At 43.0% G+C, this 126,000-nt stretch overlaps 2 protein-coding genes and 1 long non-coding RNA gene across 4 annotated transcripts; all 3 read left to right on the forward strand.

The window, feature by feature from the left end:
• Nucleotides 1-15,183: 15,183 nt before the first annotated feature.
• LOC118943928 (protein eyes shut homolog) lies at nt 15,184-43,576 on the forward strand. 2 transcript variants are annotated; one of them, XM_036960955.1, is made up of 5 exons: nt 15,184-15,357; nt 17,760-17,831; nt 27,092-28,088; nt 29,419-29,535; nt 40,999-43,576. In XM_036960955.1, the coding sequence occupies exons 3-5, from the start codon at nt 27,311-27,313 to the stop codon at nt 41,196-41,198; spliced, it is 1,095 nt and encodes a 364-aa protein (XP_036816850.1). In that variant the 5' UTR covers nt 15,184-15,357; nt 17,760-17,831; nt 27,092-27,310; the 3' UTR covers nt 41,199-43,576. The 2 variants fall into 2 exon arrangements, with proteins under 2 accessions (XP_036816850.1, XP_036816851.1); XM_036960956.1 differs by lacking the exon at nt 40,999-43,576 and adding an exon at nt 39,607-39,744.
• Nucleotides 43,577-62,678: 19,102 nt separating this feature from the next.
• Nucleotides 62,679-76,697, forward strand: LOC118943929. Its single transcript, XR_005039279.1, has 3 exons — nt 62,679-62,863; nt 68,215-68,360; nt 76,503-76,697. It is a non-coding gene; the product is annotated as an uncharacterized LOC118943929 (long non-coding RNA).
• Nucleotides 76,698-79,537: 2,840 nt separating this feature from the next.
• Nucleotides 79,538-97,201, forward strand: LOC110532895 (protein eyes shut homolog). The gene is made up of 4 exons (XM_036960957.1): nt 79,538-79,778; nt 93,840-93,944; nt 95,531-95,670; nt 96,237-97,201. Exons 1-4 carry the CDS (start codon nt 79,544-79,546, stop codon nt 96,402-96,404), a joined length of 648 nt encoding a protein of 215 aa, XP_036816852.1. The 5' UTR covers nt 79,538-79,543; the 3' UTR covers nt 96,405-97,201.
• Nucleotides 97,202-126,000: the final 28,799 nt, after the last annotated feature.

Below are 126,000 nucleotides of genomic sequence, written 5' to 3' on the forward strand. Positions count from 1 at the left end.
AGCCATCTGGACCCTGGTCTAAAGTCAGCCCTCTGGACCCTGGTCTAAAGTCAGCCCTCTGGACCCTGGTCTATAGTCAGTCCTCTGCACCCTGGTCTAAAGTCAGCCCTCTGGACCCTGGTCTAAAGTCAGCCCTCTGGACCCTGGTCTATAGTCAGTCCTCTGGACCCTGGTCTAAAGTCAGCCCTATGGACCCTGGTCTAAAGTCAGCCCTCTGGACCCTGGTCTATAGTCAGCCCTCTGGACCCTGGTCTATAGTCAGCCCTCTGGACCCTGGTCTAAAGTCAGCCCTCTGGACCCTGGTCTATAGTCAGCCCCCTGGACCCTGGTCTATAGTCAGCCCTCTGGACCCTGGTCTATAGTCAGCCCTCTGGACCCTGGTCTATAGTCATCCCTCTGGACCCTGGTCTATAGTCAGCCCTCTGGACCCTGGTCTATAGTCATCCCTCTGGACCCTGGTCTATAGTCAGCCCTCTGGACCCTGGTCTATAGTCAGCCCTCTGGACCCTGGTCTATAGCCAGCCCTCTGGACCATGGTCTAAAGTAGTGCACTACATTATGAATGGACCCTGGTCTAAAGTAGTGCACTACATTAGGAATGGACCCTGGTCTAAAGTAGTGCACTACATTAGGAATGGACCCTGGTCTAAAGTAGTGCACTACATTATGAATGGACCCTTGTCTAAAGTAGTGCACTACATTAGGAATGGATCCTAGTCTAAAGTAGTGCACTACATTAGGAATGGACCCTGGTCTAAAGTATTGCACTACATTAGGAATGGAACCTGGTCTAAAGTAGTGCACTACATTAGGAATGGACCCTGGTCTAAAGTAGTGCACTACATTATGAATGGATCCTGGTCTAAAGTAGTGCACTACATTAGGAATGGATCCTGGTCTAAAGTAGTGCACTACATTAGGAATGGACCCTGGTCTAAAGTAGTGCACTGCATTATGAATGGACCCTGGTCTAAAGTAGTGGACTACATTATGAATGGACCCTGGTCTAAAGTAGTGCACTACGTTATGAATGGACCCTGGTCTAAAGTAGTGCACTACATTAGGAATGGACCCTGATCTAAAGTAGTGCACTACATTATGAATGGACCCTGGTCTAAAGTAGTGCACTACATTATGAATGGATCCTGGTCTAAAGTAGTGCACTACATTAGGAATGGACCCTGGTCTAAAGTAGTGCACTACATTATGAATGGATCCTGGTCTAAAGTAGTGCACTACATTAGGAATGGACCCTGGTCTAAAGTAGTGGACTACATTAGGAATGGATCCTGGTCTAAAGTAGTGCACTACATTAGGAATGGACCCTGGTCTAAAGTAGTGCACTACATTAGGAATGGACCCTGGTCTAAAGTAGTGCACTACATTAGGAATGGGGTGCCATTTGCAATGCATCCACAGTGTCACATTTTTACTGTTCCTCACAGGTCATTGTGACCCTCTGGTGACCATTTTTCCTTTTAGTTGCAATGTTGATGGTGTGACATATTGAGTTAGCCAGGGTGCAATATGACTTTACACTTGCCCTTGCTGTAACATTGTGCTGTGCTGTGTACAGTGTGTCCCTCCCATCTCCCTGTTCCAGCAGGCATACAGCTCCCGGGCTACATCCCAAGTGGTACCCTATTCCCTACATAGTGCACTACTTTTGACCAAAACCCTATGGGATAACCTATGGGTCTTGGGCAAAAGTAGTGCACTATATAATAGGTTGCCATTTGGGACATAGCCGTGCTTTCCAATGCTTCCCCCGCCATGCCCGCTAAAATATGTTAATTGAGTTAAGGACTGTGTTTGGAGCACACTAACGCTTCAACATGCTGTCTTGTGCTGTTCGTTAGGATATTAAGACCTCATGTTTTAAAGGACTGTTTGATGAAAGGATGGTCTCCAACCGGCTCAAAGTTCAGAACTAAAAGGGAGACAAAGTGGAGATAAGGAATAACAAAATATATTTATTGTCTGAAGTAAACTAAATACAATTAACAATGGTGTGTGTAGTCAGTAATCAGTAGTGTGAGGGTTTGCGTGCATAAATGTGATAATGAGGGGTGTTGAAAGGTACCAAAGCAAGCAAGCAAGCAAGCAAGCAAACAAACAAACAAACAAACAAACAAACAAACAAACAAACAAACAAACAAACAAACTCTATCAGTGTGTGTCTGCATGGAGAGAATCTCCCCAATGAATGGGGAAGTGGTGTATTTATCCTGGGACACACCCAGGCCCAGGTGTGTCCCATGTCGCTGACGACCCTCCCAGCCCCGCCCACTGACATCCTAATATGGAAAACACAAGCAAAGAGAAAGAATACGGCAGACAGAGTGGGAGGGGCGTCACAGGATGATAACACACCCAGCCCCGCCCACTGACATCCTAATATGGAAAACAAGAGCAAAGAGAAAGAATACGGCAGACAGAGTGGGAGGGTCGTCACAGGATGATAACACACCCAGGCCCGCCCACTGACATCCTAATATGGAAAACAAGAGCAAAGAGAAAGAATACGACAGACAGAGTGGGAGGGGCGTCACAGGATGATAACACACCCAGCCCCGCCCACTGACATCCTAATATGGAAAACAAGAGCAAAGAGAAAGAATACGACAGACAGAGTGGGAGGGTCGTCACAGGATGATAACACACCCAGCCCCACCCACTGACATCCTAATATGGAAAACAAGAGCAAAGAGAAAGAATACGACAGACAGAGTGGGAGGGGCGTCACAGGATGATAACACACCCAGCCCCGCCCACTGACAACCTAATATGGAAAACAAGAGCAAAGAGAAAGAATACGGCAGACAGAGTGGGACGGGCGTCACAGGATGATAACACACACGAAAGAAACATGTCGTAAAGACTCTTTCATTTTTTTTTGCCATTATTGTCTCTAAATGTTGAAAGGTTAATGTTTGAAATCAAAAGCTAAAATTAATTAATAGTTTTTTTCAGGTGACATAATGTACAGAAATCAATGCAGTCAGTGAATCTTTGAGGGGGATGCCATATGGTAATTGCATGAGCCACGACTTAAAAGACTCCAAGCACAGTGATGTCATCATTTAGGTTTTTATTGTGACATCAGGTGTTATAAGTATTGCACTTTACATAATAACTTGTAGTGATGACAATCATCAAACCATAAAGAACTTGACAGAACTTGAGAAATTGAGCTGAGTGTTGTTGTTTAAAAGAAAAACCTTATGAACAAAGTTTTAGTTTTTTAACAAAACAATTTTCCACATGCTCGGGGCATGGTATCCTGATAATAATTATAAAGGAAAGGAGACAGAAAAGGAAACCTTTTGAAGTACGGAAAAGGAACAATATAGAAAAATATTATTTCAATATATTGGTTCACTGGAAGGATATGTGTTATCAGCAAGTCATCTTTGGGAAATATGAACACATTGAAGTTATGAGCCAAAAATACAAAAGACCTACAAACAAAAATCTATCAAAGAGGTGAGATTCATTTCTATATCAGGTGAAAAACAGAGTTTATCTAAAGCACCATGAATATCAATGATATAGGATTGGGGAACATTAAAGACAGTATTAGCTCCTTTAAAGTCAACTGTACTCTTAGGCAGTTAGCTCTTAGCAGCCCCCCCCCCCCCCTCATAAATAAGTAAAAATAACTCACTTGCCTTTCGTGAACTAACACCCGGCACTTGACATTTTTTTCCCCCTACTAGCTCTGACTTTGCTGATAGCTACTTTATTCAGGAAAAATGTACTTTACTATGACTGAGATATGTGGTTGTCTCACCTCGCTATCTTCAGATGGATCCACTAACTGTAAGTCTCTCTGGGTAGTGTCTGGTAAAAGTGTAATGCTTGTCGTCCGGGGAAGGAGAGGAGGACCAAGGTGCAGCGTGGGAAGTGTTCATATTATTTAATAAAATATGCAACACTAGACAAACAAACAGTCCTGAACGGTGAAACAAAAACCACTAAACAGAAAACAACCACCCACAAAACACAATGGAAAACAGGCTACCTAAATATGCTTCTCAATCAGGGACAACGATTGACAGCTGCCTCTGATTGAGAACCATACCAGGCCAAACACAGAAATAGAAAATCATAGACAAACTAACATAGACAACCCACCCAACCCACTCACGCCCTGACCATACTAAAACAAAAGACAAAACAAAGGAACTAAGGTCAGAACGTGACAAAAAGACTAAAATGTAAAGAGTGTTTGAACCGTTCTAGTAGATTTCCACTCTGAACTTCAGAGCTGCTCCATGCTGAGAAGAGAAACACTGTTCTAGACTAGAGAACTTCCCTCCCTGGACCAACTCAAATCTTAGCCCTCTAAAATAATTACTAGACAGCTTAAACCGCTAGAGTTCCTCTCTAGGTTTCTTCCTAGAAAGTCCTTCCTTCTAGGGAGTTCTTCCTGGCCATTGTGCTTCTGCTTTGCTTACTCTTTGGGGTCTAGTCCGGGTAACTGCAAAGCACTTTGCGACAACTGCTGAAATAAAACGTTATGTGATTGATTGAATTTACACTATATCCTTGTATTTCTCCACAGCTTCTTCCTTCGTTGAATACGGCAGGGATTAGGGCAGGGATAAGGGTCGCAATCCCAAATGGCACCCTATTCCCTGTACAGTGCACTACTTAGGGACCTAGTCAAAAGGAGTGCACTATATAGGGATTAGGATGCTCTTTGGGACAATGAAATTATCCCTGCTCCAGACAAGAACCTGAACTCATGCTAATCTCTGACACAGCAGGTTTTTGATGGCTCTGTAAAAACGGAACATCATTGCTTAAGGCAAGGTGACAGCAGGGATAATTATTATCCATAATTCATGTTAAATACCTCAATCCCAGAGGGACAGGGAATGGGGGAGGGGGTGTCCTTGCTTATTTCCAAACCCCCTCTAGTCTAACCTTCTCAGGTCTCAGGTGGTCAAGTGCAGAGAGCAATTGTAATTGATACCGAATGTGATATTTTCCAATGCATCCTCGTAATAAAAGAATAAATGCACAAAGCATCCAGCTGGCTATTTACTGTAGATATACAGAGTAGTAGTAGTAGTAATAGTATAGTAATAGTAATAGTACTGTATGCGTGCAGTCCCAGTTCTGGCTCCGGTAGAATATGCTGCCTGACATGTATTTATTTTGTATAAAAGAATGACGTGGTGTCGTATGACACCGTGGCAGAGGAAAGATGGAGGAGGTTACATCTTTCAATGATTCCAAAAGCATGACGTGTTTGAGCGCGTCTGTCATGGATAAACAATAGAATAGAATTTATACATCCCCTTTCTGTGATGCATATAAACATTTGGAAACGTTCTGTGGACATACAATAGCTAAGCGAATTGCATTTAGGATGTTGCAGTGCAATCAGATACACATTTGCGTGACTGTGACGTGCATAAGACACAGTTTACCCTGCTGCCTGAGGCGCGGTGGTATGCAGATTAAGATAGTTAAAAGGCCACATAACCAGGGGGCAGAATAAGGGCTGGTAAACGTTGATTAAACTGTACAACTCCCACCAAATTTACGAGGACTAATATTTTTACTTTATTACCTTATAGAATTTGTAAAGGCCTTTATCTAGTTACTGGGCCGGTTGTCTTAAGACAGAGTAGAGCACGTAGGCTTGTGAATCAGCCGGTAATTGATGTCTCTTTTTACCTTGACATTTTGGCCACCTCATTTTAACGCTGATTGAAATTACCCCCGTTGTCAGTTTCTCCCTTTTCACTTTGTGTCATTCTGGAACTGTGGGGCCTAATGTAGATCTGGATGGATGAGGAGGAAGTTTTCAACTACTTAGATCTCATGTCTGACATTAGTGAAATGATCGTATTACCGTATTCACTAGATATAAATCTAGACATGTACATTTGAGTTGTTATACATTTAGGTATAACCATAAGTACCACAATCAACTAATTCAAATGTATCAGAAAGACAAATATATATAAATATATATAAATATAGCTCTTAATGTCAAGCTCTATTTCATCATACCTCCACATTAATGTGTATCCACAATATTAACCTTGTATCCATATTAACCTTGTATCCACAATACAACATTAATGTACATGAAGCGTGGAGAATGCAGAATGTCTGTGGTGGAGCATTGTGTGAGCCTGAACTCATAAGTCAGAGAACGAGATTTCATACAACAATCTAATTGTATCAGTATCCAGGAGGGATTAGAGCTTTCCTCCCAGGGCCCCATGCTAGTTGATTGTGTGTGCATAACTAGAGGTTCCATTAGCAAGACGTAGAGTCAGCAAACACTCCTGTCGTCCTCCACAGACTCTCCCATCCAAAACACAGCAGTCACAGTCAGAGAGAGATAAAGAGCATTACAAATGAACTGATCTGATTCTCTAATGCCTACTGTTATTCTGTAAATATGTTTGCCATTGTGAACATAATCTATTATTCACTTATTTGGTCATATGAAAAATAATATATAATTTTTGTTACTTTTTTTCAATGTTTATTTATGAAATCATATCGCCAAGTCCTCTGTTAATGAGATCTGCAAGAATGTAGAAATGTATGTGGGTTTAAACTAACCAGAATGGCAGAAACACACCATATTTATTTTAACAATAGTCTCCTATAACATTATATTTTACATGTCTTTCCTTGAGGAATTCCCTGGGTTCTGTTGTAAGACTCCAAGTCACAGGCATTTCAGAAGGGAGGCAATCCAACGGTCTGAATTCAAATAGAGGAAATTGCAATGAATATCAATCAGACTATGAATAAGTTCACAGTACACCAAGATATTAAGGTTAAAGAACAGGGGGAGAAAAAAAAAAGGTGACGATAATTTGCAAACTGATACATTTTCTGCAGTCTAGATAAACAGGACCAGGAAAGGCCTGTTACAGATTCAATTGAGAAGATGAACATTTCTTCCAGGAGCACCCTTGTCAAATAATCCTGTTTGCCAATACGTGACTGCATTCTAGGAGCATCATTGCAGCAACCATACTCATTCCTAGTTCAGTGGGTTATATTTCTGTCTGAATGGGGCTTCCAGGGACATCCTGGGGCCTAGGATGTACTTTACCCAGGTCTGGGTAATGGTATGTACAACCCTGGCAACAATAACACATAATTAGCAGTTAATATATCTTTAAAATGTGATATGTTGAGGTTCATCAATGTAAGGATAAGCAGCATTTAACTACCATCATGCATATTGCCCATTCACCATTATACTAAACATCTCTACATGGGCAAATCCCAATATGTTGGATGATGAAATTACCTCGTAAAATAATCTTATTAGCAATAATATAATGACTAAAGCTTTTCCCCTGCATGCCATCATGATTATACAGTATTTACCCTCTGGCTAATTGCAAATGAAGTGCTCTGACAACATTACAGTGAACTTTGCATTGTACTCAATGATGACTTACAAATGAAATGGTCGACCTTGTGCTTGGGGAAAACACACGTTTGTAGCCTGGAGAGTAAAACTGAAGGCAAGAGCTTAGTTTATTATTGTTGTGGTACGTTGTCATAAAAGTCTGGGAAAATGGCAGATTTTAGAGTCACTTGACAGATTTAGCTTGCTTTTAAGAGATATTCATATTTTTTTTATTCAGTCACAAGACGGAAGAAATTGTGCAGCAACTGTACATGGGAAGTATTGTATTATCAGTAGTTTCATTTGATTTGACCATTGATAGCGTAGTAATATACTAGTTGGTGTCATATCATGGTGACTTTATACCTCATTCATTCAAGCTCAATGAGTCCATCCTACATCTGTTAAAAGCCAGGACCAAAACCAAGTCCTGCAGATTGAAAATGTCATATTTACTAAATCCCCCAGCATTACTGTCAATCCGGTAATTGATTTGAGATTGGTCTCCATTTTATTTTTTATTGTCCTTGACACTGGGTATATGGTAGTGGGCATTAATTGTGATGCTTACTGGCTCCCAATTCTGTGCATCTGTCTGTTATGATAATATGTCAACACATCTTTCAACTGTTGTTACACATTGAGATTGAAGTGATTCATTATAACATTGTTGCTATTCACTCTGGGCCCTTCGGTGATTCATTATAATATCGTTGCTATTCCTTTCTGGGCCCTTCAGTGATTCATTATAATATTGTTGCTATTCATCTGGGCCCTTCAGTGATTCATTATAATATTGTTGCTATTCACTCTGGGCCCTTCAGTGAGTCATTATAATATTGTTGCTATTCATCTGGGCCCTTCAGTGATTCATTATAATATTGTTGCTATTCACTCTGGGCCCTTCAGTGAGTCATTATAATATTGTTGCTATTCATCTGGGTCCTTCAGTGATTCATTATAATATTGTTGCTATTCATCTGGGCCCTTCAGTGATTCATTATAATATTGTTGCTATTCACTCTGGGCCCTTCAGTGAGTCATTATAATATTGTTGCTATTCACTCTGGGCCCTTCAGTGATTCATTATAATATTGTTGCTATTCACTCTGGGCCCTTCAGTGATTCATTATAATATTGTTGCTATTCACTCTGGGCCCTTCAGTGATTCATTATAATATTGTTGCTATTCCTTTCTGGGCCCTTCAGTGATTCATTATAATATTGTTGCTATTCACTCTGGGCCCTTCAGTGAGTCATTATAATATTGTTGCTATTCATCTGGGCCCTTCAGTGATTCATTATAATATTGTTGCTATTCACTCTGGGCCCTTCAGTGAGTCATTATAATATTGTTGCTATTCATCTGGGCCCTTCAGTGATTCATTATAATATTGTTGCTATTCACTCTGGGCCCTTCAGTGATTCATTATAATATTGTTGCTATTCACTCTGGTCCCTTCAGTGAGTCATTATAATATTGTTGCTATTCATCTGGGCCCTTCAGTGATTCATTATAATATTGTTGCTATTCCTTTCTGGGCCCTTCAGTGATTCATTATAATATTGTTGCTATTCACTCTGGGCCCTTCAGTGATTCATTATAATATTATTGCTATTCACTCTGGTCCCTTCAGTGATTCATTATAATATTGTTGCTATTCATCTGGGCCCTTCAGTGATTCATTATAATATTGTTGCTATTCACTCTGGGCCCTTCAGTGATTCATTATAATATTGTTGCTATTCACTCTGGGCCCTTCAGTGATTCATTATAATATTGTTGCTATTCACTCTGGGCCCTTCAGTGATTCATTATAATATTGTTGCTATTCCTTTCTGGGCCCTTCAGTGATTCATTATAATATTGTTGCTATTCACTCTGGGCCCTTCAGTGATTCATTATAATATCGTTGCTATTCACTCTGGGCCCTTCAGTGATTCATTATAATATTGTTGCTTTTTACTCGGGGCCTTCGTTAACCTGGTAGTTTGTCTGAAATGGCTCCATAATGGCTCCATAATGAAGGGTTACCTAACAAATCCCTTTGCCACGTGTAGAGGACATTTGATCCATCTACTTGTATTACTCTATTGGAAACACATCTAACATTTTGTATGAGCTGCTGGACTGCAACAGAGCTATTGTACAAGGCATACACTATGATGGAACATGTTTTATGATTTGGAAGGATGATGATAGTGGGAGGCATGTGGATAAATGTTTGTTTTACTCTGTTATATATTCTCATGAAGACACATGAAGGTCAATATCTCTCTTTCTAACGAAGATCCCCAATGCTATGAGAATTAGAAAGATGGCCTGTGTTAGAAGCAAAAGGGCAACTCGTTAATCTAGGACCTTACCGGGAGGGAAAACTGTGTTCAAAATGGCACCCTATTCCCTACGTTGTACGAAATGGCACCCTATTCCCCATGGGCCCTGGTCAAAAGTAATGACCTATAGAGGGAATAGGGTGCTATTTGGGATGGAGATAACTATATTGGAAAAATAAAATGTCTTTCACAATGCCTCAAAATAGAATCCTATTTCCTAGCCTCTGGCAGGGCAGGGGAAGGAGGGGCAGGTGTGCTGCATATCATGTTTTTACAGTATTTATAGGTCATTTAAGAGGGAGACTTTTATCTCTTGTAATATTGTAGGGAATACTCTTTTATTGAAACATATGGCATTACTCTTTCTGTGTGGTAGCTCAAGAATATTGTGTTGTGTTCAACTGTTTAGTGTAGCATCCATGGATTCGAACATCGATTGCATTTTCTGTTTAGTTTGCATGTTGTTGTCGGAATTTAGTAGGTGACGAATGGAGGAAGTCTGTCCTGGACGGAACTGGAGGGGGACTGGATGGGGACTGGAGGGGTGGTGGAGGGGGACTGGAGGAGAGGTGGAGGGGGACTGGATGGGGACTGGAGGGGAGGTGGAGGGGGACTGGATGGGGACTGGAGGGGAGGTGGAGGGGAACTGGATGGGGCCTGGAGAGGAGGTGGAGGGGGACTGGATGGGGACTGGAGGGGAGGTGGAGAGGAACTGGATGGGGACTGGAGGGGAGGAGGAGGGAAACTGGATGGGGACTGGAGGGGAGGTGGAGGGGAACTGGATGGGGACTGGAGGGGAGGTGGAGAGGAACTGGATGGGGACTGGAGCGGAGGTGGAGGGGAACTGGATGGGGACTGGAGGGGAGGTGGAGGGGAACTGGATGGGGACTGGAGGGGAGGTGGAGGGGAACTGGATGGGGCCTGGAGAGGAGGTGGAGGGGGACTGGATGGGGACTGGAGGGGAGGTGGAGAGGAACTGGATGGGGACTGGAGGGGAGGAGGAGGGAAACTGGATGGGGACTGGAGGGGAGGTGGAGGGGAACTGGATGGGGACTGGAGGGGAGGTGGAGGGGAACTGAATGGGGACTGGAGGGGGACTGGAGTGGACTGCACAGCACACAAAAAAAGTCACAAATGGCACCCTATTCCCTTATAGGGCCCTACTGCCTATAGGGCTATGGTCAAAAGTAGTGCACTATGTAGGGAATATGGTGCCATTTGGGATGCAGACCCGGAGACTAATAAACATGAACAAGGCCTAACCCGAAACCCCCTTCACGCACTGGCCCATGCCCACTTCTGCTGGACCTGGGGGTCATGGATCAGCCTCCAGCCATCGGACGACCCACAAACAGGATGTCATTACAACCACTTCTGGTTGTCAGCTGGTTGGATTGACTTCATATTAACCAGTTTCGCCAGGTGCTACTAATCATACTTAACCCTTGAGTGAACACGGACGATTCAGTTGATACATTTTCTTGGAACGGGACATTGTTGGATTTCTCATTAAATATGAAAATTATTTAGCTTTGAAGAGACACACATAATGTCATGGCATTTTACTTCCGGAGAACGTTGTAGTACACTATTGTTAATTGCAAACCACAGAAATTGTGAACTTGGTCTTGCCCTTTTATAAGGACACAGACAGACTATTCATTATCTATAATTTTATGATGTAATAATCATCCATTATTTAAAAACCATGAAGGTTAGATTCAAATGTATAATTTTCTTGCCAAAGTGTGAAACCATGACTGTGTCTGAAATTCCCTTTAAAGTGCATTTACCAGAGCCCCATTGTCCCTGGTCAAAACAAGTAAGTGCACTATAGGGAAAGGGGTGTATCAGGGGTGCTTCTATTAAGTGAAACACGGTAATCATGTGATTTGGAGCTGTGAGTTACTGGTACCATTTGAATTAATTGCTTGTGTGCTCCGATAGTTGCAGGTATGACTGGAGAATGCACCTACGCCTGTTTCCTACAAAATGGTGGTGCATCTTCTGTTCTGATGAGAGAATGGAAAGACGGGGAGAATCTCAAATGGTTTTACTCAATGCCTCGTGTCCTCTCATCTCCTCCTTTTGAAAAAGGTCACAGGTAATCAATGATAGGAGTCTAGGAGTGTGCTTGAATGAAATGAGACTTTGCTTCTCAACTAGCTCGTCATCGGTCATATGACATTTACAGAGAAGGAAACCCATAATACATGTGTAAAGTGGTCAGAATAAATGCAGCTAGTTGTGCTAGACATTTCATAGATAAAAGGATAAGTAGTGTATCATTTCTAAATGTGTGCCTGATTTTTTTCCTCTGATTAAACAACAGCTGATTCAAAGGGGGTGTGGCAAATTTCCAAACTCTTCTGTGGAGGATATGAGTACAGTGCACTTCGGTATCCACAGATGGGGGTAATGGAGGACGGGAGCAAACTCCCCTGTTCGCCTACTAACGAATTGACTCTTCTTGACCACTTGGCCACTTATCGGTTTCCAGGTCACGGAGGAGGACAGACTTTTCCCCAATTGAGTATCTACCCTTGATTCCTTGCATCCTCACTCCTTGCCTCCTCCTCAACTCCCATTGGATGAAAAGGTCATGGATCCCTTCCCTATGACCTTCTCATCCAATGGGTTTTGAGAAGGAGGTGAGGAGACAGGAAGTGAATAAACCAAGAATTGAAATCGAGATTCTCCAAGAGACAGATGCTGTTTATTCAAATCAGCTTGTTTGGTGGCTGTGTGGACTAGGAGACGGCTTGTTTGGTGGCTGTGTGGATTAGGAGATGGCTTGTTTGGTGGCTGTGTGGACTAGGAGACAGCTTGTTTGGTGGCTGTGGTGACTAGGAGACAGCTGGTTTGGTGGCTGTGTGGACTAGGAGATGGCTTGTTTGGTGGCTGTGTGTAGTGGACTAGGACACGGCTGGTTTGGTGGCTGTGTGGACTAGGAGACAGCTGGTTTGGTGGCTGTGTGGACTAGGAGACAGCTGGTTTGGTGGCTGTGTGGACTAGGAGACAGCTGGTTTGGTGGCTGTGTGGACTAGGAGACAGCTGGTTTGGTGGCTGTGTGAACTAGGAGACAGCTGGTTTGGTGGCTGTGTGGACTAGGAGACAGCTGGTTTGGTGGCTGTGTGGACTAGGAGACAGCTGGTTTGGTGGCTGTGTGGAGTGGACTAGGAGACGGTTGGTTTGGTGGCTGTGGGGACTAGGAGACAGCTGGTTTGGTGGCTGTGTGGAGTGGACTAGGAGACGGTTGGTTTGGTGGCTGTGGGGACTAGGAGACAGCTGGTTTGGTGGCTGGGTGGACTAGGAGACAGCTGGTTTGGTGGCTGAGTGGACTAGAAGACAGCTGGTTTGGTGGCTGAGTGAACTAGGAGACAGCTGGTTTGGTGGCTGAGTGGACTAGGAGACGGCTGGTTTGGTGGCTGAGTGGACTAGGAGACAGCTGGTTTGGTGGCTGAGTGGACTAGGAGACAGCTGGTTTGGTGGCTTAGTGGACTAGGAGACAGCTGGTTTGGTGGCTGAGTGAACTAGGAGACAGCTGGTTTGGTGGCTGAGTGGACTAGGAGACAGCTGGTTTGGTGGCTTAGTGGACTAGGAGACAGCTGGTTTGGTGGCTGAGTGGACTAGGAGACAGCTGGTTTGGTGGCTTAGTGGACTAGGAGACAGCTGGTTTGGTGGCTGAGTGGACTAGGAAAGGGCTGGTTTGGTGGCTGTGGGGACTAGGAGACAGCTGGTGAGTGGACTAGGAGACAGCTGGTTTGGTGGCTGAGTGGACTAGGAGACAGCCAGTAAACGTGATCCTTGTGTTTTTTTAATTGGGGTTTGATTATTTATTACATTCATACACACTAACTACCTTTTTAGCGTCTATTCATGAAGGTATATTTTGTTAAGAGCCCCGATGCTTGTCCTGAACACCGCTTGCCGAACGGTTTTGGAATCATAAGAAACATATATTTCGTATCAGAGAGAAAAAATCATCATTAAAAAAATGCTGAATTACTGCACATCTTTATAGAGTTAGGGTTAGTGTTCCCACCCGGCCATATCTCCATGTTACAGCACTTGTATACGGGAAGACAAACTGAAGATAGAGGCGACCACCTGTGCTAATTAGCTATCTAGTGTGCGCGAACACCTGTGTGTAAGCGTAACTAGGGAGGAAGTGTAGTTTGTTGGCTGGAGACACAGCCATATGGATCTGTGCAAACCTGCTACAGTAAGTGTACCTTGTTTATTTGAAAGCTCATTTCTCGCTCATATGACATTTAAATTCCATATGTTTCGAAAGCAATGATTTGTTGATGTTTCTCAGTGTTAAAACAGAGTGTTGGGATTGTACTTCACATGGTTCCACCAGTAAATGATGCTTATAGCCCAGAACCCGTGAGATGAGGCAGAATACCTTATTTAATGCTGTGGGTTCTTGAGAGCAAATTTATTACGTGAAGAACCATGCAGAGAATAGTGCCATTTTTTTGGACAAAACACACGTGAGTTTCCATATTTCAGGATTTATTACAGAATAAATATGTATTGATCATAAAGTTTATAGTGTATTTATTTCATACATGATTCTTTATTTAAACCTAGATTAGCTGACATTTCAGCACAGTCCTTCAAGGTTACCATGGCAAAGAAATAGAGTACTCCCCATACTGCACCACAGAACTGTGTGTCACAAATGGCACCATGTTCCCTATGTAGTGCACTACTTTACCATAGTGCATTACTTTCGACCAGAGCCCTGCATGTGTACGACAAGGGTAGGCTACCCTATTCCTGAAGGGCCGCTAGTTGTTCCAACTAGGCACCACCCCTGACCATCTGAGATAATTGATCAGTTCAGTGATAGCCAAAATTCAACACACTTGGTCTTCCGGGTTGGTGTGCAATAACAAAGTTGAAAACTTGTTTCCTTTCACAGATATTACAGTTTTAAAGGTGATCTGGGCCTGGGTTGATCTCAGGCATGACCTTCTCATCCACTGTGTTCAAAGACCACTGGAAGGTAAAAGCATGATTGTTTCTGACAGACCAACCGATCTGACCTTTATAGGTTTTGACCCTGGCTGGATTGGGTTGTGTTGTTTTGTTTGGGCTATGTCTGATCTGATGAATGACAATATTGATAGATTCACTATTCATTTAATTGAATAGATATTGCTACATTACATTTGCCAAAGTTTTGGTCTTATCATAAATGCTTGGACATTTGAGAATTTTTTTGCATGAATCTCCTTGCCGATATTGCTGAAAATATATTATATTGTTTGCAAAACTGTAATGCGCTCAATATCTACTCCTGTGTCTTATTCGAATCAGTATAATTTCCCATAGCCAACTTTGCTTTTAGGCTCTCTCATATCCATGACTGTTATTCCGATATTCTCATCATGGGCTCAGAGAAACACCTGCTGCTCGAGCCCTGATAGCTCTCTAAGCGTCAGGTTTCCGTAGCAACAGGTCCTTCACCGAGGCTTCCGGTGTTGTCTCACATGTCCAAAGAAAACATTGTAGCTATCCTTTTTTAAATTGGAAACATATGACTCCATGTACTTTTGCAACTAACCATCATTCGAAGTGTGCTGCTGCAACATGTTCAACTGAGGGTGAGCATACACGTATGTGATAATTCTGTATTGAACGACGCGCGAAACTAAATTGGTGAGCAGGGAGCTCGAACGTAGAGGCGCCAGCAGCAGATGGCCCTGTGTGTAGTCAGATTATATCCTAGTTAAACCCAGGGCCTTGAGCATTTCTAGAGCGGGGGCAGACGTGGTGGCTGTTGCTGAAATAGTCTACGGTTACTTTGTGTACATTATAATTGCGAATAAATGAATGCATGTAGCCAGGCATTATCATGGCCGTGCCGTAATTGCCTCCACTCGCCATAGGCTATAGTTGGTGATTGGAGAATAGCAATTATGTCCTCCTTGTGCGAACGGAGACGACGTCGTAGTTTAATAAAAATATATTGGCTACCAAATTCATCTTACGAGTGGTAAAATATAATGTGTTATTAACTGTAGAAAACAAACGCATTCTTGACATTGTCTAAGTCTACAGAATGAGAGCGCCTGTGACTCATTATATTCTCCACAGTCTATTCTAGATTCTAGAGACGATGGTACTATACACCGTTGGCACTTGACATTTATCACCAGAGAACACACCAGTATCCACCAATAATTCGATCATCAGACCTATGTATGAACTGTGTGAATGACACATGCCATGGACAAGGTTAGTCTTTGAGTCCTACGTTTTCATAGGGGGATGTCATAAGCAAATCATGTCAAGTAGAGGTACAGGTTCCTGGATGTGGATCTTGCACTTCTTATTAATAGCCTACACACGTAGCATACAGTATGGTCTCATACACTGTAATTAAAGCAGTCAATTAGAGGTATAAACGATAGAATGAAAGCCTGTAATAAGTCAATGCTTTTGGGTGGTTTAAGAAATAATCATCAGGATTTATGGGTGTTCCAGATAATTGGATTGATCCGGGAAATCAATAGTGAAATGATATAAATGCATCCCAAAATCTATCCCCTGTGTAGTGCACCATTAACCAGAGCCCTATGGGATACTCAATGCGTCCTAGTCAAAAGTAGTGCACTATAGAGGGAATAGGTAGCCATTTGGGACAGAAGCTATATGCATGTCTATTTAACAGCTTCTTCATCATCATATTCCTCAGTGCTCTGCATTGACCTGCAACCTTTCTGCTGGAAATGGAGGGAGGAGAGGGAAAGAATGTAATGGAGGGAGGGAGGAGAGGGAAAGAACATGCAGGAGGGAGGAGAGGGAAAGAACGTGCAGGAGGGAGGGAGGAGAGGGAAAGAACATGCAGGAGGGAGGGAGGAGAGGGAAAGAACGTGCAGGAGGGAGGGAGGAGAGGGAAAGAACGTAATGGAGGGAGGGAGGAGAGGGAAAGAATGTAATGGAGGGAGGGAGGAGAGGGAAAGAACGTGAGGGAGGGAGGGAGGAGAGGGAAAGAACGTAATGGAGGGAGGGAGGAGAGAGAAAGGACGTAATGGAGGGAGGGAGGAGAGGGAAAGGACGTAATGGAGGGAGGGAGGAGAGGGAAAGGACGTAATGGAGGGAGGGAGGAGAGGGAAAGGACGTAATGGAGGGAGGGAGGAGAGGGAAAGAACGTGCAGGAGGGAGGGAGGAGAGGGAAAGAACGTGCAAGAGGCCTTTGAGTGTACAGTGTGTGTGCTTGTGTGAATCCATAGGCCTGTAACACACTTGCAAATCATGGTCATTTATTTTGCTGATCCTTAGTGAGACTCTTCCTTGCTTTTCAAACGTGACAAATTCAACTGTCAGCAAACCGACAAGTCAATAAGTGTTTTGATGTCAGTGTTCAGAGAGACAATTCCTCCTCAACAAGTGATTTATGTGATCGGGAGCTTGCCAGTGTGAAATGCAAGATTGTATTACTGTTACTGGCTGACCTTATATAAAACAAAACAGCTGGTTGATTTGTCAGACAGTTATTTGATTTGGCTTCTTTGGCTGGCTGACTGACTGACTGACTGGCTGGCTGACTGGATGGAGTGTGACCTCTGGCTGACTGGATGGAGTGTGACCTCTGACTGACTGGATGGAGTGTGACCTCTGACTGACTGGCTGGCTGACTGGATGGAGTGTGACCTCTGACTGACTATAGTCGGACTAAACCAGGCATCACGTCTCATTCCTGGAAACAGGTTTGTTGGGACTCCTTTGCCCAGAGGGGGCAGCTCATCAGACCTGAGACATCTTGTCCCCAGGGCTGCAGCATTCCTCATCATTTTTTCTAAAATAATTGTAATTGCTTCCTGGCTACACAAATACAGAATGAATGGTGATTGATCTACATTCCATTATTGATAAGCTTCAGGTTTACAACTATCCCTGATTTTCACTGTCCCTACACAGCTCTTGACTACCAATCAGATGTGTGGGATTGTTGGTGATAATTAGTAGGCCTACATTATTTAATTGTTTCATTTTCTCTTAGGCTGGCGTGTGACCTCTATGACTGACTGTAGTCGGACTAAACCAGGCATCACGTCTCATTCCTGGAAAAAAGGTTTGTTGTGACTCCTTTGCCCAGAGGGGGCAGCTCATCAGACCTGAGGGAGATCCTGTCCCCAGGCAAGAAAAAGCTACAAACTTCTTTCTTTCTTTGAATCCAGTTTCTCCTCTATTTCGCATGGGAAACAAAGCATCTTTGGAAAATAATTTCCAGGATGGTAAAACATTTTTAGTGTTAACTTAAATGACTAAAACCAGATGGAGCAATATATTTTTAAAGATAATCTTTGACAACTAATCGAAATAAAAACTAGGCAGGGAGAATCTAAAATTCCAAAAACGGCATGGGGCTCCTATTGATTTGTTATTTTTGAGTCAGTCAGATAGCATAAGAACAAGGCACAAGCCATGACAAAATGTGTAGAATTGCAGGAAATGTTCTTTCAAACTTAAACATGTTCTCTCTGCCTCATGGCAAAATGTGTAGATTTGCAGGAAATTAGCTAACTTTTCCAACGTTGGGGAAACACTGGAATTGCTTATTTTTCCTGAATTTGTTTACCATTGACATGGCCTTTATTCACAATATAGCTTAGCCTGTATTTTGACAACCAATCAAATGTTTGGGATTCATTTTTTGGCCTATTTCATTGGTTTATTTTTTTCTGTGGTACACCAGTGGAGGGATTCCAGGGGGAAAAACAAACAGTCACAATATTGATCTACAGTATTAGCTTGCAACATGTTTTACATTCTCCCCCCATGTTTTAACTAATGTTAAACCTCAATATTTTGTGGTGTACATTTCCTCTCACTTCCATTGGATCACAGCTTCCATCATGTCTCGTCCTCAGCATCTGGAAGATATTCTCATGTCTAAACCCTTTGGAAGAACTAATACAGGCAATTCTATTTCCATGTGATAAATTAGCACAAGCAAGTGTCTCTTGCGAGCGAGGGATGGGGAAAGAGAAATGGAGAGCAAGGAAAGAAAATAAAGAATAGGAGAGAGAGAGATTTACCAATACTGTGTTATTGATCCGTTGGCCTCAGCACATGTGTGATTGTCATCCTATTATCCATGCTGCGCCAAGCTGACACCGAGCACGGCAGGAGTGTCTCTGTGAGACCATTAGATGCCCCTCTTCACCCCCCCCCCTCCCTCCCTCAGCCTCTCCTCATTACTCCTCTCTCCCATGAGTCAGCCAATGTCATCCAGATTAGAGCTGGGTGATATGGACACTAAATACACATCGTGAGAAATGTAACTATTTTGCTGGATAACAATGAATACAACATGAAGGAAAGAAATGTAATGGATAAGTGTAACCACTTGACATTAGTGACGGGGCTCTAGACACATTGTTTTCCAGTGCCAACTAAGACAACTGAGATGGAGATTTAAAAAATGAAGCTAACAAATCCAGGGAATATATGATTGATATGTTGATGCAGAAAATGTAAAAATAGGATCCAGGGGCCTCATGTACACTGCATGAGTATGTGGACAGCTGCTCATCGAACATCTCATTCCAAAATGATGGGCATTAATATGGAGTTGGTCCCCCCTTTGCTGCTATAACAGCCTCCACTCTTCTGGGAAGGCTTTTCACTAGATGTTGGAACATTGCTGCAGGGACTTGCTTCCATTCAGCCACAAGCATTAGTGAGGTTGGGCACTGATGTTGTGCGATTAGGCCTGGCTCACAGTCGGCGTTCCAATTAATCCCAAAGGTGTTTGATGGAGTTGAGGTCAGCCGTGCAGACCAGGCAAGTTCTTACACACTGATCTCGACAAACCATTTCTGTATGGACCTGGCTTTGTGCACGGGGGCGTTGTCATGCTGAAACAGGAAAGAGCCTTCCCCAAACTGTCGCCACAAATTTAGAAGCACAGAATTGTCTAGAATGTCATTGTAGTATGCTGTAGTGTTAAGATTTCCCTTCACAGGAACTCAGAGGCCTAGCCCAAACCATGAAAAACAGCCCAGACCATTTTTCCTCCTCCACCAAACTTTACAGTGACAATATGCATCCGCCAAACCCAGATTCGTCCGTCGGCCTGCCAGATGGTGAAGCGTGGTTCATCACTCCAGATAACAAGTTTCCACTGCACCAGAATCCAATGGCGGCAAGCTTTACACCACTCCAGCCGACACTTGACATTGCGCATGGTGATCTTCGGGTTTTATGCGTCTGCTCAGCCATGTAAACCCATTTCATGAAACTCCCGACGAACAGTTATTGTGCTGACGTTGCTTCCAGAGACAGTTTGGAACTCGGTAGTGAGTGTTGCAACCGAGGACAATGGTTTTTACATGCTACACGCTACAACGGGTTGAGCTCTAGTAGGGCAGAAATTTGATGAACTGACTTGTTTAAAATGTGGCATCCTGTAATGGTGTCACATTGAAAGTCACTGAGCTCTTCAGTAAGGCCGTTCTACTGTCAATGTTTGTCTATGGAGATTGCATGGCGGTGTATTTCTATTGTGAATTCATGCAACATATCTTGACAGGCTATATTTAATTTGACCACATCAGTGCATTTGTTACGATAATAATCCATATAAAGTACGGTCATTTGTTAAGTTAAACGTACGTGTGAAAGTGTAACCATTGTTTCACTGACATAATGGGAAATCGAATGAGATGGCAGATCTTGCTCTGTTGGAAAATTTGGTCAACGCTGCATTTTGCAGAGAGTGCATTTTTAGAGACGGGTGGGACTTTTTTTTTTTGCAGGAGTTACAGATTGGTTCATCAGATATCATTTCCCAAAACCAATCTTAAGAATCTTTGCGAGGATTTAAGACCTCCTTTAGAAAGGCGAACCCATGCCGTTTCGGTGAACATCAAAGTGCTATCCACCCTTTGGTTTTTGGCAACGGGCACTTTTCAGCTGCAGCTTGCTGATCGGCATCTCACATCCCCCGATGTGCCAATGTTTTATGTTCTGGATGCAAAATGAACTGAGAACATTTCCATACACCATCAGGCAAAACCTAGTCAGTTGTATAACTGAATGCATTCAACTGTAATGTGTCTTCCCTCTGCATTTAACCCAACCCCTCTGAATTAGAGAGGTGCGGGAGGGGGGGGGGGGGGGGGGGGCTGGCTGGCTTAATTGACATTCACGGCCGTTTGTGATACAGCCTGGAATTGAACCAGGGTCTGTAGTGACACCTCTAGCACTGAGATGCAATGCCTTTAGACCGCTGTGCTACTCGGGAGCCCTTTACATGTTGCGTTTATATTTTTGCTCTGTATATATTTTCCATTGCTAAGGCAACGTGAATTGTCCTAATGGTCCTCTGTAGCTATGTTTTCATTTTTATTGGTCAAACCACAACTGAGGGAGCACCTATATTTTGGTTGCGCTGTTGTAGGCTATTTCATGGTACGGCGTTGTATATATTCCCCATGGCCTTTTAAAGGGATGATTTTGACCATATATGGTTAATTGGGGGCGTTTCGAAATGCATAGCCAAGGTCACACGCGTGCACTGAGGCTGAGAACAATTGGTATTTATCAACAGTTATCTTTTACCGATGTGCATATGATTGTTTGATAAATAACACTTTTTCTATGTGTACGAACATTCAAAATGATGTTTGTTAGTAGTATTTTAGAATAGTTTCTATGCAATATGAGGCCCCAGAATGATAATTTAAAAAAATTATCTTCAGGGAATTTGCCGACATTCTTGTGCATATTGACCTATAGGCTCTATTATGCACCATTTGAGGAAGTGGGAACATAAATATTATGTTGTTGCTATATATCTATTAGCCATGTAGGCTAATTGATGAATCTGTCAGTAAATGTAGGCTAATTGATGAATCTATCAGTACATGTAGGCTAATTGATGAATCTATCAGTAAATGTAGGCTAATGTTCTAAAAACTGTTCCAGAGCTAGGCCTAGGCTACTTGATGTGCTGCAAATGGTGCTCTCCACTCACCAAAACCATACTACAGCCTACTCCGGTTGTAAAGTGGTGCCATGAACTCTGTTAAGAGGTGAGAAATACATAATATACTCGCAGAAAGCTGTGACTGTCCTCTCTGTAACTAGAATGACAGTAGTTGCTATGAAAACTGTATTTGTTCCCAATAGCATTTTGAGTAATGGTCATATGCTTGTGCTTCTCAGAATGCAGCTCTCCCTCCTCCGTGTCACAGTGGGAAGAGGGGTGAGAGTGGCTCGCCCACACAACAGCCGACAGCCAAACAGGGCCAGGCACACACTTTCATAGCAGGAATCAACATAATGTATAGGCTATTACTGTTGACGAGATAATGGTTCTACAACAAACTACTGGAACGTTGTGTAGCATTGCTTCGGTAAGAGGAAGGCAATGTCGGTCATTTTCGGTTTATCTCCCCCCAAGGTCACTCTTCTACAGACTACCATGCCCTCTTCAATTCATCCCCTTACCCCTCTCGCCTTGTTATTTGGGTTACCTCTTCTCCTCTTCCTCTCCCCATGCATCGCCCAATTTCATCCTTGTGTGTACGGAAGGAGAACTCAAGAGACTACCTCTTCATCTGGGTTCTATCATATCTAGAAAGTATCAGTCTGTATTCTAAATGGCACCCTACAGTATTCCTTACACAGTGCACTACTTTTGACCAGAGCCCTATGGACCCTGGTCAATGGAAGGGCACTATTTAGGAAACAGAGTGCTATTTGGGGTGTAGCCATGGTTCTTTAGACCAGGCCTGTTGCATGAATACGCTCTCTCAGCCCTTTTCATACATCAATATTATGACATGTGCCCCTGTGCTTGAATTTGAATATCAATCATAGAGCACTCTTCAAGCTTGTTGCTCCTTCTCACTGGTATTGTAAAACCTAATTTCACATCTCATAATGGTAAATAAGGACTCGGTGCAAACGCGTTACCTACGCAGGCTGAGACATTAAGCATAGAGTTGTTGTTTAATTCAAATATGCTTATTGGATACAGATTTTACAGCAAAGGTTGGATGATAGAAATGTTTTTTTCTCCTGTATTAGCTTAATTTACCCATGAAATTCATCCATGATGAAAGTGTATTGCCTTGCCTCCTAATTCTGAAACTGATATTCATGGTGGTTTTCATGGTAACGGACCTGTCTCTTGACTAAATGTATCATCTGGTGAGTTTAATGAAAGATGATACCTGTCAGATCTGGGTTCAGATAATATTTGTTTTCTTTCAAATACTTCAGGTGTGCTTCATGGATCTTGCTTGGCACAATGGATTAGTCCCAAAAGCGCACATGCAACCCATTTGGCTCTCCAGACAAGCTTAATCAAACACACAAAATATTTGAAAGGAAAACAAATACTATTTGTACCCAGGTCTGGAATAATACCCAGCATGTATTTGATTATAGTCCTGCGTGTTACTCTGACATTTACTTCAAAGAAAACCTCCCAGGCTGATAATTAGGCTAGGATCTGATACCTCAGTATGTCTGACAGTTCCTGTTGACAACATGGATACTCCCCAAATAGAGCCCCACAGTGGAGGTGTCATAATGCCCATAAAACCTAGTGGTCAAACAAGGAAAGCTTTTCAATAGTTTTTTTTCCATAGGGGAGTTTAGAAACACGTAAAATAATGTCTGTGTTTCGTGTATTCTTACCCTGGTGTGACGTTTTGATAACCTTGTAAATCTCTTTAGGACAAGGTGACTTTTATCAATATAGTCGCCTGTATTTAGTCTCATATTCGAAAATGCTAATTAGCGTCAAAGTAGACATCATGCAAGACTACAAATCCCAGTACAGTGATATCTAACAATACACAACAATACACACAAATCTAAAAAGTTAAATAAGAAATATTAGGATGAGAAATGTCGAAGTCCGGAGTATAAATGTGATGGGATGAATAGACAATATGGACAGTATATGGATAGAATATGTAGTATATTTGAAGAATAGTATATGTACAGCAATAGTTAAGTAGGATCTGCACGTCATCTCTAGCTGAAGCCTTTGCTAAACAGGTATTGTGTCAATGTAAAACTTGCACAAGACAGTTGACAGCATTGTCAAGTTAAAGAAATGTAGCCAATGTATTCATTACTACATTTAGCTAACATTCGATAGTTAATCCAGAGATTCTTACCTTTGCTTCAATTTGGGAGTCTCGTCCAGATCACCATGGTATTTGTAGTTCTTTATGATAGCAGCAAATTAGCATTTAATTTTTTTGTGGATAAATACAGGTGACTATATTGATAAAATTACCTTGTCCTAGAGAGATTTACATTATTATTAAAACGTCACACCAGGGTAAGAATACACGAAACACAGCCCTTATTTTAAGTGTTTCTAAAATCCACTATGGGAAAAATTAGTGGTGGAAAAACGATTGGAACCATTTCCCTGTTTGACGGCTAGGTGTTATGGGTATTATGACTCATACTGTGGTACTCTATGGCACTCTTTTTATTTTTCTGCCATTTGGGAGACAACCTATGTATCCAGTTGTGGTTTCCTTTTTGTTTGTTCAGTAATCATGAGCCTCTGATTACATAGTAATTAACCTCCACACGTATAGAGATTATTCTTCCTACTATAGAAACACAGTAAAACAATTATACTGTCCAGTCTCGTTATTATTGGTCTATTACCCAATATAATAAATATTATTATTTTAATTATAGCAACATAGTTGATTTGTTTATGAATACAAAATAAATGTACAGTATTTATACAATCTTTGCATAGTAAAGGGCAGCTGGATTTGTCTTTATCCACAGTAAAGCTGGGTTATCAGTACAGACTTTCCACGCTCGTTTCTTTACCTCCCTCCCAAACGACTGTACTGTGAGAGAGATGGTGAGCTGAGGAACACAATGGCGTCGTTCCTTCCTGTCTCCGACTGCGTCCCAAACGGTACGGTTTTCGCTCCAAGCCCAGTGGTAATTTATCTAATTCAGTTTATCAACCAATTCATTATTAGAATCAGGTGCACTTTATTAGGGTTGGAGTGAAGCCCTACAGGACAGTAGCTCTACAGGAACAGGGTTGGAGAGCCCCGTTATAAACAATTGCAAATTGTTAATCAAGGAAGGTTGTTGATGGTAATGCCCTGCCCTGCCCTGCCCCAAGCCTGGTTGTTGATGATGGTATTGCCCCAAGCCTGGTTGTTGATGATGGTACTGCTCCAGGCCTGGTTGTTGATGATGGTACTGCTCCAGGCCTGGTTGTTGATGATGATATTGCCCCAAGCCTGGTTGTTGATGATGGTACTGCTCCAGGCCTGGTTGTTGATGATGTTACTGCTCCAGGCCTGGTTGTTGATGATGGTACTGCTCCAGGCCTGGTTGTTGATGATGATACTGCCCCAAGCCTGGTTGTTGATGATGGTACTGCTCCAGGCCTGGTTGATGATGATGATACTGCTCCAGGCCTGGTTGTTGATGATGGTACTGCTCCAGGCCTGGTTGTTGATGATGGTACTGCTCCAGGCCTGGTTGTTGATGATGGTACTGCTCCAGGCCTGGTTGTTGATGATGATACTGCCCCAAGCCTGGTTGTTGATGATGGTACTGCCCTGCTTCAGACCTGGTTGTTGATGATGGTACTGCTCCAGGCCTGGTTGTTGATGATGGTACTGCTCCAGGCCTGGTTGTTGATGATGGTACTGCTCCAGGCCTGGTTGTTGATGATGGTACTGCTCCAGGCCTGGTTGTTGATGATGGTACTGCTCCAGGCCTGGTTGTTGATTATGGTACTGCTCCAGGCCTGGTTGTTGATGATGGTACTGCTCCAGGCCTGGTTGTTGATGATGGTACTGCTACAGGCCTGGTTGTTGATGATGGTACTGCTACAGGGCTGCTGCACTGGAAGGTTCTCTCTTTCTTCTGTCTTCCTTTTTCTTTCACTGTCATTCTCCTTTCTCTAACTGTCTAACTGTCTGTCTGGTCTGGTCAGGAGTGAGTCTGCTATCCATACTACAGTGTAACGTTTCAGAAAGGATAACACTTCAATGGGATGGCTATAGATGGGAAGGGATTGTGATATGGTTTCATATACAAGGACACCATGTTTAAACTGGAAACATGGTTCATTATTGATAGAGATAACTACAGTATGTCCAGCATTGTCACCATGTCATTGCAATTGACTACAGTACGCTCGCATGATTGTTTCTCATTGCTTTACAATCATACAATGTGGATAAAACAACCGTTGATAGAAATACAATGTTTTCAGGTCAAAGGGATCTTTGCCAATGCAAAGCAGGAACAATCCCTTTCCAGACAGCTTGCTCTGTCAAACAGTGTAGGCCGCTACCGAGTTCCCTACAAAGCATTCAGTTACAATACCCTCCCCAATCTCATTGACTTTATCACTCCCCCTTGTATTGATACTACTGCTCTGTGTATTCACACTTCTCTATGTATTACTTTATCACCAGGCAGTTATTCATATCAGTCATTGTGAGTCAGACAGATCTGACAGTGGGAATGTGCAGTTACAGTAACACTGGGGGACGGGTGTCTCAAATGGTACCCTATTCCCTACATAGTGCACTACTTTTGACCAGGGCCCATATGGTGTCATTTGGGACGTAGACAGGGCTTTTTTTTTATCTCTACTCCCTAGTTCTTTTATCTGGAGTACACGGGTTAGAGAAGGTCCTAGGGGAGAGAGACAACTGCTTCTGGTTTAACTCATCTCACATGCTTGACACTGAGGTATCTGTCTGTGTGTGTCTGTGTGTGTGTGTGAGCGAGAGAGGAAATATTTTATCTGACGCTGTCACTGGTTGTATAAACCTCAGGGAAATGAGGCTATGTGACATTCTCGGTGGTCAGCAGCGGTACAACCCATACCTGGGTTAAAATACTATTTGAAATGATTTCAAATACTTTATCTGTGCTTAATTGAGCTCTACTTGCTAATAGAAGAGTCCCAAAAGTGTCAACCCGCCTTTCCCATCTCTCGCTCCAGGCAGACTAGCGCTTATATAATAGTATTTGATCCTAGGTCAGATCAAACAACTGATGGTGAAGTCACTGCAGTGTTAACTATACATGTAGCCTGCAATGTCAGAACTGACTTACTTAAACTTGATTGTATATTTTGAGGATTAGGACTGTCATTCAAAATGTTGTCATGTTGACACAAAATGGTTTAGACTAAAACATAACTAGTTTAGTTGACGTTCACATTGTTGGAAGTCCAGGCAGTATAAACATTTACATTTTTCATCAGCAGCATCATTCAAGGTTGTCATATTGACATAAAATATGATATTTTTGATTGATTTTTGCTAATCAAACTCTTACTTGTTTTGTCTTTAGGTTGGTGTGTTGCCATGACGTTCATCTAGCCTCCTCCATTGGACCTCTGACTTTATCAGACAGGAATTTAATTACATCTCTTTTACCTGAACATTCCTCAAATTAAATGTCTTCAGGAATGCTCTGAAGACCTGTACGAAAGCTCTGAAGACCTGTACGAAAGCTCTGAAGACCTGTACGAAAGCGAATAGGGAAGCACCAAAAGGGAGAAACTTAAAAATGCAGAGGCTTTCATTTCACATCATCGCTGTCATAATAAGCTATTTTCTCAATGGCTGCATAGTTGTTCACAGCCAGACAGTCTGCAACCGACCAGCCAATCTGGAATGGCACCTACAACCACAAACTGCTCAGGTGAAATGGACACTCATGGAAAACATCTGTGATAGTATGGTCCAATGTTGGGGTGATCAAGAAAGGACAGAGACCCAAAAGTCAGATGTTCCGCCAACTTGGAACTTACCTCAGATTTGTCCTCTAGAGGTGCAGTTTGGCGTCAAGCTGTTTGTTTCTATTGATGCCACTCTGGATTTATACGGTATCAGGATCCTCAATGTGTCAAAGGAGGACTTTGAAAGTTGTTCCACTGCACCACAGTCACAAGACCAGTTTCTCTGTTCCGATGACGTTATGAATGCGTCTAGGCAGGTCCAACCTAAGTGGCTTCTCCCGGGCCTTCATTATTTCATAGCTTCGCATGAGGGGAATTCACAGCTCTGCAAGCTGGGTCTTCGTCTCAACGTCTCTGTGAAGGAACAACAGTGTCAAAGCAGCCCACTAGTGCGACTCTGCTCCGGGAACGGTGTTTGTAGGACAAGCTTTTGGGAAGACGGAGCGTACCGCTGTCAGTGCCGCCAGCATTACTCTGGAAAGTTCTGTGAGAAGTTTGATGCGTGTTTGGAAAACCCATGTGAGAACGAAGGAGTCTGTGTAACCAATGGTACGACACATCACATCCACGCAACGTATAAGTGTTTGTGCCCTCCACTTTTTACAGGTGAGGAATACAACTGAGAATTATGACTTTGATGTTACTACTGTTATGTTTTTAAAGGGGCATTCTGCAGTTCAAACAACAACAAAGCCCCCCCCCCCGCCAGAGATACGCTATATATACCGGTAGTCCAAAAATGGATGTTGATCTCTTTTTAAGCTACTTTGTGAAAATGCTAAAGTTGCACACTCCCCTCTCCTTGCAGTGGATTTATTTAACCAATGTTGTGGCCAAATAGCCTTCATCAGGGTTTGATGCTTTACTTTACACCCTGTACTCATCCACCAAATGCTAAACTCAATGGATTGTTGTACCTTCAATTACTATAAATGCTAAAATAAATTGCTCTCGTTAATTAAATCTGCCGTGACAGAATCCACCTACCTACCTGGAGGCTAAGCCTGTGTCCCAAATGGCACCCTATTCCATACGTTGTGGGCTCTGGTAAAAAATAGTGCACTATATCGAGAATAGGGTGCAATTTGGAACATAACCCTAATGTTACAACCCTATTGCTTGGAGATACTTCCATATTATTTATCTATCATAATTACTAGTTCTCATCTAGCTTAATGCATTTATTTCAAGAATATCCAGATTCTGTCCCAAACTGCACCCTTTTCCCTTCATAGTACACATAGGGCTCTGGTCAAAAGTAGTGCACTTCATTGGGAAAAGGGTGCTATTTGGTATGTAGACACAGATACCCTATGGGCTATTTATGTGAACAATATTTTCTTCCAGGACTTTATTTTGCGTTAATCACCATAATTATTTCTGGAATGGGTTTTTGTACCACCTGAATGCATTCTTAATTACTTTACCTCCTCTCTACCATTTTCATTTAGATTTGATTCCTTCTCTCACCATGTCTTTGTCAATAAACGATGGCTCTCAAACGTTGTTTAAACATTGGCTCTGAAGACTTAGGAGCTAACTTGTCATGTTTTTGACATCACAAGTCATCTGAATCATGAAATGAACACGGTTATCATTAGAAATGCATTATGCAGTAACTAACTAACTTTGTGCAATGGGGCCACCGTAAGTGAGAGTTTCGATGTAGACTTTCAAGCTGCAATGATGTCTTTCAGTTTAATTTAATTTCCAGAATCTGCATAGTTAATTACTGTAGGTAATTGTTGACCCTACGTTTCTTCAAATCAAATAAAAAACAATAGATTGAATCTATACGAATAAAATACTACAGATCCAATCTATACGAATAAAATACTATAGATCCAATCTATACGAATGTAGAATCTAGATACTTATCTAAACCATTTTGTTAATTTTAAATTATTCATAATTCATGCTTTATCTTTTCCCTCAGGGGCTAACTGCTCTGATGTGATTGGACGAGAGAACTGCGAAAGATTTTGTCGTAATGGAACGTGTCTCCAAGTTTCACCTTTCTCCTTCAAATGTGTGTGTTACACAGGACACCCAGGTAAGGAACCACAGTATTATTCTGTTCTGCATGGGTTACAATCCCTGCTACAGTGTTGGATTTAGAATCAATCACGAACGTACAGGGGGTAGCCTGCCTTAGGGAAGGGCAACAATGACATGTATTCTTGTTTAGAACAGCCTGCATCTGGTAAGAGCAACAATGACATGTAGTCTTGTTTAAAACAGCCTGCTTCTACATCTGTATTACTTGCTGTTTGGGGTTTTAGGCTGGGTTTCTATATAGCATTTTGTGACATCGGCTGATGTTAAAAGGGCTCTATAAATAAATGTAATTTATTGATCTGGCAAGGTCAACAATGACATGAACTCTTGTTTATGACACACTGATTGCATCTATGGGCCATGGGTCCTGGTGAAAGTAGTGCACTTCATAGGGAATAGGGTGCCATTTGTTCACGACACACGGCTGCTACCTCACCCTTTAGGTAGATCGTGAGCCTCATAATGAGCCTCATTTTCTCCAGTAACAGTACAGTTATGTTAATGGGGGTCTCTCACAAATGGATTACAAAAAGTTGCACCAACCAGTGCTTCCTAGTTCTTGGCCTGGATAATGGTCTCTAGGCATGCGTCCCAAATGGCACCCTATTCCCTTTATAGTGCACTACTTTTGACAAGTGGTTCCCTTGAATAGGGAATAGGGTGCCATTTGTAACGCAACCTAGCTAAAGCAGGGGCCTTATGATGGACTCTCTGCTGAAACAAACTCCAGGTGGCCTTCTAACTTGATTCATTGTTTTTGTTTTCGCGTGCAATTTGTCCAGGCAACACTCGGGAAATCTCATACCTGTATACCTTCCCTCTGAGCTGTGCTGGGCTGCAGTCCTCGCTGCAGAGGCTTTAAGGCTGATTATTTGGGTGCTTGTATTCTCAAGGTTACACTTTCATTATTTATATAGCTATCTCACTAAGCCAGTTATAGAAACATACTGTGGTTTTGATTTGTTGAAATAACAGCTCAGAGAAATACAGTAGTGGATAACTATTCTGAATGTCATAGGGGAGAATGGTGAGGAACAGTACCAGACAGTGAGATGTCTTTCATTTCTGCAGAGTTGTACAATAATTGTGTCCCTGGTTGGAGCATTATGCAGAGATCTACAGTGTTCTAGAAGTCAGTCAAACCTGTAGTTTCAGACTGATCTATGGAAGTAAAACTGATGTTCAGATGCCATGGGATGGGGATGGTCTCGCTCTAATCATGAAGTTAGTCCGCAGTGGGCTCCTCACGGCCAGGTTTAGATTACTACTGGACTCTGGTCTGTAGACCACATAGTACAGGTGTCCTATCTTCATTTGACTGGTCTCACATCAAGAAAATAATCCTGCAGCAACAGAACATTAATTATTATGTGGATTATAATGAATGCACAATTTTGTAGAGGTTGATCCATAGTTCGTTAGGGCAAATCAAGTCTGACCTTTTAAAGTTGAAATTACAAACTTCAGAAGCCTGGAATACACACGTTTGCATTTCCTGCTGGACAGGAACATTATCTGTGACCACAGAGTGATCAAATTAAGATAGCACACCTAAATGAAGCAATGCATTGACACTACTTGGAATGCCCCTTACAGTGCGTAGACTATTAATATGCAAGTACATCCGTTGTCATCACTATTCAATTACATTCAGTGATGTAGTGGAGCGTAAAAAACAGTTTTTAAAGTACAGTACCAGTCAAAGGTTTGGACACACCTACTCATTCCAGGGTTTTTCTTTATTTTTACTATTTTCTACATAGTAGAATAATAGTGAAGACATCAAAACTATGAAGTAACACATATGGAATCATGTAGTAACCCCAAAAAAGTGTTAAACAAATCAAAATACACTACCATTCAAGAGTTTGGGGTCCATTAGAAATGCCCTTGTTTTTGATTTAAAAAAAAAAAATGTTGACCATTTTAAAATAACATAAAATTGATCAGAAATAAAGTGTTGACATTGGTAATGTTGTAAATGACTATTGTAGCTGGAAACTGCTGACTTTTTCATTTAATTTCCCCCCCCAATTTCGTGGTATCCAATTGGTAGTGGTTACAGTCTTGACTCATCGCTGCAACTCCCGTTCGAACTTGTGAGAGGCGAAGGTCGAGAGCCATGCGTCCTCCGAAACACAAGCCAACCAAGCCGCACTGCTTCTTGACACAATGCACATCCAACCCGGAAGCCAGCCGCACCAATGTATCGGAGGAAATACCGTACAACTAGCGACCTGGTCAGCATGCACTGTGCCCAGCCCACCACAGGAGTCGCTAGTGCGCGGCAAGACAAGGATATCCCTGCTGGCCAAGCCCTCCCTATCCCGGATGACGCTGGGCCAATTGTGCGCCGCCCCATGGACCTCCTGGACGCGGCCGGTTGCGACAGAGCCTGGGCTCAAACCCAGAGTCTCTGGTGGCACAGCTAGCACTGCGATGCAGTGCCTTAGACTACTGCGCCACCCGGGAGGCCCGGCTGAATTTTAATGGAATATCTACATAGGCGCACAGAGGCCCATTATCAGCAACCATCACTCCTGTGTTCAATGGTACGTTGTGTTAGCTAATCCAAGTTTATCCTTTTAAAAGGCTAATTGATCATTAGAAAACCCTTTTGCAATTATATTAGCACAGCTGAAAACTGTGTGCTGATTAAATGAGCAATAAAACTGGCCTTTAGACTAGTTCAGTATCTGGAGCTTCAGCATTTGTGGGTTTGATTACAAGCTCAAAATGGCCAGAAACAAATAACTTTCTTCTGAAACTCGTCAGTCTATTCTTGTTCTGATAAATTAAGGCTTTTCCATGTGAGAAATTGCCAAGAAACTGAAGATCTCGTATAACGCTGTGTACTACACTCTTCACAGAACAGCACAAACTGGCTCTAACCAGAATGGGAAGATGAATGAGAGTGCACAACTGAGCAAGAGGACAAGTATGTAGTTTGAGAAACAGGCACCTCACAAGTCCTCAACTGGCAGCTTCATTAAATAGTACCCACAAAACACCAGTCTCAACGTCAACAGTGAAGAGGCGACTCCAGGATGCTGGCCAACTAGGCAAAGTTGCGAAGAAAAAGCCATATCTCAGACTAGCCAATAGAAATAAAATATTAAGATGGAAAAAGAACCAACACGGACACTGGACAGAGGAATATTGGAAAAAAGTGTTATGGATAGACGAATGTAAGTTTGAGATGTTCGGATCACAGAGAAGAACATTCATGAGAATGAAAAAATGTAAATATGTTGGAGGAGTGCTTGACGCCATCTGTCAAGCATGGTGGAGGCAATGTGTTGGTCTGCGGGTGCTTTGGTGGTAAAGTGGGAGATTTGTACAGGGTAAAAGGGATCTTGAAGAAGGAAGGCTATCACTCCATTTTGCAAAGCCATGCCATACCCTGTGGGCAGCGCTTAATTGTAGCCAATTTCCTCCTACAACAGGACAATGACCCAAAGCACAGCTCCAAGCTATGCAATAACTATTTAGGGAAGAGGCAGTCAGCTGGTTTTATGTCTATAATGGAGTGGCCTGCACAGTCACTGAAACTCAACCCTTTTGAGCTGTTGTGGGAACAGCTTGACCGTATGGTACGTAAGAAGTGCCCATCAAGCCAATCCAACTTGTGGGAGGTGCTTCAGGGAGCATGGGGTGAAATCTCTTCAGATTACCTCAACAAATTGACAACTTGAATGCCAAAGGTCTGCAAAACTGTAATTGCTTTAAATGGAAGATTCTTTGACAAAAGCCAAGTTTGAAGGACACAATTATTATTTCAATTAAAAATCATTATTTATAACCTTGTCAACATCTTGACTATATTTCCTATTCATTTTGCAACTCATTTCATGTATGTTTTCATGGAAAACAAGGACATTTCTAAGTGACCCCAAACTTTTGAACGTTAGTGTATATTTTGTATTTGAGATTCTTCAAAGTAGCCACCCTTTGCTTGGTTGGCAGCTTTGAACACTTTTGGTATTCTCTCAACCAGCTTCATGAGGTAGTCACCTGGAATGCATTTCAGTTAACAAGTGTGCCTTGTTAAAAGTTAATTTGTGGATTTTTTTTCCTTATTACGTTTGAGCCAACCAGTTGTATTGTGAGAAGGTAAGGGTGGTATAGAGAAGACAGTCCTATTTGGTAAAAGACCAAGTCCATATTATGGCAAGAACAGCTCAAATAAGCAAAGAGAAACAACAGTCCATCTTTACTTTAAGACATGAAGGTCGGTCAATCTGGAACATTTCAATAACTTTTCAAGTTTCTTTAAGTGCTGTCACAAAAACCAAGAAAACGCTATGATGAAACTGGCTCGCATGAGGACCGCCACAGGAAAGGAAGACCCAGAGTTACCTCTGCTACAGAGGATAAGTTCATTCGAGTTACCAGCCTCAAAAATTGCAGCCCAAATAAATGCTTCACGGAGTTCAAGTAACAGACACATCTCAACATCAACTGTTCAGAGGAGACTGTGTAAATCAGGCCTTCGTGGTCGAATTGCTGCAAAGAAACCACTACTAAAGGACACCAATAAGAAGAAGAGACTTGATTGGGCCAAGAAACATGAGCAAAGGTCTGATGAGTCTAAATTTGAGATTTTTGGTTCCAACCGCTGTATCTTTGTGAGACACTGTCTGTGATTTATTTAGAATTCAAGGCACACTTAACCAGCATGGCTAACACAGCATTCTGCAGCGATACACCATCCCATCTGGTTTGGGCTTAGTGGGAGTATCATATGTTTTTCAACAGGACAATAATTCAACACACCTCCAGGCTGTGTATGCTCTATTTGACCAAGAATGAGAGTTATGGAGTACTGCATCAGATGACCTGGCCTCCACAATCACCTGACCTCAAACCAATTGAGATGGTTTGAGATGAGTTCAACCGCAGAGTGAAGGAAAAGAAGCCAACAAGTGCTCAGCATATGTGGGAACTACTTCAAGACTGTTGGAAAAGCATTCCTCATGAAGTTGGTTGAGAGAATGCCAAGAGTGTGCAAAGATGTCATCAAGGCAAAGGGTGGCTACTTTGAGGAATCTCTAATATAAAATACATTTGTTTAACACTTGTTTTTGGTTACTACATGATTCCATGTGTTATTTCATAGTTTTGATGTCTTCACTATTATTCTAAATGTAGAATATAGTAAAAAATAAAGAAAAACCCTTGAATGAGTAGGTGTGTCAACTTTTGACTTGTACTGTATAGAAAGTGTTACTTTTTCCACAGGGAACGACAATCAGAGTTTACCCACCTATTTTCTTTTACCACTACATCACTGGTTACATTGTAGTGACCGCTTCTAACAGAGCCTCCGAGTCTGGGCTTTAGGAGCCTACTCTCCCCTCAACTAACTGTGGAGATACTGGTTCCTCATTTTTTGATGTGATGGCCTAAATTCTGGTTAAATGTCTTTATTCAACCAGAATGAACACCAACAAGCAGGAAATGGCATGTGGCCTTCAACCAAAGCCAAGAAAAGAGAAGGACTCCCAGGGGCCAACCTCACAGGTGCTAGTAGGGGAGGATGAGGAAGAAGTGGCAGACCTCATCCATAATGAGCAGCCTGGTTCTAGTGGGGCCGGGGTCGATCTAGATCCAGAGGACGACTATCTAGAACCAACAGACCTGTTAGGGTCCCTGACTAATTTCGGGACGGCCCAAAACTAGGATCCAACCCTGCAGCAAGCCAGAGCAGATGTGCAGGTCGTAGATGGTACCCCAATAAATGATGGGACGATGCCTAATAGTTTTCACTTCATCATGAAAAGGATTTGGTGTACAGAGGGGTTGATGTGGTGGAACAGTTGTTGATCCCCACCCGGTACCGGAGGACAGTACTGGACCTAGCTCATGGGCACATTCTGGGTGGACACCTTGGTATCGATAAAACCCGAGACAGGATTGTAAGGAGGTTTTACTGGCCAGGAATTCAGGCTGAAGTGGCTCGGCATTGTGGAGAGTGCCAGTTAACAGCTTCCCGACCAGCTGTTAGAAGCCCGTTCGTGCCACTCCCCATAATCGAAATGCTGTTTGAGAGGATAGATATAGAGGGCCCGCTACCCAAATCCGCCAGAGGGCACCAATACATTCGGGTCATCCGAGATTATGCCACTCACTACCCAGAAGCCATTCCCTTCGGACAATGGCTTCCGAAAATATTGCCTGTTGCCATATCTGATGTTTGCCATTAGAGAGATTCCCCAAGCCTCGCTGGGGTTTTCCCCCTTTGAGCTGGTATATGGGAGGCGCACCCGGGGAATTTTAGACATCGCCTGGGAAACCTGGGAGCATCAATCCACCCCATATACTAGTGTTATAGAACACGTCACGGCAATGCAAGACAGGATAGCCACAGTCATGCCCATCGTCAGAGATCACATGAGGCAAGCACAAGAGCACTAGCGGCACATGTATAACCGGCAGGCTACCCTGAAGGAATATCAACCAGGAGGTAAGATGTTAGTGCTGGGCCCCACTATAAACTACTAGCCATATGGAAAGGACCATATGAAATACGGGAGAGAATAGGAGAAGTTAGATATATATATATATATATATATATATATATATATATATATATATATATATATATATATATATATATATATATATATATATATATATATATATATATATATATAGATAGATAGATAGATAGATAGATAGATAGATAGATAGATAGATAGATAGATAGATAGATAGATAGATAGATAGATAGATAGATAGATAGATAGATAGATAGATAGATAGATAGATAGATATACACACACAGTTGAAGTCGGAAGTTTACATACACTTAGGTTGGAGTCCATTAAAACTAATTTTTCAACCACTCCACAAATTTCTTGTTAACAAACTATAGTTTTGGCACGTCAGCTAGGACATCTACTTTATGCATGACACAAGTAATTTTTCCAACAATTGTTTACAGACAGATTATTTCAGTTATAATTCACTGTATCACAATTCCAGTGGGTCAGAAGTGTACATACACTGAGTTGACTGTGCCTTTAAACTGCTTGGAAAATTCCAGAAAATGATGTCATGGCTTTAGAAGATTCTGATAGGCTAATTGACAATTTGAGACAATTGGAGGTGTACCTGTGGATGTATTTCAAGGCCTACCTTCAAACTCAGTGCCTCTTTGCTTGACATCATGGGAAAATCAAAAGAAATCAGCCAAGACCTCAGAAAAGTGATGGTAGACCTCCACAAGTCTGGTTCATCCTTGGGAGCAATTTCCAAATGCCTGAAGGTACCACGTTCATCTATACAAACAATAGTAAGCAATTATAAACCCCATGGGACCACGTAGCCTTCATACCGCTCAGGAAGGAGATGCTTTCTGTATCCTAGAGATTAACATACTTTGCTGCGAGAAGTGCAAATCAATCCCAGAACAACAGCAAAGGACCTTGAGAAGATGCTGGAGGAAACCGCTACAAAAGTATCTATATCCACAGCAAAACGAGTCCTATGTGGTCATAACCTGAAAGGCCGCTCAACAAGGAAGAAGCCACTGCTCCAAAACCGCCATAAAAAAAGCCAGACTACGGTTTGCAACTGCACATGGGGACAAAGATCGTAGTCTAATGAAACAAAAATAGAACTGTTTGGCCATAATGACCATCATTATGTTTGGAGGCAAAAGTGGGAGGCTTGCAAGCTAAAAACACCATCCCAACCGTGAAGCATGGGGGTGGCAGCATCATGTTGTGGGGTGCTTTTCTGCAGGAGTGACTGGTGCACTTCACAAAATAGATGGCATCATGAGGCAGGAAAATTATGTGGATATAGTGAAGCAACATCTCACGACATCAGTCTGGAAGTTAAAGCTTGGTCACAAATGGGTCTTCCAAATGGACAATGACCCCAAGCATACTTTCAAAGTTGTGGCAAAATGGCTTAAGGACAACAAAGTCAAGGTATTGGAGTGGCCATCACAAAGCCCTGACCTCAATCCCATAGAAGATCTGAAACTGAACTGAAAAGCACGTGGAAAAAGCGTGTGCGAGCATAGAGGCCTACAAACCTTACTCAGTTGCACCAGCTCTGTCAGGGGGAGTAGGCCAAAATTCACCCAACCTATTGTGGGAAGCTTGTGGAAGGCTACCCGAAACGTTTGACCCAAGTTAAATATTTTAAAGGCAACGCTACCAAATACTAATTGAGTGTATGTAAACTTCTGACCCACTGGGAATGTGATGAAAGAAATAAAAGCTGAAATAAATCATTCTCTCTACTATTATCCTGACATTTCACATTCTTAAAATGAAGTGGTGATCCAAACAGACCTTAGACATGGAATTGTTACAAGGATTAAATGTCAGGAATTGTGAAAAACTGAGTTTAAATGTATTTGGCTAAGGTGTATGTAAACTTCTGACTTATTTATATAAATATATATATACAGTGCCTTGCGAAAGTATTCGGCCCCCTTGAACTTTGCGACCTTTTGCCACATTTCAGGCTTCAAACATAAAGATATAAAACTGTATTTTTTTGTGAAGAATCAACAACAAGTGGGACACAATCATGAAGTGGAACGACATTTATTGGATATTTCAAACTTTTTTAACAAATCAAAAACTGAAAAATTGGGCGTGCAAAATTATTCAGCCCCCTGAAGTTAATACTTTGTAGCGCCACCTTTTGCTGCGATTACAGCTGTAAGTCGCTTGGGGTATGTCTCTATCAGTTTTGCACATCGAGAGACTGACATTTTTTCCCATTCCTCCTTGCAAAACAGCTCGAGCTCAGTGAGGTTGGATGGAGAGCATTTGTGAACAGCAGTTTTCAGTTCTTTCCACAGATTCTCGATTGGATTCAGGTCTGGACTTTGAATTGGCCATTCTAACACCTGGATATGTTTATTTTTGAACCATTCCATTGTAGATTTTGCTTTATGTTTTGGATCATTGTCTTGTTGGAAGACAAATCTCCGTCCCAGTCTCAGGTCTTTTGCAGACTCCATCAGGTTTTCTTCCAGAATGGTCCTGTATTTGGCTCCATCCATCTTCCCATCAATTTTAACCATCTTCCCTGTCCCTGCTGAAGAAAAGCAGGCCCAAACCATGATGCTGCCACCACCATGTTTGACAGTGGGTATGGTGTGTTCAGGGTGATGAGCTGTGTTGCTTTTACGCCAAACATAACATTTTGCATTGTTGCCAAAAAGTTCAATTTTGGTTTCATCTGACCAGAGCACCTTCTTCCACATGTTTGGTGTGTCTCCCAGGTGGCTTGTGGCAAACTTTAAACGACACTTTTTAGGGATATCTTTAAGAAATGGCTTTCTTCTTGCCACTCTTCCAAAAAGACCAGATTTGTGCAATAGACGATTGTTGTCCTATGGACAGTCTCCCACCTTAGCTGTAGATCTCTGCAGTTCATCCAGAGTGATCATGGGCCTCTTGGCTGCATCTCTGATCAGTCTTCTCCTTGTATGAGCTGAAAGTTTAGAGGGACGGCCAGGTCTTGGTAGATTTGCAGTGGTCTGATACTCCTTCCATTTCAATATTATCGCTTGCACAGTGCTCCTTGGGATGTTTAAAGCTTGGGAAATCTTTTTGTATCCAAATCCGGCTTTAAACTTCTTCACAACAGTATCTCGGACCTGCCTGGTGTGTTCCTTGTTCTTCATGATGCTCTCTGCGCTTTTAACGGACCTCTGAGACTATCACAGTGCAGGTGCATTTATACGGAGACTTGATTACACACAGGTGGATTGTATTTATCATCATTAGTCATTTAGGTCAACATTGGATCATTCAGAGATCCTCACTGAACTTCTGGAGAGAGTTTGCTGCACTGAAAGTAAAGGGGCTGAATAATTTTGCACGCCCAATTTTTCAGTTTTTGATTTGTTAAAAAAGTTTGAAATATCCAATAAATGTCGTTCCACTTCATGATTGTGTCCCACTTGTTGTTGATTCTTCACAAAAAAATACAGTTTTATATCTTTATGTTTGAAGCCTGAAATGTGGCAAAAGGTCGCAAAGTTCAAGGGGGCCGAATACTTTCGCAAGGCACTGTATATATATTATCTCAGCTGGATTTACCGTGTATAAGCTGGACTGTTTGGACTTACCTGTTGCCGTTTGGACCTGGACCTACCGAAAACCCGATTCGTGTACTGAACCCTGCTATCCTTGACCTCGCCTGCGGTCTGGGAGGACCAGGACAGAGCAACAGACACACAGGTGTTCGAAGGAACTCTCATTCTGGGGTGATTTTGGTGACAGTCTCCTGCTTAATTTGTGACAAACTCTCCTAACCTTGAAGAGGTTTGTCACAGGATGTAGTCCAATGTCTATACTAGCACACAAACTTAAAGGTGTGGATACTGGAACACAGTCCAATACAGTCTCCATCTACCTGGAACATGGTCTAATACTATATCCATCTCATCTGCCTGGAACACGGTCTAATACTGTCTCCATCTACCTGGAACATGGTCTAATGCTATATCCATCTTATCTGCCTGGAACACGGTCTAATACTGTCTCCATCTACCTGGTACACAGTCTAATACTGTCTCCATCTACCTGGAACACAGTCTAATACTGTCTCCATCTACCTGGAACACGGTCTAATACTGTCTCCATCTTATCTGCCTGGAACACGGTCTAATACTATCTCCATCTTATCTGCCTGGAACACAGTCTAATACTGTGCATCTCATCTACCTGGAACACGGTCTAATACTGTCTCCATCTTATCTGCCTGGAACACAGTCTAATACTGTATGTTATCTACCTGGAACACTGTCTAATACTGTCTCATTTACGAAGTAACAAAGTAATCCACTATATAGGGAATGGGGTGCCATTTGGGACGCAACCCATGGCTGTTCCCTCATTAATCACCTGGAATCACCTGTCTCCCCTACTGCAGAACAGAGCCGGTCTGCCCTCGCAGGCCAGAGCCTATACTCACAGAATAATCAGGCCCAAACTCACGGGACGTTTCAAATGAGATTTTTCTTTTGATTCTCCGGCTCTCCTGCAGTGTTCCTCTATGGTATTTATCACCAGGTATTACCGCCTTATAGGGCAACATCCCATCTGGGATCATACAGCTTGTTTTCACAATTCACTTAACCCATTGTTTTAGTGGGTAGATGAATCTATGAGGGAGTGATTTGGTTGGGGACTGCGTTGTTAAGTTGTGGGTGTATCTGAGTCCTGTTAGATACATTTAAGACTGTACTGTATATAGGTTACATTGACAAGAGATTAAGTGAACATTCCTGAGCACATTATTCAATATTCATTATTATCCTCTTACATAACACATCGTCATTTGTTTATTATTATTATTCCTTGACTTAGACTGTCCAGGTGAATCCAGGTGAAAGCTATGATCCCTAATTGATGTCACCTGTTAAATCCACTTCGATCAGTGTAGATGAAAGTTCCCTTTGAACGGGGTATGATTGCAGGTGCCATGCCGGTTTGTGTCAAGAACTGCAATGCTGCTGGGTTTTTCACGATCAAAAGTTTCCTGTGTGTCAAGAATGGTCCACCACCAAAAAGAAACCCAGCCAACGTGACATCATTTGGAAGCATTGGAGTCAACATGGCCCAGCATCCCTGTGGAACGCTTTCGACTCCTTGTAGAGTCCATGGCCCAACGAATTGAGGCCGTTCTGAGGGTAAAGGGGGCAGGGGTACAACTAAATATAATAGGAAACTGTTCTTAATGTTTTATACACTCCGTGTACAACAATGTCTATACTTTTTACATGGTTTGTAAGGTTCACAAGCAATGTTCCCTCTAAGCTGTGCGCTGTAGCCACGAGACTTCCGCTCAGAAGAAATATCAGCCCATGGAGAGAAGCATGAGATTGAACTTCACTCAGCCTTCTAGAGTAGTGGTCACCAGCTGGTCGATCATGATCCACTGGCCAATCTTTCTTTAAATTTTATTTGTCTTTGGCAAAGAGCTGCTGTTTTTATGAGTGAGTTCATGTTTAACTTCTTACTCAGCCCTGTCAACACTTTGTATTCAAGACTTTTATAAGCCATAAAATGTGCATTCTTCTTATTTCCACTCAGCGCTACAACCAGCACTGCAGCAGTAATGAATGAGTAGGAACGTGTATCTATAGGCTTGTGTTGTTATTATAAGCAGCTTGGGTCTTTTTAATATCAAGGAATATTGATATGTTCATAGGAGTAACAACACGAATTTGTGCATGAGGCAGAAATAATGCGGTGCGACTCGAGTTTCACCATCAGCTGGAAACCGTGTCCCTTTTTGGTCAGCGTCCGTGGAGGAAAGGGAGAGCGGAGGGATGTTGAGGCGGACCCTTCGCCTGAGACTGACCATCAGATGAAGGAACCATCAGCCCAATAAAATAAAAGCAATTTTTAAAAACGTATGCTCACTCAAGTAATACAACAACGGATTTATTACTGGTATGATCATGTAACCTACCTCAAATGTTTTAATATAATTTAAAAAGATGGCCTGAACAGCAATGCATTGGCAGGGCAATTCCATCAAAGCCAATATGTCATTATAATGGTTTGGGCCTGTAGCCTACTGCACAAACCTCATTGCTACAGTACTGTTTGTAATTGGTTAATGTTGCAAAGGCGTACGTTTTTTTAAAGCCATTTTAATACAAAACATCTGAGCTGTAGATCTCGGCTTGCATTTTGACTCAGAAAGTGATCTTGACTCAGAAAAGGTTGGTGACTACTGTTCTAGAGTTTTCCCTGTTAACACTATCAACCTTTCCTTTTACTGTGGGAATTGTAATCAAATCAACGCAATATTAGCCACTTTCAATGCAACATACCAAAACAACAAAACTAACTATGCAAGACACTTTCTTGCAGGCAGAACATATCAGAGTAGGATTCTATTGCATTGACATGCAGGACTCAGCCCGTACTCTACACAGACCGGTGCGTTGACATGCAGGACTCAGCCCATACTCTACACAGACCGGCGCGTTGACATGCAGGACTCAGCCCGTACTCTACACAGACCGGTGCGTTGACATGCAGGACTCAGCCTGTTCTCTACACAGACCAGTGCGTTGACATGCAGGACTCAGCCCGTTCTCTACACAGACCGGTGCGTTGACATGCAGGACTCAGACCATACTCTACACAGACCAGTGAGCCATAACAAGTCAGATGTTATGCAGGAGGTCTATATGCAAATAGACCATTGCCATATATGGAACTGGACTGTGTTTACAGCATTAACGATCGTGAGTAGATGTGCTTGTTTTGGGATCAAAGCGAAAGCTGAATTTAGCCACGTGCACATTTTGTTCATATCCTTTGCTAGTTAGTGAGTTATTAGTCCATTTATAGATCATTAGTAGTCAGCAATAGGGGAGTGATTACTAGTTAGTGAGTTATTAGGCCAGTTATAGATAATTAGTAGTCAGCAATAGGGGAGTGATTGCTTCCTACAAGAGCACCTATTGGGATGGGTATAAAACCATTTTTTAAGGGACACATTTAAACAAGTTTAATTGAATACAGGCTTAACTGAATGACAACATGGATTAAATGCAATATATAATTTTATTGAATAGTTTGGGGTAGGCCTCATCTCTGAGGAATGCTCCTCGGAGCCAAATGCTGATTACCGGTTGCTCTATGCTGGACAGCTGGCATCAAAAACCCCAGCTGGGAGAATGGGCTTCCGATGACTGGTGGTGGTGGAAGGTCGTTGGAAGACTGTTGCTGCAAAACAACAAGCAAGACACAAGGGTTGAGTTGACAAACTCTCCTAGATTCATTCCCATTGGTTGGAGGAACGGAAAGTGATTATTGCACGAGTGCGCCCATTCAGCAAGCGTGGTGGAATTTCTCTAGTGTGCCATGCTCATAGGCTGAAGGTAATAGGTGAATGACGTTCCTCACACTTGCTAATAGAAAAGTACCAGCGGAGACGTGATGCTATGTTGATGAGGTAATATTACGATACTACCCTATACTATACCTGCTATGTTGATGAGGTATCATTATAAATACTACCCTATACTATACCTGCTATGTTGATGAGGTATCATTATAAATACTACCCTATACTATACCTGCTATGTTGATGAGGTATCATTATAAATACTACCCTATACTATACCTGCTATGTTGATGAGGTATCATTATAAATACTACCCTATACTATACCTGCTATGTTGATGAGGTATCATTATAAATACTACCCTATACTATACCTGCTATGTTGATGAGGTATCATTATAAATACTACCCTATACTATACCTGCTATGTTGATGAGGTATCATTATAAATACTACCCTATACTATACCTGCTATGTTGATGAGGTATCATTATAAATACTACCCTATACTATACCTGCTATGTTGATGAGGTATCATTATAAATACTACCAAATGAATATCTGCTATGTTGATGAGGTATCATTATAAATACTACCCTATACTATACCTGCTATGTTGATGAGGTATCATTATAAATACTACCCTATACTATACCTGCTATGTTGATGAGGTATCATTATAAATACTACCAAATGAATATCTGCTATGTTGATGAGGTATCATTATAAATACTACCCTATACTATACCTGCTATGTTGATGAGGTATCATTATAAATACTACCCTATACTATACCTGCTATGTTGATGAGGTATCATTATAAATACTACCCTATACTATACCTGCTATGTTGATGAGGTATCATTATAAATACTACCCTATACTATACCTGCTATGTTGATGAGGTATCATTATAAATACTACCCTATACTATACCTGCTATGTTGATGAGGTATCATTATAAATATTACCCTATACTATACCTGCTATGTTGATGAGGTATCATTATAAATACTACCCTATACTATACCTGCTATGTTGATGAGGTATCATTATAAATACTACCCTATACTATACCTGCTATGTTGATGAGGTATCATTATAAATACTACCCTATACTATACCTGCTATGTTGATGAGGTATCATTATAAATACTACCCTATACTATACCTGCTATGTTGATGAGGTATCATTATAAATACTACCCTATACTATACCTGCTATGTTGATGAGGTATCATTATAAATACTACCCTATACTATACCTGCTATGTTGATGAGGTATCATTATAAATACTACCCTATACTATACCTGCTATGTTGATGAGGTATCATTATAAATACTACCCTATACTATACCTGCTATGTTGATGAGGTATCATTATAAATACTACCCTATACTATACCTGCTATGTTGATGAGGTATCATTATAAATACTACCCTATACTATACCTGCTATGTTGATGAGGTATCATTATAAATACTATGCCTGTGAAAGGAAGCGAGGTGAATTATATTGTGCTTACTAGATAAATGTGAAGGTGACCAGCCTTCGTGACGTCGGACTTGCGTAAACTGTATTAATTCCAAAGACTCTTGTTTCAGCCTTGGGAAGGCAACCCGCTATGCAAACTCAATTTCCAATGGCTAGTGTAGCAAGCCTAAACAAGCCCAGAAGCTGTATGTATATACTGTAAGATTGATGTCCACTGATACCTGCACACAGGCTATGGTTAAGTCCCAAATGGCACCCTATTCCCAATGCAGTGCACTACTTTTGACCAGGGCCCATAGGTAGTGCACTATATATTGAATAGGGTGCCATTTGGGATACATCCTATGGGAAGCCTCTGGGAACAAGAGCACTAGAATACGCAGGGGAATTAGCATAGAGGAATATGCTACAAGAAGAATCACAGAGAAAGATAAATGAGTTAGCGCCTACTGAAGAACACAAAAATGAAAAGCCTACGCCAGGGAATAGAATCAAATTGTATTCACCTTGAACCAGCGGTGTGTTCAGTCTAATTTTATCCCACGTGGAGAAGCCAATGTCACCACCGCGGCATTTGACATTAGAGGTGGATTACAGTATGTAATGTATGTGTCTCCAAACCAAGATGCTCTTGTCCAAAACTTCCAGCTCTGATCTGAGCTACTGTTGTCAGCTCCATAAAGTCCATTTATTCCCCTTTATTCAATTAAGTTTGTTGTTTTGCATAATTTAAATATGATTTACAGGGGGGGGGGGGGGGGGGGTAATTCAAAACTAATCATAGGCATTCAATGTAATTCTGATTCTTTAAGGGTTAAATATGGCACGTCATTGTAATTTATCTGATATACAGTAGGTAATGTCACCCCAAGTGACATACAACTACACTGAACAAAAATATAAATGCAACATGTAAAGTGTTGGTCCGAATGTTTCTTGAGCTGAAATAAAAAGTTCCAGAAATGTTCCATCAGCACAAAAAACGTATTTCTCTCAAATGTTGCGCACAAATTTGTTTATATCCCTGTTAGTGACCATTTCTCCTTTGCCACAATAATCCAACTGCCTGAAAGGTATGGCATATCAAGAAGCTAATTAAACAGCATGATCAGTGCACAGGTACACCTTGTGCTGGGGACAATAAAAGGCCACTCTAAAATGTGCAGTTTTGTCACACAGCACAATGCCACAGATGTCTCACGTTTTGAGGGAGTGTGCTATTGGCATGCTGACTGCAGCAATGTCCTCCAGAGCTGTTGCCAGATAATTTAATGTTAATGTCTCTACCATAAGCTCCGTCGTTTTAGAGAATTTGGGAGTACACACAACCGGCCTCACAACTGCAGACCTCGTGTAACCACGCCAGCTCAGGACCTCCACACACGGCTTTTTTATTTGCGGGATCGATCGTCTGAGATCAGGCACTCGGACAGCTGAGGAAACTGTGGGTTTGCACGACCGAATAATTTTTACACAAACTGTCAGAAACCGTCTCAGGGAAGCTCATCTGCGTGCTCGTCGTCCTCACCAGGGTCTTGACCTGACTGCAGTTTGGCATCGTAAACGACTTCAGTGTGCAAATGCTCACCTTCGATGGCCACTGGCATGCTGGAACTGTTTCAACTTTACCGGGCAGATGGCGTTGTGTGGGCGAGCGGTTTGCTGATGTCAACGTTGTCGTGCCATTCATCCTCCGCCACCATTTCATGTTTCAGCATGATAATGCACGACTCCATATTGCAAGGATCTGAAGACCACAACTGGAAGCTGAAAATGTCCCTTCTTCCATGGCCTGCATACTCACCAGACATGCCACACATTGAGCATGTTTGGGATGCTTTGAATTAGCGATGTGACAAATGGACAATTTTGCTTAACGTTTAAACTCACATTTTTTTTAAAGCGGTTTTCCGTGTCAATTTACAGCGCAGAATAATGGTCATATTACGTATGTATGAACCCCAGGGACTTGTAAGGAAGTTACATCTACTGTAACACTTTACAGACATACAACACAGCTACGATAACATGTTGATATCAACAATTAATAACTTTTCAGAAAATTCAAAGAAGTTCCTTTTCAGGTCTTTACAAGTTCGGTATGGTTTCCCTGACTACAGTTAACTGATTGAGCTGCTGTGTTGTTGTTTATGCTGTTTTTATGGTATGGTAACTAGATGTGCTTTCTTTCTACTAAATGTCTTGGTAAGTCACGGTATTTAAAAAGAGAGGAGAGAGTGTTCTGTGTGTAGTTGGCAGGCAAACAGGCTGCGAGCAGCAGCTCGAGATTATTTGATTGACAGTTCTGGTTTCCTAGTGATGGACTTCAGAAGCGGCATTCCTTTACAGACAAGTAAAATGTCTGTTCATATCACCAGTGAAGGTTTTGTCGGCATTTAAAAAAAACATAGTGTAGCCTACCCTAACATACAGAAAAACATGCCGTAGCCTACCCTAACATACAGAATAACATGCCGTAGCCTACCCTAACATACAGAATAACATGCCGTAGCCTACCCTAACATACAGAATAACATGCGTAGCCGAGGCGCTTTCAAGGAGCCATGTTCCATTATGTCTGAAAAGCGTAATCGATACAGGCTACCAGTAGCCTACTGTCATTTCATGAGGCAAAAATGCTTGCAAAACTGTCTCGAAGACATTAGTGCCATGAATAGGCTAGGATATTCTACAGGCAACAGACCGAAGACAGCACACACTGGCATCATTAGGAAGAGATGGAGCAGCCAGGCCAGTGTGAGGGAGAGCGAGGCGGAGCAGCCAGGCCAATGTGAAGGAGGGAGAGGCGGAGCAGCCAGGCCAGCGTGAGGGAGGGAGAGGCGGAGCAGCCAGGCCAGCGTGAGGGAGGGAGAGGCGGAGCAGCCAGGCCAGCGTGAGGGAGGGAGAGGCGGAGCAGCCAGGCCAGCGTGAGGGAGGGAGAGGCGGAGCAGCCAGGCCAGCGTGAGGGAGGGAGAGGCGGAGCAGCCAGGCCATTGTGGGGGAAGGAGAGGCGGAGCAGCCAGGCCAGCGTGGGGGAGGGAGAGGCGGAGCAGCCAGGCCAGCGTGGGGGAGAGAGAGACGGAGCAGTCAGGCCAGCGTGAGGGAGGGAGAGGCGGAGCAGTCAGGCCAGCGTGAGGGAGGGAGAGGCGGAGCAGTCAGGCCAGCGTGAGGGAGGGAGAGGCGGAGCAGCCAGGCCAGCGTGAGGGAGAGAGAGGCGGAGCAGCCAGGCCAGCGTGAGGGAGAGAGAGGCGGAGCAGCCAGGCCAGCGTGAGGGAGAGAGAGGCGGAGCAGCCAGGCCAGCGTGAGGGAGAGAGAGGCGGAGCTTCCAGGCCAGCGTGAGGGAGGGAGAGGCGGAGCAGCCAGGCCAGCGTGAGGGAGGGAGAGGCGGAGCAGCCAGGCCAGCGTGAGGGAGGGAGAGGCGGAGCAGCCAGGCCAGCGTGAGGGAGGGAGAGGCGGAGCAGCCAGGCCAGCGTGAGGGAGGGAGAGGCGGAGCAGCTAGGCCAGCGTGAGGGAGAGAGAGGCGGCGCTTCCAGGCCAGTGTGAGGGAGGGAGAGGCGGAGCAGCCAGTGTGAGGGAGAGAGAGGCGGAGCAGCCAGGCCAGTGTGAGGGAGAGAGAGGCGGAGCTTCCAGGCCAGTGTGAGGGAGGGAGAGGCGGAGCAGCCAGGCCAGTGTGAGGGAGGGAGAGGCGGAGCAGCCAGGCCAGCGTGAGGGAGGGAGAGGCTGAGCAGCCAGGCCAGTGTGAGGGAGGGAGAGGCGGAGCAGCCAGTGTGAGGGAGAGAGAGGCGGAGCAGCCAGGCCAGTGTGAGGGAGAGAGAGGCGGAGCTTCCAGGCCAGTGTGAGGGAGGGAGAGGCGGAGCAGCCAGTGTGAGGGAGAGAGAGGCGGAGCAGCCTGGCCAGTGTGAGGGAGAGAGAGGCGGAGCTTCCAGGCCAGTGTGAGGGAGGGAGAGGCGGAGCAGCCAGGCCAGCGTGAGGGAGGGAGAGGCGGAGCAGCCAGGCCAGCGTGAGGGAGGGAGAGGCTGAGCAGCCAGGCCAGTGTGAGGGAGGGAGAGGCGGAGCAGCCAGGCCAGCGTGAGGGAGAGAGAGGCAGAGCTTCCAGGCCAGTGTGAGGGAGAGAGAGGCAGAGCAGCCAGGCCAGTGTGAGGGAGAGAGATGGAAAAAGCAGAAGCCTGCTCATATGTTTTGGTAATCTGCATCTCACTATGTCATGTCTTGTCTTGCATGCCTTGCAAATTCACCAAGCCTAAAATTTGCCTCATCCTCTCTGGTTTTATTTGAATTACACAACTTCCCCAGGCATTTATAGCCTATCGGCTAGAACACAGAAAATAATGTTTTGTGATCACTGAACTGTGATTTTAATTAATACATTTTTTATTTAACCTTTATTTAACTAGGCAAGTTAATTAAGAACAAATTCTTATAAACACTTGACAGCCTACTTAAGGATCCCAACTTCATTAAAATGTTTAAACGTTCATACCCCTACTCTGGATCGACATGTACAGCAGCGTATTCCAGTTCCCACCAATATCCAGCAACTTCGCACAGCCAGAAGAGGAGTGGGGCACAGCCAGAAGAGGAGTGGGGCACAGCCAGAAGAGGAGTGGGGCACAGCCAGAAGAGGAGTGGGGCACAGCCAGAAGAGGAGTGGGGCACAGCCAGAAGAGGAGTGGGGCAACATTCCACAGGCCACAATCAACAGCCTGATCAACTCTATGTGAAAGAGATGTGTCACGCTGCATGAGGCAAATGGTGGTCACTAGATACTGACTGGTTTTCTGATCCACACCCCTACTTTATCTGTGACCAACAGATGCATATCCGTATTCCCTGTCATGTGAAACCCATAGATTAGGACCTAATGAATTTATTTCAATTGACTGATTTTACTGTAACTCAGTAAAATCTTTTAAATTGTTGCGTGTTGTGTTTTATATTTTGGTTCAGTGTAAAAGGTTAGCTCAGCTGATGTATTTTTTTATTCATAAGGATCCCCATTAGCCGACGCCAATGGCGACAGCTAGTCTTACTTGGGTCCGACATATAACGAAAAATACATTACTGTCACGAGTCCGACCGAGGGTGTTTCCCTTTCCCGGGCAGGTGGCGCTCGGCGGTCGTCGTCACCGGCCTATTAGCTGCCACTGATTGTTTTTCCTTCCCCTCCTTGTATGTTGAGTGGTAGCACCTGTGAATGTGTAATTAGTTTGTCTTTATTAGACAGCCGGCCCGCCTGGTTGTTGTGCGGGATTATTTCATTGTAAACCTTCGGCTCTGTGGTATAGGCACGTTGTGTCCCATTTGTACATTTTGATTCCCTGTGTTTTGGGAACGTAACGTTTTTGTGAGCACCCTGTGGTGCATTGGTGCGATTAAAGGACGCGCAGCATTGAACTCTCTGTCTCCTGCATTTGACTCCACACCCACGACACCCGGAGCATTACAGAATCCCGCACCCATCAAATTGATGGAGTCAGCAGGAGCAGCAGCCAACCCTCTCCCATCGATGGAGGAACGGGTTCTCCACCACACCACCGTCCTTCATCGGATCGGATCCGCGATGGATCAAGTGATGGAGAGAATGGACAGATGGGAGAGGAGTGGGCTCCTCTCTCCACCTTCGGCACCCACGGTTCCGGACTCCCCATCTCCCGACTCCAGCACCCTCCGTCTGACGCTACCGAGGGCTTATGATGGAGCGGCGGCGGGTTGCCAGGGGTTTCTGCTCCAGCTGGAGCTATACCTGGCCACCGTCAGACCCACTCCCTCAGGAGAAGAGAGGGTGAGTGTCCTCATCTCCTGCCTCACGGGTCGTGCCCTGGAATGGGCGAACGCGGTCTGGAATGGTCCAGACTCAGCGCGGGAGCACTACCCAGAGTTTTCCCGTCGCTTCCGCGCCGTGTTTGATCACCCTCTAGACGGCCGAGCGGCGGGAGAACAACTATTTCACCTCAGGCAGGAGAGGAGGAGCGCCCAGGATTACGCGCTGGAGTTCCGGACCTTGGCAGCCGGATCTGGGTGGAACGACAGGGCTCTCATGGACCACTACAGGTGTAGTCTCCGAGAGGATGTCCGCCGGGAGTTAGCGTGTCGGGACACCACTCTGTCACTGGATCAGCTGATTGACATGTCCATTCGACTGGATAATCTGCTGGCTGCCCGCGGGCGTTCAGAGAGGGTCCTGTGCGTTCCACCACCCAGCCCCTCCGCTCCCATTCCGATGGAGTTGGGAGGGGCTGCGCCGAGGGGTACCGGAGGAGGAGGCCTTCCCTGCACCAACTGTGGTCGGAGAGGACACACGTCTGATCGGTGCTGGGGGGGTCCGTCTGGGAGTAGAGATGGCAGGCGGAACGCTTCTCGGTCACCCCAGGTGAGTCAGCATCAAACTCACCCAGAACCCCCTGTTGGCCACATGTTTGTCTTAACTTTTTTCCTTCGCTTTTTTCCCTCTTCCCAGCATAGGGCGCTCGTCGATTCAGGCGCAGCTGGGAACTTTATGGATCGCGGACTCGCCCTTAAGTTAGGGGTTCCGCTGGTGCCGATAGATTCTCCTTTCCCCGTGCACTCCCTAGATAGCCGGCCATTAGGGTCAGGGATGGTCAGGGAGACCACGGTCCCACTGGACATGGTGACGCAGGGGAATCATAGGGAGCGTATCAGTTTCTTTATTATTGACTCGCCTGCGTTTCCAGTGGTGCTGGGGACTCCCTGGCTGGCCCGGCACAATCCTAAAATTTCGTGGAAACAGGGGGTTCTCCAGGGGTGGTCAGAGGAGTGTTCTGGAAGGTGTTTGGGAGTTTCCATCGGTGCCACGTCGGTGGAGAGTCCAGACCAGGGTTCCACGGTGTGCATTCCCCCCGAGTATGCCGATTTGGCAATCGCTTTCAGTAAAGTGAAAACGACTAAATTACCACCTTATCGACCGGGAAGGGATTGTACGATAGATCTCCAGGTAGACGCTGCGCTTCCCAAGAGTCACGTGTACCCGCTGTCCCAGGAGGAGACGTTGGCAATGGAGACATATGTCACAGAGGCGCTGGGACAGGGGTACATTCGGTCCTCCATTTCACCCGTCTCCTCAAGTTTCTTTTTTGTGAGGAAAAAGGAGGGAGGCTTGCGTCCGTGTATCGATTATAGAGGTCTAAACGCCATCACAGTGGGGTATAGTTACCCTCTACCTCTCATCGCTACGGCGGTGGAATCGTTCCACGGAGCGCAGTTCTTCACAAAACTGGATCTCAGGAGCGCGTATAGTTTGGTGCGTATTCGGAAGGGAGACGAGTGGAAAACCGCATTTAGTACTACATCAGGCCACTATGAGTACCTCGTCATGCCGTATGGGTTAAAGAATGCTCCAGCCGTTTTCCAATCCTTTGTAGACGAGATTCTCAGGGACCTGTGCGGGCAGGGAGTGGTGGTTTATATCGATGACATTCTGATCTACTCGGCCACTCACACCGCGCATGTGTCTCTGGTGCGCAAGGTGCTTGGTAGACTGCTGGAGCATGACCTATACGTCAAGGCTGAGAAATGCGTGTTCTCTAAACGAGCCGTCTCTTTTCTGGGATATCGCATTTCCACCTCGGGGGTAGTGATGGAGGGTGACCGCATTAGGGCCGTGCGTAATTGGCCGACTCCGACCACGGTAAAGGAGGTGCAGCGTTTTCTGGGTTTTGCCAACTACTACCGGAGGTTTATCCGGGGTTTTGGCCAGGTAGCGGCTCCCATCACCTCACTGCTGAAGGGGGGCCCGGTGCGTTTGCAGTGGTCAGCAGAGGCGGACGGAGCATTCAACAAGTTGAAGGCGCTGTTTACTGATGCGCCCGTGTTGGCGCATCCGGACCCCTCTCTAGCATTCATAGTGGAGGTGGACGCGTCCGAGGCTGGGGTGGGTGCCGTGCTATCACAGCGCTCGGGTACGCCACCAAAACTCCGACCCTGCGCTTTCTTCTCAAGGAAGCTCAGCCCAGCGGAGCGTAACTATGATGTGGGGGACCGGGAGTTGCTAGCGGTGGTTAGAGCTCTGAAGGTGTGGAGACACTGGCTTGAGGGGGCTAAACACCCCTTTCTCATCTGGACCGACCACCAGAATCTGGAGTATATTCGGGCAGCTAGGAGACTTAACCCACGTCAGGCAAGGTGGGCCATGTTCTTCACCCGGTTCCGATTTACTTTGTCTTATAGACCGGGCTCCCAGAACGTGAAGGCTGACGCACTGTCCCGCCTTTATGACACGGAGGATGGGTCCACCGAACCTACTCCCATCCTTCCCGCATCGAAGCTGGTAGCCCCAGTGGTATGGGAGGTGGACTCGGACATCGAGCGGGCGTTACGGGCTGAACCCGCGCCTTCTCAGTGTCCAGCGGGGCGAAGGTACGTGCCGCTTGGTGTTCGGGACAAACTGATTCGGTGGGCTCACGTTCTACCCTCCTCGGGTCACCCTGGGGTGACGAGGACAGTGGGGAGCCTTCAGGGGAGGTATTGGTGGCCTACGTTGGCTAAGGACGTTAAGGGTTATGTCTCCTCCTGTTCAGTGTGCGCTCAGAGTAAGGCTCCTAGGCACCTTCCTAGAGGGAAGCTACAACCCCTCCCTGTTCCACAGCGGCCATGGTCACATCTGTCCATAGATTTCCTAACCGATCTCCCGCCGTCTCAGGGGAACACCACGGTTCTGGTGATTGTGGATCGGTTCTCTAAGTCCTGCCGTCTCCTCCCGTTGCCCGGTATCCCTACAGCCCTACAGACTGCGGAGGCGTTATTCACCCATGTCTTCCGGCACTACGGGGTGCCGGAGGACATCGTTTCTGATCGGGGCCCCCAATTCACGTCCCGGGTATGGAGAGCGTTCATGGAACGTTTGGGGGTCTCTGTCAGCCTGACCTCCGGTTATCACCCCGAGAGTAATGGGCAGGTGGAGAGAGTGAACCAGGAGGTGGGTAGGTTTCTGCGGTCGTATTGCCAGGATCGGCCAGGGGAGTGGGCACGATACATTCCCTGGGCTGAAATGGCTCAGAACTCACTACGCCACTCCTCTACTAACGTGTCCCCTTTTCAGTGTGTGTTGGGGTACCAGCCGGTCCTGGCACCATGGCATCCGAGCCAGACCGAGGCTCCTGCGGTGGAGGAATGGGTACAGCGCTCCAAGGAGACCTGGAGGGCCGTCCAGGAATCTCTACGACAAGCGAGTGGACGGCAGAAGAGGAGTGCTGACCGCCACCGCAGTGAGGCCCCCGTGTTTGTACCGGGGGACAGGGTCTGGCTCTCGACCCGAAACCTACCTCTCCGCTTGCCCTGCCGGAAGCTGGGTCCGCAGTGTGTAGGGCCCTTTAAAGTCCTGAGGAGGATAAACGAGGTGTGTTATCGATTACAACTCCCTTCCTATTATCGTATTAACCCCTCGTTTCATGTGTCTCTCCTCAGGCCGGTGGTAGCTGGTCCCCTGCAGGACAGTGAGGTACCGGAGGTCCCTCCCCCCCCGCTGGACATCGAGGGGTCCCCGGCGTACACGATCCGGGCCATTCTGGACTCAAGACGCCGGGTGAGGGGCCTGCAGTACCTCGTGGACTGGGAGGGGTACGGTCCGGAGGAGAGGTGCTGGGTACCGGTGGGGGACATCTTGGATCCCTCCATGTTGAGGGATTTCCATCGCCTCCATCCGGATCGCCCTGCGCCTCGTCCTCCGGGGCGACCTCGAGGCCGGTGTCGGCGCGCTGCGGGAGCCACGCGTCAGGGGGGGGGTACTGTCACGAGTCCGACCGAGGGTGTTTCCCTTTCCCGGGCAGGTGGCGCTCGGCGGTCGTCGTCACCGGCCTATTAGCTGCCACTGATTGTTTTTCCTTCCCCTCCTTGTATGTTGAGTGGTAGCACCTGTGAATGTGTAATTAGTTTGTCTTTATTAGACAGCCGGCCCGCCTGGTTGTTGTGCGGGATTATTTCATTGTAAACCTTCGGCTCTGTGGTATAGGCACGTTGTGTCCCATTTGTACATTTTGATTCCCTGTGTTTTGGGAACGTAACGTTTTTGTGAGCACCCTGTGGTGCATTGGTGCGATTAAAGGACGCGCAGCATTGAACTCTCTGTCTCCTGCATTTGACTCCACACCCACGACACCCGGAGCATTACAATTACAGACAACAGACTTTACAATATACATACATTTAAAAATGTGTGTGTGTGTGTGCTCATCTATTAGTTACACATTTCAGTAAATACACACAACAAGTTGGTCACATTTTGGCATATTGAAATGAGACCATGTTGAGAAGACACCACTCGTACTAGGTAGACTGTTGATGTTCCAGTCGATTCTGGAACTTTCTTCTATCTTCCTGTAGACAGTTTGACCAGTCATACTTCATCTTCCTCTCCCGGTTAAAAGTCCATTGTGATATTAAAGATGGTGGTGGCAGTCCGCCAACTGATTTTCTTTTTGTCCACTGTAATAATGCATTGAGCAGCTTGGGGTGTTTGTTCTGCATTCTCCCCTGGTAGAATGGGGATGATGATGATATGTAGACCAAGCAAAAGAACAGAAAAAGCATGATACCTGTTGTGTCTTCAGTCTCAGGACAGGAAACATCAACAGAGATATCAAGAGCTGTACAATGGCCAACAGTGTTTGACAGAATCCTAATGCCAATAAGCAGTTTAATCATTTTATGCCCCGAGGGGATATACCTTTTCATTTCTATGTCTTATTCATGTGGTTATGTCGATCATACAATAGGACATCAATGGTACAGGTACTTGGAGAAGACTGTGATTTACTTTAAAAGGTCTATTTGCTCATTAGAACAGAACACAATAACAAGAAAAGCATTGAAAAGGAGAATACCAACCACACAGTTTGTGTTTCCAGCTCCTCTTTCTCTGACTTTTTGTGCCAGAGAAAGTTGCATCATTAGGAGGGCCAATTTGACACAACGAATATAGCCTAGTTTTCTTATGAGTAAACATAGGAGCTGTTGCGTGAGGTTTAGTGGTTTGGTTGCATGCTTGAAAATTCATTCTCTTTTGTCTTTTATACTGAGATGAAAAGCCAACTTCCTGGTTCTTCTCTTGGGTTGTGGGAATTGGTGTGGAGTTCAGATTCACTTGTGCGTTCCAAAATAGACGGAATAAGCGCATAGGAGAGATGATACAGTATAGGGAGGCTTGCATCCCAAATAGCACCCTATTCCTAATATAGTGTCACATAGGGCCCTGATCAAAAGTAGTGCACTATATAGGGAATAGGGTGCCATTTGGGACGATACCACAGTGTAGTGTAGGGAGACCTTGCTCAAGGAACAAGTGAGTGAGTCCAGGAAAAGCAGTTGATTATTAATTAGAGTCATGGGGAGAGAGAGAGAGAGCCCTGGAGCCTTGAATTCACATGAAGACAAATATATACATGAGATACTTCAGGATTGCTCATGTGTTTGAAAACACCATCATCAAACCCAATAAAACACTGAGTAAAGGAAGGCACTCTTTCTTTAATGAGTGTGTGATTCACATGTAGGACTAGTAAGGGATAATGTTATTAACTTGAACAGAACTCTATGACCAGGTACTGAGGTACTGTTCACATCCCTGACCAGGTACTGTTCACATCCCTGACCAGGTACCGAGGTACTGTTCACATCCCTGACCAGGTACTGAGGTACTGTTCACATCCCTGACCAGGTAGTGAGGTACTGTTCACATCCCTGACCAGGTAGTGAGGTACTGTTCACATCCCTGACCAGGTACTGAGGTACTGTTCACATCCCTGACCAGGTACTGAGGTACTGTTCACATCCCTGACCAGGTACTGAGGTACTGTTCAGTACTGACCAGGTACTGAGGTTTTGTACACATCCCTGACCAGGTACTGAGGTTTTGTTCACATCCCTGACCAGGTACTGAGGTACTGTTCCCATCCCTGACCAGGTACTGTTCACATCTCTGACCCAGTACTGAGGTACAGTTCCCATCCCTTCACATCCCTGACCAGGTCTTGAGGTACTGTTCCCATCCCTGACCAGGTACTGAGGTTTTGTACACATCCCTGACCAGGTACTGAGGTACTGTTCACATCTCTGACCAGGTACTGAGGTACTGTTCCCATCCCTGACCAGGTACTGAGGTACTGTTCAGTACTGACCAGGTACTGAGGTACTGTTCACATCCCTGACCAGGTACTGAGGTTTTGTACACATCCCTGACCAGGTTTTGTTCACATCCCTGACCAGGTACTGAGGTACTGTTCCCATCGCTGACCAGGTACTGTTCACATCTCTGACCCAGTACTGAGGTACAGTTCCCATCCCTTCACATCCCTGACCAGGTCTTGAGGTACTGTTCACATCCCTGACCAGGTACTGAGGTACTGTTCACATCCCTGACCAGGTACTGAGGTACTGTTCACATCCCTGACCAGGTCCTGAGGTACTGTTCCCATCCCTGACCAGGTACTGTTCACATCCCTGACCAGGTACTGAGGTACTGTTCACATCTCTGACCAGGTACTGAGGAACTGTTCACATCCCTGACCAGGTCCTGAGGTACTGTTCACATCCCTTACCAGGTACTGAGGTACTGTTCACATCCCTGACCAGGTACTTAGGTACTGTTCCCATCTCTGACCAGGTACTGAGGTACTGTTCCCATCCCTGACCAGATACTGAGGAACTGTTCACATCCATGACCAGGTACTGAGGTACTGTTCACATCCCTGACCAGGTACTGAGGTACTGTACCCATCCCTGACCAGGTACTGAGGTACTGTACACATCCCTGACCAGGTCCTGAGGTACTGTTCACATCCTTGACCAGGTACTGTTCACATCCCTGACCAGGTACTGTTCACATCCCCAACCAGGTCCTGAGGTACTGTTCCCATCCCTGACCAGGTACTGAGTTACTGTTCCCATCCCTGACCAGGTACTGAGGTACTGTTCCCATCCCTGACCAGGCACTGGGGTACTGTTCACATCCCTGACCAGGTACTGAGGTACTGTTCACATCCCTGACCAGGTACTTAGGTACTGTTCCCATCCCTGACCAGGCACTGGGGTACTGTTCACATCCCTGACCAGGTACTGAGGTACTGTTCCCATCTCTGACCAGGTACTGATGTACTGTTCCCATCCCTGACCAGGTACTGAGGAACTGTTCACATCCATGACCAGGTACTGAGGTACTGTACCCATCCCTGACCAGGTCCTGAGGTACTGTTCACATCCTTGACCAGGTACTGTTCACATCCCTGACCAGGTACTGTTCACATCCCCAACCAGGTCCTGAGGTACTGTTCCCATCCCTGACCAGGTACTGAGTTACTGTTCCCATCCCTGACCAGGTACTGAGGTACTGTTCACATCCCTGACCAGATACTGAGGTACTGTTCACATCCCTGACCAGGTACTGAGGTACTGTTCACATCCCTGACCAGGTACTGAGGTACTGTTCCCATCCCTGACCAGGCACTGGGGTACTGTTCACATCCCTGACCAGGCACTGGGGTACTGTTCACATCCCTGACCAGGTACTGAGGTACTGTTCACATCTCTGACCAGGTATTGAGAGACTGTTCACATCCCTCACCAGGTACCGAGGTACTGTTCCCATCCCTGACCAGGTACTGGCACTTCCGGCGCCGACAGAGATGGCCGCCTCGCTTCGCGTTCCTAGGAAACTATGCAGTTTTTAGTTTTTTTACGTGTTATTTCTTACATTAGTACCCCAGGTCATCTTAGGTTTCATCACATACAGTCGAGAAGAACTACTGAATATAAGATCAGCGTCAACTCACCATCAGTACGACCAAGAATATGTTTTTCGCGACGCGGACCCTGTGTTCTGCCTTACAAACAGGACAACGGAGTGGATCCCATGCAGCGACCGAAAAAAACGACTCCGAAAGAGAGGGAAACGAGGCGGTCTTCTGGTCAGACTCCGGAGACGGGCACAGCGCGCACCACTCCCTAGCATTCTTCTTGCCAATGTCCAGTCTCTTGACAACAAGGTTGATGAAATCCGAGCAAGGGTAGCATTCCAGAGGGACATCAGAGACTGTAACGTCCTTTGCTTCACTGAAACATGGCTCACTGGAGAGACGCTATCCGAAGCGGTGCAGCCAACGGGTTTCTCCACACAGCGCGCTGACAGAAACAAACATCTTTCTGGTAAGAAGAGGGGCGGGGGCGTATGCCTCATGGCCAACGTGACATGGTGTGATGAAAGAAACATACAGGAACTCAAATCCTTCTGTTCACCTGATTTAGAATTCCTCACAATCAAATGTAGACCGCATTATCTACCAAGAGAATTCTCTTCGATTATAATCACAGCCGTATATATTCCCCCCCAAGCAGACACATCGATGGCTCTGAACGAACTTTATTTAACTCTCTGCAAACTGGAAACGATTTATCCGGAGGCTGCAATCATTGTAGCTGGGGATTTTAACAAGGCTAATCTGAAAACAAGACTCCCCAAATTTTATCAGCATATCGATTGCGCAACCAGGGGAGGAAAGACCTTGGATCATTGTTACTCTAACTTCCGCGACGCATATAAGGCCCTGCCCTGCCCCCCTTTCGGAAAAGCTGACCACGACTCCATTTTGTTGATCCCTGCCTACAGACAGAAACTAAAACAAGAGGCTCCCACGCTGAGGTCTGTCCAACGCTGGTCCGACCAAGCTGACTCCACACTCCAAGACTGCTTCCATCACGTGGACTGGGAGATGTTTCGTATTGCGTCAGATAACAACATTGACAAATACGCTGATTCGGTGTGCGAGTTCATTAGAACGTGCGTTGAAGATGTCGTTCCCATAGCAACGATTAAAACATTCCCTAACCAGAAACCGTGGATTGATGGCAGCATTCGTGTGAAACTGAAAGCGCGAACCACTGCTTTTAATCAGGGCAAGGTGTCTGGTAACATGACCGAATACAAACAGTGCAGCTATTCCCTCCGCAAGGCTATCAAACAAGCTAAGCGCCAGTACAGAGACAAAGTAGAATCTCAATTCAACGGCTCAGACACAAGAGGCATGTGGCAGGGTCTACAGTCAATCACGGACTACAGGAAGAAATCCAGCCCAGTCACGGACCAGGATGTCTTGCTCCCAGGCAGACTAAATAACTTTTTTGCCCGCTTTGAGGACAATACAGTGCCACTGACACGGCCTGCAACGAAAACATGCGGCCTTTCCTTCACTGCAGCCGAGGTGAGTAAGACATTTAAACGTGTTAACCCTCGCAAGGCTGCAGGCCCAGACGGCATCCCCAGCCGCGTCCTCAGAGCATGCGCAGACCAGCTGGCCGGTGTGTTTACGGACATGTTCAATCAATCCCTATACCAGTCTGCTGTTCCCACATGCTTCAAGACGGCCAACATTGTTCCTGTTCCCAAGAAAGCTAAGGTAACTGAGCTAAACGACTACCGCCCCGTAGCACTCACATCCGTCATCATGAAGTGCTTTGAGAGACTAGTCAAGGACCATATCACCTCCACCCTACCTGACACCCTAGATCCACTCCAATTTGCTTACCGCCCAAATAGGTCCACAGACGATGCAATCTCAACCACACTGCACACTGCCCTAACCCATCTGGACAAGAGGAATACCTATGTGAGAATGCTGTTCATCGACTACAGCTCGGCATTCAACACCATAGTACCCTCCAAGCTCGTCATCAAGCTCGAGACCCTGGGTCTCGACCCCGCCCTGTGCAACTGGGTACTGGACTTCCTGACGGGCCGCCCCCAGGTGGTGAGGGTAGGCAACAACATCTCCTCCCCGCTGATCCTCAACACTGGGGCCCCACAAGGGTGCGTTCTGAGCCCTCTCCTGTACTCCCTGTTCACCCACGACTGCGTGGCCACGCACGCCTCCAACTCAATCATCAAGTTTGCGGACGACACAACAGTGGTAGGCTTGATTACCAAAAACGACGAGACGGCCTACAGGGAGGAGGGCCCTCGGAGTGAGGTGTCAGGAAAATAACCTCACACTCAACGTCAACAAAACTAAGGAGATGATTGTGGACTTCAGGAAACAGCAGAGGGAACACCCCCCTATCCACATCGATGGAACAGTAGTGGAGAGGGTAGCAAGTTTTAAGTTCCTCGGCATACACATCACAGACAAACTGAATTGGTCCACTCACACAGACAGCATCGTGAAGAAGGCGCAGCAGCGCCTCTTCAACCTCAGGAGGCTGAAGAAATTCGGCTTGTCACCAAAAGCACTCACAAACTTCTACAGATGCACAATCGAGAGCATCCTGGCGGGCTGTATCACCGCCTGGTACGGCAACTGCACCGCCCTCAACCGTAAGGCTCTCCAGAGGGTAGTGAGGTCTGCACAACGCATCACCGGGGGCAAACTACCTGCCCTCCAGGACACCTACACCACCCGATGTCACAGGAAGGCCATAAAGATCATCAAGGACATCAACCACCCGAGCCACTGCCTGTTCACCCCGCTATCATCCAGAAGGCGAGGTCAGTACAGGTGCATCAAAGCTGGGACCGAGAGACTGAAAAACAGCTTCTATCTCAAGGCCATCAGACTGTTAAACAGCCACCACTAACACTGAGTGGCTGCTGCCAACACACTGACACTGACTCAACTCCAGCCACTTTAATAATGGGAATTGATGAGAAATGATGTAAATATATCACTAGCCACTTTAAACAATGCTACCTTATATAAATGTTACTTACCCTACATTATTCATCTCATATGCATACGTATATACTGTACTCTATATCATCGACGGTATCCTTATGTAATACATGTATCACTAGCCACTTTATACTATGCCACTTTGTTTACATACTCATCTCATTTGTACATACTATACTCGATACCATCTACTGTATCTTGCCTATGCTGCTCTGTACCATCACTCATTCATATATCCTTATGTACATATTCTTTATCCCCTTACACTGTGTACAAGACAGTAGTTTTGGAATTGTTAGTTAGATTACTTGTTATTACTGCATTGTCGGAACTAGAAGCACAAGCATTTCGCTACACTCGCATTAACATCTGCTAACCATGTGTATGTGACAAATAACATTTGATTTGATTTGATTTGAAAAAAAGGTACTGTTCACATCCCTGACCAGGTACTGAGGTACTGTTCACATCCCTGACCAGGTACTGAGGTACTGTTCACATCCCTGACCAGGTACTGAGGTACTGTTCACATCCCTGACCAGATACTGTTCACATCCCTGACCAGGTACTGAGGTACTGTTCACATCCCTGACCAGGTACTGAGGTACTGTTCACATCCCTGACCAGGTACTGAGGTACTGTTCACATCCCTGACCAGGTACTGTTCACATCCTCATCCTGGTGGTTTTGCTGTATTTCCCGCCTCTGTGGTTTAAACCATAGAAATATAATTAATTATATTTATATGGTTTGAACTGTATGTTGCTGTGGGATGAAATGTTGAAATCAGAGTTGTTGAAGTGAGGAACAGATCAAGTTTTTCCTCAACAAATTATCACAATCATTTGCTCTATTTGGAGCCATGCTCTCAATCGGAGTGACTTGAACTAACAGTGTCCGTGAAGTTTGTATGACTGTAACAAAGACTGTCGAGTTCAGCTGTGGAGACCTCTCCGATTGTTTTCAGGTGTCCTGAGTTATCATGGGTTGTTGGACCGACACTTCTGCACTATCTCTGACATCCAGCCTTAAGAGCTGTCACGTGTCAAATATTCATTGAAGTTCAACGCCTCTGGGAATCTTATCCAATAACCAACTGTTCATTCTCATCCATAGGTCCACCTTGTGGGACATCTTGTGATCCCAACCCATGTAGGAATGGCGGAGAGTGTGAGGAGAGCTCCGAGAGCGTCGCTGGATATGCTTGTGCTTGTCTGGAGGGATTCACGGGCCTCCGCTGTGACACCCCCGTTAACATCAATTGCCTTTCATACGAATGTCAGCGGGAAAAGGCGTGCTCCTTGGGGGAACATGTGAGAACTCTATTTCTATGTCCCAAATGTCACTCTAAATAGTGCACCGCTTTCGACCAGAGCCCATACAGTCTGGCCCAAGGTATCGCACTATAGAGAGGATAAGATGTCATTATGGACGCATCCCATTTCTCCTTCTTCATTCTTCTGAGGCCTCCTCCTCCTCCGCCTGATTTAATAGGAAATGTCACATGAAAATTAATATCTTAGTCTTTGAAGCAGATCGAGTGTACTTTTGAAGGTTGGAACAACAATGAATATTTCTGCCTTCAATGGGGGGGTTTGCATTGCTTGGGGAAGGAAAGCGTGAGGGTGGTGGCTCTGGTTATTTGTGCTGGCTATTTTGATTAGACTGGAATTAACTATTGCATATTTTAAGAGGCAGATTGAAATTGCAGTTATGAAAGGGGCTCTTTTGTTCTAGATGGAGGCGTCTGTTGGCCACAGTCCGTTTTCAATTTCAGGCCTTTTATCTATGAAATGTTACGGTGATACAGGACAGGGGTTTTAATCATCACCTGCTGAGTGCCAATAGTTTCTCTATTATGCAAGAGGCGAATCATAGAGAGAAAAATATATTAAAATGGGCTAATTGTCTTTTTGTGACCTTCACTTGTGACTTCATTATGGAATTTGCCACAGATTTTACAATAACTGATTTGTAATGGGTTTCTCAACCCAATCGAGAATCTTCTGTAAGGCATTCTTAACCAGTTATAACACCTTAATGAGTGATGCAGGATTACGCATAACAACCTTCATAACACAGTCACATTAATGGGAGCCCAGTGTTGATAGCATAGCAGCACTCTTATGTCAACCTGATCTGTTTGACATTGATTTTGCCTCAGTCTCGTCTCTATAAGGGACTTCATCTGAATGAAAATGAACTCATCTTTCAACCTGAGAGCCTTGGCGACTTGAAGCAACTGTTAATATTAGTATCTTCTCTGATTAAGGATCTTGGTTTTATCATCTCTGACTGTTGAGTCAGATATATTATTATTGTCAAGATCATTCCTGATGAGATGTGATGAGAGCTGGAGTACGCTAGTCGAGCTAATGGCCTAGCTGTCTCCATCTATTCTTAGTTTCTCTATGATGGATTGATTTATTTATTTAAGTCTCGAACACCAATTGTTGCCCAATGGGCTTATAAGACACTATTTCTTTACGTACGTGTGCACAAAATACAAAACCAAATGACACTTAACAACTGAAATGCATAGTTAGAGTGGCGCTGTAGTCGAAGGCCCCGCATCGCAGTGGCGTCACTACAGACCCGGGTTCGATCCCAGGTTGTTTCACAACTGGTCTTGACCGGGAGTCCCACAGGGTGGTGCACAATTAGCCCAGCGTCGTCCGGGTTAGGGAAGGTTTGGCCGGGGGGGGGGGGGGTGGCTTTACTTGGCTCATTACTCTCTAGCGACTCCTTGTGGCAAGCTGGGTGCCTGCAGGCGGACGACGGTCGTCAGTTGAACAGTATTTCCTCCGACACATTGGTGCAGCTGGCTTACGGGTTAAGCGGGCGCTAAGAAGTGCGGTTTGGTGGGTCATGTTTCCCCCCCATGACTCGACCTTCACCTCCCGAGCCCGTTGGGGAAATGCAGCGATGAGACAAGATCAAAATTGAAAAGAAAAAGGGAGTCAAAAAAAAATAAAAAAATAAAAAAGCATAGTTAGTAATCATCAGAAAGTACAGCTTTCACCTTGTCACATTAAACAAACAATACACTTCTTCTTCTCTCTGTGTCACTGCAGCTATCCCGTTTCACTCCCTAACATTGTACTGTTACAGTTCTTTACTCACTTGTTCTGCTGGGGAGAGTGATCTGTCTCCACTAACACTGTCTTGTTCTGCTAGGGAGAGTGATCTGTCTCCACTAACACTGTCTTGTTCTGCTAGGGAGAGTGATCTGTCTACTAACACTGTGTTGTTCTGCTAAGGAGAGTGATCTGTCTCCACTAACACTGTCTTGTTCTGCTAGGGAGAGTGATCTGTCTCCACTAACACTGTCTTGTTCTGCTAGGGAGAGTGATCAGTCTCCACTAACACTGTCTTGTTCTGCTAGGGAGAGTGATCTGTCTCCACTAACACTGTCTTGTTCTGCTAGGGAGAGTGATCTGTCTCCACTAACACTGTCTTGTTCTGCTAGGGAGAGTGATCAGTCTCCACTAACACTGTCTTGTTCTCTGGGGAGAGTGATCTGTCTCCACTAACACTGTGTTGTTCTGCTAGGGAGAGTGATCAGTCTCCACTAACACTGTCTTGTTCTGCTAGGGAGAGTGATCTGTCTCCACTAACACTGTCTTGTTCTGCTAGGGAGAGTGATCTGTCTCCACTAACACTGTCTTGTTCTGCTAGGGAGAGTGATCAGTCTCCACTAACACTGTCTTGTTCTCTGGGGAGAGTGATCTGTCTCCACTAACACTGTCTTGTTCTGCTAGGGAGAGTGATCTGTCTCCACTAACACTGTCTTGTTCTGCTAGGGAGAGTGATCTGTCTCTACTAACACTGTCTTGTTCTGCTAGGGAGAGTGATATGTCTCCACTAACACTGTCTTGTTCTGCTAGGGAGAGTGATCTGTCTCTACTAACACTGTCTTGTTCTGCTAGGGAGAGTGATCAGTCTCCACTAACACTGTCTTGTTCTGCTAGGGAGAGTGATCAGTCTCCACTAACACTGTCTTGTTCTGCTAGGGAGAGTGATCTGTCTCCACTAACACTGTCTTGTTCTGCTAGGGAGAGTGATCAGTCTCCACTAACACTGTCTTGTTCTGCTAGGGAGAGTGATCTGTCTCTACTAACACTGTCTTGTTCTGCTAGGGAGAGTGATATGTCTCCACTAACACTGTCTTGTTCTGCTAGGGAGAGTGATCTGTCTCTACTAACACTGTCTTGTTCTGCTAGGGAGCGTGATCAGTCTCCACTAACACTGTCTTGTTCTGCTAGGGAGAGTGATCTGTCTCCACTAACACTGTCTTGTTCTGCTAGGGAGAGTGATCTGTCTCCACTAACACTGTCTTGTTCTGCTAGGGAGAGTGATCTGTCTCTACTAACACTGTCTTGTTCTGCTAGGGAGAGTGATCAGTCTCCACTAACACTGTCTTGTTCTGCTAGGGAGAGTGATCTGTCTCCACTAACACTGTCTTGTTCTGCTAGGGAGAGTGATCTGTCTCCACTAACACTGTCTTGTTCTGCTAGGGAGAGTGATCTGTCTCCACTAACACTGTCTTGTTCTGCTAGGGAGAGTGATCTGTCTCCACTAACACTGTCTTGTTCTGCTAGGGAGAGTGATCTGTCTACTAACACTGTGTTGTTCTGCTAGGGAGAGTGATCTGTCTCCACTAACAGTGTCTTGTTCTGCTGGGGAGAGTGATCTGTCTCTACTAACACTGTGTTGTTCTGCTAAGGAGAGTGATCTGTCTCCACTAACACTGTCTTGTTCTGCTAGGGAGAGTGATCTGTCTCCACTAACACTGTCTTGTTCTGCTAGGGAGAGTGATCTGTCTCTACTAACACTGTCTTGTTCTCTGGGGAGAGTGATCTGTCTACTAACACTGTGTTGTTCTGCTAGGGAGAGTGATCTGTCTCTACTAACACTGTCTTGTTCTGCTAGGGAGAGTGATCTGTCTCCACGAACACTGTCTTGTTCTGCTAGGGAGAGTGATCTGTCTCTACTAACACTGTCTTGTTCTGCTAGGGAGAGTGATCTGTCTCCACTAACAGTGTCTTGTTCTGCTGGGGAGAGTGATCTGTCTCTACTAACACTGTGTTGTTCTGCTAAGGAGAGTGATCTGTCTCCACTAACACTGTCTTGTTCTCTGGGGAGAGTGATCTGTCTCCACTAACGCTGTCTTGTTCTGCTAGGGAGAGTGATCTGTCTCTACTAACACTGTCTTGTTCTCTGGGGAGAGTGATCTGTCTCCACTAACACTGTCTTGTTCTGGTAGGGAGAGTGATCTGTCTCCACTAACACTGTCTTGTTCTGCTAGGGAGAGTGATCTGTCTCCACGAACACTGTCTTGTTCTGCTAGGGAGAGTGATCTGTCTCTACTAACGCTGTGTTGTTCTGCTAGGGAGAGTGATCTGTCTCTACTAACACTGTCTTGTTCTGCTAGGGAGAGTGATCTGTCTCTACTAACACTGTCTTGTTCTGCTGGGGAGAGTGATCTGTCTCCACTAACACTGTCTTGTTCTGCTAGGGAGAGTGATCTGTCTCCACTAACACTGTGTTGTTCTGCTGGGGAGAGTGATCTGTCTCTACTAACACTGTCTTGTTCTGCTAGGGAGAGTGATCTGTCTCCACGAACACTGTCTTGTTCTCTGGGGAGAGTGATCTGTCTCCACTAACACTGTGTTGTTCTGCTAGGGAGAGTGATCTGTCTCTACTAACACTGTCTTGTTCTGCTAGGGAGAGTGATCTGTCTCTACTAACACTGTCTTGTTCTGCTGGGGAGAGTGATCTGTCTCCACTAACACTGTCTTGTTCTGCTAGGGAGAGTGATCTGTCTCCACTAACACTGTGTTGTTCTGCTGGGGAGAGTGATCTGTCTCTACTAACACTGTCTTGTTCTGCTAGGGAGAGTGATCTGTCTCCACTAACACTGTCTTGTTCTCTGGGGAGAGTGATCTGTCTCCACTAACACTGTGTTGTTCTGCTAGGGAGAGTGATCTGTCTCTACTAACACTGTCTTGTTCTGCTAGGGAGAGTGATCTGTCTCCACTAACACTGTCTTGTTCTCTGGGGAGAGTGATCTGTCTCCACTAACACTGTCTTGTTCTGCTAGGGAGAGTGATCTGTCTCTACTAACACTGTCTTGTTCTCTGGGGAGAGTGATCTGTCTACTAACACTGTCTTGTTCTGCTGGGGAGAGTGATCTGTCTACTAACACTGTCTTGTTCTGCTAGGGAGAGTGATCTGTCTCCACTAACACTGTCTTGTTCTGCTAGGGAGAGTGATCTGTCTCTACTAACACTGTCTTGTTCTGCTGGGGAGAGTGATCTGTCTCCACTAACACTGTCGTGTTCTGCTAGGGAGAGTGATCTGTCTCTACTAACACTGTCTTGTTCTGCTTGGGAGAGTGATATGTCTCCAGTAACACTGGCTTGTTCTGCTAGGGAGAGTGATCTGTCTCCACTAACACTGTGTTGTTCTGCTGGGGAGAGTGATCTGTCTCTACTAACACTGTCTTTACCTTTAATCTAAGTGTGTTTTCTCAAGCTGACTTCAGGCCTGATTTGTTTTCGTCATGTGTGTGTGTGCGCTTGTGCGTGCAGACGTGTGTGTTTGTTTTACATGATTTTGTGTATATGCTGAAGTGTGTGTGTGTGTGTGTGTGTGTCTGCAGACCTCTCCTGAGTGTGCAGCCTCAGTCTGGCAGTGTTCAGATGGCACCACAGGCCCACAGTGCAGGAGGCAGCGAGGCCCGTGCAGCCCTTCGCCCTGCCACAACAACGCCAGCTGTTTAGTCCAGGGAGAGGACTACGTCTGCAGGTGAGACATGGAAGTATATTCAGGATGCAGGTGAGACACATGGCAGTATATTCAGGATGTAGGTGAGACACATGGCAGTATATTTAGGATGTAGGTGAGACACATGGCAGTATATTCAGAATGTAGGTGAGACACATGGCAGTATATTCAGGATGTAGGTGAGACACATGGCAGTATATTCAGAATGTAGGTGAGACACATGGCAGTATATTCAGGATGTAGGTGAGACACATGGCAGTATATTCAGGATGTAGGTGAGACAAATGGCAGTATATTCAGGATGTAGGTGAGACACATGGCAATATATTCAGGATGTAGGTGAGACACATGGCAGTATATTCAGGATGTAGTTGAGACACATGGCAGTATATTCAGGATGTGGTTGAGACATGGCAGTATATCCCGGATGTAGGTCAGACACATGGCAGTATATTCAGGATGTAGGTGAGACACATGGCAGTATATTCAGGATGTAGGTGAGACACATGGCATTATATTCAGGATGTATGTGAGCCACATGGCAGTATATTAAGGATGTAGGTGAGACACATGGCATTATATTCAGGATGTAGGTAAGCCACATGGCAGTATATTCAGGATGTAGTTGAGACACATGGCAGTATATTCAGGATGTGGTTGAGACATGGCAGTATATTCCGGATGTAGGTCAGACACATGGCAGTATATTCAGGATGTAGTTGAGACACATGGCAGTATATTCAGGATGTAGGTGAGACACATGGCATTATATTCAGGATGTAGGTGAGCCACATGGCAGTATATTCAGGAAGTAGGTGAGACACATGGCAGTATATTCAGGATGTAGTTGAGACACATGGCAGTATATTCAGGATGTAGTTGAGACACATGGCAGTATATTCAGGATGTAGTTGAGACACATGGCAGTATATTCAGGATGTGGTTGAGACATGGCAGTATATTCAGGATGTAGGTGAGACACATGGCAGTATATTCAGGATGTGGTTGAGACATGGCAGGGATGAAGGTGATAAAAAAAAAACTTTAACCTTTAACAAGGCAAGTCAGTTAAGAATACATTCTTATTTACAATGACGGCCTACCCCGGCTAAACCCGGACGACGTGAATCAGTGACCTACGCATCCTGATGGCCCAGTGTGTTAGTTAGAGTAAGGGGCTTAGATAGCAACACCAGGGTTAGAGCAAGGGGCTTAGCTAGCAACACCAGGGTTAGAGCAAGGGGCTTAGCTAGCAACACCAGGGTTCGAGCAAGGGGCTTAGCTAGCAACACCAGGTTTGTGGCAGGTAGTCTAGTGGTTAAGAGTGTTGGGCCGATAACCGAAAGGTTGCTGGTTCGAATTCCCAAGTTGACTAGGTGAAACATCTGCCGCTGTGCCCTTGAGCAAGGCACTTAACCCTAATTGCTCCCGTAAATCGTTCCTCTAAGTGACTCAGATGTAAATGTACTGTGTTACTGTGAATGTAGGTGCCCAGTTAAATAAGGGTCAAAAATAATAATGGTCCTAGATAAAAGCGTCTGCTATGCTGTTGCTTCTATGTTCTTCTAATAAGCTCAGGACAGGAAGCATCTTTAATAATAGCTCATTATTTTCCTTTATATACTTCAGATGAGGGCTGGGAATTGCCAGGGACCTCACGATACGATATTATCACAATACTTAGGTGCTGATAGGTGCGATTCTCACAACTCACAATTCTATGTGTATTTCAATTCAAATTTGATATTGCTGTTTAATGTTCCGAACATTGCTCACCTTAGTTCTGCTGCAGAGGTATTTAAAAAACATTTTAAAAATATGTAACTTTTATTTAACTAGGCAAGTAAGTTAAGAACAAATTCTTATTTACAACGACGGCCTACCCCGGCCTAACCCTAACCTGGACGACGCTGGGCCAATTGTGCGTATCCCTATGGGACTCCCAATCACGTCCGGGTCGTGATACAGCCTGGAATTGAACCAGGGTCTGTAGTGACGCCTCTAGCACTGAGATGCAGTGTTTTAGACAGCTGGGCATGAAAATAAAATTGCTGAAAACATGTTAGCTTAAGTATTTAAAGCTGCAATATGTAACTTTTTGGACGACCCGACCAAATTCACATAGAAATATGCTTTATAGATCTGTTGTTCTCATTGAAAGCAAGTCTAAAAAGCAGTAGATCTGTTCTATGTGTGCTATTTCTATGTTTCCCGTTCAAAAGTTTTGTTTTTGCGTCTTTCACTTTCCATTTTGTACACCAGCTTCAAACAGCTGAAAATACAATATTTTTGGTTAGGGAAAATATATTTCACAGCGGTTTAGATTGTACAATGATTCTCTACACAATGACTGGTTGTTTTGTCACATTGGACGGAAATTGGACGGACTTTTAGAATTTTTGCAACCAGGAAATGGCGGAGTGATTTCAGCATATTGTACCTTTACCAATAAAACGGAGGACAAGCTATAGGATGAAAAATACCGGAGTTTGGGCGCAGGTACAGCCTGCTAGCGGTTTACTTGGAGTCAAATATCGATATAATATTGTCCAAAAATAAGATATTTAACTGTATTTAACTGTATCGATTCCCCCCCATCACTAACTCAGATCTGTGTAATGATATTAGTTGGTTATTAACATTTCTTTAAAGAATGTATACATTTTCTCCCTTTTAAACTGTTCTCTGGTGATCATGACAAAGAGTGATGGCAACGCATAATATTTTATAGGTACTTACCATTTAGGATGGGTGATTCAGGCCCTGTTCTAGAGCTATTGTTTCGGCTGTCTCAGGCAATAGTACTCAGAGGATATGAAGAGTAAAGTTCAGGCCAGTCAACACATTCAAATGTCTTTTCTTCTCTGAGTCAGGTGGACAGAGAGGTGGACATAGAGGTGGACATAGAGGTGGACATAGAGGTGGACTTAGAGGTGGACAAAGAGGTGGACAAAGAGGTGGAAAATGTCAATCGAACACATTTCAACATTTTATTTCAACATTTTTGAGCAACCTCTTTTTTGGAGAATGGTATATTAGTATTGAATGAGAGTGACCTGATGACTTATGGGAGTTGAATGAGCCAATGACACAGTGTCATGGGTGAGTGGTTCTCTAGTGGGAGAGCAAGGGAGGGCAGTGCCCAGATAAATGGGTAACGGTCTCACGGGACCCACAGCTCTCTCTGTGTGTGTGTGTGTGTGTGTGTGTGTCTGTCTTTGTGTGTGTCACATGGGACCAACTGCTGTGTGTGTGTGTGTGTGTGTGTGTGTGTGTGTGTGTGTGTGTGTGTGTGTGTGTGTGTGTGTGTGTGTGTGTGTGTGTGTGTGTGTGTGTGTGTGTGTGTGTGTGTGTGTGTGTGTGTGTGTGTGTGTGTGTGTGTGTGTTAGTCACATGGGACCAACTGGTAATAACAATGGGAACATGGTGCAGCCTGACCCCATGACATTATTTCAGTCCCATAGCTCAGGATGGAAGATGGGTTCCAAGCAGAGAATGGGACGTGTCTGCCTGTTGAGTAGAGGATAGTGTAGAGAAGGAGATATGTCTGTCTGTTGGGTAGAGGATAGTGTAGAGAAGGAGACATGTCTGTCTGTTGGGTAGAGGATAGTGTAGAGAAGGAGACATGTATCTCTGTTGGGTAGATGATAGTGTAGAGAAGGAGACATGTCTGTTGGGTAGAGGATAGTGTAGAGAAGGAGACATGTCTGTCTGTTGGGTAGAGGATAGTGTAGAGAAGGAGACATGTCTTTCTGTTGGGTAGAGGATAGTGTAGAGAAGGAGACATGTCTGTCTGTTGGGTAGAGGATAGTGTAGAGAAGGAGACATGTCTGTCTGTTGGGTAGAGGATAGTGTAGAGAAGGAGACATGTCTGTTGGGTAGAGGATAGTGTAGAGAAGGAGACATGTCTGTCTGTTGGGTAGAGGATAGTGTAGAGAAGGAGACATGTCTGTTGGGTAGAGGATAGTGTAGAGAAGGAGACATGTCTGTCTGTCTGTTGGGTAGAGGATAGTGTAGAGAAGGAGACATGTCTGTCTGTTGGTAGAGGATAGTGTAGAGAAGGAGACATGTCTGTTGGGTAGATGATAGTGTAGAGAAGGAGACATGTCTGTCTGTTGGGTAGAGGATAGTGTAGAGAAGGGGACATGTCTGTTGGGTAGAGGATAGTGTAGAGAAGGAGACATGTCTGTTGGGTAGATGATAGTGTAGAGAAGGAGACATGTCTGTCTGTTGGGTAGAGGATAGTGTAGAGAAGGAGACATGTCTGTTAGGTAGAGGATAGTGTAGAGAAGGAGACATGTCTGTCTGTTGGGTAGAGGATAGTGTAGAGAAGGAGACATGTCTGTTGGGTAGAGGATAGTGTAGAGAAGGAGACATGTCTGTCTGTTGGGTAGATGATAGTGTAGAGAAGGAGACATGTCTGTCTGTTGGTAGAGGATAGTGTAGAGAAGGAGACATGTCTGTCTGTTGGGTAGAGGATAGTGTAGAGAAGGAGACATGTCTGTCTGTTGGGTAGATGATAGTGTAGAGAAGGAGACATGTCTGTCTGTTGGGTAGAGGATAGTGTAGAGAAGGAGACATGTCTGTTGGGTAGAGGATAGTGTAGAGAAGGAGACATGTCTGTCTGTTGGGTAGAGGATAGTGTAGAGAAGGAGACATGTCTGTTGGGTAGATGATAGTGTAGAGAAGGAGACATGTCTGTCTGTTGGGTAGAGGATAGTGTAGAGAAGGAGACATGTCTGTTGGGTAGAGGATAGTGTAGAGAAGGAGACATGTCTGTTGGGTAGAGGATAGTGTAGAGAAGGAGACATGTCTGTCTGTTGGGTAGAGGATAGTGTAGAGAAGGAGACATGTCTGTCTGTTGGGTAGAGGATAGTGTAGAGAAGGAGACATGTCTGTCTGTTGGGTAGAGGATAGTGTAGAGAAGGAGACATGTCTGTCTGTTGGGTAGAGGATAGTGTAGAGAAGGAGACATGTCTGTCTGTTGGGTAGAGGATAGTGTAGAGAAGGAGACATGTCTGTCTGTTGGGTAGAGGATAGTGTAGAGAAGGAGACATGTCTGTCTGTTGGGTAGAGGATAGTGTAGAGAAGGAGACATGTCTGTCTGTTGGGTAGAGGATAGTGTAGAGAAGGAGACATGTCTGTCTGTTGGTAGAGGATAGTGTAGAGAAGGAGACATGTCTGTCTGTTGGGTAGAGGATAGTGTAGAGAAGGAGATATGTCTGTTAGGTAGATGATAGTGTAGAGAAGGAGACATGTCTGTCTGTTGGGTAGAGGATAGTGTAGAGAAGGAGATATGTCTGCCTGTTGGGTAGAGTATAGTGTAGAGAAGGAGACATGTCTGTCTGTTGGTAGAGGATAGTTCAGGCTAGTTGTGTTTTATTGTTAGAGTTTTGGTGAGTTAGATTTTCATTGTGTTCATGACACTTGAAACTTTAATGCAATAGGCCCTGATTTTCACTTTCCTAAAATGTAGATGCTGTAGTCACAATAGCACTTTAGTGCAATGGGGTTTATTTATAGGGATTCCAGTCCATTACCAAAATAAATTTGTCAATTGTTAAGAATGCCATGGTTATGTAAATGTTTGATGAACCATGATACATGTTTGTCAGACTACAGTGCTTTTCACTGTTGTGTGGATGCTATAGCTAGACATAGTGTCTTCAGAATGTATTTACACCCTTTTCCACATTTTATTATGTTACAGCCTTAATTTACTATCTATTACATTTAGATCTTTTTTTGTCACTGGCCTACACACAATACCCTCCTAAATGTCACAATACCCTCCTAAATGTCACAATACCCTCCTAAATGTCACAATTACCCTCCTAAATGTCACAATACCCTCCTAAATGTCACAATACCCTCCTAAATGTCACAATACACTCCTACATGTCACAACACACTCCTACATGTCACAATACCCTCCTAAATGTCACAATACCCTCCTACATGTCACAATACCCTCCTAAATGTCACAATACCCTCCTAAATGTCACAATACCCTCCTAAATGTCACAATACCCTCCTAAATGTCACAATACCCTCCTAAATGTAACAATACCCTCCTAAATGTAACAATACCCTCCTAAATGTCACAATACCCTCCTAAATGTAACAATACCCTCCTAAATGTCACAATACCCTCCTAAATGTCACAATACCCTCCTAAATGTCACAATACCCTCCTAAATGTCACAATACCCTCCTAAATGTCACAATACCCTCCTAAATGTAACAATACCCTCCTAAATGTCACAATACCCTCCTAAATGTCACAATACCCTCCTAAATGTTACAATCCCCTCCTAAATGTCACAATACCCTCCTAAATGTCACAATACCCTCCTAAATGTAACAATACCCTCCTAAATGTCACAATACCCTCCTAAATGTCACAATACCCTCCTAAATGTCACAATACCCTCCTAAATGTCACAATACCCTCCTAAATGTCAAAGTGGTATTATGTTTTAGAAATGTTTACAAGTTAATTAAAAATGAAAAGCTGAAATAAGAATCAAACCATTTTGTTAAGGCAAGCCTAACTATGTTCAGGAGTAAAAATGTGCTTAGTAGTCACATAATAAGTTGCATGAACTCACTTTGTTTGCAAAAAAAGCAGACATTGAATTTCCCTTTGAACATGGTGAATTTATTAATAACACTTTGGATGGTGTATCAATACACCCAGTCAGTACAAAGACACAGGCGTCCTTCCTAACTCAGTTGCCGGAGAGGAAGGAAACCGCCCATGGTGATTTCACCATGAGGCCAACGGTGATTTTAAAACAGTTACAGAGTTTAATGGTTCTGATATGAGAGAACTGAGGATGGATCAACAGTATTGTAATTACTCCACAATACTAACCTAAATGACAGAGTGAAAAGAAGGAAGCCTGTACAGAATACAAATATTAAACATGCATCCTGTTTGCAACAAGGCACTGAAGTAATTCTGCAAAAAATGTGGCAAAGAAATTCACCTTTTGTTCTAAATACTTAGCGTTATGTTTGGGACAAATCCAACACAACACCTCCCTGAGTATCACTCTTCATATTTTCAAGAATGGTGGTGGCTGCATCATCTTATGGGTATGCTTACACATGTTACGATATATCCTACCCTGATGAAGGATGTTATATCTTACACATGTTACGATATATCCTACCCTGATGAAGGATGTTATATCTTACACATGTTACGATATATCCTACCCTGATGAAGGATGTTATATCTTACACATGTTACGATATATCCTACCCTGATGAAGGATGTTATATCTTACACATGTTACGATATATCCTACCCTGATGAAGGATGTTATATCTTACACATGTTATGTTATATCCTACCCTGATTAGAATGTTATATCTTACACATGTTACGATATATCCTACCTTGATTAGAATGTTATATCTTACACATGTTATGTTATATCCTACCCTGATAAGAAAGTTATATCTTACACATGTTACGATATATCCTACCTTGATTAGAATGTTATATCTTACACATGTTATGTTATATCCTACCCTGATGAAGGATGTTATATCTGATACATGTTATGTTATATCCTACCCTGAGGAAGAATGTTATATCTTACACATGTTATGTTATATCCTACCCTGATGAAGGATGTTATATCTTACACATGTTATGTTATATCCTACCCTGATGAAGGATGTTATATCTTACACATGTTATGTTATATCCTACCCTGATGAAGGATGTTATATCTGATACATGTTATGTTATATCCTACCCTGAGGAAGAATGTTATATCTTACACATGTTATGTTATATCCTACCCTGATGAAGGATGTTATATCTTACACATGTTATGTTATATCCTACCCTGATGAAGAATGTTATATCTTACACATGTTATGTTATATCCTACCCTGATGAAGGATGTTATATCTTACACATGTTATATCCTACCCTGATAAAGGCTCTTTGGCAGAAACGTTGGTCAAATAAATCCACACCGAGGAGAGATGTGTGTGACTATGTTTTTCAGCTCTACCACACCATGATCGTCTTGTCTGCATCGCCTCCTCTGTCATTATTATTATCAGTAGTCTGGTCTACATATCATGCCAGGTGTTATTGATACCTCTGACAACCAGTTGCTCTCCTCCTCTCCTCTGCAGGTGCCTGCCAGGGTTTTCCGGGAAGAGCTGTGAAGAGATAATAGACTACTGCAGTCTGCTCAGTGTCAACTGTCTGCACCAGGGACTGTGCCTCAGCGTAATTGGTGGATATAATGTAAGTCAGCCAATAGGTGAGGCCTAATGAAATGTGGGAAAGGCAACAAAAAAAAAGGTTTGATATGATGAGCCATAGTTTATTAGTGGGCTGCTTGGACAGGGTAGTGTTCTGCCCTCTACACATCAGAGAAAACACACCCTGGGGCTATTAGGAATGTTTTACAATAGACTACAGTAACCATTAGTGTATAGACCTCTCTACGTTCCAAATGGCTCCCTAGTACCTATATAGTGCACTACTTTTGGCCATTTTGGCCTCGTCCTCTCCATGTTCAAAACAAGTGGCATGTTTTGTGTAATGATTTAGTATGTCTAGTATAGGGGCACCTTGTACCTCGCTTCAGGTTAGTGCACATTCAGGAGTTATTTTGTTTTCATAGCACGAACAACCGATGAACACCACTATGGTATGCCAATGTCGGGTAATAAAACAACAGGCCACTGGTAGCCGTTAAAGGAATAGTGCGAGATTTTGGCAATGAAGCCTTTTTTTACTCGGGGTCAAGTGAACTCGTGGATTCCATTATTTTTGTCTGCGTGCAGTTTAAAGGAAGTTGGAGGTAGTTTTGCGAGCCATTTCCAGTCACTGCGCTAACACTAGTTAGCAATGGCTTGTAAAACAACCTCAAACTTCCTTCATTGTCAAAATCAGGCACTATCCCTTTAACACTCATCTATTTATTTATTTATGACATATTTAGAAGCTATCAGTTTCTCACTTTTCATGTCTATATTTTTTTGCTACATGATTTATATACTTTGTTTTCTTGCCGTTGTTTCAATAACGTTTTGCTGTCACATTCAATATCAGCTGTACACTTTGAATGATGTGCCAAGCAGCCCATTTTATCGACTTGTTTAGAAGAATATTTACATTTGAGATAGTAGATAACTATGTATTGATAATTTTATGTCAATATTTGTTTATTTAATGTATTATAGTGTTCTAAGTTCTAGATATGATGATAAAAGGTAAAACATTCACAAAATATCGTATCTGTTTATATTTTATCATATCGTCCACGCCAACTTGTCAATGTGGGGTTTAACTATTTACTATCAAATGTAAATAATATTCTAAACAAGTCGATAGAATGGGCTGCTTGGCACATTATTCAAAGTGTACAGCTGATATTGAATGTGACAGCAAAACGTTATTGAAACAGTAGCAAGAAAACAAAGTAAATATAATCATGTAGCAAAAAATATAGATATTTAATATCTCCAAACCAAAAATCATAACATGATTACAGGTTTCCTATGGGTGGTGATTAGGGGTTGTCCATGGACATGAACATTGTTGATCATGGGTATTAAAGTATATCTATGCATCACACTTCCTAAATGTTCAGACATCTGTTTTCTGAATCTAGCCAATGGATTACACTCTAGTCTCATTTAAAGTAAAGGACATTCAATAGAATCTGCTTGGTCTAACGCTGTCATGATATAGATGATTGAGCATTTATTCTATCTGACTACTACATTGCTTATACATTTCCATTTGTTTGCAGAAAATGTCAAATTCGAATAAAACATTGTGCAAATGAGAGTATGATGTTAATGAGAGAGCCGTCGGTTAAAATCGGATTCTATGACGTCTTGTGAAGCCATAAAACCATTTCACAACCATAAAATACCCAAAATGTGCCCACTTCATCATTATCCTGCATCGGAAGGCACCTGAAACCAGGCTGTAATGCCCATGGCCCTTAGCTTCTAATTATCCCTCATCAGTCCTGGTCTGTTGCTTTAGATCATTCAGAAGGCTCTGGGGCTGCATCTGAAATGGCACCCTATTCCCTATTCCCTTTTCCCTATGTAGTGTATGGGCTCTGGTCAAAAATAGTGCACTATGTAGGGAATAGGGTGCCATTTGCTTCTGACTCTGAGCTGCAGGACTGTTTAAAGCTGCCTGTGTTGCTGTGTGTGGATTTCTCTTGCTCCAATCAGTGTCAGTCATAATCAAGACATTGACACTAGTCTGGCGTAATGAGCCGTCTCCTTTGCAATTTCTTGATCTGCTACCCCCTGGGGAAAATGATGAGGTCGTTTGTCAGGTCAATTTGGGCTGTTGTCCATTAGATGCGCTGACTGTGTCCTGAAGTTGCCCTCTTTATTCAGTGTAGACTGAAGAGGTACTGGCGTTCACGTCGTAGAACCAAATGAAACCTTCTAATTAGTAAGAACAGAGATACCGTACGCTACCCATCAGCACTTGGCTCTGCTGATAAATGAAACTTTAGTTAAATTAGTGTTGAGATGCACAATGTGAACCGGTCAACTCAGTGCCATTGTAGGTTTCCCTGGTATGGATCTCATCAGGAAGTTGCCTTAGTGTAGAGGCATAGAGCTCGCCAGTTAAGTCTTAAAAAACGAAAATGAAACCTCAGCCATTCCTATGTGGGAAAGAATGGCGTTTTTGGGGTCAACCCCAAAAATAAGATCTGAGGTTAACACGGGCTTAGGAGATCTTATACGTTTTGTTCTATGAGATAATATCAGTCAGTTAACATGACCTTTATGAGTTATGAAGACTTTATGTGTTTATAAATACCTCAAGTTCCACAAAAAGGTATGTCAGCCGATGAAGATTATTTCATAGAACAAAACGTATAGGATCTCCTAAGCCCGTGTTTACCACAGACCTTATTTTCAGAGTAGATCAAAAACCTCTCCAAAACCACATTCATTTCCCCTGAGGCTTTGGCTAACGAACTAGAGCGGAGTTAGCCTCCATTTGTGCCTACAAAAAGACAACATTACTATTGCTGTCTATTGGTAACCTGCATGACAGTATGTTGTGTAGAATGTACATTAGTCCAAGAAACAAATTTAACCCTTATAATTGGCAGTAAAAGATGTGATGCATACCACTGCAGTAGGAGTAAACAGGATGAAGTCCAATAACAGACCTGGTTAGTATGGATTTACAAGACCAGATTGGTGATTGTGTTTGTCTGCAGATCAATGATTACTGGTTCATCTCTTCCTCACAGTGTCTCTGTGCTCCTGGATGGATAGGGGAGTTCTGTCAGTATGGAGGGAACGCCTGCCTGATCTACCCAGACAGCTGTATGAATGGGGCCACCTGCATCACCACAAGTCAACCTACGGCTCCCCCACAGTACAGATGTATCTGCAGCCCTGGTTACACAGGTAAGGGAACGTGAAAGGGGGATACCTAGTCAGTTGTACAAATGAATGCCTTCAACTGAAATGTGTCTTCCGCCTTTAACCCGACCCCTCTGAATCAGAGAGGTGCAGGAGTCATTTAACCCAACCCCTCTGAATCAGAGAGGTGCAGGAGTCATTTAACCCAACCCCTCTGAATCAGAGGTGCAGGAGTCATTTAACCCGACCCCTCTGAATCAGAGAGGTGCAGGAGTCATTTAACCCAACCCCTCTGAATCAGAGAGGTGCAGGAGTCATTTAACCCGACCCCTCTGAATCAGAGAGGTGAAGGAGTCATTTAACCCGACCCCTCTGAATCAGAGAGGTGCAGGAGTTATTTAACCCGACCCGTCTGAATCAGAGAGGTGCAGGAGTTATTTAACCCGACCCGTCTGAATCAGAGAGGTGCAGGAGTCATTTAACCCGACCCCTCTGAATCAGAGAGGTGCAGGAGTTATGTAACCCGACCCGTCTGAATCAGAGAGGTGCAGGAGTCATTTAACCCGACCCGTCTGAATCAGAGAGGTGCAGGAGTTATTTAACCCGACCCCTCTGAATCAGAGAGGTGAAGGAGTCATTTAACCCAACCCCTCTGAATCAGAGAGGTGCAGGAGTTATTTAACCCGACCCGTCTGAATCAGAGAGGTGCAGGAGTTATTTAACCCGACCCGTCTGAATCAGAGAGGTGCAGGAGTCATTTAACCCGACCCCTCTGAATCAGAGAGGTGCAGGAGTTATTTAACCCGACCCGTCTGAATCAGAGAGGTGCAGGAGTTATTTAACCCGACCCGTCTGAATCAGAGAGGTGCGGGAGTCATTTAACCCGACCCCTCTGAATCAGAGAGGTGCGGGGGGCTGCCTTAATCGACATCCAGTGGGTTTAACTGCCTTGCTCAGGGGCAGAACGACAGATTTGTACCTTTTCAGCTCGTGGATTCGATCTAGCAACCTTTTGGTTACTGGCCCAACGCTCTAACTACTAGGCTACCTGCTGCCTACTGCGTTAGTATACGCATGGTTGTTTTCACCGCCACTTCCTTGGTAGGTTGAGAAATACAAATTATACACTTCTTCAGAGTTTTATGTAAAAGTCATTTTACTGTAGTGTTTGTTTTGGAAAATAATTTGGTACTGTATAAGGATGCACTATTTTCAGAGTATTGATCTCTACATATAACTTTAAATATTAAGTTATTGTGCAGTTTTAAGATAAATGTTTGTACGTTGAAGTGCATATTGGATACTACTGGTCTTAGATCTGCAGTATCCTATCACACGTTTAACACAGCGGTTATCCTAATTTATTTATTTATTTATTTCACCTTTATTTGACCAGGTAGGCTAGTTGAGAACAAGTTCTCATTTGCAACTGCGACCTGGCCAAGATAAAGCAAAGCAGTGTGACACAGACAACAACACAGAGTGACACATGGAGTAAACAATAAACAAGCCAATAACTACAATAAACAAATCAATGACACCGTAGAGAAAAGAAAGTCTATATACAGTGTGTGCAAAAGGCATGAGGAGGTAAGGCAATAAATAGGCCATAGGAGTGAATAATTACAATGTAGCAGATTAACACTGGAGTGATAAATGAGCAGATGATGATGTGCAAGTAGAGATACTGGTGTGCAAAAGAGCAGAAAAGTAAATAAAATAAAAACAGTATGGGGATGAGGTAGGTAGATTGGGTGGGCTATTTACAGATGGACTATGTACAGCGGCAGTGATCGGTTAGCTGCTCAGATAGTTGATGTTTAAAATTGGTGAGGGAAATAAAAGTATCCTATCACACGTTTAATACAGTGTTTCTCCTCATGTGTTTGGATCTGAGTGTCCTATCACACGTTTAATACAGTGTTTCTCCTCATGTGTTTGGATCTGAGTATCCTATCACACGTTTAATACAGTATTTCTCCTCATGTGTTTGGATCTGAGTATCCTATCACACGTTTAATACAGTATTTCTCCTCATGTGTTTGTCCTATCACAGTGTTTCTCCTCATGTGTTTGGATCTGAGTATCCTATCACACGTTTAATACAGTGTTTCTCCTCATGTGTTTGGATCTGAGTATCCTATCACAGCGTTTCTCCTCATGTGTTTGGATCTGAGTATCCTATCACAGCGTTTCTCCTCATGTGTTTGGATCTGAGTATCCTATCACAGCGTTTCTCCTCATGTGTTTGGATCTGAGTGTCCTATCACAGCGTTTCTCCTCATGTGTTTGGATCTGAGTGTCCTATCACAGCGTTTCTCCTCATGTGTTTGGATCTGAGTATCCTATCACAGCGTTTCTCCTCATGTGTTTGGATCTGAGTATCCTATCACAGCGTTTCTCCTCATGTGTTTGGATCTGAGTATCCTATCACAGCGTTTCTCCTCATGTGTTTGGATCTGAGTGTCCTATCACAGCGTTTCTCCTCATGTGTTTGGATCTGAGTATCCTATCACAGCGTTTCTCCTCATGTGTTTGGATCTGAGTATCCTATCACAGCGTTTCTCCTCATGTGTTTGGATCTGAGTATCCTATCACAGCGTTTCTCCTCATGTGTTTGGATCTGAGTATCCTATCACAGCGTTTCTCCTCATGTGTTTGGATCTGAGTATCCTATCACAGCGTTTCTCCTCATGTGTTTGGATCTGAGTATCCTATCACAGCGTTTCTCCTCATGTGTTTGGATCTGAGTATCCTATCACAGCGTTTCTCCTCATGTGTTTGGATCTGAGTATCCTATCACAGTGTTTCTCCTCATGTGTTTGGATCTGAGTATCCTATCACACATTTAATAGTATTTCTCCTCATGTGTTTGGATCTGCAGTATCCTATCACACATTTAATACAGTGTTTCTCCTCATGTGTTTGGATCTGAGTATCCTATCACACGTTTAATACAGTGTTTCTCCTCATGTGTTTGGATCTGAGTATCCTATCACAGTATTTCTCCTCATGTGTTTGGATCTGAGTATCCTATCACACGTTTAATACAGTGTTTCTCCTCATGTGTTTGGATCTGCAGTATCCTATCACACATTTAATAGTATTTCTCCTCATGTGTTTGGATCTGAGTATCCTATCACACGTTTAATACAGTGTTTCTCCTCATGTGTTTGGATCTGAGTATCCTATCACACGTTTAATACAGTGTTTCTCCTCATGTGTTTGTCCTATCACACATTTAATATAGTGTTTCTTCCTCCTCTCCACATGCCATCTGCTGAATGTGTTGGAGGCCATAGTTCATGTTCTTCCCAAATTAATATTGTTGCCCTAAGGCCTGTCATTCCCGTTATAAGGCGTGTCATTCCCGTTATATGGCGTGTCATTCCCGTTATATGGCGTGTCATTCCCGTTATAAGGCGTGTCATTCCCGTTATATGGCGTGTCATTCCCGTTATATGGCGTGTCATTCCCGTTATAAGGCGTGTCATTCCCATTGCTCATCTTTTCACAATGCCTCTCCAAGTGGAATATTCCATCATTTGCGTTATTTTGTCTAAAATATGACAGGCAGAGACGGGGGTTGCAGGACATTTCTTCATTGAGCCTGCCTACCAAGGACAGCAACAAGATATTGGCTGATACATGAATACTATAAGCAGCAGCTATTGGAGTAATTCAACCACTTCTATCCACCCTGAAGGAAAAACATTAACAAATATAGGTTATCTTAGATATGATCAAATTGAAACACATCATTTTATTTTTTATTTTTTACAATTAAGTCCAAAAGTGTAATCCTTGGGTTCGACCAAAAAAGTAATTCACTTTACAGAAATATTTCAATACAATTTTTAGACTCATGTCGTTTGATAGTTAATGACGCTCCTTGTTTATTCTAAACCTGTACAAAAAGCTGGATGCCATGAAAAGTCATTTTTCAATTTGTTTTATACATCGTACACTTCATTTCTGGGTCCATTAACCTAATTCCAAATATTTTAGACTCTGTTGAAAAGAGTTTTCAAGGACCACTAGTAAACAAGTCTTTAGATTATAACTTTCATGTGTTTTCCTCTGGTGTTAAAAAATGCACATCTTCTCGATATATGTTTAATTTGGAACCCAGAAATAGAATTTGAGTATCTAGTTCTCCATCATACATACAACAGCTTAAACCAAACCACAACCCCTCAGAAGGAACAAGTGGCTCTCTTCATTTCATGTCTTTCATCGTTGGTCCCTCTCAATCCTGTCAGCAGAACCTCAGTCCCCATCTTAGCTGACACACTCACACCTGTCACTCCGATAAGTCCTTACATAGCATTACATGAGCTAGGGCTTTTTTTGTGCTGCGCCAGGCTCAAATATTGGTTGCCACTTCGCTGATGGAAAATTGTCTCTCACAATGTGGCAGCACCTCAGTGACTGATGGAACCCTTCACTCCGAGCCGTCCATGCCAAGTGGAACCCTATTCCCTTTGTAGGGGACTACTTTTGACCAGGGTCAATAGGGCTCCTCCTGGTCATAAGTAATGCACTATGCAGGGAAAAGGCTGTAATTTGGGACACATCCCTAGGCATCCAGGGACCCCTTTTTCGATGTGGAATTATGAAGCGTTGAAGCGGGCGGACTTTCAGAAGGCCCCCACGTTTAATTTCAGAACCCGTCTCGAAGCCCCTCAGGACCAGTCTGTCTGGAGTAGATCAAACATTTCTGAGTGCATTGCTCAAGCCCCTGATATTTCCGTTTTTATTCAGACTAGAAAAACATGAACTTGCGGAACGATGGTTTAAGCGTTTATGAAATGCTCATGTACTGCAGATATCCGGGTTTTGAATGGGTTATGAATGTGTCATGAAGTCCCTATGTAGGTACCCTTCGTATAAAGTGTTACCCTTTATTCTTAGGGAAACTGTACAGACATTGGAGGCATTTTTCACCTTGCGTGGCTTTATCGTTTTTTTTCCCCCCAGACGCATATCAAGGGGTTATTTTCTTTTTCCAGGCAGGCAGACAAGGTGCTGTCCAAAAGGCCATCACAAAATGCCAAGCACCTGATTGTAATCTGCCAAAAAATGTCCGGTGACATGCTGAAGAGACACTATGAAACTTTAGAAGGGCAGATTCCTCCGAGATAGGGTGTGTGTCTCAAATGGCACTCTATTCCCTATATAGTGCACTACTTTTGATCAGAGCCCTATGTGTCCTGGTAGAAAGTAGTACACTATAAAGGGAATGTAGTGCCATTTGGCACGCAGACCATGCCTTTTGTTGTCCGTATCTTTCCCCTGCCTTGTTATATTTCCAATCAGAGTCTCCTAATTGAAATCACACAGCTATTGAAAAGCCAAGGAGTCCCAGAACACCAGTAATTCAGTCTTGTGGATTTAAAGAAGCTAATCTCCGCTCCATATCCTGTCTCTTTTTATATGGCCCTTGAAACAACAGACTGTCTGACCAACTGCTAGGTTCTTCTCCAAGTGGAAGCAATCATAATGTAAAATCAAGGAGCAGGAGAATATTAGGGTTAATTTCTTTAAAACATCTAATAGGAATTCCAAAGAGGATTTAAGATACTTCCATTTTAGGTTAGCTAAAGGAGGTTTTAAAATATATACATTTTAGGGTTACTAAAGGGTTGAATATGATGTTTCTCTCCCTCTCTCTCTCTCTGCCCACAATATACAGTAGATAGTTGTACCACTGCTTCAATCACCGAACCAAAGTGGTTGTGGTTGTCAGTGTTCATATATCATCAATGTTAGAGCTTATATTTTATTAGACAACTTCACATGCTTGCCACCAACCCTTTTTTTATTTACTTACTCTGAATGTTTATATTCTGCCCGCTTCCTGTTTCCTCATAAAAGGTAGATTTAGTGGCTTGTGATGTCTCCGGTAGTGCTGCACTATTATCTTGAATAAAACACATCTCTACCGATGCATACCGTACCTCTAAGCAAAGAAAGCAGACAATAAATGTAAAATGGCCGTAGTAAAATGCCCCCTTTCGTTGTTCCAGTGCTCACATTTTAGTACATCACAGGCCAGTGCTCTACTGCAGACTGGCAGACAGGCAGACAGACAGACAGACAGGCAGACAGACAGGCAGGCAGACAGACAGGCAGACAGACAGGCAGACAGACAGGCAGACAGACAGGCAGACAGACCGGCAGACAGACCGGCAGACAGACAGACAGACAGACAGGCAGACAGACAGACACGTGCCTGTTGTAAAACCTGTGTGTCTCTCGAATGGTATACAGGAAGGAAAACTGGAGCTATGGTAGAATCTCCAAAAACAAACCGAAAAGGCATCAAATTAATGATTTTTGTTGGAGCAAATGGTTCTGGGTTCGACAAAATTATTATAACTAGAAAAGTACATTTCCTGAAGAAAATGTGGTGTGCTTTCTAGCTTGTGAATTATGATTTAATGTATAGGATAGCCTGAACATGTGAAGTTGGTTTGGCATCTCTAGCTTGTGAAGGATGATTTAATGTAAAGGATAGCCTGAACATGTGAAGTTGGTTTGGCATCTCTAGCTTGTGAATGATGATTTAATGTATAGAATAGCCTGAACATGTGAAGTTGGTTTGGCATCTCTAGCTTGTGAATGATGATTTAATGTATAGGATAGCCTGAAAATGTGAAGTTGGTTTGGCATCTCTAGCTTGTGAATGATGATTTAATGTATAGGATAGCCTGAACATGTGAAGTTGGTTTGGCATCTCTAGCTTGTGAATGATGATTTAATGTATAGGATAGCCTGAACATGTGAAGTTGGTTTGGCATCTCTAGCTTGTGAATGATGATTTAATGTATAGGATAGCCTGAAAATGTGAAGTTGGTTTGGCATCTCTAGCTTGTGAATGATGATTTAATGTATAGGATAGCCTGAACATGTGAAGTTGGTTTGGCATCTCTAGCTTGTGAATGATGATTTAATGTATAGGATAGCCTGAACATGTGAAGTTGGTTTGGCATCTCTAGCTTGTGAATGATGATTTAATGTATAGGATAGCCTGAAAATGTGAAGTTGGTTTTGCATCTCTAGCTTGTGAATGATGATTTAATGTATAGGATAGCCTGAACATGTGAAGTTGGTTTGGCATCTCTAGCTTGTGAATGATGATGTAATGTATAGGATAGCCTGAACATGTGAAGTTGGTTTGGCATCTCTAGCTTGTGAATGATGATGTAATGTATAGGATAGCCTGAACATGTGAAGTTGGTTTGGCATCTCTAGCTTGTGAATGATGATTTAATGTATAGGATAGCCTGAACATGTGAAGTTGGTTTGGCATCTCTAGCTTGAACGGTTCAAAAGGTACTGTTGTTGAGTTATTTCATGCAAATGTCGTTTATGCAAATACAGTTGATAAAAGTTTTTATGAATTGGAATTTTATGCACATTTATGCAAATGTGTACATACAATGAACACAAATATAAACGCAACATGTAAAGTGTAGGTCACACGTTCCATGAGTGTCACGTCTGCCCCCCCCCCCCCCCCCCCCCCCCATGGCGCCAGGCTGCCCTGCACCCCCCCCATGGCGCCAAGCTGCCCTGCATCACGCACTCCTGCCATCTATTACACACACCTGTCTTCCCTCGGCACGCGCATCAGCGATATTGGACTCACCTGGACTCATTCATCACCTGTTTATTTCCTCCCCTATATTTGTCAGTTCCCCTGCTCTGGTCCCTGCTGCTGCATTAATTGTTTTTTTGTCTGTATTACTTGTTTGCTGACGCTGTTCCATGTCTGTTCTATATTAGATGTTTGACTCCCCGTACTTGCTTTGTCTTTCCAGCGTCATGCTTGTGACAATGAACTGAAATAAAACATCCCAGAAATGTTCCATACTCACAAAAAGCTTATTTCTCTAAAATGTTGTACACAAATGTGTTTACATCCCTGTTAGTGAGCATTTCTCCTTTGCCAGGATGATCCATCTACCTGACAGTTGTGGCATATCAAGAAGCTGATTAAATAGCATGATCATTACACAGGTGCACGTTGTTCTGGGGACAATGAAAGGCCACTCTAAACTGCAGTTTTGAGGGAGCGTGCTATTGGCATGCTGACTGCAGCAATGTCCACCAGAGCTGTTCCCAGATAATTTAATGTTGATTTCTCTACCATAAGCTCCGTCGTTTTAGAGAATTTGGGAGTACACCCAACCGGCCTCACAACTGCAGACCTCGTGTAACCACACCAGCCCAGGAACTCCACATCCAGCTTTTTCACCTGCAGGATCGATCGTCTTGAGACCAGCTGATGAAACTGTGGGTTTGCACAACTGAAGAATTTCTGCACAAACTGTCAGAAACCGTCTCAGGGAAGCTCATCTGCGTGCTCATCGAACTACAGTTCGCCGAAGTAACCAACTTCAGTGGGCAAATGCTTACCTTCTGTGGCCACTGGCACGCTGGAGAAATGTGCTCTTCGTGGATGAATCCTGGCTTCATCTGTACCAGGCAGATGGCAGACAGTGTGTATGGCGCTGTGTGGGCGAGCGGTTTTCTGATGTGAACATTATATGAACTGTGACTCAGTAAAATCTTTGAAATTGTTGCATGTTGTGTTTATATTTTTGTTCCGTGTAGTTATAGTTGATCGATCATGAAGCGTAACTGGCCAAGGAGCAGGACCATTTTAAAAAGCTACTTCTGTATACCTATGGTTCTCATTCATGTTATTTTACACACAATTAAAATCTTTATAGTTCAGAAAGTATACTGTACATAGTATAAAAATCTTTATAGTTCAGAAAGTATACTGTACATAGTATTAAAAATCTTTATAGTTCAGAAAGTATACTGTACATAGTATAAAAAATCTTTATAGTTCAGAAAGTATACTGTACATAGTATAAAAAATCTTTATAGTTCAGAAAGTATACTGTACATAGTATTAAAAAATCGCTAGACAGGCAATCTAAGTAGGGGCAGTCTAACATCTCAACGTTGGTTTGGGGTTGATTGCTTAAAATGTGAAAGAGGAGATGGGTCTAGATTCTAGAATCTTTAAAAGTCTATGGACCCTTTGTTTGCCATTGAAAGGCATTGGGAACTCATTAATATATTGTTGTAGTACAAAAAGTATAAATGCTATCACAAATATTTTTTTCAATCAATCTGTGTTTTAAAGTTGGTTTTGTGTTTTATAGATTAAATCGTTTAAGTGCTAGAATAAAATATAATAATAATGTAGGAAATCTAAAGTTGTGCTTCATCAACCTCATAATCATTTGTACACTGCAAATTGACCCCAACTAAGCCCAAAAAGAGATTGTATTTGAAAATAGCAATCATTTCATACCTTCATTACACTGGTTTTGTCCCGCGGGCCGCCTGTTGCCGACCCGTGCTGTACAGTAAGAAATGTATCATTAAGCAGAGGGCTTCTTTGGCGGTGGTGTTCTTTCTGAAAATACAATTTATCATTATTTTATCATTTTTGCAAAGGTTTGCATAGTGTGTTGCTTTGGCCTTGGACGGTGCCCAAGAACTGCAGTATATGAGCCAATTACTGACACCAGCCAAGTCCTCTCTGGGTATTTATGAGCTGGCTACATGGTGGAAATCTGAGTTTTAAGTGTGTCCCAAATGGCATCACATTCCCTTTATAGTGCACTACTTTTGACCCGGGCGCATAGGGCTCTAGTCAAAAGTAGTGCATTATATAGGGAATAGGGTGCCATTTTGGAACATACATTGAACCTTGCTGTGCTCTCTCTCGCCATGATACGTCAATGAAGAACTGTGATCCACATGGTCACACACACACACACACTAATCTCAGTTCTTAATGCTATTGTCTGGGTTCCTGGGTTCAAATACTATTGAAAATAATTTCAAATACTCTATCTGTGCTTGATTGGGCTTGCCTGCTGTGATGGAACCATCAGGAAAGTCTCAAAAGTGCAAACCAAAACCCTGCATAACAGGCACCCCCACTCCAGGCAGGCTAAAGCAATGTTTAATATGTTGAATACTATTTGAACCCAGATCTGGTTAATGCCTCTTTCTCTCATTCATCTCAATATCCTTTACATGCATGCTTTTCTGTGAGCGTTCCTACGCTAATGTATAAAGTTCATGGTACATTAGTAATTAAGTTTGCTCTGCAGAAAGATATAATCCTATCTTAATTGGTTTCCATTGCATATTTCATCTGCGATGCACACATCGTTATCCACTTCACCTAACCTGGAGCTTTAGAAAGGGGAAATTAATCCCAATGTATAACAATGAAGTAATCACAAACATTCACCCTGAACCTTTTCCAAGTTTATTCCTCATTGACGGTTCATGGTTTGCTACATGACCTTCGTGTTTCAGTATCGAAGGTATTTATGATATTTCATGAATACATTTTGAGGTGGTTTTGAGGATTATTTACTTAAGTAGGTAAATGCTCATAATGGAAATTTTGGAAATATTCAGGGGAGCATTACCATGCTTACTGAGAGAGATCCAGGCTGTATCACATCTAGCCGTGGTTGGGAGTCCCATAGGGTGGCACACAATTGGCCCAGCGTCGTCCGGGTTTGGCCGGTGTAGGCTGTCATTATAAATAAGAATTTGTTCTGAACTGACTTGCTAGTTAAATAAAGCTTAAATAAAAAATAAAATATTGATTTGTTCTATACTACCAGTGCCCTCCCAGGCCCACCCACTTGGGAGTCAGGACCTCCCACTGGGGAGTCAGGACCTGCCAATCAGAATTAGTTTTTCCCCACAAAAGGGCTTTATTACAGACAGAAATACTCCTCAGTTTCATCAGTTGTCCAGGTGCCTGGTCTCAGACGATCCCGTAGGTGAGAAGCCGGATGTGGAGGTCCTGGGCTGAAGTGGTTACACGTGGTCTGCAGTTGTGAGGCCGGTTCAATGTACTGCCAAATTCTCAAAAATTATGTTGGAGGCGGCTTATGGTAGAGAATTGAACATTAAATTATCTGGCAACACCTCTGGTGGATATTCCTGCAGTCCCTCAAAACTTGAGACATCTGTGGCATTGTGTTGTGTGAAGAAACTGCACATTTTGGAGTGGCATTTTATTGTCCCAAGCACAAAGTGCACCTGTGTAATGATCATGCTGTTTCATCAGCTTCTTGATATGCCACACCTGTCAGGTGGATGAAATATTTTGGCAAGGGAGAAATGCTCACTAATAGGGATGTAAACACATTTGTGCACAACATTTGAGAGAAATAAGCTTTTTGTGCATATGGAACATTTCTGTGATGTTTTATTTCAGCTCATGAAACATGGGACCAACACTTTACATTTTTAGTTCATATTTTTGTTCATTATATATTGACATATCTCGTGGACAGACGAAGTAAACATTAAGTGAGATTTTAGTTCTGGGTTAACCAAGATTTATATGGGACATAACATAGCCTAACACAACATACTATTGTTATCCATATTAGGGATGGGAATGGGAAATAATTTCTCTATTAGAATAGTACAAATAATATTTCTGATGAGTGTTTAGCGTTGATCTGTGTCAGGCCCTCGGTTAGGTGTGTGTCTGTAATCTCTATTTAAAGAGGGGTTAATGGCAATCCCTTGTCAGGGCTGACTGGAGGACTAAATGTGCAGTAGTAGCTCAATGCATCGTCATAAAAACTACATTCAAAGTTTGTTTTATTAAATTAAGACTTTCAAATGTCATGGTTATATCATTTCTATGTAACTATGTCACAAGGATAATTTAATTAAAAATACGTTTTTTTCTGGATAAAATAGACCTGCGAAATGTTTGAGTACTACTACTAACGTCCGTTCGGATATTTGAATATTCAAATTAGCGTGCCCATTCCTAATCCATATGACATAATATTAACAGTACAAGACAGACAGACTGATACGTTCGTAGGAGCACATATTTCCTTCTGATACTACTCCTGTACATTTCTCTCTACTTGACTTGAACGACCTGCATTTACTTCCATGTCCAATTATATTCCCATTTGACCTTTTATGTTCCTTCATCTCAGGGGGCCATCTCATCACTTTCTGCTTTTATCTGTCAACAGTAGTGAACTATATAGGGATCAGTGCCATTTGAGACTCATGCCCAGGTTATATCCTGGCTTCTATATCAGCTACCCTATCACTGTGACCTTTCAATGACCACTTTACCTGACCTTTCAACTTGACCTTTCAATAACCAGTTTACCTGACCTTTCAATGACCAGTTTACTTGACCTTTCAACCTGACCTTTCAATGACTAGTTTACCTGACCTTTCAATGACCAGTTTACTTGACCTTTCAACCTGACCTTTCAATGACTAGTTTACCTGACCTTTTTATGACCTGGTCACTTGACCTTTCAACTTGACCTTTTAATAACCAGTTTACCTGACCTTTCAATGACCAGTTTACTTGACCTTTCAATGACCAGTTTACCTGACCTTTCAGTGACCAGTTTACTTGACCTTTCAATAACCAGTTTACCTGACCTTTCAATTAACAGTGTACCTGACCTTTCAATTAACAGTTTACCTGACCTTTCAAGGACCAGTTTACATGATTTTTCAACCTTACCTTTCAATGACCAGTTTACCTGACCTTTCAAAGACCAGTTTATCTGACCGACTCACATTCATCATCATCACCCCAACAGACCAATTCTTCTTCCTCTGTGGGTTTTAACCTGGGAGCCAGCCTGTTTCTGCTCTCTCTCTCCACCTCCTTATGGATGACAAGCAGACTGCCACTCAGGCTAAGGCAGCTGGACGGTACTGTAACGTTCTTGGATCTATTCCATGTGGCTCTATTGAAGGCTACAGACGTTTTGGGGGACTGTGTTGTACAATACAACTTTATTTCTCCAACTGTTACATCAGAAATGTGTCTTCTGCTCTGTTTATGACAAAAAATAATGAAGAGTAGCAGAGAGTTGACTTAGTTGTTGGTGGAATTATTTCTCTGTTTTCGGTCAGTCTGGAATATGTATTCTGTCTCCCATGGTAAAAAAAAGAAATGCACACACTGAAATGCATTACTTAATAATCGGATGGCGAGTTCCTTTGCAGTAAACCAATATTTATGTTGGTTATTTCTTGGGTCATGTTTCATCTTCCATCCTCCATGAAGAATGACCCCCCCACCCATTGAGAGTACTACCTGTACAATACTTATAATACATTTCTTCTGACATATCTTTGCACATCGCTGTTGGGATGGATTTGTACGATTTGTAGCTACACAATGTGGCATTTTTTTATATATATATATACCAACAGAAAGAACATTGTGATATTAATCACAGTAGGTCTGCTGTACAGTAGACTGAGGCTTCGTCCCAAATGGCACCAAATTCCCTTGATAGTGCACTTATTTTAACCAGGTACCATAATGGATCCCATAGGGCTCTGGTCAAAAGTAGTGCACTATATAGGGAATAGGGTGTCATATGGGACATATCCTGAGATTGACTCTTTCAAGAGGGGCTTTTACTACATGTACTGGATTTGCCGTTATTGATGAACGGATGTTTATGATAAATCACTTCCACAGTCACATCTGAGACGAATCCCCTGTATGGTAGGAGCTTAACGACTAAATCACCGTAGAACGATTAAATCACCATCTAGATGCATTACGTAGGAAGGTTATATCCGAGCTAGATTTCAACTAGACTTGAACATGAGATAGCACTGTGAGAATCCCCATCTAGACTTGGAACATGAGAGAGCACTATGAGAATCACCATCTAGATTTAAACTAGACTTGGAACATGAGAGAGCGCTGTGAGACACTGGCTTTTGTGTTTCACAGTTTAAGATTCTTCTGCATTTTAATGTTGAGTGGCATAATAGCTTTTGAAAATAGTTTTCCCTGCTGTTTTTCCAGTATTTGTAATTATTAAAGAGAAATGAAAAGAATGAACTGCTACACTGTTTATGAAACTACAGGACTTTGGAATGTTCCCTCGGAGTTGTAAGGGGGAATTTACAATCCCAATGTTGAATCATTGAGACCATTTACATTTGGGGTTAATTAAAATGCCTACATAAACTAATTAAACACAGTGTAATCAGTCACTACTACACCTTCCTCTTGTTTTTCAGGACCCCACTGTGAGACAGAAATTAACCAGTGTTTCTCCAACCCCTGTCTGCACAATGGGACATGCTTGGACTCTGTTGGCTTCTACAAATGCAGGTGTCCACCAGGTATTTATGTTGTGCCCCCTCACATTCAGTTTCACTAAGATAGGGACCTATCCATCCCAGCCCCAAACAAGCCATTGGATGCATCCCAAATGGAACCTTATTTCCTATATAGTGCACTTCTTTCGACCAGTTCTATGGGTCCTGGTCAAAAGTAGTGCACTATAAAGGGAACAGGGTGCCTTTTGGACAGTGTCCTTTGACTGACAGCTGAGCAAATCACTCGGCTCATTGCCAAAGCTCATTACTGCAGGAGAATTATGTCAATATTGTGATATGGAATTCTCTCCTTTCATGGGGTATTCGACTCCTGTATTAATATGATTCTGCAGTAATTGTTTATTCGTCTCGACCGGCTGAGGCTGAATTTACATTCACTGATGCAGTCTGATGGAGATGTACCACCCTAGAGACGAGCGGGTGTGTGTGTGACTGGCATGCAGGGCAGAGTTTATGCTGGGCTGCCAGATGATGCTGCACTTTCAATCAGAGCATTGTCCCCATCACACCGTCCACCAGAGTCGGGGTCACTTCCATTTCAATTCAGTCAATTCAGGACGGAAACGGAAATTCAAAACCAAATGTCATTACTTCCTCATTAAGAAATCAAAGGAGATCGTTGTAATTTCTGATTACATCCTGAATTGACAGAATTTAAATGGAATTGAACACGACCCAGGTGTCCACTTCACCATCATCCATCCATAGTAATACATGGAATGTGTCCCAAATGGCATCCTGTTACCTATATCTAGAGCTCTGGTCAAAAGTAGTGCGTTATAAGCGGAATAGGATGCCTTTTGGGACGCAGATCTGGTGTTCATCTTTAAGACCAGAAATGGGGCAGGTTATTCTGAATGAGTTGTCCTTAGATCAGGATCTCCGGCAGGACATGATCAGTCTTGAAAAGGCTTTAGACTCAGTCTACAGTCAAGTACTACCTGGTTTGTTACATCATAAGCCAGTTTCCAGGACCCGGATTAAAGCTGCAATATGTGTCTCTTTGGGTGACCTGACCAAATTCACATAGAAATGTGAGTTATAGATCAGTCATTCTCATTGAAAGCAAGTCTAATAAGTGGTAGATCTGTTCCATTTGTGTTATTTCTATGCCTGCCATACTAAAGTTTCATTTCTGCTGCTTTTTCTTTCGGTTTTGTGCACCATTTTCAAACAGCACAAAATACTATATTTTTGGTTATCGAAAATATATTTCACAGCGGTTTAGATGATACAATGAAATTAGGTGAACTATTAGAATTTTTGCAACCAGGAAATGGCCGAGCGATTTCTGCATGTTGCACCTTTAAGCCTAGTCCTAGACAAAAAAACATGGTAATGATCCATTGAATATGCTTTTAAGTCCAGGATCTTAATCTGTGTCTGGGAAACCAACCCTAGAAGTTTGAGTTAATGTTATCAGTCAGAAGATCGTTGTTTCTCCTCACAAACACGTCATCCTATTGTACTTCTTGTTTGTGGAAAATTGCAAAGTCTGTTCCCTTCTCATTTTACCGGTCAGCTGAGTTTTACTCAGTGGCTAATCTCAATGTTGATGATAATGAGTCTGTTTCGCTGCTTCCTTGCAGGATTTCTGGGCCAGAAGTGTGAGGTGGATGTAGATGCCTGTACCCTACCCAACACCACATGCCCTAGAAACACACATTGTCTGGATCTGCCTGATGGACTGAAGTACACATGTCGCCTGCTGTGCCCACCGAACATACAAGTGGGTAAAACAACACTTTTTTTGTGCAGAACGTGGGGTTAATCCTAACTTCCATTTAAATTACATGTTCACTTAATCTCCCATTGACGTCAATGCATGACTACTTGAACATTTGTCTTAAATGAAATGTAGGATTTGCCCCCAACTGAACAAACAAACCCCATCTATGGCTATGGAATAGAGAGAAGGAACGAGATGTGGCTATGGAATAGAGAGAAGGAACGAGATGTGGCTATGGAATAGAGAGAAGGAACGAGATGTGGCTATGGAATAGAGAGAAGGAACGAGATGTGGCTATGGAATAGAGAGAAGGAACGAGACGTGGCTATGGAATACAATATTGAATCTAGCTACACATCATATCAAAGATTCTGCCAGCTTTTTAAAAGAAACCAGATGTCATTTGCTTTGCAAACGGCCTGAGTTATTTGGTATTGTCCCCGAGATACAGTATTTCATAGTGAATAAGCACTCGTTGTGTGAATGGTGTGATGTCTTCACATGTAATTTTGAAGTAAATGAATACGTATTGATGTGTGTGACAATGTTCTCTTCTCTCTCTACAGCCATGTGCCAACGGAGGACGTTGTGTCTTGAACAACGGCAGCAGTTACACCTGTGTCTGTGCACCTGGATGGGCAGGACGTAACTGCCGTTTAAACATCAACAATTGTGTTCAGCACTGGTGCCAAAACGGGGCCACTTGTGTAGATCAGATTGATGGCTACAGGTGAGGGCCTAAGGCACGGTCTCAAATACACTATTCAGTGTTTCCCCTATATTCATTTAGCGTCACTCCAAATAATATTATATAAAAACAATTGTGAAATGGGTTGGTGAATCATTTTCAGTGTAAACTTTAAAGACTCAAACCAGGTATAAAGTATGTAGAAAAGAAAATGGAGCAATATCTATTTTTTAAACAAGATCATCTTTGACAACTCACAGAAATAAAAACTAGACAGGGAGAATCTGAAATTCCAAAAAGTCATGGCCCATGATTTTGTTATAATGTTCAGATGGCATACGAACACGGCATTAACCGTGGTGAAATGTGTAGAATTGCAGGAAACTAAGTTAAAAACTGTAACCCCCCCCCCTCGCCCCCTTAACATTAGTAAAACGTTAAGCCTTCTATGGCTAAGTGTTTGCTGTTGTATGTGTTTATTAGTAAAACGTTAAGCCTTCTAAGTGTTTGCTGTTGTATGTGTTTATTAGTAAAACGTCAAGCCTTCTAAGGCTAAGTGTTTGCTGTTGTATGTGTTTATTAGTAAAATGTTAAGCCTTCTAAGTGTTTGCTGTTGTATGTGTTTATTAGTAAAACGTTAAGCCTTCTAAGGCTAAGTGTTTGCTGTTGTATGTGTTTATTAGTAAAACGTTAAGCCTTCTAAGGCTAAGTGTTTGCTGTTGTATGTGTTTATTAGTAAAACATTAAGCCTTCTAAGGCTAAGTGTTTGCTGTTGTATGTGTTTATTAGTAAAACGTTAAGCCTTCTAAGGCTAAGTGTTTGCTGTTGTATGTGTTTATTAGTAAAACGTTAAGTCCCTTTGACCTGTCCTGGACCGGTCCTGGACCGGTTCCGACCGACATTTCTGTGTACAGAGCGCTGTGTGAATTGTGCAACATCAACAACATTCCACATTTTGTTGTGTTACAGCCTGAGTTCAAAATGGATTAATTTTTTTTTTTTACCCATCTACACACAATACCCCATGATGACAAAGTGAAAACATGTTTTTATTCTATTTTAGCAAATATATTGAAAGTAAATTATTGCTTTGCACTCCGTGAAAGCTCTGGTTGTCCCGCTTCACATGTCACTCCGCTGTCATCTGAGATGCAGGATGTGAAATCTGACACCTTATATATAGACATTTCTGTGTGTAATTTCAACAAATCTGCCAAAATCAAAAAAACAAACATGTATTCACTTTGTCATTATGGAGAATTGTGTGCAGATTTGTTGTTGTTGATTTAATCAATTTTGAATCCTTTCTGAAGGCACTGTAACTGGTTTTATGTATTGTCTATGTGTAGCCTGAGGAAGTCTACTGATTAAGGCTGCTACCTTCAGAGAACACACATACCGTGTCGGTGTGGGTTCAAGTCCGTCACAGGCCATTCATTCTGGCACTAAACCTCTCTCCCATCTTCCCTGTCTTTCTCTCTGTCCTCTATCCAATAAAAATACACGGTAGGTTTAGGCCAACCGCTGCTCCGATGGTTACCTCAACAATGGGGTTATACAGAATAGAAAAAAAGTATTGGAAACTCCATTAACAATTGCTGGTTTGCAATTCCCATCTAGGATGCTAGAATGTTCTCAACTGGCCTACCTGATTAAATAAAGGTGAAAAATAAAATAAAAAACGAATTAAGATCCATTTAGAAATTCTCTTAAATGTTTTGGTAACACTTCACTTAAGACAGACAGCTATAATGCATTACGAGGCAGTCTTAATGCATCTTAAGACTTGTCAGAAAGTATCTATGAACTGTGTCTGTTGATATCATCTTATAATGGGGGTTGTTTGTCACCAGCTGCCTTTGTCCCAGAGGATACAGCGGTAGCTACTGTGAGATGGACGTTGACAACTGCATTGGACACCACTGCTCTGAGCACGGCGTATGTCTAGACCAACAATACAACTATACTTGTCGCTGTGAGCTCGGGTTCCAGGGGAGCTACTGTGAGCAGGAGACAGATGAGTGTAAGAGTTCCCCGTGTGTCAATGGTGCCACCTGCGAGGATGTCATCGGAGGCTATCAATGCCACTGCCCCCCAGGGTTTGAAGGTAGGCCCACAGTATGTTACCACACTTGTGATAACATAAAACAATTGATTTCAGGTCAACGCACCAACTAACTGACTAACTATTGCACTGTTTGAGCTAGGAACACAAGCATTTCACTACACGTGCTATAACATGTGCTAAATATGTGTATGTGACCAATAACATGTGATTTAGATTTGATTTAACGAATGAAGAGTGTGCGGCAGGGGTTTTCTTAGTTCATTGTTGTTAATATCTGTCATCCTTTATCGTGGTAGCTTTGAAATCGTCAAATGAATACCTCAACCAAATTACAAATGAACACATTGTGTTCCCTTACCTTGAAAAACACAACCTGATAACCAAAAAGAGAACGTGGCATAGAAGCATCCCCTTGAAAATATCCTATTTGCACAGATGACTTCACTGAACAAAAAATATACAAGATCCCAGAAATTGTCGATACCCACAAAAAAATGAATTTCTCTAAAATGTGGTGCACAAGTTTGTTACATTCCTGTTAGTGAGCATTTCTTCTTTGCCAAGATAATCCACCTGACAGGTGTGGCATATAAAGAAGCTGATTAAACAGCATTATCATTACACAGGTGCACCTTGTGCTGGGGACAATTAAAGGTCACTCTAAATAGGCAGTTTTTTAACACAACACAATGCCACAGATGTCTCAAGTTTTGAGGGAGAGTACAATTGGCCTGCTGACTGCAGGAATGTCCACCAGATTTGCTGCCAGAGAATTTAATGTTAATTTCTCTATCATAAGCCACCTCCAACATTGTTTTAGAGAATTTGGCAGTACGTAAAACCGGCCTCACAACCGCAGACCACTTGTAACCATGCCACCACAGGGCCTCCACATCCGGCTTCTTAACCATCTGGATTCTTAACCTAACTCCCCGGTGGGTGGGCCTATACCCTGCCAGGCCAACCCATGGCTGCACCCCTGCGCAGTCATGTGAAATCCATACATTAGGACCAAATTAATTCCTTATATGAACTGTAACTCAGAAAAATCATTGGAATTGTTGCATGTTGGATTTATATTTTTGTTCAGTATATATTGGCACCCTTGAAATGGAGCAGAATGCTCTGTTTTCTGTTTATAATGAATGGTCAGCCTGAGCAGTCTGCTGGCTGAGGGACATTAGTTGTTCGTGCCGCACAACCATTGATTTACAATACAGCACTTGGCAGAGCTCTGTGTTCCCTAGTACCCCCATGGGAGTGTACACAATGCCATAAAGGTCCCTGAAGACAAGCTAAATTGGGTCCACAATTCTATCAAGTTGTGTGTGTGTGTGTGTGTGTGTGTTGTGTAAGTAATATAAACTCAGCAAAAAAAGAAACGTCTCTTTTTCAGGACCCTGTCTTTCAAAGACAATTCGTAAAAATCCAAATAACTTCACATATCTTCATTGTAAAGGGTTTAAACACTGTTTCCTATGCTATGTTCAATGAAGCCTAAACAATTAATGAACATGTACCTGTGGAATGGTCGTTAAGACACTAACATCTTACAGACGGTGGGCAATTAAGGTCACGGTTATGAAAACGTAGGACACTAAAGAGGCCTTTCTACTGACTCTGGAAAAAACACCAAAAGAAAGATGCCCAGGGTCCCTGCTCATCTGCGTGAATGTGCCTTAGGCATGCTGCAAGGAGGCATGAGGACTGCAGATGTGGCCAGGGCAATAAATTGCAATGTACGTACTGTGAGACGCAGCGCTACAGGGAGCGCTACAGACCGCGTGTAACAACACTTGCACAGGATTTGAACATCACACCTGCGGGACAGGTACAGGATGGCAACAACTGCCCGAGTTACACCAGTGCTCAGACTGTCCGCAATAGGCTGAGAGAGGCTGGACTGAGGGCTTGTAGGCCTGTTATAAGGCAGGTCCTCACCAGACATCACCGGCCTATGGGCACAAACCCACCGTCGCTGGACAAGACAGGACTGGCAAAAAGTGTTCTTCACTGAGGAGTCACGGTTGTGTCTCACCAGGGGTGATGGTCTGATTCGCGTTTATCGTCGAAGGAATGAGCGTTACACCGATGCCTGTTCTCTGGAACGGGATCGATTTGGTCCCATAGCATCATCGAACTGAGCATGTTGTCATTGCAGGCATTCTCAACACTGTGCGTTACAGGGGAGACATCCTCCTCCCTCATGGTACCCTTCCTGCAGGCTCATCCTGACATGACCCTCCAGCATGACAATGCCACCAGCCATACTGCTCATTCTGTCCGTGATTTCCTGCAAGACAGGTATGTCAGTGTTCTGCCATGGCCAGCGAAGATCCTGGATCTCAATCCCAGGTCCCTGAGACCTGTTGGATCAAAGGGTGAGGACTAGGGCCATTCCCCCCAGAAATGTCCGGGAACTTGCAGGTGCCTTGGTGGAAGAGTGGGGGAACATCTCACAGCAAGAACGGGCAAATCTGGTGCAGTCTTTGAGGAGGAGATGCACTGCAGTACTTAATGCAGCTGGTGGCCACACCAGTTACTGACTGTTACTGTTACTGTTACATTTCTGTTAGTCACATGTCTGTGGAACTTGTTCAATTTATGTCTCAGTTGTTGAATCTTGTTATGTTCATACAAATATTTACACATGTTAAGTTTGCTGAAAGTGAGACGTTTTTGTTGTTGTTGCTGAGTTTAGTACATATTCTGCTGTTGTACATGCGTTACATAATGTGATCGAATGCTACAACATATGATTGTGAAGGTGTCAATAAGCATTACTGATGTTCCTTACTTTACTTGGGAAGCATTTTTATAATATAGAAAGTCACTTTGTCGTACAGACATCACATTATACTGGTGCTGGTATAACCATTTGCCCAGAACACGATCATATGAAGTACAGTACACTGTAGGGTGAACAGACAATAGAAGGTATTTACATTATAACACATCAACAATAAGCTTAGAAAAGTACACCAAGCCAACTGAAATGTGCACAGAGCATCCACAGAACGTATACCACAAGGTATATGTACAGAATGTCATCTGTTGTGTTTCCAGGGAGATGGTGCTCAGAGAATGTTAATGACTGCTGGTCAAGGCCTTGTTTGAATGGAGGTTCCTGTATGGATCTGCTGAATGGATACATCTGCCACTGTCCTTTTGGTGAGTACTCTACTGACTAGCATAGCACCATAGAAATCACTGTCCTTTTGGTGAGTACTCTACTGACTAGCATAGCAGCATAGAAATCACTGTCCTTTTGGTGAGTACTCTACTGACTAGCATAGCAGCATAGAAATCACTGTCCTTTTGGTGAGTACTCTACTGACTAGCATAGCACCATAGAAATCACTGTCCTTTTGGTGAGTACTCTACTGACTAGCATAGCAGCATAGAAATCACTGTCCTTTTGGTGAGTACTCTACTGACTAGCATAGCAGCATAGAAATCACTATCCTTTTGGTGAGTACTCTACTGACTAGCATAGCAGCATAGAAATCACTATCCTTTTGGTGAGTACTCTACTGACTAGCATAGCAGCATAGAAATCACTGTCCTTTTGGTGAGTATTCTACTAACCAGCATAGCACCATAGAAATCACTGTCCTTTTGGTGAGTACTCTACTGACTAGCATAGCAGCATATAAATTACTGTCCTTTTGGTGAGTACTCTACTGACTAGCATAGCAGCATAGAAATCACTGTCCTTTTGGTGAGCACTCTACTGACTAGCATAGCACCATCTGTCCTTTTGGTGAGTACTCTACTGACTAGCATAGCAGCATAGAAATCACTGTCCTTTCAATGAGTACTCTACTGACTAGCATAGCAGCATAGAAATCACTATCCTTTTGGTGAGTACTCTACTGACTAGCATAGCACCATAGAAATCACTGTCCTTTTGGTGAGTACTCTAAACTCTAAATATGTTAGCACATTTAAAAAAATGTTTTTTTTTTTTAAATCGCCTTTTTTTCACCAAATGAAATAAGGAAATATCTAATTTAGTATTCACACCCCTGAGTCAATACATGTTAGGATCACCTGGCAGTGATTTAAGCTGGGAGTCTTTCTTTCAAAAAACAAATAAAGCAACACATGCACAATGCCTCTCACTTATTGACCTAGATAGTTTGTGTGTATGTATTGATATGTAGGCTACGTGAGCATTTTGGTAATGTAGTTCTATCCTTGAGCTCTTGTCTATTAATGTTCTGTATTATGTAATGTGTTGTGTGGACTCCAGGAAGAGTAGCTGCTGCTTTCACAACAGCCAATGGGGATCCTAATACAATACCAAAAATGTCAAAAAACATCATTCCACTTCTGGGGTATTGTGTGTTGGCCAATTACAAGAGTCTACATTTAGTCCCTTTTGATTTCAGGTTGTAACACAACAAAATGTGGAAAAAGTCAAGGGTTGTGACTACTTTCTGAAGCTGTAGTGCAGTCGGAAACTATTCAGACCCCTTCCCCTTTTTCCACATTTTGTTACATTAGTCTTATTCTAAAATGGATAAAAAAAATAAAAACAGAAATACCTTATTTACGTAAGTACTCAGACCCTTTGCTATGAGACTCAAAATTAAGCTCAGGTGCATCCTGTTATCATTGATGTTTCTACAACTTGAATGGAGTCCACCTGTGGTAAATTCAACTGTCATTCAGCCCCTGAACAGGCAGTTAACCCACTGTTTCTAGGCCGTCATTGAAAATAAGAATTAGTTCTTAACTGACTTGCCAGGTTAAATAAAGGTTAAAAAAGGTGCACACACCTGCCTATATAAGGTCCCACAGTTGACAGTGCATGTCAGAGCATAAACCAAGCCATGAGGTCGAAGGAATTGTCTCTAGAGCTCTGAGACAGGATCATGTTGAGGCACAGATCTGTGGAAGGGTACCAACACATTTCTGCAGCATTGAAGGTCCCTAAAGACACATTGGCTGCCATCATTCTTAAATGGAATACGTTTGGAACCACCAAGACTCTTGCTAGAGCTGGCCACTTGGCCAAACTGAGAAAACAGGGGAAAAGGGCCTTGGTCAGGGATGTGACTAAGAACCTGATGGTCACTCTGACAGAGCTCCAGAGTTCCTCTGGGGAGATGGAAGAACCTTCCAGAAGGTCAACCATTTCTGCAGCACTCCACTAATCAGGCCTTTATGGTAGAGTGGACAGACGGAAGCCACTCCTCAGTAAAAGGCACGACAGCCTGCTTGGAGTTTGCCAAAATGCACCTAAAAGACTCTCAGGCTATGAGATAAGACCAAGATTGAACTCTTTGGCCTGAATGCCAAGCGTCATGTCAGGAGGAAACCTGGCCCCATTCCTATGGTGAAGCATGGTGGTGGCAGCGTCATGCTGTGGGTATGTTTTTCAGCGGCAGGGACTGGGAGACTAGTCAGCAGAGGGAAAGATAAATGGAGCAAAGTACAGAGAGATTCTTAAAAACCTGCTGCAGAGCGCTCAGGACCTCAGAAGGTTCACCTTCTAACAGGACAATGACCCTAAGCACACAGCCAAGACAATGCAGTGGCTTCGGGACAAGTCCCTGAATGTTCTTGAGAGGCCCCATCATCCCCAAGAAGAATCGAGGCTGTAATCGCTGCCAAAGGTTCTTCAACAATGTACTGAGTGAAGGGTCTGTATACTTATGTATATAGATAATTTCAGTTTTTATTTTTTATACATTTGCAAAAACCTGTTTTTGCTTAGTCATTATGGGATATTGTGTGTAGATTGATAAGGTGGGAAAAAAAACTATTTTATCAAATTTAGAATAAGGCTGAAACGTAACAAAATGTGGAAAAGGTCAAGTGGTCTGAGTACTTTTCGAATGCACCGTATATGTTACAATGAAACATTTGGCCAATAAATGCATACAGATCCTATAATTGAATATCATCTATTCTATAATTGAATTAATTACAGGATCTTTATGATGACATGAATGTTGGAAATAGTTGGTATGTTTAGTGGTATAGAAATCATGCCGCGTTTAAAGTTTCGCTCTGATATTATTGGTATCCTTGCATCCGTACAATGGAGTGAATATACAATAGAATGGCCACTTTCTGTTTAAATGAAGGTTACAAGAAATGTTTAACAATGACACAATACATTTCCCAGATGTACATTATTGACCCTAATATGATATAAACACCAACAGACAATGTTGTTAGTATACACTTTCTACATGCATTGCACATGTAAAAAGATCATTCAATTTAGCCCAATGTGCAGTACCCGCAACCCCCGATCACTAATCTCCTAATGTTATTGCGTGACAATAAAACACGGAAGTGAAATACATCATCGTAAATTTTTCGGTTGAAAATGTATGAAACAAACTTCTCTGTCATTTAGAGGAAGTTGAAGTGGAGGGAAAGCAGACCCCCAGTAAAACAGTAAAACATCCATTATTGCTCAGATTTCTACGGCAGATTCAGAGACTAAGGTGTGTTTTAATCTGGTTTGCGTTTTCCGGGGAATTGAATTAAATAAGTGACTTGCGATGTTTACTTCATAGATGGAACAAATGTAACAGAAAAAGGGTGTCTGCAAGGTTAACACAATTTTCACAACCATACTTCCGATGTCTATCTCCTTCAGCATCTCTATTGTGCTATCTCCAAATGTAAAAAAAAACAACATGGATATACTTATACTTTTGTGGGATTTCAGGGAACAAGGACAAATCGACGTTATGCTTTTCCAAAAGGGTTCAAGGCGTTTCTTTATCATTTAAATTGAGGGAGTTTGAGGGACTAGAATGAATGGTGGCTGGTGCTGGAGATTAAAAAATATATATATCTACAGAGTTCAAAATGTACTCACCCACAAACTATACAAATGTTTAAACCAAGGAGGCTGAGAATGTGCTGCATTGAATTCATGCTTGAAAGAATACAGAAGGTGAAAGTACTCAACAAAACAAGCCCACATTTCAATTTCTACACCTTCATCCATGCTTTACAAGCCATTTCAGCTTCTACACCTTCATCCATGCTTTACAAACATTCTAGCTTCTACACCATCATCCATGCTTTACAAACCATTTCAGCTTCTACACCATCATCCATGCTTTACAAACCATTCTAGCTTCTACACCTTCATCCATGCTTTACAAACCATTCTAGCTTCTACACCTTCACCCATGCTTTACAAACCATTTCAGCTTCTACACCATCATCCACGCTTTACAAACCATTTCAGCTTCTACACCTTCATCCATGCTTTACAAACCATTTCAGCTTCTACACCATCATCCATGCTTTACAAACCATTTCAGCTTCTACACCATCATCCACGCTTTACAAACCATTTCATCTTCTACACCTTCATCCATGCTTTACAAACCATTTCAGCTTCTACACCTTCATCCATGCTTTACAAACCATTTCAGCTTCTACACCATCATCCATGCTTTACAAACCATTTCAGCTTCTACACCTTCATCCATGCTTTACAAACCATTTCAGCTTCTACACCATCATCCATGCTTTACAAACCATTCTAGCTTCTACACCTTCATCTATGCTTTACGAACCATTTCAGCATCTATGCCTTCAGTCATGCTTTACAAGCCATTTCAGCTTCTACACCTTCATCCATGCTTTACAAACCATTTCAGCTTCTACACCATCATCCATGCTTTACAAACCATTTCAGCTTCTACACCATCATCCATGCTTTACAAACCATTTCAGCTTCTACACCTTCATCCATGCTTTACAAACCATTTCAGCTTCTACACCATCATCCATGCTTTACAAACCATTTCAGCTTCTACACCTTCATCCATGCTTTACAAACCATTTCAGCTTCTACACCATCATCCATGCTTTACAAACCATTCTAGCTTCTACACCTTCATCCATGCTTTACAAGCCATTTCAGCATCTACACCTTCATCCATGCTTTACAAACCATTTCAGCTTCTACACCTTCATCCATGCTTCACAGACCATTTCAGCATCTACGCCTTCAGTCATGCTTTACAGACCATTTCAGCTTCTACAACTTCATCCATGCTTTACAAACCATTCTAGCTTCTACACCTTCATCCATCTTTTACAGACCATTTCAGCATCTATGCCTTCAGTCATGCTTTACAAGCCATTTCAGCTTCTACACCTTCATCCATGCTTTACAAACCATTCTAGCTTCTACACCTTCATCCATCTTTTACAGACCATTTCAGCATCTATGCCTTCAGTCATGCTTTACAAGCCATTTCAGCTTCTACACCTTCATCCATGCTATACAAACCATTCTAGCTTCCATACCTTCATCCATGCTTTACAAACCATTTCAGCTTCTACACCTTCATCCATGCTTTACAAACCATTTCAGCTTCTACACCTTCATCCATGCTTTACAAGCCATTTCAGCTTCTACACCTTCATCCATGCTTTACAAACCATTTCAGCTTCTACACCTTCATCCATGCTATACAAACCATTCTAGCTTCTATGCCTTCATCCATGCTTTACAGACCAATTAAATACACACATACTTAAGAAGACACACCTGTGCGTCACAGATGCACGGTATCAAGTTCTTTATAATGTACATGCCTCATGCTGCAATAATATAGTCATTTTCAGAAAGGTGTTTACATTTTACAAGCCTCAGTAGAAAACAATCATATGAAATTCATCCAAACAGATGAGAGCAGCCATAATGTCTGGGTGTTTTTAATGGTCAACAGAGTAAGAAAGCCAAACAGACCTGAGATACACTAATGTTATTTTGATGTACGGCATGAGGGCCCCATTTGCAATTTAAATAGATTTTTTACCATCTTCCACTGCATCTATGTTGTCTTTTGAATATTGCTGGTCAGCTGGCGAGGACTCTTATTCTACAGTTATAATAAGATACTTTTAATACTCAATACTTTTGACTAGGGCCAATAGGAAATAAACAGGGAATAGGGTGCCATTTGGGACACAGCCCTTGTCATGTAGGGACGCAGGCCTTGTCTTGTAGGGACGCAGGCCTTGTCATGTAGGGACGCAGGCCTTGTCTTGCAGGGACGCAGGCCTTGTCGTGTAGGGACGCAGGCCTTGTCGTGTAGGGACGCAGGCCTTGTCGTGTAGGGACGCAGGCCTTGTCGTGTAGGGACGCAGGCCTTGTCGCGTAGGGACGCAGGCCTTGTCGCGTAGGGACGCAGGCCTTGTCGCGTAGGGACGCAGGCCTTGTCGCGTAGGGACGCAGGCCTTGTCGCGTAGGGACGCAGGCCTTGTCGCGTAGGGACGCAGGCTTTGTCGTGTAGGGACGCAGGCCTTGTCGTGTAGGGACGCAGGCCTTGTCGTGTAGGGACGCAGGCCTTGTCGTGTAGGGACGCAGGCCTTGTCCTGTAGGGACGCAGGCCTTGTCGTGTAGGGACGCAGGCCTTGTCGTGTAGGGACGCAGGCCTTGTCGTGTAGGGACGCAGGCCTTGTCGTGTAGGGACGCAGGCCTTGTCGTGTAGGGACGCAGGCCTTGTCGTGCAGGGACGCAGGCCGTGTCGTGTCGGGTCGCAGGCCTTGTCGTGTAGGGACGCAGGCCTTGTCGTGTAGGGACGCAGGCCTTGTCGTGCAGGGACGCAGGCCGTGTCGTGCAGGGACGCAGGCCTTGTCGTGCAGGGACGCAGGCCTTGTCGTGTAGGGACGCAGGCCTTGTCGTGTAGGGACGCAGGCCTTGTCGTGCAGGGACGCAGGCCTTGTCGTGCAGGGACACTTGTTGACATTTACATATACACACTCCTCTTCAAGCACATTGTTTTTTCCTTTCCAAATAAAATAATACATTTAGATTGACTGTTTCTGACAGACGATTTCTGATGTCTGAGTGGCTTGATCAACACTGTACTGGAGTCTAATTTGTAACAATCATAGATTTATTTAATGTATTGAATTAAGTTATTTATTTTAATTCTGTAAGCACAATATAGTGTTTTGTGAATGATATTGCCACCTACAGAGGTTAAGAATTCATTTGTGAACACATTGCCGCTACAGAGGTTTAGAATGAATTTACCCACAACGGTGGTTCGTCCCAAATGGCACTCTACTCCCTTACAGTATATAGTGCATTACTTTTGACCAAGTAGTGGACTACACAATGAATAGGGTGCCGTTTGAGATCAGATAATGTGTTCCAGGCATATTGATCATTAAACTCATACTGGTAATGCAGTGATATTTGTCTTGATTTTTGCAAATAGACAGCCGTCTGTTTCTTTACAGGGTGATTTTAATCATGGAGATTCATTTCAATTTATCCCTTTTTATATTTCATTAATATATCAGCGTCATGCAATATTGTTGTTGTCATTTCTCATGTTATAGTGAGTGATCTGAGGTGGTTATCTGAGGCATTGTATGAGTCCCAAATGGCACCCTATTCCCTATATAGTACACTACCTTTGAAATATAGTGCTATAGTGCCTCCCTAATCCAGGGAACTGATACATAGACATGGGTTCAAGTACTGTTTGAAGCCTTTCCTATACGTTGAGTGTTTGTTGTGTAGTCTACCTGGAGTAGTGCCAGGTGGACGGGCTTTGCACTTTCTGTACTTTTCTTTTGATTCCATCACAACAGGCAAGCTTAGTCAATCACAGTTTTAAGTATTTAGGATGATTTAAAATAGTATTTGAACCCAGGCCTGCTGGTACAAGCTTCTACTGCTGTACTGTGACAGTGTGGTGAATGTGTACGGAAACTTGCACTTCATTATTTGTCAAATGAGATTCGACAAAGCACATACAGCAGAAAAGCTTAAACATGCTTTTTGCTGGTCTCGGGTGGTTTGCTGGTTGATGTTGCTTAGAGTCATTTCTCTCTACCTATTCATCCTGGCAGGATATCTGCATACATTCTGCATATCATTGTTCCTCCTCCATTTGTATAAAGAACAAACTTTCTGAGTTTCTCTGATAGCCGCTTTAGGATTCCTCAGTTTCAATACACATGTTGATTGATTACCAGGGCTGCTAAGAGAGTTCAGGTTCAGGAGATTATTGTAGAGGGCTGCTAAGAGAGTTCAGGTTCAGGAGATTATTGTAGAGGGCTGCTAAGAGAGTTCAGGTTCAGGAGATTATTGTAGAGGGGTGCTAAGAGAGTTCAGGTTCAGGAGATTATTGTAGAGGGCTGCTAAGAGTTCAGGTTCAGGAGATTTTTGTAGAGGGCTGCTAAGAGAGTTCAAGTTCAGGAGATTATTGTAGAGGGCTGCTAAGAGAGTTCAGGTTCAGGAGATTATTGTAGAGGGGTGCTAAGAGAGTTCAGGTTCAGGAGATTATTGTAGCGGGGTGCTAAGAGAGTTCAGGTTCAGGAGATTATTGTATATGGGTGCTAAGAGAGTTCAGGTTCAGGAGATTATTGTAGAGGGCTGCTAAGAGAGTTCAGGTTCAGGAGATTATTGTAGAGGGCTGCTAAGAGAGTTCAGGTTCAGGAGATTATTGTAGAGGGGTGCTAAGAGTTCAGGTTCAGGAGATTATTGTAGAGGGGTGCTAAGAGTTCAGGTTCAGGAGATTATTGTAGAGGGGTGCTAAGAGGCCTACTTTGATACTCAAATGAGATGCAATAATATATTAATTTTGTTTACACAATAAAATGAGTGAATGAATGACATTTTATTTTCGTGTCAAACTGGAGTTGGTGCCTTACGGAATGAATTGACAGATAAACAAACAATACAATGATTCAGTGATACAATAATAATAAAGACATTTATTACAGTTTTCTGTACATATGGTTTAAAACAATTCGGAGGAAATGTCATGTTATTCACAGTGGCACTTTCTCCTTCAGTCCTTTATCCCCCCCGACCGACCGCACCTGCTGTCTCGACCTCTGAATGGTCCGCTATGAAAAGCCAACTGACGGGCTGACTGGTGCATCCTCTATAACAGCTGTGATTATTATCTGACCCTGCTGGTCATCCATAAACGTTTGAACATCTGGAAGAACAATCCAGCCTTAATGGGTATGTGCTCTTTTAGAATCTCCACCGGCACAGCCAGAAGAGATCTGGCCACCCCTCTGAGCCTGGTTCCTAGTGCTGAGAGATTATTGCTTTTTGAGGCCGTTTCAGTTAAAAAAACATTTTTTTAAGTATCACGGATTTTGGTTAAAAAAATGAACATTCATTTTAATTGCACTATGCATTGTGGGTTGAATGCTGTATCAACACAGAATCAAATAATCAATAAAAGTCCCATGATGGTAGTGACTTCCCATTACTGCTTATCACTTATTAACCATCCTTTTATTTGATGACTTCATTATTATTTAATTCATTCCAAGTCATTTATCAGATCTCCATAGAGCTGATGGCTATGCTATCTGACAAAATCTCTATTTTAGTAGTTCTTCAAAGTAAATAAGGCATATTTTTATGAATGCAGAATACCAACTATCAATCACTTAGATCATGTATTTTCAGGCTCGTGAATCAACCTTTTTCTGTCCCTCTCGATCGCGGGTTGTCTCTTATCTCAGTCTCCGTTTCTAGCTCTGATTCATCTCTCCAGAAACTGCACATCGAGCTCACAGAAAAAAACAAACAAAATTGAATTTTAACTAGTTGTTTAAAAAAAACAAAAAATGACCGACAGTTAATCACTCAGCACTAGTGGTTCCTCTCAAGGTTTCTTCCTAGGTTGCTGCCTTTCTATGGAGTTCTTCCTAGCCACCGTGCTTCTATGTCTACATTGCTTGCTCTATGGGGTTTTAGGCTGGGTTTCTGTATAAGCACTTTGTGACATCTGCTGATGTCAAAAATACATATGAATATATTGAAAGATTGAATGGGTTATAAAAACTATGTTTACGATGAAGCATTCTCTCTTTAGTAGCTCTTGGTGTTACTTGCTGTTTTATATAAAGTCTTATGTAGTCTAATGGTGTCTGTATTCTCTACAGTAGTCTAATGGTGTCTGTATTCTCTACAGTAGTCTAATGGTGTCTGTATTCTCTACAGTAGTCTAATGGTGGCTGTATTCTCTACAGTAGTCTAATGGTGTCTGTATTCTCTACAGTAGTCTAATGGTGGCTGTATTATCTACAGTAGTCTAATGGTGGCTGTATTCTCTACAGGAGTCTAATGGTGGCTGTATTCTCTACAGTAGTCTAATGGTGGCTGTATTCTCTACAGTAGTCTAATGGTGGCTGTATTCTCTACAGTAGTCTAATGGTGGCTGTATTCTCTACAGTAGTCTAATGGTGGCTGTATTCTCTACAGTAGTCTAATGGTGGCTGTATTCTCTACAGTAGTCTAATGGTGGCTGTATTCTCTACAGTAGTCTAATAGTGGCTGTGGGCTGTATTCTCTACAGTAGTCTAATGGTGGCTGTATTCTCTACAGTAGTCTAATGGTGTCTGTATTCTCTACAGTAGTCTAATGGTGGCTGTATTCTCTACAGTAGTCTAATGGTGGCTGTATTCTCTACAGTAGTCTAATAGTGGCTGTATTCCCTACAGTAGTCTAATAGTGGCTGTGGGCTGTATTCTCTACAGTAGTCTAATGGTGGCTGTATTCTCTACAGTAGTCTAATGGTGGCTGTATTATCTACAGTAGTCTAATGGTGGCTGTATTATCTACAGTAGTCTAATGGTGGCTGTATTCTCTACAGTAGTCTAATGGTAGCTGTATTCTCTACAGTAGTCTAATGGTGTCTGTATTCTCTACAGTAGTCTAATGGTGTCTGTATTCTCTACAGTAGTCTAATGGTGGCTCTATTCTCTACAGTAGTCTAATGGTGGCTGTATTCTCTACAGTAGTCTAATGGTGGCTGTATTATCTACAGTAGTCTAATGGTGGCTGTATTCTCTACAGTAGTCTAGTGGTTGCTGTGAGCTGTATTCTCTACAGTAGTCTAATGGTGGCTGTATTCTCTACAGTAGTCTAATGGTGTCTGTATTCTCTACAGTAGTCTAATGGTGGCTGTATTATCTACAGTAGTCTAATGGTGGCTGTATTATCTACAGTAGTCTAATGGTGGCTGTATTCTCTACAGTAGTCTAATGGTGGCTGTATTCTCTACAGTAGTCTAATGGTGGCTGTATTCTCTACAGTAGTCTAATGGTGGCTCTATTATCTACAGTAGTCTAATGGTGGCTGTATTATCTACAGTAGTCTAATGGTGGCTGTATTCTCTACAGTAGTCTAATGGTGGCTGTATTATCTACAGTAGTCTAATGGTGGCTGTATTCTCTCCAGTAGTCTAGTGGTTGCTGTGAGCTGTATTCTCTACAGTAGTCTAATGGTGGCTGTATTCTCTACAGTAGTCTAATGGTGTCTGTATTCTCTACAGTAGTCTAATGGTGGCTGTATTATCTACAGTAGTCTAATGGTGGCTGTATTCTCTACAGTAGTCTAGTGGTTGCTGTGAGCTGTATTCTCTACAGTAGTCTAATGGTGGCTGTATTCTCTACAGTAGTCTAATGGTGTCTGTATTCTCTACAGTAGTCTAATGGTGGCTGTATTATCTACAGTAGTCTAATGGTGGCTGTATTTTCTACAGTAGTCTAATGGTGGCTGTATTCTCTACAGTAGTCTAATGGTGGCTGTATTCTCTACAGTAGTCTAATGGTGGCTGTATTCTCTACAGTAGTCTTATGGTGGCTGTATTCTCTACAGTAGTCTAATGGTGGCTCTATTATCTACAGTAGTCTAATGGTGGCTGTATTATCTACAGTAGTCTAATGGTGGCTGTATTCTCTACAGTAGTCTAATGGTGGCTGTATTATCTACAGTAGTCTAATGGTGGCTGTATTCTCTACAGTAGTCTAGTGGTTGCTGTGAGCTGTATTCTCTACAGTAGTCTAATGGTGGCTGTATTCTCTACAGTAGTCTAATGGTGTCTGTATTCTCTACAGTAGTCTAATGGTGGCTGTATTATCTACAGTAGTCTAATGGTGGCTGTATTCTCTACAGTAGTCTAATGGTGGCTGTATTCTCTACAGTAGTCTAATGGTGTCTGTATTCTCTACAGTAGTCTAATGGTGGCTGTATTCTCTACAGTAGTCACCTCAGGGTAGGTGGCTGTATTCTCTACAGTAGTCTAATGGTGTCTGTATTCTCTACAGTAGTCTAATGGTGGCTGTATTCTCTACAGTAGTCTAATGGTGGCTGTATTTTCTACAGTAGTCTAATGGTGGCTGTATTCTCTACAGTAGTCACCTCAGGGTAGGTGGCTGTATTCTCTACAGTAGTCACCTCATGGTAGGTGGCTGTATTCTCTACAGTAGTCTAATGGTAGCTGAACAGGGAGTAAGTAGTTCAATTTGGAGATTTCAGCGGGCACTGTAAGTCTGTGTCCTAAATGCCAAACTATTCCCTTTGTAAGTCACTACTTTTATCAGGGCCACTAAAGGAACGCGTAGGGCTCTGTTCAAAAGTAGCACACTGTGTAGGGAAATAGGGTGCAATTTGAGACTCACACTACGAGTGACATTCCTTCATGCAACATTAACCTCCAGGTGAATTGTACGCACAATTGGTTATTAAACACTTGTGAAATACTTTGTTGGAGTCAGTAGCTGTCCGTTAGCAACTCAGGGTAGTTGAACTGATGTGACATCCGTTTGGCCTTGAATATAATGTCTCAGTTCTATTAGGTTATCCATGAAAATGGTTTATAGGAAATCAATATGGCTGCTGCTTGTATGTCTCAAGTCTCAAGTTCTGCTGGTTCTAGTGTTAATATTTCGACTCCCCATCTCTTTTCGGTCAACAACAAATTTTTTAAAATTGTTTTATTTTTACACAGACTCAGTGCTTCAAAATGGTAAATCAAACACTGCAATTGGAGGAAGATTGGAGAAAGTAATGAATCCTTGATAGTTAGTTGTGAACCGTCTTCTGCTGTCAGTGTGCCGTCATGTAAACACTACTACACATGTTAAACAACACTAAGTGTATCATTTACCTATAGTTTGTAAAATGTTAACAATGATTCCATTATCTCCTCAGCAAAGTGTTACTAATAGACTCAATCCAATTCAAGCCAAACATTTGCAGCGGTGAGGTGACATTGTGAGATGTTGTTGACTTGATAGCTGCTACTATTGATTATTTAATGTCCAGAAAACACATTAGGCCACAGTCTGTATCTTCTTCTTACTACAGTAGGCTCTTTCTATTTGTGATACGTTTTCCAATTAGACAACATCTTTATCTCACAGAGCACCCATTTGGGAGCAGAGAGAGATTTTTTTCATGCGTTTCAAATGGCTCCCTATTCCCTACAAAGCGCACTTCTCACTACTCATTGCCCATAGGTCTCTGGTGAAATGTAGTGCACTACATAGGGAATATGGTGCCATTTGGGATGCTGACATTGTAAATTAGGTCCATTCAGGCATTCATTAAGGTCATACTCTGTTCCATTATGAGCTGTGATATATTAGCCAGCCTTATTTACTGGCATTATTGACCAGGTATCAGTTACACGGCAGCTGGGGTTTTATTCAGAACAAAAAGTTATCGACGTGGCCCCAGCTGTCAATGACATGTAGGCGCGGCATCTGCTTCGCTAGACAAATGTGATATAGATCAGTAGGGAGAGAGACAGGATGGGTCTTTATGTCGATGCCTCACTCACTCTATTACTATACTGGGCAGCAGGTAGAGGACTCAATGACTCACGTCAATCTACTACAGAAAGGATGGCTTTAACTAATAAAACATAAAACGGCCATAAATGTGTTTTAAAAATATATTTTGTGAATTCCTAACGTTACAGTGGCTTGGCTTCCTCATGGAAAGGAAATTGTCCCACTTTTCAGAGTAGTACATTCTTATTTACCTAATGGCTAGACGTAGCTTAACAAGGACATTTGAAGGAAATTGTCTCCAAGCAGAGCATGTGGTGCACAGTGTGTTCCATGTCATGTTCTTTATTGAGTTCATATTGCTAAGTGCTGTATTTTTATTTCATTTTGTCCTCAGGTATCTTGTATTGTCTGTTTGATGGAAGAAACTGTCTCATTTCTATGTGTGTATGGTGTGTATGTGTGTTTGGGTGTTGCAGGGTTTCAAGGGGAAGATTGTTCTGTGGATATGGACCTCTGCTCACTAGGAACATGCCAAGAACACACGGTGACCTGCACTGAGACTGGGAATGGACAGAACGTCACATGTATTTGTGAAAAAGGTAATTCCCCATGGACACATGTTACCTTTCAAACACGACAGATTACAAATGTAGGATCTTAATTTGATCACCCTGTTGCAGGAGAACCTGCAATTCAGGACATTTAAAACTTGTATTGTGTTTGAGGTTTAAAAAGGCTTCTGTAGTTTGTAATTTCCACTTTAAAATTAGATTTCCCCTTACGAATAATTTATCAACCCCTACAAAACCGTATAATCCACATAATAATAATAATAATTCACATGTCTTGTTGCTGCAGGATTATTTTCCTGCTGTAGCAAACTGTCTTAAATTAAGACCCTACATCTGTACAGTACATTTATGGAGTAAATTGTTGATGATAAAAAAAAAAAAGACATTTCAAATATTTCTAAGATTTGTTTTTCAATAATTCGTGACAGAATTGTTCAGTTTATCAATATAGATTGAAATATATCATACATCTTGCTTGGTAGTTCAGTTAGAATCAGTTAAGAGGCGATATTGAGTACATATTAGATATTCATCAGGCTGTTTCCTGTCTGAGTCATCATAGTGATCGTCTCTCTTTTTCTAAACGAGGGAACATTAAGAATAGATTGTCAAGAATAGATTTGGTTTTCAGGGATCTATTTCCATCTGCAATACACGACATGTTTCTTCCAGAGGCAGTTTGGATATTGCATGAAGTTTTGAGTGTTTAGCTATGGGGTTAAAGTTCAAGTTGCTTCACGATAGTGAAGCTTGTATCATAAAAATAACCCTGCATAGAATACTGCATGGGCAGTGAGTAAATTATGCAGGGTACAGACAGTGAACAGTGTTGTGATGTTATGCAGGGTACAGACAGTGAACAGTGTTGTGATGTTATGCAGGGTACAGACAGTGAACAGTGTTGTGATGTTATACAGGGTACAGACAGTGAACAGTGTTGTGATGTTATACAGGGTACAGACAGTGAACAGTGTTGTGATGTTATACAGGGTACAGACAGTGATGTGATGTTATACAGGGTACAGACAGTGAACAGTGTTGTGATGTTATACAGGGTACAGACAGTGAACAGTGTTGTGATGTTATACAGGGTACAGACAGTGAACAGTGTTGTGATGTTATACAGGGTACAGACAGTGAACAGTGTTGTGATGTTATACAGGGTACAGACAGTGATGTGATGTTATACAGGGTACAGACAGTGAACAGTGTTGTGATGTTATACAGGGTACAGACAGTGAACAGTGTTGTGATGTTATACAGAGTATAGACAGTTAACAGTGTTGTGATGTTATACAGGGTACAGACAGTGAACAGTGTTGTGATGCTATGCAGGGTACAGACAGTGAACGGTGTTGTGATGTTATACAGGGTACAGACAGTGTTGTGATGTTATACAGGGTACAGACAGTGAACAGTGTTGTGATGTTATGCAGGGTACAGACAGTGAACAGTGTTGTGATGTTATACAGGGTACAGACAGTGAACAGTGTTGAGATGTTATACAGGGTACAGACAGGGAACAGTGTTGAGATGTTATACAGGGTACAGACAGTGATGTTATGCAGGGTAGACAGTGAACAGTGTTGTGATGTTATGCAGGGTACAGACAGGGAACAGTGTTGTGATGTTATACAGGGTAGACAGTGAACAGTGTTGTGATGTTATGCAGGGTACAGACAGTGATGTTATACAGGGTACAGACAGGGAACAGTGTTGTGATGTTATGCAGGGTAGACAGTGAACAGTGTTGTGATGTTATACAGGGTACAGACAGGGAACAGTGTTGTGATGTTATACAGGGTACAGACAGTGAACAGTGTTGTAATGTTATACAGGGTACAGACAGTGAACAGTGTTGTGATGTTATGCAGGGTACAGACAGGGAACAGTGTTGTGATGTTATACAGGGTACAGACAGTGAACAGTGTTGTGATGTTATACAGGGTACAGACAGTGATGTGATGTTATACAGGGTACAGACAGTGAACAGTTTTGTGATGTTATACAGGGTACAGACAGTGAACAGTGTTGTGATGTTATACAGGGTACAGACAGTGAACAGTGTTGTGATGTTATACAGGGTACAGACAGTGAACAGTGTTGTGATGTTATACAGGGTACAGACAGTGAACAGTGTTGTGATGTTATACAGGGTACAGACAGTGAACAGTGTTGTGATGTTATACAGGGTACAGACAGTGAACAGTGTTGTGATGTTATGCAGGGTACAGACAGTGAACAGTGTTGTGATGTTATGCAGGGTACAGACAGTGAACAGTGTTGTGATGTTATGCAGGGTACAGACAGTGAACAGTGTTGTGATGTTATACAGGGTACAGACAGTGAACAGTGTTGTGATGTTATAAAGGGTACAGACAGGGAACAGTGTTGTGATGTTATACAGGGTACAGACAGTGAACAGTGTTGTGATGTTATAAAGGGTACAGACAGGGAACAGTGTTGTGATGTTATACAGGGTACAGACAGTGAACAGTGTTGTGATGTTATAAAGGGTACAGACAGGGAACAGTGTTGTGATGTTATACAGGGTACAGACAGTGAACAGTGTTGTGATGTTATACAGGGTACAGACAGGGAACAGTGTTGTAATGTTATACAGGGTACAGACAGGGAACGGTGTTGTGATGTTATACAGGGTACAGACAGTGAACAGTGTTGTGATGTTATAAAGGGTACAGACAGGGAACAGTGTTGTGATGTTATACAGGGTACAGACAGTGAACAGTGTTGTGATGTTATAAAGGGTACAGACAGGGAACAGTGTTGTGATGTTATAAAGGGTACAGACAGTGAAGTGTTGTGATGTTATGCAGGGTACAGACAGGGAACAGTGTTGTGATGTTATACAGGGTACAGACAGTGAACAGTGTTGTGATGTAAAAAAAAAACCGCATAATAGCACAATTGGTTAGGAGACCGTAAAACGGCGGCCATCTCCTCCGGCACCATTTCTGAAAATATCCTATGCTTCACGGAATCGTGGCTGAATGACGACATAGATATTCAGCTAGCGGGATACACTCTGCACCGGCAGGATAGAACAGCACACTCCGGGAAGACGAGGGGGGGCGGTCTGTGCATATTTGTAAACAACAGCTGGTGCACGAAATCTAAGGAAGTCTCTAGATTTTGCTCGCCTGAAGTAGAGTATATTGTGATAAACTGCAGGCCACACTACTTGCCTAGAGAGTTCTCAGCTATACTTTTCGTGGCTGTTTATTTACCACCACAGACAGATGCTGGCACTAAGACCGCACTCAGTCAGCTGTATAAGGAAATAAGCAAACAGGAAACCACTCACCCAGAGGCGGCGCTCCTAGTGGCCGGAGACTTCAATGCAGCGAAACTTAAATCAGTTCTACCAAATCTCTATCAACATGTTAAATGTGCAACTAGAGGGAAAAAACTATTCTAGATCACCTGTACTGCACCACACACAGAGACGCGTACAAAGCTCTCCCTTGCCCTCCATTTTGGTAAATCCGGTAAAGCCTATAGGGAGGAGGTCAGAGACCTGGCCGGGTGGTGCCAGAATAACAACCTATCCCTCAACGTAACCAAGACGAAGGAGATGATTGTGGACTACAGGAAAAGGAGCACCGAGCACGTCCCCTGGAGCAGGTTGAGAGCTTTAAATTCCTTGGTGTCCACATCAACAACAAACTAGATTGGTCCAGTTATACAGGGTACAGACAGTGAACAATGATCGTAAAGTGATACATGCATTCATCAAAATGTAACTAAAATATTTGCACATGTCCAAACGACCCATCACACATCTAACCATCACACCTAAAATGTAAAACATTATCTTAGTCTGAGCGATTATCCCGTGGAGGTTCAGGCGACCATATCAATAACCAACAACTTCATTACTCCCCTTGCACTTATTCTTGACGTGTGTCAGAGTGAACGATCATGAGTGATTTTGTTATGTAAATGAAAGAGCAACCCTACAGTGAGCTCCAGCCTCCTCCGCCACTCCTCTCTAGTCCTCTACCCAGCTCTGGCTCCACGTCTGAAGGGCAAATTACACGCCGCAGCGGATGGCCTTACAGTAATGTTTTAGACTGGCAGGGGTTGGCATACGCATTATCTACTGCCTTAATGCTGCACCTGCCAAGATGGCTTAACAGGAATATGTATCACACACACACTCACTCACACACTCACACACACGCGCACTCACTCACACACTCACTCACTCACTCACACACACACTCACACACACACTCACACACACACTCACACACTCACACACACGCGCACTCACTCACACACTCACTCACTCACTCACACACACACTCACACACACACTCACTCACACACACACTCACACACACACACACACACACTCACACACACACTCACACACACACTCACACACTCACACACACACACACACACACACTCACACACACACTCACTCACACACTCACTCACTCACACACACACTCACTCACTCACTCACTCACACACTCACACTCACACACACACACACTCACACACACACACACACACACACTCACACTCACACTCACACTCACACACACACTCACTCACTCACTCACACACTTACACACACACTCACACACACACACTCACTCACTCACTCACTCACACACTCACACACACACTCACACACACACTCACACACACAATACACTAAACAGCGTATGTACCGGCACCACCTCACTGCAATGTGTCCTTGCTATGTGTTCTTACACTCCATTATATTTTACAAGCTAAAAGCATTGTTTCAGAAGCAATAAAAGTGGTCGCCCTAGTATCTGTCAGAGAAGCATGGCTAAACCCAAGACACTGGGTTTGTCCCAAATGGCACCCTATTCCCTAAATACTTCACTACAGAGCCCTATGGGCCCTGGTCAAACGTAGTGCACGAAATAGGGAATAGTGTGCCATTTCTTATTCTTTTAAAGTGGGGACTCTGTAATGATCAATACCTCGGAGGAAGTGATGCGTGTTGCTGATGCGACAGACACACTTGGTTTCAGGATTTTAATAGTCCTTTCTCTCCTTCCCAAATGGTACCCTATTCCCTATGGGCCCTTTTCAAAAGTAGTGCACTATATAGGGAATAGGGTGCCATTTGTGACATTGATAGTCTTTGTCAAAACACTCGAAAGTGCCCACTGACAGGAAGAAAGCACATTTTAAAAACAAGAAGTACTGATGTGAAAAAAGACTACAAGAACAGAGTAATGTCCAGCTGAATGTCTTCAACTGAAACGTCAGAGGGGTTAAAGGAGTCATTTAACCCCTCTGAATCAGAGAGGTGCAGGAGTCATTTAACCCCTCTGAATCAGAGAGGTGCAGGAGTCATTTAACCCCTCTGAATCAGAGAGGTGCAGGAGTCATTTAACCCCTCTGAATCAGAGAGGTGCAGGAGTCATTTAACCCAACCCCTCTGAATCAGAGAGGTGCAGGAGTCATTTAACCCCTCTGAATCAGAGGTACAGGAGTCATTTAACCCAACCCCTCTGAATCAGAGAGGTGCAGGAGTCATTTAACCCAACCCCTCTGAATCAGAGAGGTGCAGGAGTCATTTAATCCAACCCCTCTGAATCAGAGAGGTGTAGGAGTTATTTAACCCAACCCCTCTGAATCAGAGAGGTGCAGGAGTCATTTAACCCAACCCCTCTGAATCAGAGAGGTACAGGAGTCATTTAACCCAACCCCTCTGAATCAGAGGTGCAGGAGTCATTTAACCCAACTCCTCTGAATCAGAGAGGTACAGGAGTCATTTAACCCAACCCTTCTGAATCAGAGAGGTGCAGGAGTCATTTAACCCAACCCCTCTGAATCAGAGAGGTGCAGGAGTCATTTAACCCGACCCCTCTGAATCAGAGAGGTGCAGGAGTCATTTAACCCAACCCCTCTGAATCAGAGAGGTGCAGGAGTCATTTAACCCAACCCCTCTGAATCAGAGAGGTGCAGGAGTCATTTAACCCAACCCCTCTGAATCAGAGAGGTGCAGGAGTCATTTAATCCAACCCCTCTGAAATCAGAGAGGTGCAGGGGCTTGCCTTAATGAACATCCACGTCATCAGCGCCCGGGGAGCAGTTGTTGTTGAGGGTTAACTGCCTTGCTCATGGGCAGAACGGCATTCGAACCAGCGACCTGACCTTTGGGTTACTGGCCCAGCGCTTTAAACCACTGCCGTTCCAGGTGTGGGCTGAAATAGCCCAGGTGCTTTGTGTTGTTCAACTATCTCTGTTACAGCTCAGTCCAGTAATGTAATACTGTGTTTAACTATCTCTGTTACAGCTCAGTCCAGTAGTGTAATACTGTGTTTAACTATCTCTGTTACAGCTCAGTCCAGTAATGTAATACTGTGTTTAACTATCTCTGTTACAGCTCAGTCCAGTAATGTAATACTGTGTTTAACTATCTCTGTTACAGCTCAGTCCAGTAATGTAATACTGTGTTTAACTATCTCTGTTACAGCTCAGTCCAGTAATGTAATACTGTGTTTAACTATCTCTGTTACAGCTCAGTCCAGTAATGTAATACTGTGTTTAACTATCTCTGTTACAGCTCAGTCGGGTACTGTAATACTGTGTTTAACTATCTCTGTTACAGCTTAGTCCAGTACTGTAATACTGTGTTTAACTATCTCTGTTACAGCTCAGTCCAGTAATGTAATACTGTGTTTAACTATCTCTGTTACAGCTCAGTCCAGTAATGTAATACTGTGTTTAACTATCTCTGTTACAGCTCAGTCCAGTACTGTAATACTGTGTTTAACTATCTCTGTTACAGCTAAGTCCAGTAATGTAATACTGTGTTTAACTATCTCTGTTACAGCTAAGTCCAGTAATGTAATACTGTGTTTAACTATCTCTGTTACAGCTCAGTCCAGTACTGTAATCATGTGTTTAACTATCTCTGTTACAGCTAAGTCCAGTAATGTAATACTGTGTTTAACTATCTCTGTTACAGCTAAGTCCAGTACTGTAATCATGTGTTTAATTATCTCTATTATATCTCAGTCCAGTACTGTAATACTGTGTTTAACTATCTCTGTTACAGCTCAGTCCAGTACTGTAATACTGTGTTTAACTATCTCTGTTACAGCTCAGTCCAGTACTGTAATACTGTGTTTAATTATCTCTGTTACAGCTCAGTCCAGTAATGTAATACTGTGTTTAACTATCTCTGTTACAGCTCAGTCCAGTACTGTAATACTGTGTTTAACTATCTCTATTATATCTCAGTCCAGTACTGTAATACTGTGTTTAACTATCTCTGTTACAGCTCAGTCCAGTACTGTAATACTGTGTTTAACTATCTCTGTTACAGCTCAGTCCAGTACTGTAATACTGTGTTTAACTATCTCTGTTACAGCTCAGTCCAGTACTGTAATACTGTGTTTAACTATCTCTATTATATCTCAGTCCAGTACTGTAATACTGTGTTTAACTATCTCTATTATATCTCAGTCCAGTACTGTAATACTGTGTTTAACTATCTCTGTTACAGCTAAGTCCAGTAATGTAATACTGTGTTTAACTATCTCTGTTACAGCTCAGTCCAGTACTGTAATACTGTGTTTAACTATCTCTGTTACTGCTCAGTCCAGTACTGTAATACTGTGTTTAACTATCTCTATTATATCTCAGTCCAGTACTGTAATACTGTGTTTAACTATCTCTGTTACAGCTCAGTCCAGTAATGTAATACTGTGTTTAACTATCTCTGTTACAGCTCAGTCCAGTAATGTAATACTGTGTTTAACTATCTCTGTTACAGCTCAGTCCAGTAATGTAATACTGTGTTTAACTATCTCTGTTACAGCTCAGTCGGGTACTGTAATACTGTGTTTAACTATCTCTGTTACAGCTTAGTCCAGTACTGTAATACTGTGTTTAACTATCTCTGTTACAGCTCAGTCCAGTAATGTAATACTGTGTTTAACTATCTCTGTTACAGCTCAGTCCAGTAATGTAATACTGTGTTTAACTATCTCTGTTACAGCTCAGTCCAGTACTGTAATACTGTGTTTAACTATCTCTGTTACAGCTAAGTCCAGTAATGTAATACTGTGTTTAACTATCTCTGTTACAGCTAAGTCCAGTAATGTAATACTGTGTTTAACTATCTCTGTTACAGCTCAGTCCAGTACTGTAATCATGTGTTTAACTATCTCTGTTACAGCTAAGTCCAGTAATGTAATACTGTGTTTAACTATCTCTGTTACAGCTAAGTCCAGTACTGTAATCATGTGTTTAATTATCTCTATTATATCTCAGTCCAGTACTGTAATACTGTGTTTAACTATCTCTGTTACAGCTCAGTCCAGTACTGTAATACTGTGTTTAACTATCTCTGTTACAGCTCAGTCCAGTACTGTAATACTGTGTTTAATTATCTCTGTTACAGCTCAGTCCAGTAATGTAATACTGTGTTTAACTATCTCTGTTACAGCTCAGTCCAGTACTGTAATACTGTGTTTAACTATCTCTATTATATCTCAGTCCAGTACTGTAATACTGTGTTTAACTATCTCTGTTACAGCTCAGTCCAGTACTGTAATACTGTGTTTAACTATCTCTGTTACAGCTCAGTCCAGTACTGTAATACTGTGTTTAACTATCTCTGTTACAGCTCAGTCCAGTACTGTAATACTGTGTTTAACTATCTCTATTATATCTCAGTCCAGTACTGTAATACTGTGTTTAACTATCTCTATTATATCTCAGTCCAGTACTGTAATACTGTGTTTAACTATCTCTGTTACAGCTAAGTCCAGTAATGTAATACTGTGTTTAACTATCTCTGTTACAGCTCAGTCCAGTACTGTAATACTGTGTTTAACTATCTCTGTTACTGCTCAGTCCAGTACTGTAATACTGTGTTTAACTATCTCTATTATATCTCAGTCCAGTACTGTAATACTGTGTTTAACTATCTCTGTTACAGCTCAGTCCAGTAGTGTAATACTGTGTTTAACTATCTCTGTTACAGCTCAGTCCAGTAATGTAATACTGTGTTTAACTATCTCTGTTACAGCTCTGTCCAGTAATGTAATACTGTGTTTAACTATCTCTGTTACAGCTCAGTCCAGTAATGTAATACTGTGTTTAACTATCTCTGTTACAGCTCAGTCCAGTACTGTAATACTGTGTTTAACTATCTCTGTTACAGCTCAGTCCAGTACTGTAATACTGTGTTTAACTATCTCTGTTACAGCTCAGTCCAGTAGTGTAATCATGTGTTTAACTATCTCTGTTACAGCTCAGTCCAGTAGTGTAATACTGTGTTTAACTATCTCTGTTACAGCTCAGTCCAGTACTGTAATACTGTGTTTAACTATCTCTGTTACAGCTAAGTCCAGTACTGTAATACTGTGTTTAACTATCTCTGTTACAGCTCAGTCCAGTAGTGTAATACTGTGTTTAACTATCTCTGTTACAGCTAAGTCCAGTACTGTAATACTGTGTTTAACTATCTCTGTTACAGCTTAGTCCAGTACTGTAATACTGTGTTTAACTATCTCTGTTACAGCTAAGTCCAGTAGTGTAATACTGTGTTTAACTATCTCTGTTACAGCTCAGTCCAGTAATGTAATCATGTGTTTAACTATCTCTGTTATAGCTCAGTCCAGTACTGTAATACTGTGTTTAACTATCTCTATTATATCTCAGTCCAGTACTGTAATACTGTGTTTAACTATCTCTATTATATCTCAGTCCAGTACTGTAATACTGTGTTTAACTATCTCTGTTACAGCTCAGTCCAGTACTGTAATACTGTGTTTAACTATCTCTGTTACAGCTAAGTCCAGTAATGTAATACTGTGTTTAACTATCTCTGTTACAGCTCAGTCCAGTAGTGTAATACTGTGTTTAACTATCTCTGTTACAGCTCAGTCCAGTAGTGTAATAATGTGTTTAACTATCTCTGTTACAGCTAAGTCCAGTAATGTAATACTGTGTTTAACTATCTCTGTTACAGCTCAGTCCAGTACTGTAATACTGTGTTTAACTATCTCTGTTACAGCTAAGTCCAGTAATGTAATACTGTGTTTAACTATCTCTGTTACAGCTCAGTCCAGTACTGTAATACTGTGTTTAACTATCTCTGTTACAGCTCAGTCCAGTAATGTAATACTGTGTTTAACTATCTCTGTTACAGCTCAGTCCAGTAATGTAATACTGTGTTTAACTATCTCTGTTACAGCTCAGTCCAGTAATGTAATCATGTGTTTAACTATCTCTGTTACAGCTAAGTCCAGTAATGTAATACTGTGTTTAACTATCTCTATTATATCTCAGTCCAGTAATGTAATACTGTGTTTAACTATCTCTGTTACTGCTCAGTCCAGTAATGTAATCATGTGTTTAACTATCTCTGTTACAGCTAAGTCCAGTAATGTAATACTGTGTTTAACTAT

Source organism: Oncorhynchus mykiss, chromosome 23 (genome assembly GCF_013265735.2).
Source record: "Oncorhynchus mykiss isolate Arlee chromosome 23, USDA_OmykA_1.1, whole genome shotgun sequence".
Lineage (NCBI taxonomy): Eukaryota > Metazoa > Chordata > Actinopteri > Salmoniformes > Salmonidae > Oncorhynchus > Oncorhynchus mykiss.

Coding starts and splice junctions, on each gene's coding strand:
- LOC110532895 (XM_036960957.1), top strand. CDS start 79,544: ATGGATTTACAAGACCAGATTGGTGATTGTGTTTGTCTGCAGATCAAT. Junction 93,945..95,530: donor CAAATGCAGGTGTCCACCAG/GTATTTATGTTG, acceptor GCTTCCTTGCAG/GATTTCTGGGCCAGAAGTGT. Junction 95,671..96,236: donor TGTGCCCACCGAACATACAA/GTGGGTAAAACA, acceptor CTCTCTCTACAG/CCATGTGCCAACGGAGGACG.
- LOC118943928 (XM_036960955.1), top strand. CDS start 27,311: ATGCAGAGGCTTTCATTTCACATCATCGCTGTCATAATAAGCTATTTT. Junction 28,089..29,418: donor GTGCCCTCCACTTTTTACAG/GTGAGGAATACA, acceptor CTTTTCCCTCAG/GGGCTAACTGCTCTGATGTG. Junction 29,536..40,998: donor GTGTTACACAGGACACCCAG/GTAAGGAACCAC, acceptor GTATGATTGCAG/GTGCCATGCCGGTTTGTGTC.